At 37.9% G+C, this 144179-nt stretch overlaps 4 protein-coding genes across 6 annotated transcripts; all 4 read left to right on the forward strand.

The window, feature by feature from the left end:
* The first annotated feature begins 4003 nt into the window (after nucleotides 1-4003).
* Nucleotides 4004-25605, forward strand: top3b (DNA topoisomerase III beta). Of its 2 annotated transcripts, XM_053480404.1 has the most exons (18): nucleotides 4004-4088; nucleotides 4172-4258; nucleotides 9477-9608; nucleotides 10249-10355; nucleotides 11755-11829; nucleotides 11910-12106; nucleotides 12435-12591; nucleotides 12718-12831; nucleotides 12915-13005; nucleotides 14128-14282; nucleotides 15323-15428; nucleotides 15572-15718; nucleotides 15841-16014; nucleotides 17480-17608; nucleotides 19000-19149; nucleotides 21136-21236; nucleotides 23955-24156; nucleotides 25036-25605. In XM_053480404.1, the coding sequence occupies exons 2-18, from the start codon at nucleotides 4189-4191 to the stop codon at nucleotides 25512-25514; spliced, it is 2586 nt and encodes an 861-aa protein (XP_053336379.1). In that variant the 5' UTR covers nucleotides 4004-4088; nucleotides 4172-4188; the 3' UTR covers nucleotides 25515-25605. The 2 variants fall into 2 exon arrangements, with proteins under 2 accessions (XP_053336379.1, XP_053336378.1); XM_053480403.1 differs by having other exon boundaries at nucleotides 4033-4258.
* Nucleotides 25606-26712: 1107 nt separating this feature from the next.
* ppm1f (protein phosphatase, Mg2+/Mn2+ dependent, 1F) lies at nucleotides 26713-44085 on the forward strand. Its single transcript, XM_053481688.1, has 8 exons — nucleotides 26713-26803; nucleotides 29421-29692; nucleotides 31765-31895; nucleotides 32185-32387; nucleotides 35092-35280; nucleotides 37552-37695; nucleotides 40796-40889; nucleotides 43398-44085. The coding sequence occupies exons 2-8, from the start codon at nucleotides 29517-29519 to the stop codon at nucleotides 43700-43702; spliced, it is 1242 nt and encodes a 413-aa protein (XP_053337663.1). The 5' UTR covers nucleotides 26713-26803; nucleotides 29421-29516; the 3' UTR covers nucleotides 43703-44085.
* A 6457-nt stretch (nucleotides 44086-50542) lies between these two features.
* On the forward strand, nucleotides 50543-87146 carry mapk1 (mitogen-activated protein kinase 1). The gene is made up of 8 exons (XM_053480954.1): nucleotides 50543-50846; nucleotides 74976-75158; nucleotides 76502-76691; nucleotides 76781-76897; nucleotides 79628-79742; nucleotides 83899-84030; nucleotides 84151-84260; nucleotides 84349-87146. Exons 1-8 carry the CDS (start codon nucleotides 50683-50685, stop codon nucleotides 84463-84465), a joined length of 1128 nt encoding a protein of 375 aa, XP_053336929.1. The 5' UTR covers nucleotides 50543-50682; the 3' UTR covers nucleotides 84466-87146.
* A 3431-nt stretch (nucleotides 87147-90577) lies between these two features.
* On the forward strand, nucleotides 90578-114461 carry ypel1 (yippee-like 1). Of its 2 annotated transcripts, none has more exons than XM_053481079.1 (5): nucleotides 90578-90994; nucleotides 96731-97027; nucleotides 108386-108429; nucleotides 109119-109227; nucleotides 112334-114461. In XM_053481079.1, the coding sequence occupies exons 2-5, from the start codon at nucleotides 96911-96913 to the stop codon at nucleotides 112421-112423; spliced, it is 360 nt and encodes a 119-aa protein (XP_053337054.1). In that variant the 5' UTR covers nucleotides 90578-90994; nucleotides 96731-96910; the 3' UTR covers nucleotides 112424-114461. The 2 variants fall into 2 exon arrangements, with proteins under 2 accessions (XP_053337054.1, XP_053337053.1); XM_053481078.1 differs by lacking the exon at nucleotides 90578-90994 and adding an exon at nucleotides 93158-93363.
* Nucleotides 114462-144179: the final 29718 nt, after the last annotated feature.

The following is a 144179-nucleotide window of genomic DNA, read 5'->3' on the forward strand; positions in this document are numbered from 1 at the left end:
ACCAGACCCCTTGCACCCAGAATTTTTCCCTCTCTAAAACAGACATGCCCACAAACACACCACTTATCCAAATTTAAATCACTGTTAATAAAAGTCCTTAATGTTCTGTTTTTTTTCTACTTTTAGACAAGATAAGAATAATTATGGGCTGATAAGAATATAATGAGGCTGATGTTTAGAAAAGTTACAGTAAAAATGAAAATATGCTGAATTTGTGGATTAAATATGAAGTCATCAACGATAGAGGGCGCTGTTTAGGCGAAAACGATTCAAGCTATATACAGTATTTTGTGGTATTTTTCATTATTAATTCCCAAGCCAGACCTGATTGCTATTGAATGTGTTTGCGTGAGAAATTAAACTCATTGGTTATAACTAGTGCAGAGATGAGGACAATGCTGATGGTGGCTGGAAAATCCCTTCCTGATCCAGTCCATGAGAATGTCTCAAATAAAAGCTGATGAATTAATATGAATATTATTACTTGTTTACATTTCCAGCCATGATGTGCATGCATAAAGGTGAGTATTAATTGTTGTATGCAGGTGTAAATAAAAGGGGAGTGGTGTAAATGGTGCTATCAGGATTAAACATTTTCTTTTATTTAAAAGAAAAAAAATTAAGTTAAAATATTGTTCATTTATTTCAGATCTTTTGCTGTTAAGATTTATTTATTTAATCATAGAACTTTTGTGGAACAGACACCAAAAGCAAGACCACTGCTCTCTATTAGAAAGAAACAGAAGAGACTGAAATAGGCTGATTTCCTTCCAGCTCACACTGTAGATCAGAATCGGGTTTTATTCGCCAAATATGTTGACACACACAAGGAATTAGATTCCATCACATCACATCACATCACATCGCTGATGCTGACTTGTTGCTGACCTTACAAAACTGAAAAAATAGCAAAATAAAATAAACCAGATGTTTAGTTTTTGACATCTTCACAAGCGTTAACAAGATTAAAGTTATTATATGCAGAAACCTAACACCCCTCTATCTCATCCAATAAATGAATAAATAAATGAAATGAAAGAACAAGTAAACAAACAAACAAACACAAGAGAATGTCTATTATGTCATTATGACAAAAAAATGTCTGCTGTCATAGTTAGTCCTGCCGGAGTCTCTGCTTGCACTCTACAGTTAATATACATTCACATTATACATTGTGTGACTGTGACCATACCTAACTGCCATCTCTCCTCTTCTTCTCTTTCCCCCCTCTTTCTTTTTCCTCTCTCCTCCTGTCCCCCCCTTTCACTCTTTCTCTCTCTCTCTGTCGAGCTACACATGTCGTTCCTGAGCTGCCAGTGATCCAGACTCCCTCTGCCCTCCGGACCTGTCTGACCCATCCTGGTGACCCGCTTCTGGCTGAAGATCTCGTCACATGGATGCCCCGCGTGTCTCTCTGGGATGCGTCTGGTGTCTGGGAATGATTCTCTCTACCTAGAAAATGGTTCTGGCCTTGACTGGTGTTGGCAACTGTTTCTCTGGGGACTTGACAGTTCGATAGTTCATGACTGGAACTTCTTACAAGTCTACCTGGGTCTTCAATAACTACCTGGACTCCATATTAACATCAATTAACATCAGCTATTATAGCTGAACTGCCTCCCACCCTACACACTGTATAAATGCAGATCATTTACTGCTTTCTGTTTCACCCAAATGAGGATGGGTTCCCTGTTGAGTCTGGTTCCTCTCAAGGTTTCTTCCTATTACCATCTCAGGGAGTTTTTCCTTGCCACTGTCGCCCTCGGCTTGCTCACCAGGGACAAACTGACCATTTTGATTCATACAAATTCACATTTCATACAAACCTAAATAATTCTTTTGACTATGTACAGCTGCTTTGCGGCAATGAAAATCGCTAAAAGCGCTATACAAATAAAATTGAATTGAATTGAATTGAATTGAATATTATTTCCTTCACTACTGCGAGTGACACTATAAATACATGTGAAATCTCTCTGTCTGTTTTTTTTTGTCTCTGACTGCCCTTCTCTTCTTCTGTATCTATCCATTTCTCTCTCTCTCTCTCTCTCTCTCTCTCTCATTTGTACAGAAATCGAGAAAATGCAAAGCTAATCAAGTTGACAGAGTTCAGTAACTCATGTGTGAATGAAGTTGTTACTTCTCTGGTCTGTCTGCGTGGGTTTCGTAGGGATCTCAGGTCTCCTCTTATTATACAAAAATGTGAATTTAATGTGTGTGTGTGTGTGTGTGCAGCCACCTTGCACTCAGAATTCCTATGATATCCTCCAGATCCTTTGAGACCCCTGAGAATGAAACGTTTACTTAAGATGAATGAATGAAAAAATAAATATGACCGCTCTGTTCCTGTCAGCTTCATTAAATAACAAAAAGCCAAGGCCAGGCTTTGATATAGGAAACAGCAAGCAACAATTCATCCAATCTATTCGTCTGTTTGATGGACATCAGTCGCACAGATAGACGTTCATTCTCAAGTAAATTCAGAAGGTCTTCAGTTTCAACTGTTTCCACCAAACCCTCTTTAGTATCCATAAGTAAGACTTCTTGTAAATGTGTCCAAAGTGCACATGCAAAATAAAAAAATTATATACATGCACATTAAAAAATTATAATGATAATATATATGAGTCAAAACTGATCTACACGCCGGTTATATTAAAACTTCTGTCACGCTTTCCGTTCGAGGCTACCGTCGTAACGTGTTACATCCGTTTATTTGTAATTGTGGTGCCAGCAAAAATGGTTGCTGCACTTGTAATTTGCACAAAAGAAGAGTATTGTGCAGTGATTCAGGTTTTTTTGTGATCTGATGGTGTACCTGGTGCTAAAACAACAACTTGTTGACAGAGAGACAACATAAATTAAAAAGCTTGAGATTATGTTGAAAAATGATGTATTTGTCTTTTACAAAGTTACTCACTCACTTATCATCTACAGTATACTGCTTTGTCTTGTACACAAGGTCATGAGGGGCCTGGAGCCTATGCCTTAGGGGACAAGGTGGGATACACCCTGGGCGAGGTGCCTATACACACACACACACATACACAAACACATGCTCATTCACACACTACAGGCAAGTTGGACGCGCCAATTATCCTAATCTGCATGTCTTTGGACTGTGGGAGGAAACCGGAGAACCCGGAGGAAACAAAAGCAGCAAACACGGGAAGAACATGCAAACTCAATGCACACAGACTCGACACGGGAATCGAACCCGGACCCTGGAGGTACGAGGCCACTGTGCGTATCACTACAAAACCATGCCACCTTTTCTAAAAGGTTAAAAAAAATTCTCACTGTTGTATATTGCTAATATATAATTAACTATTAATATAATCATATAAAAAAAGTTATTTTTAACCGGTAACTCTCGAATCATTTTTCCACCTGTTCAAAAAAATAGGTTTGAAAATACTGAAAGCCTAAATTTGAAATGCTATTTTATTTTTCTATTCAATTTATACTGTTAGTATTCTATTTTTTTTTCTATTTTATTTTATTTTAGTTTATTCTTTATTTTGTTGTTTTTTAATTTTTAACTTTGTACTGTCCACTTGCTGCGATGGCAAAACAAATTTCCCACTTGTGGGACTAATAAAGGTTTATCTTATCTTATAATTTTTGTATATTAAAAGTATAAAACTTGTGTTAACAAAGCAGAATAGCTCTGTATGCCTAAACTAAACTACACATGAATATACATGAAAATTATTAATTTGTAATGATAAAAAACAAAATGTGAGTGTTTTGAGTGTTTAGATTTGACCAGTTTTAAAGAAAGGGTGTGTGTGAGAAACTTCCTAGTTAGCTACCAGTATAGCTGAAGACATGAAGAGACATTCAAATAAACATACATAAATACACAATTTATATATATATTTTAAATATAATTTTATATACATTTTAAAAACATTTTTTTATATAACTTTTTTAAAATAAACAATAAAATCTGTATTGTGCTTTGGAATGACTTTGCGTCGAGTACTTTTATTTTGTCGAACTCTGACCCGGAAGAAGAATTGTCGGCTCGCCCACGGTTAAAAAAAATACACTGCTCAGTTTGTAATAGAAGTTGGACTATAAAGGTTTAAGCTATATATTTTATAATATTTTTATTATGAATTTTTAAGCCAGACCTAATTGCTGTTGGATGTGTTTGTGTGAGAAGGTATAACTAGTGCAGAGATGAGGACAGTGCTGATGGTGGCTGAAAAGCCCTCTCTGGCTCAGTCCATCGCCAAAATCCTCTCTAAAGGTGAGTGAGAAAAGGTATTAAATTAATAGTTACTGCTTATTAACTTGTTCACACTTGCAGCCATGATATACGGGCATAAAAGTGAGTATTAATAGTTGTATGCAGGTGTAAATAAAAGGGTGACTGGTGTAAATGCTGCTTAAACCTTTTCTTCTGTTTGAAAGTAAATTTTAAATGAAAACATTGTCCATTTATATTAGAATATTTGCTGGTAAGAGTGAATTTATATGAAATTTATTTATTGGTTGATTAAGTAATTTAATATTTGTGGAACAGATACCAAAATCAACATCATTCCTCTTTATCTACAGTATATAAATAAAACAAAGGTTGTATCTGACCATTGGTCAGGACTCGCTCTTTTAATGATATCTTTACGTTTTATATGTTGAAGGACCCGGAAAAAATTCTGTCTGAATGTCTGTCAGAGTTTATTGCAACTTTGCCAGCTCCTCTGTATTTGCATGACGTTAAACCTGTGCCATGAATGAAATCAAAATGTTACATAGAGGTAAAGTTATAAGCAGTTACTCTATGTGCCAGATTATGTCAAAGCATCAGGCTTTTCCCCTTGAGGTGGGTGTGACTACGTACATCACTCAACACCGTCAATGCGATAGTTTACTGAAATAAAACCCAGAAACGACAGTAATGTGCCTAGAAACCGCCAAATCATCAAGAAAGAGAAACCAAAGCATGACACAGCATGGCTCATTCCAAAAAGAAAAATAGACTATGAAAACTGATTGGACAGATTGATGTATGTTTATTCTTCCAACATGAAGTTTAAAATCGGTTTTTCATATGTTTTGAAACTGCGGTGTTAATAACAAGCAGCCATGTGAAGCGCCACTAGGAGATAAAACATGAATTTTTAAAACAAACATATCCATAGCAGTCGGAGGTGAGGGTGTGTAAAATACCTGAACTGAGAGCCCCGTGTAATGTGCTAAATTGCAGAATTGAATGAAACTTGTGCAGTACTTTGATATCTGCCTGAAGTGAAACCTGCACGATAAGTGAAATCAAAATGTCGAGTAAAAGTGGTGTTACAGACAGTTATGTGCTGGATTTAAGAATTAAAAAAAAAAAAAAAACTACTAATAAGCTACTTGCTCAATGTAAACAAACACCTTCACCAATAGATATTAATTAAAAAAGCTAAACTGAATACTGTATTCAATTCTGGGATTAGTTCATATTTACATTGCTGAAAATTATGAATACTTATTTTTTAACGCCATAAAAATGTGTTTCTGTTGCTCCACTTTGTACATAATCGTTAAATCGTTTATGTCAATCAAACTGAAAACCAGCTATTTCTGGTCTCTTTTTTAAATGTACAAATAGTTCCAAGATCCAGGTTCGATTCCTGCCTCAGGGCTCAAACGGTTAAGGCTCTGGGTTTAATGATATACGAAAAAAATAAATAAACATTCAAATCGTGTGCGCTTCTCTCAGAGTGTGTCATGCAGCTTTTGGAAAAGGTGACTGTCTAGCTTCATGTTTCTCTGAGAAGGTATTGTACCCTTCTGTGTAGCTAATACAGAGAATGTCTGGTAGATAGGAATTAGTCCTGAGCAAATTGGGGAGAAAGTAGGAAATATAAGAAATGTTGGTGTTATTATATTATACTTTTAAGCTTTATTTAAAAAAAAAAGTGTCGAATGAGTAGTTGAGTCAAGTCTTCCTCTTCTTTTTTTTTTTTGCTGCATTTGTGACTAATGCATTATTAATTCAAGTTAAAAAAATAGGATTTAATGTAGCTTAATATAAAGTTTTTTTTCAGTACCTCTGGCCCAAATGATCACCTTCAACTGCATTTCAAATATGATTACATATACTCCAGAAGCAGTAAAAAAATAGACGAGCGATTTCATTTTATTTTGAATGCTTTATTAATCATAAACATTGACAAGCTTTCAGGATCTAACCGACACGACATGAAGATTACAGTGAACGGGGCGTTTCTAACAAACAGGACGACTGCTGCTCAGCTAAAACAGTAACAAAACATCAACCTAAACGAGGTTTAGTTCCGTCTCGCCGTCGCGCATATGCATGCGATGTTGACGGACTCGAATTCCATGGAATGATGCAGACATCCCGGGTTTCTCCTGAGCACTGGGATTTTAATAGAGATCGGGATGCTCTCCACGCTGAGGCCTTCTACACCGTTGCAGGAGTGTTTGGTTAAGCACACGGCTTCGTGGATGACCTGCGGGACGCGGTCCAGATCGATTCGCTCGCTGCGGAGGAGAGAAAGGCAGACTTTCAGGCTGATCCTGGAAAAGTCAGTGTGATCAAAGTGATGATGTATTAAGAGACGGAGAGGTGTGGGGTGCAACACAGGGGGAACAATACAAGGCTTTTAAAAACTTTGGATTGGGCATTTCCAGATTGCCTGTGGGTGTGTGAGGGTATGTGATTGTTCCTTGCAATGAGTTGGCACCCCGTCCAGTGGATGTCCTGCCTAACTTCCCTAAGATGATCCTATACAGGGTACATTTTATAGACGATGGATGGATAAAGTGTGCCGTTCATTTTGTTAGTTCAAAGCTACTTTCTCTAACCAGTTCAGTTTCAGATTTGCAATATTCTCTTACCACAGTAACTGCACTTAAAATTGTCCCCTTGTGACATCACAGAGGGATACAAGCAAAAGTACACAAATACTGCTTTAACAACAGCACCAGAATAACTAAACACTTCTGAAAAAAAAAATCATTAATTCTAACATGTACAATATAATTTCAAAAAATTTCTAATCAGGATCAACAAAGCATTATTTTGTAAATATATCACGCTTTATAGGGGAGTCTTCCTCTCAATCAGACGTGAGACCAGACAAACGTTACGGTACTCACATGTATGTCCATGCTGCCAGGCTGCGCTCGTTGAGGCGACTGGGAATGCTGGTAACTTGTGTGTAGTAATCCGTCAGACTGGGTATACAGGCGGGGGACACGGCCTCGTCCACCGCGCAACCCACAGTGGGACTGCACAGACTCGGCACCCACATCAGCACAGTGAGAGTGAGGAGAGACAGAAGCTGAGAGATGGAGAGAGAGATGGGAAAATAATTATTGGAACATTACTAATAATAAATTGTGCATCATGTTTTAACCCGTGCATTAATTATCTATAAGAGTGTCCATCTTCTTTATATTTATTAAAATCACTTGAAATTGGATGATGCTTCAATTTAGATTTTTTCCCCCTAAATATCTCTTATGTTTAGGAATGAGTAAATTAAAGAATAAAAAAATTATAGCTAAGATATAGCTCAGAAATTGATTGATTATTTTTTTTTATTAAAAACTTTACAGCATAACTCATAAAGGACATAAAGTGTCTACAGTAGTTTTAATTAATATTTTTTACATTTTATATTGTTTTAAATTAAATAAATAAATTATATTTTTTCTAGAAGGTTAATAAAGATATTTGAAAAAAAAATTTTTTTTTAAAGTCTGATTTGTTAAACATGGAGAGCTAATTCGGTTTACGATACACACGGCATCCGAGACATCTTTACAAATAACCAATAAGTGAAATAGGATTCAATATGAGAGAATCCAATTCATATAACACAGTCAAGATAAATGAATAAAATTATTTCAAAACATCACATTCATCGAAATCTTTCTTTTGATTTCTGTTGCTATCTAATATGTGCTTTTTGTCAGTACTGCTAAATATTATATATATATATATATATATATATATATATATATATATATATACTGAATCCTATTTCACTTATTGTTTATTTGTAAAGATGTCTCGGAATTAGCTCTCCATGTTTAACAGATCAGACTTTTTTTTAAAATAATAATTGAATTAATTTAAATCATTTAAAATGTCCCTTTCTAAGGAAAGCGGAGTTCTCCGAGACACTCACCTGTTGCATGTTGATCTGTAGTGGAGGACGTGGACAAGATGCTGTTGAGTTGCCTGACGTTAACCCCGAAGCTCAGTCAGTCTGCAAGACGAAGCTGATGCCGTTTGCTTTCCTATTTATGTGACTTGACTAGGGCCCACCTGAGGTAACCCGTGATTTTAAAAAAGGGCAGGGGACGGTCAGGTCACTTCCTATCCCACATTATGGTCCCTAATTTGCAAATTAAAAGCTCAACCTTGAGACTTTGAGTAGGACATGACAACAGAACATTTAACCCATTGTTACTGGTCAACGTCATCCAGCTCTTTGAGTTGATGTTGATGGAGTGAGTAATGGGGAAGGGGATGGAGGAGGCTACCTCCCCTCCCTCCGCTCTTTCACTCGTTCATCCACTGGTTGCAAAAACGGAAGCGTGTCCAGCTGTACGTGTGCTCATTAGGAAGTATTCAAATGATTCAGAATTTAAATAAAATGCTTGAAATGCACTCACAGCCGAATTGAAGTAGTCGTTTAAGAGGTTAAATGACTGGCCTGCGTCAATTAAGAAAACGTTGAACTGACTGGAATCGGGCACAACTGCCCAGCACATTATTAAACCCTGGTAGGATAGTGCTGACTTGTCAACTTCATCGATTGGTGTGGTTGAAAAAACAATCATGAACGGACGTAATCTGTGATCACAGAAATGCTTCATGAAGTTATTCAAAAATCATAAAAAATAGACAGGGGAAATTTGCGCCATGTTAAACAGTCAACATAAGAGAAATTTTCATACACACGCTGTGTGACGAGAACTCACGGGATTTGGATTGAACAGCTGTGTGTCCATTAAAAAAACAAAACCTTTTTAGTGAAACTAATCAGAAAAAAGCTTTCAATTTGTTAGAAAGTATAAAGATTGAACTTTAGAGTAATGGAAAAAGGTCTTGTGGTCTGATGTGTCAAGACTGAGCCTATTCCAGAGTGATGGGCGTGTCAGGGTAAGAAGTGAAGCGCATGAAGCGATCATGCATAGTGTCCACTGTACAAGCCTCTGGGGGCAGTGTTATGATCTGGGGTTGCTTCAGTTGCCCAGGTATAGATGTGGTAATAAAATGTACTGAATGAACAGGTTATCATATCTGTACGTTTTTCTTTTTGTTTTTTTCTTTTCTTTCCCTGATGAAACGGCCATAGCCCAGGACTCAAATTGTTAAAGAGTTGTTCTGTGAGCATGAGGAATAATTTTTACCACCAGATTGTGGGCAGTAATCGTAGTCTAAGGCTGTTGAATTAAATATCTTGTGCAATCATAGCTTTGTGTGTTTTTCACAGGCAGCTGTTCTAGCCGTAAAGGTCTGAACGGAGCATGTTCAGTGCACGAGTACACAGGATTCTTCATGGGGCAAAACGTGCGCTTTAAGATGACGTCAGTCTGCGGTCACGTCATGAGTCTGGATTTCACGGGCAAGAGTTTTACATCTTTAAAATCCCTTTTTTTTTCCCAATCCAATTTTTTAAATAGTTTAATGTGTAAATATTTGGAGTTCATAAAGTGATTTAAATTGTTGATTTTTATAATTTTTTTAATAAATTCGGCATCATTTGTTTGATCATTTCGCTCTTTATTATTATTTATGAAAAAAAAGTATATAAATGTTCACTGATCAGACATAACATTTCGACCGATCATGTACTGTATATTGAATAGATCACTGCAAAATTTGCTCTGATCCAGTCATGCAACCATCACAATTTGTCCCTTATAACAGTAGCTATATTTTCGATACTTCGTTACAATGGTGGCTAGATGTGGTTGGGATATAGTGGGCAGCAAGTGAAGATGAATGGGAAGCAGAAAGAATGAGCAGTTGTAAGGAGTTTAGTGAGTCACTTTGACAAAAGACAAATCGTGATGGGTCAGAGCAAATCCAAAAACCAGTTCTGATAAAAAGGTGTCAATACACACAGTGTATTACTGTGTTTGTGGGGAAAAAGGGGGACCTAGTCAATACATTAGGCATTGGTCATAATGTTGTGGCTTATTGTTGACTTACTATTTTGTCATCTCTTTTGACACATTCTGTGTATTTTTTCTCACTAATAGGGAAATACAATAACTGGGATAAAGTGGATCCTGCTGAACTCTTCAGTAAAGCACCGACTGAGAAAAAAGAAGCCAATCCTAAACTCAACATGGTCAAATTTCTGCAGGTACGCTTTCCTAGAGGTCGCATGTCAAAGCTTAGTATGATAAAGATTGAATTTTTGGTAGAAAGCAGTGTCACGATGGCCTTGCAACTCTGGGGTCAGGGTTAAATTCAATTAAATGAAAATGAACAAAAACAAAAAATTGTGTCACAGTGGCCCTGCAATTCTAGGGTCAGGGATCAATTCCCATCATAGGTCTGTTTGCGTGGTGGGATTTCTCCGGGTAGTTCACTCTCTTGCAGTCCAAAGGCATACAGAATAGGCTAATTGGCGTTTCCAAATCGCCCGTTTTGTGTGCGCGCGTACGTGCATGCATGCATGCGTGTGTGTGTGTGTGTGCTTGTGCACTGCAGTGGACTGGCACCCTGTCCAGGATGTATCCTGCCTTGTGCCACAAGTGTCTTGGGACAGGCTTCAGGCTTCTCACGACCTTAAACAAGATAAGCGGCATAGGGAGTAAGTGTAGAAAATGGCAGAACACTTGACAAAGATAATTGTTATTTTTTTTATTATTATAAAAATTATATTAGTTGGTCATTTGATTTGACAATTTTTTACATCTGTAAAATATTAAAGCTTTTACAGATTTTTACCAATATATTGTGATACTTATTATATATAAGAGTAATACCTTCGGGAATGGCGATATTATAAAAATTATCCAGGATTAGGTTCCATTTATTTTGTCTTCGGTACATGATGAGTACTGATACTCACAGAAATCAGCGTTACTTTAGGGGGTGTGGCTAAAGGCATTATGTTGCTGAAAATTGTACTTCAATGGTTTGTGTGATGAACAATAACACTACACAGTTTTATCTTTCCACCTAAGCAAATCTTACTGTAACAGTGTGACATTATAGCAAATAAAAATGTACAGTTTAAAAAGTTTTTTATTTATTTTTTTCACAGTGTGCAACCTTACATGTCTTTTATAATGTTATTTTACTATTGCGATATTTTATACATGTGTGTAAGGCATTTTTCCAGAATCTTTGGTCGTTAATATATATATATATATATATATATATATATATATATATATATATATATATATTAATGACCAAAGGTTCTGGAAATCTTTATATATATAGAATGACAAATTTTACAAATTAAAGAAAGAAGCAGTTCAGTTGTTCTGTTCTCTGCAGGAGCATCTCTTTAGTGTTCCTGATGGCATGCCTTATCACTACATGTCTCCTCAAAGTGAAACATCACTACAAATCAATCTAATCTTACTCTACCTGTTAATCTTTTATTATTGTATCTTTTATTGCTCTTCCAGGATGACCCCACCCTGAATAGGTTTAGCGATTAGGAACCAAAAATTCATGCTACACCTAGTACTTTTTGGTTCATGTTTGAACCAGTTCTCATTTTTTGGTCTGTTAATCTTTCATAGGTTGAAGCTAAAGCTTGTGACTATGTTGTCTTGTGGCTGGATTGTGATAAAGAAGGAGAGAACATCTGTTTTGAGGTGAGTCTCACTCCAGTATATTCGATAACACTCACATTGTTTATTTAGCAAATTAATCATGAGTGAACATTTTGATTTAGGTCTTGGATGCCATCCGGCCGGTGATGAACAAGCCTTACGGTAACGAGTGCACCGTGTATCGGGCCAAGTTCAGCTCCATCACAGACACGGACATCTGTAATGCCATGAACCGGCTGGGAGAACCCAATAAGAACGAGGCTCTGTCTGTGGACGCTCGGCAGGAACTGGACCTTCGAATCGGCTGCGCTTTCACACGGTATACATACTCTCTGGAAAGTGGAACTTTAGAAGGAGTAAAAGAAGTGCACTTTTCTGGAATCTGTTTCTTTATATGTAATAAATATGTGATGCTTATCTTTTATATTTGAGATAGTTTTAGTTCTAGAATTTGCTTAGAGGTGCTAGAGTGGCATAATTTACTATTTTTAACCTTTAACGTTTAACGAGCCAGTACAATCCAAGTAGCTTTGTTCTCTGATTGGCTGATTATTTTTATTACTGATGCTTTTTTGTTTTAAAATAAGAAATGCCATGTGTTTTTAATTCAATCCTCATCCTTAATCCACTCTCATTTCTTCATTAAGCTTCCAAACCAAGTATTTCCAGGGAAAATACGGGAATCTGGACTCCTCCCTAATCTCGTTTGGCCCATGCCAGACCCCGACGCTGGGGTTCTGTGTGGAACGCCATGACAAGATCCAGTCCTTTAAACCTGAGACGTACTGGGTCATCCAGGCCAAGGTCAGCGTCCAGATTATAATTACCAGCAACAAAAGCACATAGTAACAGTGATGTATACACATACATTGAAAAGATTTCTTATTTTGAGTAGATTTTTTTTTGGTTGTTGTTTGTCTTGGAACGCAGGTGTTTAAAGGGAAGGAGAGCGCGATCACTTTGGATTGGGATCGTGTGCGGGTGTTCGACCGAGAAATCGGACAGATGTTTGTCAACATGGCAAAGTCAGCAAGAGAAGCCCTGGTGCGTCGTCAGTCTCGGCCTTGCTTTTGAATGTCACTGTTGTAGAGAATTCTGTATGTAATGACATCCGTCTTGTTTCACAGGTGGAGTCGGTCAGTAAGAAAGAGAAAGCCAAGCAGAGACCTCTGGCCTTGAACACAGTGGAGATGCTAAGAGTCGCTAGTTCTGCTTTGGGTAAGAATCCACTTACAGTAAGAACACATCCTGTTATCATTTTAAAAAAGAGTGGAAACTATCAGTCCCAAAAAGCAAAAGTGTAATAATTTACCCTGGTTTATTTACCCTGTTTTTTTACCCTGTTTTTTTTTACCCCCAATCTTTTACAAATACCACAATGGCTCAGACGGATAAGGCTCTAGGTTGTTGATTTGGGGATGAGAGGATCTAGGTTCGAAGCCCACTGGTTGGGTATTATGGGGTGTGGCGTTACCCTGGATGCAGTGCTGGTCCCAAGTCCCGATAAAAATGGGAGGGTTGCATCAGGAAGGGCATCCGGCATAAAAACCTGTGCGCAGATGGGATGGTCTTCTGTGACGACCATTCGACAGAAGCAGCCGAAAGAAAGTTTTAGTATTCCACCACAAAATTCAAATAAAAAAAAAAAATGTTTGTCTGCCAGAAAAGGAAGCAGCACATAATAGAAGCGACCACTTTGCACTTTTTTTTCACTAACTACTGTTTACTGAGCTTCGTGGCTATTTTTCCTTTTATCATGGATACACCTTTGATCTACAGTGCATAAGACTTATGCACAGTGCTGTATATTTTATATCATAGTTCTGAGTTCGAGTTCTCTCGTTACTCACATTATGTAGCTATCCTTGTCCTAAAAAGAATCGTATTCTATCAGTCTTACATGACCTAAATACGAGGACACACACAGTTAAGCACACGGAAGACACCCAATTGATCAACTAGTGAGCCAAGATTAGCTAGTCACCTGGATAACACAACTGGAAGACTGGAGTGGGTGACATCATAGCAAATTAGATAACTACATAAATATTGGTTTAGGCTTTTCAAGCACTCTAGTACTTTTTCCCTTTTGTGTCTAAACATTATGATGTCTATTAGACTGCATACCTTCAGAAACTTCTAACTAATTCATTTCAAGAAGCTCTTTGATTTAAGAAAATAAATTATATTAATTCTAGTGTGACATATAGTAGGAGCGTTATGTTTCTAATAATTTTATCCACTGACTCATTAAACATATATATGCAGTATTTGTAACTTTTGTTCAATTTCAAGCATGTTTCTGTGTTTTTATGTGCGTGTGTGTGTGTGTGTGTGTAGGGATGGGTCCTCAGCATGCCATGCAGGTAGCTGAGCGCTTGTACACACAGGGCTACATCAGTTACCCTCGTACCGAGACCACCCACTACCCTGAGAACTTTGACCTCAAGGGGACGCTCAGGCAGCAGGCCAACTGTTCTTACTGGGCTGAGACGGTGAGATTTATCAGAGACATTAGCAGGTCGTAATATTAAGCTATGTTCCCACCATGTCGTGAACACAGTAAGAACTTGTACAACTTGGCAGAAACGTAGCACCGAGTGGAGCTGCTAAGCTTTTTTTTTTAATAAGTTAAAAATCTGATTAGACATAGGAATAACTCTGTTGGATGTGATCATGAAAGTGTGTGATTGGAAATTAGTGACAACATGATAAAGGTATTGAGAACATGACAGACGTGGCTAGGAAGCAGTGTGTATCTGATAAATGCAAGTTTTTTTCTATTTTGTCCCTGTTCCTAATGCGTTGCTTGATATTGAAATACATTTTTTTTGTTATAACACAGAAAACATGTGTGCAAAGTTTATGCAACATAGAAGTGACCAACCTTGCTTCTCTAAAAATGTCAAGTTAATAAGCCATTTTGGAAAGATGATTTTATATGTGCCCCAAAAATGGCTATTTTTCAACAATAAACTGTCTCGCTTCAAATAATAATAATACTGTAAAATGCAAATTATTTATATTTCTTCGAGTATTAATATAAAAAATTTGTGTAAGCTTCTAGAAGCATGTGACCTGTAAAAAAAATCCTGCTTAAATTAAAGCATTCTGGTTTTGGTAAAAGCTTTAAAAAGTAAAAAAAAAAAATCTGTAGCGTCCGTAACCATGTCAAATTCATGTTGCAATATCTTAACAATTGTGCATTTAAGAATAATACACTTTTCAGGTTTATGTCTTTTCATGTCCAATCTAAATTGGAGTTTCATCTGAATGACAGTTAAGATTATTGAAAGATTTGAATTCAAAAAAGTTCTGGACATTACAGACATAAAAGGGCATGAAACTGTATTTAGCAAGTTTGTTTCTTTTTAACTGATGAAATATTAATGTACATGCAAATTAACAAAAAAATTACGGATGGATCTGGAGATAAGAAGCAGTAAATACGGTGTTATATGATCCTGTCTGAAAATTCACTTTTTTACTTTGGTCTATATACTGTAGGTGATTTTACCATGTTTTATGAAAACAGGTGAAAGCCCTAATCGCTGAGGGCATTAACCGACCCAGGAAAGGTGCAGACGCAGGAGATCATCCTCCCATCACCCCGATGAGGGCTGCCACCGAGAGCGAGCTGGGTACGAATACACACACATATACACACACACACACACACACACACACACATATATTGTACATACGTGTGTCATTTATTACTGTTGTTAGACTGAATTAACTCATGTACGAGTGTTGAATTTTCCACGCTGCTTCCTCTGCACAGGCAGTGACGGGTGGCGTTTGTATGAGTACATCACACGTCACTTCATAGCCACGGTCAGTCCCGACTGCAAGTACTTACAGACCACTATCGCTTTCCAAATTGGCACAGAGGGATTCTCCTGTATTGGCAAAACTCTTATTTCTGCGGGTATGTGTACTCGCGCATTAACTGTTTGTTTGAGAAATATTTCTTATCATTAGTGACGCCACCGTGATGCTAATTATCTCATTTGATGTATGAATTATATTAACAACAATAAAATCCTCCAGGTTTTACAGAGGTGATGCCGTGGCAGGGTATTGCTCTTGAGGAGGCTTTGCCGTCGTGTGAGAAAGGAGACGTGTTTACAGTCGATGAGGTTAAACTGCTGGAGAAGCAGACGTGCCCACCCGACTACCTCACCGAGGCTGAGCTCATCACGCTCATGGAGAAACATGGCATCGGTGAGGGAGGTTCAACTGAGACTCAGTTTTACTATAGGTACCGTATGTACCTAAGACCTAAGGCTGGAATTCTAAACACCGTCATCTGATCATCCTGGAGTTCTTATGGTGTTAATTTTATAAAGTTTTACTGTAAAAAAATAATAATAATAATGTTCACACATCAGTTTGATGTAAATGATAGCAAAATATATTTACTAGCTGATTGAATAGAAACATCTGTATCATCATCATCATCATCAAATTTAATTGAATTTCTTTATTTTCATTGTACAACAAGATTTAATGCAGTTAAGATATAAAAGGAAAAAGAAGCAGAATATAAATATATTACAAATGGTTGATGTGGAGGTGGCTTACTGTAGGGTGAGCAATATTACAGTATTCTAGTGTAAACTTACAGTGATTTGGTTAGAATTGTGTAGAATTTAGTGGCCTCGCACCTCCAGTGTCGACGGTTCGATTCCTGCCTCGGCGTCTGTGTTCATGGAGTTTGCATGATCTTCTCGTGTTTAGTAGGTTTCCTCTAAGTACTCAAAATTCCTCCCACAGTCCAAAGACATTCAGATTAGACTAACTGACTTATCTAAATTGCCCAGAGTGTGTGAGTGAATGTGTGTGCTTGTGCCCTGCGATGGATTGTGCCCCACCTCGTGCCCCGAGTTCCCTGTGATGTATGACCCTGTACAGGATAAGCGGTATAAAGAATCAGTGGGAGTGAAAAGGAATAGTGCAAAAAATTATAACTTAGCAAATTAAAATATTTTAAATATAGTTTTATAAATTATATTTCCTAATTTTGTTACTATTTAGAGATTTATTTCTTGAAAGAAGAAAACAAATATTTTCCAATAGAACATGAAAAGTAAAATAGTGCTAGTAAAATTTGATTAGAAATAAGGTTAATAAGCTTAATTTTGGTTTGTGGTAAACTTATTTAAGAAAGTGTAACGTTTTATCTATATTCAAGATATTTTCACTTGCTAAGATATCATTTTTAAAGCGGTGTTCTAATGAAAAGATAAACAATAGGGAAACGTAGTAAAGTTTACATAATGTACCCTGTACAAGAAAAAAAAAAGTGTTCATTTTGCAGGTGGATTTTTTTCAGGCCACTGTATAAACTTTACAGCTTGTACCTGAAAATCATAGGAGGTCAGCTGTCTCTGAAATAATCAACCCAACCCATCTTTCATGATGTGTTTTGTGAACATGTACTAAAGCTCTTCGTAAAATTGACGTGATTTTCTGCTCCCGATAAATGATTGTTTATTTATTCATTATTGAATAACTGTGTGAATGTTTATACAGTATGTACAGAGCGGTACATATATAAAATAGCCTGGGAGTGTTTATCATGCTTTGTGACTGTAGCTGGTATTTTGTAATATGCTACACCATTTGTATCCCAATTCAGATTTTTGTCCTTGTTGTTTTTCCTTAAATCTTTTCGTACTATCTTCAGGCACTGACGCTAGTATCCCTGTTCACATCAACAACATTTGTCAGAGGAATTACGTAACCGTGGAGAACGGACGCAAACTCAAACCCACCAATCTGGGAATCGTTCTGGTTCACGGCTACTACAAGATCGGTGAGTGAGGAATGAGGTAATGCGTTGAAGATGTGTTGTATGTTTTGCGTATACATGTGTTTATATGTTTGTTTATGTTATGTATATTGTATCTGCTTCAGGTGACAGGTAACACTTTGTTAGTTTGTTATTAAATGCTTGATAAAATGATGAGGTTTTGTAAAGACAGAAAATACACACTACGTGAACTTTAACACTATCATTAGGTGTGTTAGATCTTTTATATTTTTCTATATGTATGTATATTATTCTATGGATATATTGTACAGGATATCTAAATATCTAAGCTAACTTGTGCAGAGATATTATTACAAGAAATCTTACATGTGAAATAAATTAAAAGCCCTTATTGCAAGTAAATATCTTAAATTATCGGGAAAGTTATGTTCTATTTCCTATTAGGGATGTCAATATTAATGCGTAAAACTCAATGTCAAACTCATGTGATTTAATGTACTGTAGAAATTTTACACACAAATTAATCATATGACTTTATAAGTATTAATAATACTTATATACTTCTGATATTTTATACATGCACAAACTACAAGTATAAATCTTACAAGTATTTTACAATTGTGATTAATCGTGATGAATAACAGCGTAAGACTGTGATTATTTAGATAATATATTTTTTATCCAATTGACGGCACTAGGCAAGGCAAGTTTATTTGTATAGCACATTTCATACACAAAGGTAATTCAAAGTGCTTTACAGAAGAAAGAAAATAAAAAATAAAAAGAAAATAATAGCAATAAAAAATTTTTAATTATTTAAAATTTGATTTAAAATAAAAATAAACAGTTAAAAATATAAGAAACATGAAATACAGTGCAGTCAGTTCGGATGTAGCACAGTGCTTATTTAATAAATGCACAGCTAAACAGATATGTTTTAAGTCTAGATTTTAATGTGATTAATGTTTTAGCATATCTGATCTCTTTTGGAAGCTGGTTCCAACTGCGGGCAGCATAATGGCTAAAAACAGACTCACCTTGTCTTGTTTGAACCCTTGGTATTTCTAACTGACTCGATCCTAATAATCTGAGTGGTCTGTTAGGTTAATATCCAGTAAGCATATGTGCAATGTATTTATCTTAGGCCATTGATGGATTTATAAACGAGTAAATACAAAAAAAAACGAGTACCTATTATAAGTATATTGTAAATCAAACCTATTATCCAGCCTCTTTTTACATGTCATGTTTTGTTTTTATTGTGATTCTATAAATAAATAAATACATGATTTAGTATTTAATAAAATGTGGCTTGAAATCTGACATCTTAATATTACAAAAGAAAATACTAAATAATCTAGTCTGTGATACTTCAAGACTTTTGAGTCTGATCAGTGTGTGTATGCATATGTATATGTGTGGGTTTGTGTTAGATGCGGAGTTGGTGTTGCCCACTATCCGCAGTGCAGTGGAGAAGCAACTGAATCTTATTGCACTGGGCAAAGCAAACTTCCAACAGGTACTGCAGCACACGCTGGACATCTTTAAAAGGAAGTTCCACTACTTTGTCGATTCTATCGCTGGTAAGTGATTCTTGTCTTAGGATGGGTTTGGTATTATAAAACAGATTGCTAAATAATACACTGCAGCTTTAACTGTCGAACACGATGGCAAGGTTTTCATTCTTATTAGTGTCATGTTAGTTAAGTTTTTATAAAAAAAAAAAAAAGGTTCACTGTTTACAAAAGCCTGTATGTAGCAGGGGAGACGATTACCCACAATTCCACAGCGCAAGAAAGAGCAAAAAAAACATTGGCTCAGTTGTGATCATGAGACGCTCGGCATCAAAACAAGAAGCACATGATGCTCGGTCATCTTTGCAAGTCTTTGCTTGTCTTGCGGAACACTCGCAAACCTCGTTACTCGCAATCCGAGGTTTCACTATACAACAGACTTTTAGGTCTATCATTACCTATGACTTGTGGAACTGAGGATTTCGATCCAAAAAGCTCGATTCATATCAGGCTGCTTTTTACCCAGCTATTCATCTGTTAGTAATTAAATGTTAATTATAACGCACATTTAAAACACTGTTGTACAAAATGCTATATACGTACTTGTCTCAAACGTTTTAGATAATAAATTGCAAATTTTACCCATACATAAAAATATACAGGAAAATATCTTTCTGATAAATACCTTTGATTTAAAAAATGGACACAGGTGGCATGTTCCAGAGTCTCAGTTATTTGTTCAAGGGACAAGATGGGAACCAGTTTGCATTTCTGTACTCTCTGTCTGCTAGCTATAGACCTACATAGCTAGAATCTGCTTCAGGAACGTATTATTTCTAGCTTTTATTTATACAGAACAGGAAATTAAAAAACTCTATCAAACCACACTAAGAGTCAGAAACCGAACAAAGTTTCCAGTTTAGTGCATTAAAAGGTAGTCTGTAATGTAGCAATGGGAATAAGTAAATTCTATGTCATATTTCAAACAAACACGTGTGAATTGTGAGTTCAAATCTTTGGCCCAGCATGGCACAGAAGCTGGTCAAACCTTTATGATTGATATAGGATGTGATAAACTTAATGCCACCTGGAAGGTTTTTATGCCATGCTTAAAATTCAGACACTTTTTTTTATCCACTTGTGAAATTTGCACACAACGTAGACTGTTTAGTTTATATATATATATATATATCTTTATATTCTAATTTTCATGTTCATATTCTGCTGTTAATGATATCTTCGATATATATTCTTTGATACCTATATTTATTTCATTTTATTCTATTTTATTTTTACTTTTAGTGGCATTCATTGGGGGACAGCAAAGAAAGAATTTCAGTGTATGGGGAACACATGTTTCTTTACTGTGCATATGACAATAAAACTTGAAACTAGACAGAGTGATGTCCCAAAACTAGTCTGAATCAACCAGTTTGAGTGACCATGAACCACACTGGTCTGACTTTAATTCACCTCACGTTAGACTGAATAGCAGTAATGTGCAAGCCGGTTATAACTTAATTCAAAGATAGTATTTGCATTGAATTTATTTACATTTAATAAACTAAACAGTGGCAACTTGGTGGTTGTGGAGTTTGAACCTGGGATCTTCCGAACGGTAGTCCAATGCCTTAGCCACCACCAAAAAATTTTGCACAGCAAAATGCCTTTTTTTTCCATTTGCTCTTTGTTTAGTCCGAGGCTGCCCAAGGTTTGTTTTTTACCATCTGATTTTTTAATAATTAATTTTGATCTAATCTGTGTTTTTTATTTTTTTGCATTTAAAATGTTTTTAATTAATTAATTAATTAATTAATTTATTTATTTATTATTTTATTCGTTCATTTCTTTCATTCGTCTGTTTATGCTTTATTTATTGTTCTTATTTTTTACAGTTATTTTTTTCAACTTATAATTTCTATTTATAATGTTTTTATTTACATTTAATATCATTTTATTTTTATATTATGTGTCATGTATGAACAAGGGAGCATTTCAGATGTAAAGCAGGTAGTCTGATCATGCATAATTCTTCAACCTCTCTGCATTCTGTAGGTATGGATGAGTTGATGGAGGTGTCATTCTCGCCCATCGCCGCTACAGGGAAGCCGTTCTCACGCTGCGGGAAGTGCCATCGCTTCATGAAGTATATTCAGGTCTGTATAGAGGCGCTACTGACTTCTTGTAATGGTATCTGAATTTAGGATTGATATACCAGGCAGCTGACTGTCATACAGTTTGCTTGCCATGTATGAGGCTGTGTAGCCACAGACTGGTCAGAGTTGACCCCCGTCCATTCTTACAAATGGGTATATTAACTTTATTAGAACTAAAGCTTGAAAATTCAATACATGGAGGCCCCATCTCATATTTTGCAGGACTTTTTAAGGATCTGCTGCTTATGTCTTGGTGCCAGATAACACAGCATACTTTCAGAAGAATTGAAGTTCATGCCCCAATTCTTTAGAGCTTTTTATTTGGATATATACAATACTACTGTACACAATATTAAGCAGGTGGTTTTATTGTTATGGCTGAACGGTGTACACGCAAGCAAACATTTTCATTCAGTTTTCCTTCTTGTCTCTCTTTTTTTTAAACATGAATCACATCAAGTAATCAGCATGACATAAAGGCAGTACATAGCTTTTTGGTTTCATTGATGCTTTGAATGACCTTCAGCAGTAGAAATGTGGAGCTTTTAAAGCCTCCAAGGACGATCCCACTATTTTTGTTTTTTTAAACTCATGTTTTAATCATAAATGCGGCTCGTTAGTTCATTCTTGTTTCATGGATTAAACAGATGCTCAGTGATTTAATTTTCCTTAGTGACGTAAGACCAGACGTTGACCTTATTTGGCATGTTTTTCAAACTATTTAAAATTGCTGACCTTATTAATTCAGCTATTAACTTGTACTTCCTGTGGAATCAGGAGGTGATGTTGAGCATGGTGTCCTAATGTTTAAAGTCCTGGAGTATAAAGTTTTATAAATGAGAGGAATATGTTTAAGTAAAAAAATACGAGCTGAACTTATAGTAGGTAATGACGTTTATGGTAGTGCAGTATATAAATGCAGTATAATAATACAGCAGTTACTGTTGTGTCAGTTCTAACAGTCTATGACTTCTGTATGGAATGTATATAGTCTTATGCAAAAGCTTGGGTACCCCTTGATAAATAACAGATTTTGGTGAATTTTTAATTGAAAAGATGTACAGAGTCTCTCTTGGAAATAAAATGCACAATATTTTCGGCAAACATTGATGCATAGCTACTCCTTATGGCATAAATTTAACAAAAATAAAAAATAAAACAATATTATAAAAGTTTGGGCACCCTAAGAGTTGCAAAGTCTCAGATTTTTTTTACAAGGTTTCAGACCTTAATCAGCTCGTTAGATTATTTCAAAGCTTTACAGACACTTTGACTCTTCAAACCTTGCGCATACACCTGCGGACACTCGACCACCATGGGTTTCTCTAAGCAGCTGTGTAAGACTCTGAAAATAAAAGTTATTAATGCCCACAATGCATGAGAAGGCTATGAGAAGATAGCAAAGCGTTGTCAGCGTGCAGTTTCCACAGTGAGAAATGTAATTAAGAGATGGCAGTTCAGGGGAACTGTGGAGGTGAAGGTGAGATCTAGAAGACCAAGAAAACTCTCAGAAAGAACTGCTCATGTGTTGGTCAGAAAGACAAATCAAAACCTCCATTTGAATGCAAAAAACCTGCAGGAAGATTAAGCAGACTCAGGAGTAGTGGTGCACCAGTCCACAAGACCTTTTTGGAAAAGTCAGCAGAAGAAAACCTTACCTGTGGCCCTATCATAAAATGTCATACAACGTCAAAAGTATGCTACAGAACATCAAGCCTGATGCCTTTTGAAAAGAAGTGCTGTGGACTGATGAAGTTAAAATAGAACTCTTTGGCCACAATCAGCAAAGGCATGTTTGGAGAAAAAAAGGCATTTCATGAAAAGAATACCTTGCCAACTATTAGGCATGGGGGTGGATCTATCATGCTTTGAGGTTGTGTTGCAGCCAGTGGCACAAGTAGAGGGAAGAATAGATTCCACTAAATACCTGCAAATTCTTGAAGCAAACATTACACCATTTGTAAAAAAAAAAAAAAAAAAAAAAAGATAAAGCTGAAAAGAGGATGGCTTCTACAACAGGACAATAATCCTCTATGGAATACCTCAAGAGACACAAGCTGGAGTTTTTGGAATGGCCATCACAGTCCGTTGATTTAAACAACATTGAAAATTGCATGTAGATCTCAAAAGAACTTGTAATGCAAGATGACCAAAAAATATTACAGAACTAGAAGCCTGGGAGAAAATCCGAAGTACAAGAATAGAAAGACTTTTAGCTGCTTATAAAAAGTGTTAGCAAGCTGTGATATCTGCCAGAGGAGGTGTTACTAAGTACTGATTATGTAGGGTGCCCAAACGTTTGCACAGTGCCACAATAATGTTTTTATTTTTTAATTTTTGTTTATCTTATGGCCTTAAAAGGAACTATGCATCAATGTTTGCTGAAAATATTGTGCATTTTTTCCATTTCCATGAAAGACTGTGTTAACGTCTTTTCAATAAAAAAAAAATCACCAAAATCTGTTATTTATTAAGCGGTGCCCAAACTTTTGCATAAGACTGTATAGATTAGGAAAATTAAGCCTTTATTGTAAGACTTATACTTTATTATAAGAGTTCCAACAAGCCTGAGCTGATTCAACTTACCTGAATCTTTTTATTGACGTGAGCAATTTTGCTAATTAAGTAAAAAAAATGTTGCTTAGTTTTTCATTTTCACGTTTATCCTGAATTCTTTCACTCCCAGCGTGTTAAGCATATCCTGTGTGTTTTTGCCAGGCCAAGCCGAGCCGTCTGCACTGTTCACACTGTGATGAGACATACAGTCTGCCCCAGAACGGAGCAATTAAACTCTACAAGGAGCTCAGGTGTCCTCTGGATGAATTCGAGCTGGTGCTGTGGACATCGGGCTCCCGCGGAAAGAGCTACCCTCTGTGTCCCTACTGCTTCTGCAACCCTCCCTTCAGAGACATGAAAAAAGGTAATGGTGGAGAATGTGAACTCGAGTAGTTTGCTGTTGTGCAAGTTACCTTTAAAGATTGGACTAATAGGCAGAGACCACTCCTCCTTCACTTGGATGTGTTAATAGGTAGTAGTTATTGTATTAATCTGTTTTGTCTCAACTAGTCTTCTAATTAGGTCTCATAGTTAGCTAGTTAGTTTTTGTTAATTTATATAGTCAATTTATGTTGTATGCATGTAGCACACTGGTCCTGGAGGAACACCGTTTCGTTTCACGGTGTATTGAACTGTATATGGTTGAAATGACAATTAAACTGACTTGGACAGGCAGTCACAAAGACTATGCCTAATTCACTGGCACTGACAGGCATAAAAGTTGTGTAGCCTAGAACTGACTAACCCTAGGTACTATGGCCACAGCTTTTTCACTAGGACTGACAGGCAAAATGTCCACGCCTCCATCAAGAGACTCATGCACAAGGACCATTTTACTTGGATTGAAAGGCACAACATCCATGTCCCTCTTTTATAGCAACTGACATGCACAAAGGCCACAACTCTTTAATAGCAACTGGGGCACAAAGGTCACACGCCCTTTATAGTCACTGACAGGCACAAAGGTTAAACCCCTTAACAGCAACTGACAGGTAAAAGGGCCACACCTCTTTTATAGCAACTGACAGGCACAAAGGCCACACCTCTTTTATAGTAACTAACAGGCACAAAGGTCACATCTCCTATATACTAACTGACAGGCACAAAAAAGAACAGTTTTTTAGTTAAGCTGACAAAATAATTTTACAATTTTTAAACATTATTTTGTCAAAAGATTCTTTAAAAGGAATGCAACTCATTGTGTCTCTGTCTCTTTTATCCCCACCTGTCTCTATCCCTGCAGGTATGGGGTGTAACGAGTGCACTCACCCTTCCTGTCCACACTCGCTCAACTCGCTCGGCATTGGTCAGTGTGTGGAGTGCGAGACAGGCGTGCTCGTCTTTGACCCCAACTCCGGCCCTAAGTGGCGCATGGCCTGCAACAAGTGCACCGTGGTGGTGCATTTCTTCGAGCAGGCTCACAAGGTGCAGGTGTCTCAGGAGAGCTGCGATATATGCGAGGCTTCCCTGGTTATGGTAGACTTCCACAAAGCACGCTCGCCCCTAGCCGACGGAGAGACGCAACACACCGGCTGTGTTTTCTGCGACCCCATTTTCCAGGATCTGGTGGAGCTTAAGCATGCAGCCATGCGCCATCCCATGCACAGAGGAGGCGGGGCTCGCAGGGGGAGGGGGAGGGGGAGGGGGAGAAGACCCGGAGGACGGGGCAACCCTAAAAAACCGAAAGACAAAATGGCTGCCCTGGCTGCGTACTTTGTATAAAAAATACATGTATAGAGCTCACAGGAAAAGGTGGAAGTTGTTCTGAGGATGTGGGCTAGAAAATAAGTCAATAAACTTTTAGTTACACTTTCACGTTGTGCTGTGTTCCTTATCTCATGTGGTTTCAGCTACATGGTTTTGACTGAGTTTGACTGAATGGTTTAAATCCTCTATTTTTGTTTTTAACCTAATGTCTAACCGGCAGGAGTATTTATTTGTTTTCATTCTTTTCTCAGTGAAGAGAAAAAATTAACTACCAATGTAGTCATGAATGCTCTTAAAGCTCTTAAACACTCTTGAAGATCCTGTGCATATTTCTCTCATGCTCTGCATTGCATCCCAGAATACCTTTAAGAGTGTGTGAGTGCAAAACTGCACTGTTATGAAGCTTTGACTTTGGAGACTCCTGGCGTAAATGCTAAATAAACATTTATTTCACCATATAAATAATTACATGTTTGTTAAATAACATTTTCGGGGGGTCGGGAGCCTATTCTAGGGAGCTCATGGCACAAGGCAGGTGACAACCTGCATCTACCCACATCACATTCCCAATTACAGACAATTTAAAAAACACCCGTTAACTGTACAGTAGGTTGCATATCTTTGGACTTTAGGAAACCTTAAAAGCACAGGGAGAACATGCAAACTTCATGTGCTCTGACCGTTGGTGGTTTGAGGGTAAACAACCGAGAGGTTGGTGGTTTGAGGTATTAATCACTTCAATGTGAAGTACATACCTACATTTGTACCTACCTATATATATATATATATATATATATATATATATATATATTCATTCTACACTTTGACCAATTGGAATCAAGGATTTCTCTTTTTTCTGCTTCCAACACATCAACTTTAGGAAGAAAAAAGTCAAAATGAGAGGCTAATGCTGGTTGTGATAGAAAGGTGTCAGAACACACAGAAGTCATTAGTGTTTTCGTGGCAAAGTGGGGACCTACTCATTACTGGGCAGGTAAGTCATTTTTTTTTTTTTTGCTGATCAGTGTATAATGTTTATTTATCATGAGGAGGAATTAATGACGTAAAGCAACCACTAGGGGCAGCATTCCTCCTCTGAAAACACAACAAAAACAGATCTCACAACCAAAGTCAGACTTTTGCTTCCCCTGGCTGCTTTGCTGGTCTGTCAATCCGGATTATATGCATTGTGTTTTCGGCTCATTTCCGGTCTCAGACTTCCGGCAGAGACGCGCTGAGTTGGGCTGAAATCTTTTATATCTGAGAGAAGGGAGTGTCGGAGCGGGACTAAAGGGTTTTCTGAGGTATGTATCAGGATTGTGCAGAATGTACAAAACGCCGTGCTTTTACGTTGCAGTCATTCCGGAAATAATAAAGAAATATAAAATAAAAATAATAATAACGCCTGCGCGTGCACAGTTCCTGTTTCACGCGGACAGAGAAACGTTACATTGTAACTGCTCTTCGTGCAGCATTGGAACCAAACAGCTGAGCTCGCGACTCGCTTCAAATGCGTTTATTTAAAATAGGATCAAAAGGATCAGATTGTTACTCTGGTGTTTTTTTGGTGTGTGTGTTAAGACTGAGAATAATTTTGCAACAAAAAAAAAAGGTGCAAAGGTTTAAAACGCACAGTGCAGAAAGTCACACAGCAGGCTGGTGCGGTATATCGGTTTGAAAACAGCACCTCGATAATATTGATCTCTGACACACCGATATTGCAGATTCCTGCATGCCATAGACAGAATGCATTAGCAGAGGCATTCATTTTTTTTTTACCATTACTCCTACTACGTAGTAATGCAATACCTTGACGATGAAGGTTTCAACCTCTGCAATGTGGCAGGAAAGATGCTGAATTAACAATGTTAATGTATAAAACAGCCAATAATCCACATTTATTATTTAAAATATATAGGCAAAAAATTGCATCTCCACCTATGCTGAGCACAATAACATGAATATTGATGCAAGTTGTTTCTTTCCTAAATCTACATTCATACGTGTCCTACACTCTCAATTTTTCTTGCCTTTGGATTTACCAAGCCCAGATAAAAAATAAAATAAAAGATTTTATGTGCCGGATCCAAATGTAGAGATTGGATGGTCTGTTGTGACAACCCCTTAATGGGAATAGCGGAAGGAACAGGCAGGATCATTAGACCAGAAGCTAGCTACAGTACATACCAGCTAGAGACATTAAAGATTGATTCAGACCATATTCAGATGTTTCTCAAAATTTATATTACATGTGTAAGAATGTATCCCAAAATAAAGGAAAAAAATAAAATAAAGTCATTATAGCCAATACAATGCTTTGTGTAATTATTGAAATAATCTTTGGCACTGATGAATATTAATGAATATGCAAATACAGCGGTGTCAAAACAAGCAAGATGTCAGAAACAAGTGAAGATTTTTCTCTGGAGATTCCGTAAAAAGCTTGTGTTTTCATTTTTTTTTTTTATATAAAAGAATATATGCAATATAATGAAATTTCATGTCATGGAGATGGAGAATAGGCTTAATTAACATACTAAAAGTACAGGCTGCACAAAACTATTTTCAACTATAGATATATTTTATATATCTATTTAATATACCATATTTGTACAATTTTTTATAGATAGATGTGCCAGGCCAAGGCAATAACGGTATCACTTTAAGAATATTCTTCTTATTCATTTATTATTTATTGTGTCTTTAAGCTTGAAAATGTTGTTTCCACAAACGTTTATAGATTTTGTATTAAACTTATTTTCCAAGTTGACAACGAAAACAGAAAGTTTAAAGATAGCTGGACTGGAGAGAGAGAGAGAGATAGGGACTTATTCTTACAGGATGCGGCATTCATGCATTCGCAAGTCTCATCTGTTCTGACCTCATGGCACAAGTCTAACATGGTAACCTGAAGATTAACTATGAACGAAATCACTTATAATTGTCTTCATTTTATGTAGAAACTAATCAAGTTAAGCTCTGGGTTGTTGAGGGAGGTTCGAGGGTTCGAGCCCTGCTACCGTAAGATGACCAGCATTGGGTCCTTAAACAAGACTTTTCACTCTGACCGAAAGAGTATCCGGCATAAAATCAAAAGCAACCCGTGAAATGAAAAAAGGGGAAAAAAAGACCCTCAAAATCAGTGTTAAAACATAAAAGTTTGCATCATTCATTCATTAATCAGACAATATTAGTTCGGACCTTCATAAGCCAAATAAATAAATAAATAAATAAAATCCGTGTAACCTGATCTTTACAAGTTTTACCTGAATACCAATGGTGTAGTAAGTTGTGCAACCAGGAAAGATTATATATAGAAATTATATATTTTACTGTATATTATAAAAAAAAAGGTTTCCATGTTGCTCTGCTGATTCGACAGTTTCGCTACTTAAAGAGCATCGGCAATCCCACACTTACACCCCTAACTTAATAGCTTTAATCCTAAAAGAAGTGTAGTTATTGACTGACTCATCTAGACCAGGAGTTGATCGTAGGTTAATTAGTGCTTAATTGCCTTAATTCGATTTATTTGCAGATAACATAAATATACTTTGTCTCATTTCTACTACAATCTCGTGTTTTCTTTTCTATGCAGAATTTAGGGCGTGGCTTTGGCTATCGAATCACTAACTGCTTGGATTTTCAGCTTTAAATGATGGCTGTATAAAGTTGCAGGGTGTTGCAGAGCGTTGCTGCGATTGCTGAGGCAAGATATTTATGACATGGCGTTGTGTCTGCATCACACAGCGCTGACTCACGGCTGTGTCTGCATTCCAGCTGTCATCAAAACAGACTCGCAGGATTAAACGTGTTTCGACAGAACGCAAACGATTGCGGTGATGTTGTTCATCGGGCAGTGTGAGAATGCCAAAAATGGAACATGAAATGCTTGTGTGTTTGTTTGCGGCTGATTTTTAGGTGTAAACTGGAACAGGAACAAGGCAGATTGCAGAAGTGACGGCGGTGACACAGACGAATAGAACCTGCGCAGTTTGGTCACATCAGGACACCAGGATGGGGACGAACGAGCGGGACGGCGCGCTGAGTTTCTTGAAGAGTTTTGTGGAGGAGTTTGCGAACCCGCTGGGTCAAGACGAGCCGCTTCCTCTCGCTCCGCTCAGCCGCACTGTGACCCTGGACGAGGTGAAAGGTGAAAGCCTGGATCTGGGGCTTCGGCTGCTGTCTGCCAGGTGCGTCTGTCATTCTGTGTGTTTTTGTGCATACAGTATAGTGTGTACGTGATACCATGTGATCTTTAAACTCCGTTGTGCAGGAGGTATGTGTCTGAAACTTTCAGTTGATTTATAATGATCATATAGTTTTTTTAAAAGTTTTTTGTCAGTTTAAGTCCTTATACAGTAAGTGTCCGCATGTGTTTGTGTTCATCATAGTATGTCAAATTGTTCCGGGTCGTATTCTGAGGCATGTGGTGTAGTGACAGTGTGTGTAGAGTCACACCTGTCCCTTCTCGACGTCCCAAACCAGAAGACACATTCCTGTCATTCTTTATTCTGATTTGCTGTTATGTTTTTGTTTTTTTAACTGAGAGCAGTTGTTCAGACTTGCATACAAGCTCAGCTCTCTCTCTCTCTCTCTCTCTCTCTCTCTCTCTCTCTCAGTTTAGTTCAGAAGAGCTTTATTGGAATGTTAACAAAAATACTACATTGTTGCTAAAGAAATTATAAAACATTAATTACATTATAAATAACATCAATCTGAATTTATAAACATATATAAACATTATAAACATGAGATATGAAAGAATATAATATTAGGTACACAGAAACAAAAATAATATGAATATTATGGAATATTTAGGGTGAAAGCTCTCTCTCTCTCTCTTTATTCACTTCAATTCAACTTTATTGGCATGCCCAAATGTGTACAGTACTGTATTACCAAAGCATTAAAAAAAAAGCTTTTATTCTCTCTCTCTCTCTCTCTCTCTCTCTCTCTCTCTCTCTCGCTTTGCTGTTCTTGCACATATCACTTGCTCATCTGTCCAAACCAAACCTCATTTTAAAATGCTGTACTAAGATAGTTTCCTGTCTCCCCCCCGTCTCTCTTTTTCCTCTCTCACTCTTTTATCACTTATTTAAATTATTTTTTTCATTCTCTGTCTGTCTTTAGCTCTTTTGCTCTCTTTCTTCTGGTCTCAATCGCTTTCCTACTCTGTACGTTTGTGTATGTGGTTTCTTTGCCGTTCTCTTTGTTTCCTGTCTGTCTGTACGTGTGTTTATTTCCCACTCTTTCTGTTTCGGGTGCATTCCTCATGGCAGACTTCCTGTTCACCAAATAACCATTGTTCTGCTCACTTCCTTTCGATCAGAGTTCAGTTCCTGTTAGGGTAACTCTGTGTCGTGTTCAGACCGTTGCACCGGCCACTCTTATCTGATACAAGTTCAGATGGAAAAGATCATTATTTAGTGGCAAGATAAGACGAAATGGAATGCCGTGCTTTGAGGAAGAAATGCTCTTGATGCTCCAGTGTGCTGATCAGATGATCACTCTGTGATGCATAAGTAAAGACCTCATGTGAATCAAAAAGAGATCTAGATCAACGGCAGCATTCTCTTTTAGTTGGATAATGCGGCTGATAAAGTTGTTTAAAGTGTTTCTGCACTTAAAGAAGCAGCATTAGGTTCTAAATATGAAGGGCGTTCAGGTCAATCAGGGATTTGTGGTGAAATTTCAGGTGAATGAAGGAGCAAAACCGATTGACAGTTACATAACTGACTTTACACACAGTACGGTGATTAGACTCTTAACCGCAGTGAAAAATTCAAACACATCCCCCTGTACAGTCCTGACCTCGCTCCAAGCCATGTCTACATGTTTGAGGCATTAAAGGAGTTCCTGGGAGGCCAGTGTTTTAGACAGGAAGAGGGGAGTCTGATCATGACTCCGGGGTACTGAGAAAAACTTTGTACCTTGAGGGTATCCAAGCATTAGTGAAACTCTGGGATAAGTGCAGCAGTATCTTTCCATAACTGTTCTGTTATTCTATGCAATCAAAAGTCCCGGTTAGACCTGAACGCCTTTCATAGTTTTAAAGTGGGGTGAGGAAAAAAAGGAGGTAGAAAAAAAAAAGATCTCGGTAGCCAATTTCACATTTGAACTTTTATCTTGAAGCTGTGTTTGATTTGTTGTTTGAACTAAACTTTTTTTTTTCTTACAGGTTATTGACATTTTTAAAAACATTGCAGTTCATCATATGATTACACAGTGCATTTTTAAAAAATAGTTTGCTTTTTGCATGCAGGAACGCACCTGGCTGGTTAAGTGCGTCAATGTGCCATGCTGCGGTTACCGAGCTTTTGAAAGATGACCTTTCACCTTTCCACTGTCCTAAAGACCCTGATCAGACGCAGGAGGGTGAAGAAGAAGTAGTTTGTGAGTGCCGTAATACATTACATATTTTTATGGTAAAACAAATTTTATATATTTTCAATCCTTTTTTGTAGATTTTATAGATGTTGATATACAGTAGCAGATTTTACATCGGTGTGGAAATGTACCAGACTGAATAATGCAGCATGGCTGCCCTCTAGTGTTCATATAGTATACTGCACCATATCATGTACAGTAATGTGGTTTCAGAAATCTAATTCTTACAAAAAAATAATTCGATCCCTCTGTGTGGAAGACTAAGACTAAAGTCAGACTAATTCTCTCTCCACAGTGCTCCAGTCTGAGCCTGTTCAGCATCTGTTTATCAACAAACTGAGAGAAGTAGGTGTGGCCTGGGAGAAAGAGATGCCCAATCTGACGCCTCGGTCCTCGCGGTCCCGCCTCTGCTCTGTCCACGCCATTCGGAACACGCGCAGGAAGATGGAGGATCGTCACGTGTTACTGCCTGAGTTTAACCAGCTTTTTGGGTTACAGGTCAGGGGTGAGATTCAGACTTCTTATCACACTGTGCTAGAGCTTATCACCACGACCTGGTTTAGGAGACTCGGGTCTGTTCCTTTGTGCAACGTCTGAGGGATTGCAGATTTTTTTTAAGGCAGGATTGAGACATCTGGTGAATGAAAACTCAAAACTAAAACTCTGCCTTTACATTAGCACATCGTGTTTTGTATATTATAATAATTAATATTTGCATTTAGGCATTTGGCAGACATCTGGCTCAGCATTAACGAATATGACAGAGCAAACACCCTCTCTCTGAGGAAGTACAAATACAGGTGGAATGTTTACAGAATTGAAAAATACTCGACTTCATACTTGACTGTATTTTAATGCTGTTTTTTTTTTTTACTTGACCCAAGTATTATTCAAGTTGACCATGCACCCTATATTTATATTTTAGAGAAAAAAAATATTGATATTCTTTAATTTTTTTATTTTGAACTTGACAGTAGTGATGCAAATCTCAAATCAGGATTTTTTTTTACTTAAAAAGTCCAGAGATAAAATCAAAAGATGTGACTTTAAGTCAGATTGCCATCAAGCCAAAATTAGCGTGAACATTTTGCAAATTAGCCAGTCACATTTGGTAATTGAGACATTTAAATCAGCTAGCAAGGCAAGTTTTGTACAGTTACAGGACATTAGATAGTTATATTTTTCTTCATTGGCTACATAACTTAGCTAGCTAGTTAAGTTTTATAAATTACCTTGTTAAATTATGCAGCTAATTAGTTGAGTTTTATGAATTACCTTTGCAAATTAACAAAGTTTTGTTAATTAAATTTGTACATTTTTTGTTAAATTTAATTTGTTAAAGTTTTTTTTATTATCTAGCTGATAGTTTTGATAATTAACTTATTAAATTATCTACAGTATCTGTTTAAACTAGCTAGCTAATTAAGATAAATTGTGTAATTAGCTCTGTAAATTTGCTGGCTACTTGGCTATTTGCTAGCATGTTTTTATGAATTAGCTTTTTAATTTTGCAATTTAGTTATGTTTTATAAAATAACTTTTTAACTCTGTTACTTACCTTTGCAAATAAGCTAGCCAGCTATGTTTTTAATTATTTGCATGACACAGAATGGATGCATAGATGTATGGACAGATCAATATATATTTACTCTTCCTGCGTTAAGACACAAACAGGACAGAGGCATGAGAAAATCCACACAATATCAGAAAACCTTGCAAATTAACTAATTTTATTATTCATATGGTTAAGTTTTGTAAACCAGCTTTTAATGTTAGCTAGCTAGTTACAATTTCCTTTCAAATTTTAAAAGTTTTTAGGTTTGTCTAAAATAGCAAAATGTTTTTTCGACATACAACTTATTGCTTAGCAAACAAGCTAGTTATGCTGAACATGCGGTCAGACTTTATTAGGGAAAAAATGAATAATTTTTTACTCTTGTATAGTTGGCTATTTTTAAATGTGGACAATTTTCTTTTTTCATTTATGTAGATTTTCAGCTCTACGTGATTAACAGAGTACAGAAGTACAGTTTCTCTTGTCCTTTTTCCACCCCTGGTTGTTTGTCTCGAAAGTTCTAAAGGCAGAGAATGTGATACCTGTCAAGGTTTCTGTCTGAAAGAGCTGGTAGGTTGAATGATGTCATTTAAAGCCACAGGGATGGAACACAGTTTGTTTCCACAAGGGTGCAACAGTTTCGAGAAGAAAATAATAATACAATACAATACAAATTTATTTATATAGCACATTTAAAAACAACCAATGTTGACCAAAGTGCAAAAATAAAAAGCCAATACACATGCGAAGGCGTTTAAATAATAATTTTGTAAATAATAAAGAAGTGGAATTTAAGTTAAGGAATATTGAACGCCTTAGAGAAAAGGTAAGTTTTCAAAGCAGATTTAAAAACTGACAGTGTTTGAGCAGATTTAATATAAATCGGAAGGCTATTTCATAACCTAGGACCGATTACCGCAAAAGCGCGATCACCTCTATTTTTAAGTCTAGTTCTAGAAACATAGTGTAAATCAGAGTTACTTGATCTGAGTAATCTCGACTGTGTGGATGGATGTAGTAAGTCTAAATATAAATACCTTGGAGCCTGATTCCGTAAGGACTTAAAAACAAATAACAAAACTTTAAAATCAACTCTATATTTGATCGGTAACCAATGCAGTGAAATCAAAACCGGTGTAATATGTTCACACTTACGGTTCTCTTTAAGGAGTCGGGCTGCAGCGTTTTGAACCAACTGCAATCGTGCGACACATATCTGGGGGGCATCAATATACAAAGAGTTACAATAATCTAGTCGTGACGTTACGAAAGCATGCATGACAATTTCAAAATTCTTAGCAGACAAGAAAAGCTTAACCTTTCCTAAAAGACGAAGATGGTAAAAGCAAGACTTTACCATATCTGCACATATCTGCTTGTCAAATTTAAGGCTGTTATAAAGTTAAAACCCCTAGATTCCGAACAGAATTAGTACTGTATGGTAACAAAGTATTAAAATCGAGGTCATAAATGGTATGATCTTTTGAGCCAAACAAAATAATTTCAGTCTTGTTTTCATTAAGACTAAATGAATAAAAAAGTGATAAAGTAGAAAACAAGAAGCAGTTAAATTGGATATGAAATAATATTTTGCATTATCCTTAATCCTGAGAATGCAGCTGATTGGAGTTATTCTCTGTACTCCAGGACGGCGTGGAGCGCGAGTACTATGCTGTGTTTGATGGTCACGGAGGAGTTGACGCTGCCACCTACGCTTCAGCTCACCTGCACGTCGTCCTCAGCCAACAAGAGGCGCTGAAAAGTGACACCGGCACGGCCTTCAAAAACTCCTTCATACAGACGGACGACATGTTCAGGATCAAGGCCAGGAGAGAGGTACGAACGAATGGAGGATCATATAGAAGAATATAAATGCATGCTATGAATAAACCAGTTAGGGGCGTGCTGTTATTGGGCAATAATCAGTGATGCAGTATTGAGGTGTGGGTCAGCGTAAAACTGTTACATTCCTGAAGTGAATTATTTATCAATAACAACCCTAGGATGTTCTTCATGAGAGCCAGTTTCATCATGGTGCTTAATTTTTTTTGCAAATGCACTCGCCCTTACTGTTCTTGCGTGAACTGTATCAGAACAACGAAACAGCTGTATTGTTACTTAATTCCACAATTCCATAATCCCATAATTTGTTATTTTATAGTTTTAAAATCTCCAATATTGTTCTAGAACATAGAAAACTTTTAACTGGTAATGTTCTTTATAATGATGCTCCGATTGATCGTCCCCCGATCATGATCGGCCGATATTGGCTAAAAATAGCTTGATCGGCGAACCCCAAAAGCGGGCATTTTTAGTACTTTAATGTTACAGGACACTATTTACACCATTTTAGCGGTTATTTAGTTATAATTTAATTATAATAAATTATGTTTACATAGCACTTTTAAGAATGGGCAAAATCCCTGGTAATGAGAAAGCGGACAAAACTGCCAAAGAAGCATTATCAAAAAAAACAACAATCAAATGCTTTATACCCTTCTCAGATTTAAAATCAATTTTAAAAGAACATATCAAAAATAAATGGCAATTAGAGTGGAACCAATGCTTAAATAGTGAAATATATCAAATAAACTCAGATGTTGGATCAAGACGCACATTTTCTTTAAAAAATAGCTGGGATCAAGTGACCTATACCAGATGCAGGATAGGACACTCAAAAGCAACACACACATTTTTACTGTCAAGAGAAAATCCACCACAATGTTCATCATGCAGAACCCAGGGTTGTCCTGGGTTTTATTTGACTGTAACTCTTTTAACCCTTTAAGGAACTTATTTTACTCTGCTGACACATTTAAAAAGGTTTTTAAACAAGTAAATCCAAATCTGGGTTTAAAGTTCTTAGAATAAATAAACTTTAAAACATCTTATTTAGTTATTTAGTTTTTAAATAACAAAATGCTTCTCGCCATGAATATAGACATAGAAGCTGGCAATGTCGTTAAAAAAGAAAGGAAGAATGGGCATTGTCACAAAAAAGTACTTAGCAAAAGTCTTGAGCCCCTACTTGAGCCCCCTTCTCTATTCTTTAGTACATATTATACATATAATAAAACTGTGTAAAAATGGCAAGTCTGTGCATTGGAGATATTTGCAGAAATTTTTTTTTGTTGGGACGTAAGATGAGTGATTGAGACACATCAAGATGGTTTTGGGAATTTTTGTTTGTTTGTCCATTTGTTTGTGCACGCATCATGTAAACCCTCCTGAATGAATTTTAATGGGGTTTTCAGAGATGTTTTTGTGTTTTAAGCCCACAGTGACCTATGAATCATTCAAGCATAAAATAAGCATCTAACTTAAGGCATGAACCAGTGAGAAACAGGTGCAGATGCTGACAGATGACTAGGGCGGTGATTAGTTACTGCTGATGCTGAATTTAATGCTGAGTGGTTGAAACAGACGAGAGGGGAAATGGGGTCGCTGCTGAGATTGTTACGTAAATTTTTTAAAATATTTGTTTAAATTTCTTTCATTGAATTTGAAATGAGAAAATGGGGGAGCGGGGGGCTTAAGACTTGTCTTATGTCTTTCCCAGAACTGAACCACAGTTTATACTCTGCCAGTGAAATGATACAAATTTTCCATAAGAAGTCGTTCAGAGCATGAAGCTTTATAGAAACTCGCAATGAAAACACGACCAAGCGACCAAGAAATGGTTTCGTCCTCGGGTTCTATTCCAGTGGAAAGTTCCGATAAGATTCGTTCAATTTCTGAGAAAATTCCCCTGCACGTATTCACACATCGTGGATAGACGTTTAGTAAGAACCTTTCAGGATGTTCATGCTGTTGGTGTGTGTGTGTGTGCGCCTGTTCAGGTAGAGATATTAGTCAGTGTGGTTACGCTGCTCTCATGTGGGCGCAGTGAGAACGCTCTTGAGAGGCAGAGAAAGTTACATGAAAGGCTGGGTTTAGTCACTCGATGGAGAAAGCTGTGCTGCTTCTTCTTCTTTTTTTGACATTTTTTAGGTTGTTTATTCTGCACGGTGTTGTTTCTGAGAACGGATGAGATGCACAATGTCGGTTGTGATCGATCACAGTGCATGATGTTTTAATGATTGTTGCATGTGTGCGTTGCATCCGCAGCGCATGCGCAGTGGCAGTACGGGCGTGGCCGTGTTCCTGGCCGCTGACTGGCTGACGGTATCCTGGCTGGGCGACTCGCAGGCCATGCTGGTGAAGAAGGGCGAGCCCGTTGTCCTCATGGACCCTCATAAACCCGAAAGAGAGGTACGACATGCATATCATATTCCAGATATACAGTGACATATAACAGTGACTGGTACATTTTGTTTTATTTATGTAAATTATGTAATTATGTAAATTGGTGGGAGGGTCATGAACACCCAAGGCTCATCTTGACTTCACACAAAAGCCAGTGTAGCACAAACCACTGAAACAAAAGGTGGTACTGGCCACAATAGAAAGGTATCAGAACACTCAGTGCACCACAGCATCCCGTGTTCATGGTCCAGCATGCAAAGTGCCCAAGACTGTCGAAACCAGCCTCCAAATGCCCAAGATCCCAATACGACCCAGTACCCCATATTATGCGCCGGACTAACACATCTGATCGATGACAGCTTCATCCTGCAACCCTCAGAACCCGAAGGATCCACTATCAAGTCCTGGTGCCAAACATACATCTCTGCACATCCCAGATGTCTCATTGTGTCTCATTGTTTTTCATTGTAATGTAATAGCTGATTGGTGTCCAGACTAAAACTCAAATGCTTACATTGGCGGGAATATTTTTTATAACCCGCTATGTGAAAAAAAAAAAAACACTTACATCTATGTTAGGTTTTAATTGAAGAAGAAGTGTGTCCGAGCTAAGTTTTAAGTTAAGAGAAGAAGAGTTATTTCCTGTTGAGTCCGCTGCACCTTGATACACTTACCGGTTCGGGCCCGATCGACCAGGAGAGACAAACACACACACGCCGGCATGATGTCTGAGAGCACATTTCAACGGTGCTACGTCCCGAACATCAAAAGAACCAGTCATTAACATGTCAGTCATGGAGGGACCCGGAGACAGACAGGTGAGAGGAGATTTGCATTTGCATTTTCCTGATTAAACAAAAGGGTTCTAGCAGACAGGAGCCATTTGGCTGTATCCTCGTCTGGTTACAGGATATAGAAGGTGTTACCACAGAAGGCATGAGGAAGCACAGTGAGGGGTCTGTTCTCAGAGCACAGGAATCTTCTTATTAGATTACATTGTCTTACAATATTATAAAACCTTACAATCTGCATACTTGGTGGCTGAGAAGGAGAAAGGAGAAGAAACCCCAAAATGTTATGTTTTTAAAAAATATCCATCTGCTTGTGGACAGGTTCTTACTGTTTTTTTTTCTTTGCCATCATGTTGCATGAACTCTCTTCTTATAAAAGAGAAATTCTTTAAGGGAGCACAAAATAAATCACAACATTTCCATATAGTTTGCATTGAAGTACTGTATATCTGTGTGTTCGTAAGGTTATAGAAAACCCCATTTTTTTGCGGGGGTGTTTTTTGTGAGAACACAGCGCCACTCTGATGACTGATTAGTTTCCACTGATTAGTTTTGAACATGTGAACAAACTCTCTGTCTCTAACACACCGTACAGTTAAGAGTAGATACTTATCTCTATATTATTGTTATGGGATAAATCTAGTATGATGCTATGCAGTTATACAGTGAAAGCAGATGAACATGGCATATCTAGAAGGTAACCTAAATCACTTATGATGAAACTTTGGTAAATGATGACTGTTCTTTCTTAATCTAAAATATGCAACATGAATTAAATCTAAGAGGCTGATATTGTGTGACTTAATTGTGACAATACACACTCGCAAATATATTAATCGGTTGAGTGAACAGTTTATGAAATGCATTTTAACACTACAGTACAGTAGTAACCATGCTTATACATGTGTTGTGGTGTGTCTGATGTCATAAGCAAGTCTTCGATTCTCAAAAAAAAAAATCAAAAACCTGACTTGTGTGACACATTTCTGAAAATGAAACTTGCGTCAAAAAATGCTGAGAAAAACCACTAAAAATGCAACAATGAGAAAAATAGAAGCCCTTAAAACCCAGAGCATTTTATCCTTTTTTTTTTTTTTGCATTACTATGTTTTACTAAACCTGTTTTTGAGGTCAGGATTGTGCAATATAGAGTTTCATAGCACAACCTAAGCAATATGATGAAATGTCTGCACAGACATGAATATGAGAGAAACTTTGAAAACAGGTCACAAAGGCAAAGAAATACCACCGATACACATGATCACGGTTGTCGTTGTTGCTTTGAGTTGTGTATTTGGTGAGTTTGACATTTTTATGACATCATAAAATTTACGCCTTGTAAAAGTAAAGACAACTTCGGTTCTACCTGACACATCGGAAAACTCAAATGCATAGTTAGATGTCTACATCCTCTACAAATGCTGCGTTGGCGTTGTTCGAATCCGTGTGGCTTGAGCTTTGAGGGTTAACAAAGTAAAGAGAATTTTAAAAGTATACTTTGCTACATCATGCTGAAGGGAATGTTCCAGAAATACAGATTTTCTCCTGGTTTAATTTTGAGGCGAATCCTTAAGAGACTGTTAAGTGCAGGACGTGGATGAAGATTTATTTTCTTTGGATTTGCTAAGACGAGTGCTGAAAGGATCAGTTTACTTCACTTTAATTGATTTCATGTGTTTAGCCTTTTTAAGCAAAAATGTGTGAGAGAATGATTTTCCCAAGGCATCCACTCCATGTACTTTTAAACAATGCCTTTTATATAACGTTTGAACGATGCAAGCGTTTTAAAAGAAAGCCGTATGTCCGTGAATGACCATCCCGGCCGAGGTGGCTCGGAGCCCACTGCCCACTCAGCTAGATCCTTAAAAATCGCGGACAACTTGTCACCAACTTGCGGATGGGACACATCTGTGTGTTGGAACTGTGCGCACATTCATTTAGCAACAACAACTGCACATTACAGGAACTCGCCTGGAAGTTATTGCAACATCCTCTGTACTGTACTGTCCTGACCTCGCTCCAAGCCATTTTTACATATTTGGGCTATTAAAGGAGTTCCTGGGAGGTCAGAGTTTCAGACGTGAAGCAGGCAGCCCAATCGAAGCCTGAAGCAGGCAGCTTGGCGAACCAAGAAAGCTTTCTTCTATCTTGATGATATACTAGCACTAGTGAAACGCTAGGATTATATTATTTTTTTTCCTCCCTGTTATTCTTCACAATGAAAAGTCCCGAGTTGACTTGTACATTTTCTTCTATTAGCTAGAGATTGTTTCTGCATGCTCCTTGTGTTGTCTGATTCTCTTATGTCTGTCCAGGATGAGAAGAAGAGAATAGAGGATCTGGGTGGCTGCATTGCATTCATGGGCTGCTGGCGTGTTAACGGGACATATGCAGTTTCCCGGGCGATAGGTGAGTAACCGGGGTAATGAACAGTGATCTCATTGGAACGGGTAGACTGACCTCATTGTGTGATTGTGATTGTAATTTACCAGAACCGTATTATTGGACTTCTTACGTCATTTGTTTACGGTAATCGTTTCATTTGTGACAAGCTGTTTTTCTGTTATAATCTATTTATATAGAATAAACAGAATAGTTATATATAAACAGAAATTTCTAGTTCAATCACCTAACGTATTATGCCAGAATGCTGGAATAAGAAAACCCTGAGAGTTTTGTTGAATTCCTGATTCTCCGTGGTCAGGAGGTGTTGATTAATTTTCAGTTTTTTGAATGGTGGAAAAAAATGGTTAGTGTTGACAAGGTGATGCAATGTTAAATGCATACATCATAACATGATGTCATTCTAAAATAATCATTTAATGCCATTGGAACAGAAATATGATTACTGGTCTAAAATAATTTTTTTAGGTTTTGAAAACCTGCACTTGTTGAGTTCAGAGATATATCACTTATTTTTATGTCAAAAACTAAAAAAGATTATAATTAATATTGTATATTAATCTGTTTTATACAAAACTCTCATAAATCCTAAAACCTCATATATACATACTGTAGATATTCTACGTGCTGATAAAGCCAAATATGCAAAATGTGCTTCAATATAAACCATATGGATTCAATAGAAATCCTTTTTAGCAATCCAATTACATACAAAGAAGTAACCAGGGACAATAAGTGTGTTGTTTGCTCCTTTTTAAGCGGTGTAGCTTGTTACCGTTCTGACATAAATTTGCCTTCCTAATATAAATTTTAATATACAAATCAGCCGTCCTCCCCTGTTGGTACGTCCTGACCACGGCAGACCGGGAACATCCCACGCGAGCTGCGGTTTTAGAGTTGCTCTGACCCATCACAATGTTGGCCTTTGTGGAATATCTCGTTACAATTGCACCTTGAAAGGGGTTAGATGTCTTGGATGCAGGAAAAAAAGGGCAAGCATTGGGATTTGATCTAACTTGACAAGTTATACTGTAGTATAGATTCAGAACAACTCACAGTATATGTGACAAATAAAGGCTTTACTAACTTAGTTTAAAACTGTAGCTCCTGTGGGATGTTCTCAGTTTGCCGTGGTCCTATTTAAAACCTGCCGAAAGGAAACCAGGTGACAGGGTCATGGATGGCCAAGGCTTACTGATGCACAGGGGGAACGAAGGCTGGCCCACTAGAAGAGCTACTGTAGATTAGGTGGTTGTAAAGGTTAATGCACTTATTGGCACAACCCTAAGCGGGCTTGGGGCCGACGCTGCATGCAGTGGCTGGACTGTGTGGGGGTCATGCTCAAGCATCCAACAGTGATAACTTGGTGGTGACGTGGCTCGAACCCTGACCTTCCAATGAGCATCCCAGAACCTTGCCTCTTGAGGCACCCCTTCCCCAGTATGCTTGTTTCTATATCAACAGCTAATAGCAGAAGCTTGTATTGATGATGCATGATTGGACAAGAAATTTTTTTTATATGATAGCTTGTTTATTTTTTTCTAAGGGGATGTTTATGTAGCATTTTCGGGGGAGCTTTGCACTGGTCAGATTTAAAGCTGTAAACTACTGTATAACCCAACATAACCATAACAGTGGGTGCTAGAGCATTCTTTAGGGTGGCGCCAGGGCTCTGAAACGAACTCCAACGAGCTCTTTTTAAATAAGTTAATCAACTTTAGTGATACTTAAACTTATATTAGCGATTTGACTCCTTCATATGGATCGTTACCTTTCATTTTATGTTTTATGTTATTTTCGGAGTTTTAATCAACATTTATTCATTTAAATAGCACCTTACAGCAACCTAAGTTGAACCGAAGTGCTTCACAGCATTAAAAAATTTATATATAAATAAATAAAATAAAATGGCAATAAGAAAGCAAATAAAAATAACACACAAAACTAAATAAAACACTCAAACTTATACATTATTTAAAAATATCAAAAGCCATTTTAAGTAAGTACATCCTACGTTCTGCTTTAAACAGAAAAATGACAACAACAAAAAAATATCTGATACTATCTTTATTATTGTTGATCTTAATTTTTTTACTATTTTGCTTTGTATTAATTTTGTTCTTAATTCTTTATTAACTGCTGTTTTTACTTTCTTACCTTTTATGTTATTAAAGTGTCTTTGAGTGCTTATAAGGTGCTTTAAAAGTAAATGTATTATTAGTAGTACAGTATTCTTTATTATTATTATTATTATTATTATTATTAGGATTATTATTATTATTATTATTATTGTTATCATTATTATTATTATAAGCACTAAGGAAAGAGGGCTTTGACGAGCTGCAGAAAGAAAAGATTTGGCTGAAGAAGTAATCAATGATATATAACGGGGGGGAAAATCATGGAAAGTCTTCTGTGCTATGCGTTAATAAGCTGCAGCGGTTGGGGATTTTCCTGTAACGGTGCGCTCTGTCTTTTAAATCCTGATTTATTATTTCCGGCTCCGACCCGCAGGTGATTTCGATCAGAAGCCGTACGTGTCCAATGCTGCAGACTGTTCCTCGGTTCAGCTGAGTGGAGACGAGGACTACGTCCTGCTGGCCTGCGATGGCTTCTTCGACGTTTTGCGGCCAGTCGACGTCCCCGGTCTGGTCCTGGAGGCCCTGCGTGAGTCTGGTGGCTCGGGGAAGGATGTCGCCCATAGCTTGGTGGCTCAGGCCAAAGCCGCGGGCTCCAGCGATAACATCACAGTTCTGCTAGTGTTCCTGCGCGAGCCGCGGGACATTCTACTCTCAGAAACAGTGTCAAGCCAAGTGTGAGAGAGCACACACACACAAACACACACGGAGGAAGGAGCGACAGAGCAGACCACTAGAGGGCTGATGATCTCTATGCCATCTCACTGTATCTGATGTGGAAGAATTACCTTTGTCATACTTTTATGAGTGAAGTGATACCAGTGTGGTTCCTAATAGCAGAGAAACAGTGTTTTGTAATGTTAAAGAGTGATGCCTTTTATTTTTACATCGTTACCAGCCGCCTTTTCTATTATTTTACACGCATAAACCTGTCAGATTATCACTATTTTTGAATCTCGGGCAAGACCGAATGCAGTCTTATTTCCTGGTAAAGTTATCTTTGCCTTGACGATTTTCCAGGTGCTTCTTTTTCACAAAAGGCTATTAAAGTGTTTTTTTATTTTTTTTTTTATTTTTTTTTTTTAGGTCTCTTAGGGATTACGGTTCCCTGTTTGAAAAGACCGAAAGTTATTTTGTAACATCAGCAAGACGTTGGGTCCATTTTTATGTATTTTTTCTTTTGGTTAACATGTTATGGTTATGGTCACAAGCCTGTGTTTTGTTTCATGCTATTTTTACATTTATTTATAGCCGTTACCAAGCAGTATAACATTATACGGCACACCAGCCTGTATTGGTCAAAGCGTTATACTTTGAAGACAAAATGCACAGAAAACAGTTTTGTCTTCTTAAGATCGTCACTCAGTATTTTTGCATTTCATTTTATATGTGTGTGTGTGTGTGTAAGTTTCTTAATGACATGAACTGTTAGTAATCTTTAAGTGCCAAAAAAAAAAAAAAGAAATTAACATTTTTGCAAGTACTACTCTAACTTTTTCATGTACCTATTCGCGGTTAGTGTGTATTTATATAATTAATATATTAAACTTTAAAGGAGTTGTTTGTAATTTGTAGGAGTTTTTCTCTGCCTGTGAATGGAATACACAAACTTCACCTTCTCTGTTAAAACCTCCTATGATTAATTGTAAGTTTCACTTTGAAGCAAAGTTGAAGAACTAATTTCAGGGTCAGAAAGACAGAAATAACAAATGACCCAAATTGTGTAATAAAAAAACATAAATCTTTCAAACGTATTCCATAATAATATTGCAAATCTAACTTTTCTAAAGTTATTTTGGAAACAGTGTTTTGGAAATTATTACAGGCCTGGAAGCACTTCTAAACATTACAGACTACTCCTTTAATTCATTTTCTCATTAAAAACAGTGTTTAGAGTGATTCACATGCTGGAATGCAGGTCACTTTTCCAGGTATAAATTCATCCAAATTCCAGACAAAGACAGACTTTTGAGTGCAAGCCTTGGGGGAGAAAAAAAAACAAAACGTTCCTTCAAGCATTTTTGTTTCTCCAAATATTAGTTTAATGTGTGTGTGTGTGTGTGTTTCAGTTTAAGGAATATTAACTCGCAGCCAAGGCCGGCTTGCTGCCAGGCCACAGGTCCTGCATGCGCTGTGCCGTCTCACTTTACCGCTGTTCAGATGTCATGAATATTTGAACGCCTTGTGACACCGAGCTGATATGACTGGACCGTGGCTTTAACGCAGGCAGGCTAAGAATAGAGCTAAGTATATAGAGAGGGGAGAAAGCAGAAAGTAGTGATTTGGTGTATAGAAAATGTCAAGGACAGTACTCTGTGGTGATTCTTTATAATTTTACATTGACGGTTTTAATCTGTTTTAACAATCTTGTGTATAAGAGGACTTACATTATCTTCTAACTGCTTTAGAAATGTTTCATAGAGCTAACAAAGCTTACATGAAAAAAAGTGATATATATCGCGCGCACACACACATTATATAAATATATAATGTGTGTGTGCGCGAGTATGTATACAAAGCCGAAAAAAATGTGATTTTCACTTCAGGAAAAGAAAAGCTTATATAAATATTTTAATACTAAATGTAATGCTATGTATTATATATTGATTATTATAATAATATGATAATATTATATTAACATAATATACATCGTACTATTATTCTTTTCCTAAAGTTTTTTTTTTTTTTGGCTAACTATATACACTATATTGCTAAAAGTATTCGCTCGTCTGCCTTCACATGCATATGAACTTGAGTAACATCCAGTTTTTAATCCATAGGGTTTAATATGATGTTGTCCCCGCGCCCCATTGCAGCTATAACAGCTTCAACTCTTCTGGGAAGGCTTTCCACAAGGTTAAGGAGTGTGTTAATGGGGAATTTGTGACTATTCTTCCAGTAGCACGTTTGTGAGATCAGACACTGATGTTGGACGAGAAGACCTGTCCGCTTTAATAGATCCCAAAGGTGTTGAGGTCAGGACTCTGACTGCACCAAACTGACTCATCCATGTCTTTATGGACCTGGCTTTGTGCACTGGTGCGCAGTCATGATGGAACAGGAAGGGGCCGTCCTCAAACTGGTTGCACAAAGTTGGCAGCATGAAATTCCCAAAATGTCTTGGTATGCTGAAGCATTAAGATTTCCTTTCACTGGAAGTAAGGGGCCGAGCCCAACTCCTTAAAAACGACCCCAAGGCAGTTCATATGTATATGAAGGCAGACGAGCAAATACTTTTGGCAGTATATTGCAATATATATATATATACAGACATATGTGTGTGTGTGTCTGAATAAATGTCTTAAATAATCTTGTTTCTGTTGCAGTAATGACATAACCGTTGCCATGGTTACTGGTATAAATGGACAAGTACAGCTAACCTCTCTTTGTCTTTTAAAGATAGAAAGAAAAGACGTATTTAGAGGTTGTTGTTTTTTTGGCATCCATTTCAGATTATTTCCTGTTGTTAACTCATGTCTTACTTTGTATTTCATTGCTCGTGGTTGCACACAGTTTGGTATTAAGAAATGAATCTGCATACGCGTTTGTGCCTATCTGAACTCTTGAGTTCACAGATCCGTTAAGAGTTACCTTTCTCAATGCGCAATTCCTGCACCATTTGTGGTTAACGTGTTAGTTTCTGTTTGACCTGCAAACACTTTGAAGTAACTCCTTATCGCTAATAATGTTTTCAGAAGTTGCTTTCTAGAACGTATCGAACACATGAAACTGTAAACGTTCTGTCGACGACGATGTTTGCCGTGTCACCGTGACGGAAACCCCAAGGATTGATCAAGAGTGTATGGATTTGACTGTGACCTGCTTTCATTTGGTTATCAGTTACCGATTTGCTGCTAGTCTTTACGGTCACTGTATGCCACTTGTGGAAATGTGGAAACATAACCTGCCTAATCTCATATTTCATATCAGATTACAAATGCTTCATGACGTCACCGGCGATGTAATCAAACCGGTTTTGATAAAAATAATATTCTGCTTTGCTGACGAATAGTGTTATGAGTATCCTCAAAAATCCTTAATTACATTTTATTGTCTTAATTATTATAAAAATCTTTAATGTGTTTAACGTTGATCGTCGTGCATTCGTAGTTTTTATTACCGTTAAACAACAACCTGGGGCGATCTCTGATGTTTTGATATATGAAAATGTTGACTGAGTTCAACGTTCCGAAGTACATTAGTAACTGTTGATGTTTTGTATTGTTAGTGGACGTGAATCCACAACACTTAATCCATGTGTAACACATACTGTGTATCTCACTTTCGTGCCTTATTTTGTTGTACCACGAACACTGCCGATACCACTGTTTCTTTACACATGTAATAGAACTGACCGACTTCCTTATTTCACTTGAACTTTTCTACATGCTCTTGTGCCTGTTTAAACAGTTTATAAACTTTTCTACTTTGCATATGAACACTGATGAATAACTCTGAATCCATGCTGTTGTTTTTCTATGTCATTAGATTGTAATACCTAATTTAATGATTTGTTTTGGTCGTTTAGAACTGATACAGAGTTCTGTATGGAAAAAGACAGCGGATATATTTTTGGAAACCTTTTCCTGGAAAGTGTTGCATCTGCATTTCATTTGCATTGTGTAACATGAGAGTTGAAATCTAATCAGTCGGAATATTAAATAAACAATAACCACATGCTGCCTTTGCATGTCTCATTTGTTGCAATTTATCGTAATTTCTCACAACAGCTGTTGAAGAGGCAAGTCATCATTTTTCAGAGTTGTTTAATGTAATTAGTGTTAGTTCAAATAATTGGTTTAACTTGAATGCAGGCAATTATTTTACACCATCTCTACATTCTCACTTTTGACTTCAGATACTGTATACTTAGGCATGTTTATTTATTTTCCTTCTCTTTTGTCACAGTTCCAGGTGAATAAAGATATATAGCCTGCCTTCTAGATAATTATTAGAAAAACAATCCTAGATTGGATGCTGATTGAAATCTAGCGTTACAATGTTAATGGAAAGAAAGCAATACTAAAATGCCTCACAGCTCCAAGGTCTTTGGTTTGTTTTTGACCACAGGCTTGGTGTTTTGCATGTTCTTCTGTCTCATTGGGGTTCCTCTGGGTTCTCTGGTTTCCTCGAATGTCCTAAAAACCTGCCAGTATGTGAAAACCAGCGCTAAATTACCCCCAGATGTGAGTGAGTGTCTGGAGAAGGAATGGTGTGACGTGCTGGGTGTGTTCCTGGGGAAAAGCTGTAATCCCATTCGACTTTAATAAAGATAAATCTGTTCAGTAATGTCCAAAGTATGTCCAATAGTATTAGAAGCACTTAGTAGCGTAAACGTGAAAAAGAATCAAATAATCACAAGGAAGTACTTTTAATCTGTGTTACTGTTTCTTTTAGTTACTAGTTGATTTGGTGTTAGTTGGCTAAACCCAAGCAATTATTAACAGCTGGGAATGTACAAATGCAGAATTCTGGCCCTGTGTTAATGATGTGATTGTTAGGCTCAGTGGGGATCAGTTAAAAATTAAATACACACTTTAAGAATAGCCCTTAAATAGTCTCAGGGGAAAAAAGAAATTCAATTATAAAATGAAATGTAAATGTTCTTTTGCCGAATAAGGGTTTGAGCAAAAGTGCTCTTGAGTTCTTTTTAAAATCTTGGTGGAAAGCTTGACCTTGACCTCGCTCTCCTGGAGGAACAAACTGTACCAAGTTTACGACATGATGTGGTATGATAGACTATTAATCTACACACACTGGTCTCTCATACAGCTCCTGAAATAGTTTAATGTACCAGATTATGTCATACAAGGCAAGTATCCTATATTAAGTGTTTGAAGTTTATTTCCACTGAGTGTTTAGGGAACATTGTGTATCCTAGTCCATCAGAATGTTTCCACCCTCTATATATATATATATATATATATATATATATATATATATATATACTGTGCTATGGTTAACTAAAAATAATGCTAACACTTAAGTATACTCATAATGTTGACTGGTGGTGAAGGAGAACATGATACTACCAAGCCTTTTAGTTTCCATTCCCCAGATGTTTTTGTTTTTTTACAGCATTCTGTATAAACACCAGATCAACACTTTCTTAAATTAAGAAGGCCTTGTTCACGGGTGCACCAGGGGTAGTTTGGTGGTGCACGGGTTTGATCTCCAAACCTTTTAACCAGTAACCCACAGCCATAACTGTTGAGTCACGGCCCTCTGTATTTCAATGCAACATGACTAAGTGATGGTTGACCACAATGACCAAGGACTTCACACCCCTGGCCTGGATTATAGCCTCTGCAGACACACACATGCACACACAACCCAAATCATACAAGTATTTATATGTCATTAACATACAGTAAATATATGTAGTGTTAATATACAGTATCTAAATGTGGTATTTATACACAGTATTTATACGGGTGTATACATGCAATATTGTGTACATGCAGTATTTATATACAATATTTTATTCACGGATTTGGATACAGTATTTATATGCAAGACATTAATTCTTTAATATTTACTGTATATACAGTATTTATGTACCACCTTTATGCAGTATTATACACATTATACAGTATTCATACACAGTATTTTTTTTATACAGATATATGCCAGACTCATATGCAGTTTTTTATGCAATATTTATACACAGGATTTAAATACAGTATTTATATACAGTATATGTTATTTATAATTATATGTAGTAATTATAAATGGTATTTAAATGTAGGTTTTATATACAGTGTGTACATGCAGTATTTCTATGCAGTAATTATACAAAGGATATCCAGTGTTTATATGCTTAATTTATATTTAACATATATCCAATATTTATATGCAGTATTTATATATGGTATTTATATACAGGATTTATATGCAGTATTTGAATGTAGTACTTATGTACAGTATTAAAATCTGGTCTTCATATACAGTACTTATATACAGTATATGTACAGTATTTATAAGCGGTATTTAAATACAGTATTTAATCGCAGTATTTATATGCAGAATTTATATGAAGTATAGGCCTATGTAGTATTTAAATGCAGTATTTATATACAATATTTACTGTATACGCGGTATTTACATACAGAATATGTAGTATTTGTATACATTATATATGTGCAGGATTTATATAGTATTTATGTACAGTAAATACTCCTTATGCAACGCGTCCATCATTTACAGTGTGTGTGTTTATTTGTCATCTTGTGATGTAAACTCCACATACACACACACACACACACACGCACGCTGGATCCTGTACGAGTCGGAGTCCTCCCCTCTCTCCACTCCCGAGCAGCGCCGATGATGATAAAAAGGCTGCTCGGGTCGATCACGTGATCCCTCCCCCCTCCACCCGTTATTTCCTGCCGCAGCGGTTTCGCTCGCGCTCCGGCTCACACGCTCCTCCGTCTGCAGTCTCCGTCGCTCTCACTCTCTGCGTGTCAGCGCACACACTCACTCGCACTTTTTCCACCTTTACAGCCATTTTTCTTTCTTTTTTTTTTTTTTAAACAAAAAAAAACAAAAAGAGCAGCTCGCTGAGAGTCGGAATTACACTCTGGGATAGACTTCGGGGACTCGCCGTTAACACTCTGCCTGTTTAGTATTCGTAGTATTAGTATTCCTCTTCCGCAGTGATGTCGACAGCAGCTGCAGCGGCGGTGTGTGGCCCTGCTGCTGCCGGCGGCGGCGGCCCCAATGCCGGATCCGGAGCTGAGCTGGTCCGCGGGCAGGCCTTCGACGTCGGGCCACGGTACACCAACCTGTCGTATATCGGCGAAGGCGCTTACGGGATGGTCTGGTAAGAGTTTCACCTATTTATTATTATTCCCGAAATATTATCCCCCAAAGAACGTTTGTTTTTTATTTTCTTCTAGTTAGTAAGCACTCATTCAATCAGTGCAGTGTCAGTTAGACGGGCTCGGGTCTGCACACTAGCCTACTAAAGAGTAGACCAGAACACTGCGCTGCGCTACACTCAAGTGGCGTACTAGTTATTCTCGTGCGCACTACTTATTACGCTAGTACGGATTTTAGCCGTTAGATTAGCTCAAGCAGCTAACAACACCTTCGTCGTAGTGTCTCAATACACTTCTGGGTAATTGTTTGCCTTAATTCTATAAAAAAAGTATAACACTTTTCATTTTGTATCAAATGAAAAGTGTTAATCATAAAATGAAGAATAATCATATTTTAAGGATTTTAACGTGCAGCTTTTTTTCTTTTTTTTCCTTTTTTTTTTATAAACGCTAGCTAGCAAACTGAGCTCACTTGTTGATATCCCTGATAATCTGCTGTTTAATCAAATAATCAGACTTACAACCATTTAACAAACTAAATGATCACTTATGGCTTTTAAACATAAACATGCACTTTGTTAAAATAAATTATTGTAAGATTTCTGTTTTATTGAAACTTGCATAAACTAAAATCTTTTTTTCTTTTTTATTGTTCTTTCCCCCCTTTAAAGGCAGATTATGCTGAAAAACTGTAGGTTGTTTGCAAGCAAGTGATTGCAATAATGATCTTTTGCAATCTTGGGTAGTTTTGCTTCATAATAAGGGGATTGGTGCAGTGCAGTGTTGCAAAAGTCACTAATGCATAGTAGGAATGGCAATCATCAGCCACCTCCCTCTTCATACCTTGATATCACAATACCTATGTGCTGATTCGGTTAAAATTGCAATCACGATTTTGTAAATATCCACATTCAACGTTACACCCCCCCATCTCACTATAAAAACCAAGTGCAGCCTTTAAACAATACAAGCTAGCTTAAAATACAAGACTTTAACACTTAACATAGCATCACATAACTGTCATCCACTATAATTAATTGTAAATAGTTCAGTTTGCTCCACCTGTAGCAATGTTTTATCTCCTCAAATGTCTTTAAAGTCTTAAAACTCAACTTGACAATGAGCGTGTGGGTTGAGTGGCTGCGAGCATACGAGGGCATTCTAACACAGAGAATTTTCGACTGATTAGTGCTGGGTTTTTTTAAGACTGGTGAAAAAATAATGATTTTGTTCAGATCAAAACATTGCTGTGGTTAATTCCCCAAAAAACTTTTACTACACGTCAGGACGTCGCAGACCGCAATGAGTTTGATTTGGTCTGCTCAGTAGCAATGTATTTCCTGCTTTTTCTTTGATTTCTTAAACTCGGAGCACAGATTATAAAATTGAGGCCATAATCACTTAAGTCATGCTGTTGATTTTAATAAATTGTGTGTACAGATTATTAACAAGGTGCATAATGTACATTTATCATCTTCCTGCCCATCTCAACCTCTATCTTGATCATGTGTATTGCTTATATTTCATAGATTAAGATAAAAAAAAAAAAATTTGGACCTTACAGCACAGAGAAATAATAATAAGTATTATTATTATTATTATTATATTTATGTCCTAGTTAGGAAGCTGGGGTCAGAATTCAGGGTCAGACAGGAGGATATGGGGCTCAGGAGCAGATGGGGTTAAGGGTAAGACTCAAGAGTTCGACTGTGGCAGCTTGGCAGTTCTCAGGCTTGAACCCTCGACCTTTCCGATCAATAACCCACAGCCATAAACATTTGAGGTATATTTTGAACTTGGACTGAGATGCGTGCATATACTTCAGGTTTTGTCTGTTAAACACATCAAAGTTCAAAGTTTCTTAGTTTGGTAAATATAAAAAAAATCGTATTTAAAAAAGATGCAATGCTTTTTTTACCTTTTCTAAATGTAATGTAAAAGCATATTACTCTGTTTCTTAAAGGAAGACCAAGAAAAGTACAGAAATACTAGTTAATTACAACTTTTTAAAGGATATAGTGCGTACACGTAATCAGCCTAAAGTGACTAGGAGGAAGTCCAGTTGACGTGACTCAACTTCCAGACAACCTCACCTGGATGCCTGAGAATCTTCAGATGCACAAATCTGAAGTTCTACAGATCATCAGAGTCACTTCTGCATGTTATTCTAGATCGAATAAACATCCGATATGCGGACATGTGACTTGAGTGAGATCAGAATTCTGACGTTTTTGCCTCTGTGGGATGCTTGCCTACGTCAGTGCGGGGATTTCGTAGTAGTTAAAACGATTAAGGTAAATCGTTTGCGCATTCTTTCTTCTTCAACTTCAACATCAACTTGCCGTTCTCCAGAGCAAAATCCCAAGCTAAAATTGGCCTTCTCTCTGACAGGTCAGTCTGGACCACAAGACGACTTTTTTTTTTTTTTTTTTTTTTTCCAAAGTCAATAAATTTTTTTCTTGAGTCTCACACAGCTGTTTAGTCCCAGTCCTATAAGTTCTTATCACATACTCTTACTTTCATACTCTTACTTTACTTACAGTTGATTTTTGTGCACGTCTATCCTTCCAGGTTTTAATAATGAGTTGAACAGTTTTTATATATAATTTTCATAATTTCAGCAATTTCCTAGTTTTCTTTGCTTGAGAAGGACCTTTCTGAAATTGCCTTTTTTTAATGGCAGTATATTATGAAATCATACAACTGTTTTCATAACCAAGGTTTGTTTTGATGATTATTTTTTTTCCCACAAAATCTAATTCAAAAGTCTATTTAATTATCTGATATTAAATCTAATTCTTGTATGCGTCTGATGTCAATCAATGATTTAAAAAAAACATGTAGAGTTCAATAGTTTGCACTAAAACACATTATACACACACCTTTACTAAAAATAATGAGAATGATCGTGAATTTAACTTTTTTTTTTTTTGTAACGTGATCTATTTTCAAGTGTGACAGGCTAACTTGGACTCTGTACAATACCTGGAGCTAGGGAGAAATGAAATGGGGGACCTCTTTCTGGATAATATTGTTTATTCCGAGCCCATGCATGATGGTGATGATGAGAATGAGAAACTGAGAGGTTTCTGCAGAGTAAAAGCCAGTTTTGATTCCAGCTCGTCCCTTAACCGAGAGTCAGAGAGCACATCCTGTCCGATCCCAGTCCGATGCCGTCCATCTGTTCCCAGTGAGAGGAGTGGTCAGGCGTTGAGAGTGATCTCATTATTGGCCCAAGCGTGTTTTGGGTTCTCTCACACAGAGTGGAATGAATAAGTCGGGTCTCCGGTTTACACCCTGCACACACTACAGCACGATGGAGACGATGGCGGCGGCGGCGACGACGACAACGCCACAGCGCTCAGTGTAGTATAGTACAGACGTCTGAATCGACTTGACACGTGGGTCAGGGACAGGGACAGGCAAGAAATGAGTCCCACTGCATATTTGATTAGCACAGGCCTGGAACAATACTGTTGCATCGGGTTACAAGGATGGGTGAAGGCCCGGGGCTTTAGTGACAGGAATTCGGATGAGGCTGTGGAAGCCAGAGAAGACGTCAGAGAAGCAGACGTTCCTCTGTTCAGATTATAGATTAAGAGGATGGACAACCTTAAGTTCTGTCACCACAGACAGGAAGTGTGACAGATATTTTTTCTGAATAAAGAATTTGTATTGATGGATTCTGGGGGAACTTTTTAAGATGAAGATAAATTGCATAAATTTGATTAATATAAATCACTTTTTGTTATCCTTCTTTTCAGATTAGAGTCACCTTCAGTTTCATGTATGATGTGAATGTCATCGTTTCTATAGTAACAACTCATTCGCAGAGCCGTGTATACAATAGCAGAGTCTTAATAATAAAACAGAAATGGAACAATTGCATGCAGTTGTCTGTAATGTTGATCTTTTTGTAAGGATTTAGTTATTTAGCATTGTTTTAGTAATGCAGAAGTAGTTTCCGGTATTAGTAAATTTTTAATCATAGAAAGTCTTCAGAAATTAGCTGCACGAGTCGATTAAAATCGCAGTGTGATTATTTTGACGCTGGCGCTTAACTGTTAAATCTTTCGCACTCTGGCTGTAGAATGTATTTTGATTAACTGTAAGAAAAGACAGACATTATTTTTTGACCTAATCTCTTTTGCTTTTCAATAAATCTGACGACAAGCTTTCGTATTTTCTAAAGCGCCGCCATATTCGCTTCTTTATTAGAAGCGAATCTTTGTCCTGCTTTCAGGGGACCGAACAGGTGAAAAGTGTGATGGAGCAAGATTTGAACTATAGATGCTTGCGGAGTGTCGACAATATGGGCAGAGGCGTTCGGATGTGCATCGTCATGCGAGATCATGGTGCCCTCCAAAATCACTCCTCTGCATTTGATCCGAAGTTTGGCCTTCAACTCTTTAATAAGCGTCTCACTGTAACGAGCACTGTTGATCGTTGAACCGTTTTCCTGGTAATGTTCCAATACTTCTGGCCCTTGAGAATCCCAGAAAACTGTAAGCATTGATAAATTTTTCCAGCTGATGGTTGACTTTTGAACTTTTTCTTAGTCTCAATGATGGAGGTTGTTTCCGTTCCGTACTCTGCCATTTAACTCTCAGGCTCGTAATAATAAATTCATTTCGTCACCAGTAATAGCCGGAATAGTACCAAGTATCGGTTTAAATCTTATTTGCAGATGATATCCAAACACTTCTGCGAGTTGTTTCAGCAGCAGGTACACCCTCGGATCCCAAACAAATCACGCAGCAGTTACAAATGAACTGGTGTAACACGATCACACCTGCACAGCAGTGACCAGGGGGACGGGAGCTTTGAACGGAAAATGTTGATAAGACAGTGCTGTTAACAGATGTTTTTCATTTAACCGGAGTGCAGAAAATTTTTGCCTCACCCTCGTATTTATCTAGGTTAATTTATCCAGCAAATAACAGCACAAATGATCTCATCATTGCCAGATGTTTGCCGATATTTATGTATCACACAAACTGTACATTTCCACAATATCACACAAACTGGAACTGCAATTCCAGCTATGCAGATGTTACTTACATTTGAAATAATTTCACGGGTCCATATTGTGATTTTCAATTTTTGTGCAGCGCTACTTCGAGATCAAGATTGAGTCATTGACTGATTTTCCTGAATTAAGTCTCTCTCCCCCTTTTTTTATGTTTTCAATGGCAAAAACAAAGCACCTGCACTTCCATTATTGTTGACTTTCTATTCTTGGAGAAATAAGATGGGGGAAAAAAACGCTGAAGTCTTCTCTGAAGATCTCTTTCCAGATTCCTGCGCTCTGTGGGAGCCATCAAGTTGTAATTATGGAGCGCGGCAGCTCGGGGAGTAGTCCTTCCCCTCGAGTCCACTTGTAAGTCCCCAGTTTGGCAGACGTTGGCATTCTTTTGAACTTTTCATCCCGCCTCCAGCCCTCGTTTCCTGCAGCCTCACACTGGATCTCCTCCTGCATCATCTGAAAGCAAAAAAATCACAGCGACTAGCAGCAAGGGGGCGTAACTCACGATATTAAATTGTAAAAAAAAAAAAAAAGGGCTGTAATTTATTACAGATAATATACTAGGCTATAGGGATCACCAGTGATGTCCCAATACGATATTATCTCAAGATTCAAAGGTGTTTTTTTTACGTGGCATATATTTGCATTTGTATTGCCAAAACGCAGAAATGAGTGACAAGGAAATAGCAGAAATAGTTAAAAAAAATAATAATAATAATGAATAAACAACAAAAAAAAACAGAAAAACATAATAGTATTAAAGAGTAATATTATTATTATATATTATATTATTATTAAAGAGTAATAATAAGTGTATATAAAATAAGAGTACAGACATTTAGATAAAGTAGTCAAAGATAAAGACATTCGAGGACATTGAAAAAAGGAAAGTAAGGTTAATAATAATAATAATAATTGTAATAGTAATGATGGTAGTAATAATAGTAACAATAATAACGATAATAGTAATATCAAACGGCGATCAGTAAATCTCAAGTTGTCTTTTGTATTAAACTGTTTTCCAATTAAATCATTTTTTTTGTTCAATAAATTAAATCAGTTGACTGAATTGATTAAGAAATTTTTTTTAAAAATTATAATTAGGTAAACTTCCAAATGTTAAACAGTCTAAAATTGGCAAGTTCCTTATTTTGGAAAAATACCACAGCTTTTCCAGGAAATACAAATCGATTCTATCTTTGAAGACCCATTTTTGAAGTCGTATCAATTCTTCATCTTTGAGTATATGGGCAGTTGATGCATTACTGCCACCTACTGGGATGGAGTGTAGTATATGAAACATGACACTTGAACAATGAACACAAGTAAACCACGAAATTGCATTATGGACCTGAGCAGTTATTAACCGCGGAATGCTGCAATTTGTTCCAGTTAACATATGGACACTTCTGTAAAGCTTGTGAATAATAAAGTTTTTATTTAATTTAGTTGATAAATGAATATTGGCAAATCTCTTCTAAATGAGGACATATGTCCACTTATTTGGTGTTAATTTAATGGTGTTAGATTAATACATTTTTTTTTTAGATTAATAATTAATAGTTAAATATAGCAGTTTAAATCGCAAGGATAATAAGGCAACATTTTTTTCCTTCCTCAGTTTGTGCAGCTCTACCTACTTTTAGTAGATAAGATAAGATATACCTTGATTCGTTCCATAGTGGGGAAATTTCTTTGTCACAGCAGCATAGGGAAAATAGAAACAGGGACAGTACAGTGTGTGTTAAAAAGAAAAGCAATACAATAGTATTATATATACTAAAGTATATATATACAATATACTTTTCAGATTTTAATACTTTTAAAACCTGTAGAAAATGGATCTAACTTAGACGAATCAGACTGTAAATATTAGTGCTATTGGTCTGAGATCAATTTAAAATAGGAATGCCCAAAAATCGGATTTGATTGATAGTCTAGCCATGTCACAAAGCTTTACGTCTCATCAAATGATTATCCACGCTCTTCTGCATACATGATCTCATAGACTCCTATGTTTGGCCAGTGTGACTTTGATATGAGGGAGAGAGAGAGAGAGTGTCTTGTGGTCTGGTGTAGGGAACAAGTGAACAGGTCTTTACTTCACCCAAAAAGCCAACAAATATATTCCCATAATTCATTGTGTCGCGTGTGTGAAAAACATGGAGCTAAAAACCAATTTATATATTTATCATCATTATACAGAATGACATTCACAGAGCGAGAGGGGTGTGTGTGTCTTGTGACATCAGAGCGAGAGGGGTCTGTGTCTCGTGACATTAAAACGAGAGGGGGTGTCTGGAAATTTTGCTGTCTTGGATATGTGACAACGTCAGGATTCAAAGTTGCCACCATGAGACAGTAGGGCTAAAGAATTTCTGTTTTGCAGCTTAGAACGTAACGAGTAAAAATAGTAAAAATTTGCAAATTACAGCAGCATGGAAAATAAAATAATGTGGAACATATTGTTAAAAAGCATCAATCAACTCCAGGGTGGTAACAGTAACTACCCCACATCACCACAACACCTAAGAAGAGCCTGCACTGTTTGCCTTAAGGCTTGAGGCCTACTGATTAAAAGGGTGTTAGATTAAATCCCAGCTACACTGAAGTTCTTGGGCTAAAACATGAACCTTCCAATGCTGTCTGTGTTGTAACCTGCTTTGGATAAAAAGTCAACCATATATTTTTTTTTTTAAAAAAAGGATTTGTTTAGATTTAAATCAGTTACAGAAGCTGAAACGAAAGCAGGGAGTGTGTGATGAGGAAATGTGTGTGTGTGTGTGTGTAAGAGAGAGACAGGAAGAATGGAAACAGGAAAAAGAGAGAGAGAGGGAGAGAGAGAGAGAGAAAAGGGGATCGAGAGAGAGAGAGAGAGAGAGAGAGAGAAGGGGATCGAGAGAGAGGGAAGGGTTAAAAGTGACGAGGTGGATTTGGCCGAGTCAGGGAAAGTGAGTGATCGGAGGGAGGGCATTCCAGTTTGTTGTTCACGCTCGCTGAAGCGCTTTTTCCCGTAAATGCGTGTGTCTGAGTGTGTGTGTGTTTGCCTACCCCCAGCCATCCGCATGCCAGCACTCGCGTCCATTGTGTTGGATTTTGAACTCTGGGCCTGCTGTAGGTGATGTCACGTCTTGTTCCCTGTGCGGATTTGACTGCTGGGCGGAAACCTTATCTCCTGTAATGATCTCAGCACTTGTGCCAGAGCTCCCGTTTGCTCTAGAGAGGTGTTACACTTTAGCCTTGAAGTTAAATCAGTCCTTAATCATCTCAAATGCCTCCCGGTGACTCGATGCGTTGTGTAAGATAAGCGCCTATTCTGCCTCACACCCTCGCAGGCCGGTTTGCAGAGCATGCTGGGTAAAAAAAAAAACCCTGCTCCTTCTGACCAGTTATGGAAAAAAAATAAACAGTGAGCTGGTCAAGTAGTCTAGTTTAACGAGCTGGTAGGAAAAGACTACTACTAATAATAATAATAATAATAATAATAATATAGTTCATTTGCTAATTGATTAATTAAAATTTAGAGAATGAGAAAATGATTTTTCTGAACAGTTAGAAAAGTTGAAACATGGACTGGTCAGTTTCGTTATATAATAAGGATGCTGGAAAGCACCTCAATTAAAACCTCCTCTACCAGTTTAACATCCTGTGCTTGAGGTTTTGGCAGCTGGGATGAAGTTTTAATTTTATCAAAGTTGTTTCGCTTTCCGTTTTTTTTCTTTCTTTTTTTTTTATTTCAGCATATGTGGTTAGAAGATTTTAAGTAAACTTATAAAAAAATATATCTTCTAACCACATATACTGAAAGAAAACCCCCCAAAAAAGGGAAAGCGAAACAACTTTGATAAAAATTAAACTTTATAGTGTGTGTGTATATACAGTATGCATACACTACCGCTCAAAAGTTTGGGATCACTTGCGACTTTTCTTTGTTTTTGTTTAGTGATTTATTTTTAAAATTCCACAATCTTGGAGATTTCAAAACTATAAATTAACTTGTGGAATTGGGTAATTATGTAACAACAAGAAGTTGTTATTTTAAGACATGGAGGTCAGTCTTTCTGGGACAGTTTATACAAGAACATTACAGTATTGTGTCAAGTGCATTTGAAAAACCCATCAAGCACTAGGATGAACCTGTCTCTCATGAAGACCTTCTCATGGAAAGCAAGCCCAAAACCTATCTCTGCTGGAGAGGAGACGTTCATTTAGAGTTACCAGTTTCAGAAATCATCAATTAACAAACAGCACCTCAGATCAGAGCCGTTATAAAGGCTTTACAAAGCGCAAGTAGTAGATACATCTTAATATCAACTCTTCAGAGGAGATTATTGTGTATTTTATTGAATGACATCAGTTTTGTTTTACAATGAGGAAAGAAATAAAAATCCAGGACGACTGTTGACTTAGAAAGTGATCCTAAAGAGAGAAGATGGTGAGCGGTAGTGTATATAGTACAAATGAGGGCCTTTTTAAAGACCTGCTTATTTTCACGAGGGGTGTTCAAGCCAGGGAATAAAGGAAAAAAGGCGTAAAACCGGTCGACATTTACAGTATGGTGATGAAAATCTTAAATCTTAGCCGAGCTGTGCAAACATTCAGTAAGTAGAACACCTGACCCATAAAAATCTACTTTACCAACTTGCAGAAGAGACTCGTCTGTAGGGTTGGGTATTGTTTGAGTTGTTTTTTTTTTATACCGGTGCCAAATTGGTGCTTTTAAAACGGTGCCTGAATCGATACTTTACAAAAGCCACAAAATGATTTGGATGACTCAAGAATAAATTTTGTTTTAATTGAACAAAAAATTAAATGTTTAAAATTGAACAATATATTAAAAGTTTAAAGTATATATGAATATATAAGTAAATACAAAAAACAACTACTAGCTGAAAAGCCATAATTATAAACAGAATCCATGTTACATTAATATTTTACAAATCGTTTGACCATTTGTTAGCATAAATGCGAGATTTGCATTTTGTCATTAACATTACATTAGCCCACTACCTTCATAACCTGCGGAAAGGCTGCTGTCGTCGGCATAAATATAGATAAACTCATCTGTAAATAATTTAAGCATGTAGATAAAAAAAAATCCATTCAGCGTCTGGATGTTTTGTTTTTCCTTTAAAAGTCCTAATAAAAACTCAGTAAAAGGTGACGGTACACTAGGATACTTTTGAAGATTGTCACTTTTTAACTCTCAAACATTATCAAGTTTTTTTAAGATACTTTAGCAAAGAAATCTGATGACGTTGATGTTTTATAACCGATTCCTAGTTTAGCCATAACGCTATCGTGTGTAGGTGTCAGTCTTATCGATGTGTTCGATTTTATGAGACAGGTCTGCTTGAACAAATATCATGCAAAGGGGAAAAATGCAAATGTGCGACTGAGGGTTATAATCCATTTAATGATGTCTATATACAGCATCCTTTCAGCTTTTTTTTGTGTCTACTCAACACACCGCCCTGGGCTGACCTGCGTGCTTTTCACTTTTTGTTCTTTCTCCATTTCTCCATGCGATCGAGGTGCTTATCAGTGGCCTGTAGTAAAATGAGCAGTGTGTAGCTCTATTGTGTACGTAGAGAAGCACAGGGACACCAGTGAGTTTAATTTGGAGCTTGTTTTGTATCACTCGTGTTTGCATATAATTTTTTTTTTTTTTGCAGCGTATTACACACACACACACACACACACACACACACACAAAATGCGCGCACACGCACCACCTTCTTCTTCTTTCTGAAAGGTTTTCTCGACCTTTGCTTTCTCATCTCCGCAGCTTATCTTTCTTTGTATACATATACACACACACACCTTTGCGCGCGCACACACACACGCACATGCAGAGACATGCAGAGAGCGCACAGTCTGACACACCCTTTATGTTTATGCACTAGACACATGGCTGCGCTCATAAATGTACAAGCTCACACCTCTACAAACTCTCGCTTACACACACACACACACACACACACACACACACGTTACAGTGCTTATGGAGGGAGCTTGCTCAACAGCGTTTGCCAGCACTGCAGTTCCATGCCAGGCACTGCTGTAGTGCCAGTTGCCATGGTAACATTTCTGCCAATGACGTCAACGTGCCGCCATTCAATCTGGCTGGACGTGGCGTGTCGGGATGAGGCGAACGAGTGAGCGCGGGAGAAAGAGAGAGAGAGCTTTATTATTCCATGTGTTTGTGTATGTCTGTTTTCTTGAAACCGTTGCTCTGTGATTTTTTTTTTTAAATTTATTTATTTATTTTATTTTTTTGTTCACGCTCACCCGTTATCCCATAATTAAAGACAGCAGATTGATTTTCTTTTCCGTTCTCCCTCTCCAGCAAAAATATTTAGACTTATTTTAACTTTCTCTTCTCAATCTCCGATATAATAACTTCTGTGGTGAACTTGTGTGCGATATTGACTTCTCCTTACTCATGACTCCTGAAACACAGGAAAAGGAGCATTTCCACCATTTCAGGTTGAAAGCGGGTTGGGAAGGAGGGTGTAGTCATAACATTAATAATAATAATATCAGCTGTGTGGAGTCACGAATAGCTGGACTGTTTTGGGGCAGTCACGATAACTGAACATTATGTTTTTGGAATCGGTCCATAATGCGCCAAAAGTTGTTTTATTTCTACCATGACTGATTAATTGTTCCCTGTCGATCTGTTGCTTGAGCATGTCTGTCTAAGCACCTGAGACATACTCACTTCAATCGAAAGTTTATCATTGTTATTTGTAAAGTGTTTTCGATTTGACACGTTTGACGTTGCGGACTTTCGTAATCCTCGTAGGTCCAGATATCCGTCCTTGTTTCCCTGTCAGACAAAAATGTATTGTTGGGGTTCTGTTGGTTTGTTTTGGTGCAATTTTAACCTGTTCTCCACTAAAAAAAACTGTAAGTAGCATTGTATGGTAATGTATAGGGCTGAAACGATTCCCAGAGTAACTTGAGTAATGCGATTACAAAAAATTATCGAGTCATAATCTTTTGTCTCAAAGCTTCTTTTAATTAGTTTTAAAGTCTTGCGTTATGTTTTTGCGCAATTATTTGTTTGGCGTGACACAGCGCGCTTCCGGATGCAAGCCGCCAGTAAACACAAAGAAGCGCTTATGTCACCCACAAAGCGGAAGAAGACGCAAACAGTTAGCTGTGTATTGATTTGATGGACCATTCTGTTGCGGGCTGCAAAATGGATAGGAGCGATAAAAATATATTAAAATTTATTTTAATGTGTGCCTTAGTTTTTTTTTGTTAGTCATTTGAAATACCTTTTTTTCAGTTTTTTACATCTGAGAAAAGGCTTTAAAATAAAAATGAATGGCACTGTAATACACTTAATTTATCTCAGTCAACTTTAAGCTATGTCTTGTATTATAAATAATGACAATGTTTATTTTTGATAAAATGCTGTATGCATTTAAAAAATAAATTTAGATTTTTCTAAAAAGGAAACTAATAAATCTTTGTTTCTCTTATATATTTTACATTGCTGTTTAATTAAGCATAAGTACATTTTATCCGATTACTTGATTAATCGATTACATTTTTTGGTCGAATACACGATTACTAAAATATTCAATAGCTACAGCCCTAGTAACAAATTTTTTTTCTGAATCTCCGCAAATACAATCGGACCGTGGATCTACAAACATTTGTAGATGTGGAAAAAAAAAATCACAGCATATTTACAATTATATACAATATTTAGGAAAATCCTCAACAAAACAAAGTTCACAGTCCAATACAGTGGAAAACGGCTCCATAAAATGGTGCCCAGGGTTTAAAAGCGCAGAGAAAACAGTGTGAGATTAATTTTCTGTTTTTGGTTTAGTCAAGCGGATTGGTATGCTGTATATTGTATATTCCTGTAAAATTGTATATTTGTGTCAAAGGTGTCTAACTACTCACTTTGTTGGACTTGAAAACAAATCCGACTTACGCATGTGCTCTTGGAACGGAACTCGTTCGCAAGTAGGGGACAACCTGTACTTTTTATTTAAATAGCATAGCTCAGTCGATTTTAATTTTATGTTAACAAACCCGAAACAGAAAGCAAGAGCGCCTCAAAGTTTAAAGGGCGGGTGAGATGGGGTGTGGGAGTGGGCGGGGCTTCCAGGTGAAATAGAACAATTCATCTCTTGTTTTGAAAAATGAGTCTAATGCGGGAAAAGCCAAAATATTCGAATGGCCACTTAGGGTTTGGCTTTAAAGTCGAGTCAATCCCAATCGAGGTATGTGCATCTTTACAGCAGAAATAAATGTTTGCAACCTGGTACAAAAAAAACTAACAGATTTTGGTTTCCATAGCAAGATTCAGAGACATTCAAGACAACTCTACAGGGGTGAATTTTTATCCAATTTGTCCTGTGAAGATGACATTAAGTTATAAAATAAGGAATAATCAGTGGTGTGGATGACTCGAGTGAGCTTTAGCTAACCAGCTAACTGGAATCGGTGTCGTTTAACTTTACCACAGGAAACATAGGAGATGAAAAGTGACGTGTTGGCATATAAATTAAAGTTACGCAGGGTTCGGCCAGTTCTTTGTATACAGTCAATATTTCAGAACATGCGTTCAACTTTCAGTAATTTTACATTGTCTTTTTTTTTTTTTTTATTGGCTCATTTTCTTTTATTATAAAACTGTAAAAACTTCTTTTTTCGCTCTCCTTATAGTGCAAAATGGCAGGTCTGGTAATACAGTTTAATAGAAGAAACCCTCACTGGATATAATGTCGATGTAATATAATTTAATATATAATATATGCCTATTGTTTGTGTCATTTGATTTAAGAATTTTATTTTTCACAGGTCTTTGTCTTGAGTGTCCCACATAAATCATCCTCCTGATTTAAAATGTGTATAGCACTTTAGTATAGTTTGCGGGTGGTCGTGGGGAGTAAAGATGACCTGTTTTTCCTTCTTCATTTCACAAGTTAACAAACTTCTTAGCGCTCCTAAAAGTGGGTGTTTGTCTGTGTTAATACTCTAGCTGAAATACACCTGCATTTTTATTTATTTATTTAACACTCTACACTCCCTCTTTTATTTCTTTTTTCAAGTCTGTCTTTTCAGTGTCTGTGTAAATGAGCTACTCCTGTTACTCAGCTCTGCAGAACAGAGGGCATCGTCTTATATGAGGTCACAATAGGGAGAAGCCTTGTTTGAACCCCAAGAAAAAGGAACATAGATCAGGTTTTTTTTTGCTTTTCTTTCTTCGTTTTTTATTCTTTTTTGTTGGGTAATGACTGAAATGTGAATATCGCATCTTTTTAAAGCATTTTTTTTAAAAATCAGAATCGGGACACAACCATATCTCTGATAATTGCGATCTTCGGTAGAGGTCTAAGTCTAGTGCTGCGAAAGGTCAGCGCCTGGTTAATAAGCCCGTTGTTGCCAAGGTGCTGTGGATGTGAGGGTGGGCAGGTAACCGTAAGGACAGGAGCGCTCATTTTAATCCTAACCATGATTCTTCTGTACCGCTGGAACTGACCACTCCAAAATCCATGGCAAAATCTCGTTAGAAGCTTGTCAGGCTGCTGTCACACTTGCACAGAAAAAAATATACATTTGATTTTGCACGTTCGACGAGATGTGCCAGGAGAGGCCACGCCTTCTCTTTCATTTCCCATGTGGGATAATGGAAAAGCAACATGAGCTGTTGTTTTGCATGTGTGAATTGATTATTGCTAGTGTGAATAAATGGGTAAATGAGGTTGAGTTGAAGATTTGACTCATTCCCCCCCCCTACACACACTTGTGTGGACTGGGCAGCCGAGCTGCAGGTTGCTTATCTAATTGTTTATAGACAGTAAAATATGACATATTTCATGCAAACCCTTGTCACTGCCCTGACACATACACACACGCACAGCATTCGTCTTTGAGCTTCTTTATTTATAGACGAAGAAAATCTTATTGTCAGCGTTTTTTTTTTCCTCCCTCGTTTCACATTTCATAGTCTTCCTTTTGTTTCTTAGACCAAAGCAAGTGAAGACCAAAGTAAGCTTGCTGTTTATAAAAAAAAAAAACTCTCAATGCTCTGTTACCGCCCTCCTTTTGCATTGCCATGGCAACATCCCGTTGCATAACTCCTCTTTGCAAAAGTCTTGCCTGTCCGTCTCCGTGGAAACCATATCTCTTGTTCTCTCCCTCTTTATCACGCTCTCTTTCATCCTGCTGACTTTCTCGGTTTTCAGTGTTGCTTTCTTCCTCTGTTTATGCTTCCGTGGTGTGTCTCACTCTCTAACATGCTAGCCATTTTTTCAGTCTTCATTCCTGTGTGTTTTTGTGTCTGTGTGTGCGCACACGTGCATGGGTGTTAACTGCGATGGTTTATGCTCACTAGGCTAATTGCTAGCCCATCCCCAAGCTGTCCACTCCCTGCAGTAACTCACTACATCAGCCTTCTGGCAGCTCATAATTACAGCCAGCTTTAAAGATGCAATAAGCAAGTCTCTTTTTAGCGCTCGAGGCGGACAGGGTTAGTTCGTCAAATTAAGGATATTGTCGAATATAATGATAACAGCATTATTTTTCTTCTGGTCTCTGGTAGTCTCTAAATGATGGATCCTGAATGGAGTCTTGAAAGTTATTTCCGTTATGACTAATGCTGCAACAAACAAGGATATTATTATTATTATTATTATTATTATTATTATTCATTACATTTTTTTATGAATCCCTTAATAGATTTTTCACCTCTATTTGTCCAATAAATCTGATGATTATTTTCTGGTTGATTAATCCTTTGGTTAACATTGATAAATAATAACCACAAATACAGTAGCAAGCAATTATAAGCGGGCCCAATCACCCTGTCTCATCGTCACAAGGGCAGTTTTGTCGATATGTCAAATTTCTCCCCTTTTCTAAAATTATGTTTAGACCTCCAGAAAGCCCCAAATGCTGGGAAAAAATATCATCACGTTATGTCGTCACTTAGTTTGATGTCGCACAGAATTATCAACCTTGTCGCACGGAGTTATCAACTTTACGGCATAAGTTAAATGGTGTCGTTATAGCTGACCCGTTCGAAATATCTCTTTGCAATTTTGCATCCTCAATGTTTTGAGATCATATTGGCCCAGTTTGGTGGTGATCGTATAAATCCCCTAGGAGGAGTACACCACATCTATTGGGTGCAGTCTAGAATGACATAAGGCCTTAGTGCTTGGGCCCTAATAATACCCATAACTTTATTACCTTTATTTAGGGTTGATGTAACAAAATCCAGTGCCAATATGGCACCAGTACTTATATAACCAGTATGCGCTAGAACCGGGTAAGAATTCTGATTTCCGCCGCCGCACGTAAAAATAAATAGATAAATAGATTCCCAAATGAGATAATGGATGTAAACGCCGGTCGGAAAGCTCTAATAATATAAATACAACTAGTCATGTTTGTTTTACATTACAACTTGAGAAATGAGAACATCCGCATGAATGCAGCGCATGTACGCAGTAATTACTCTTGCTATGACAGCAGCAGGTAGCGTTAGCTCACTAAGCTAAACACGTTCAGATTAAAATGCCTAAAGCTTAAAAATGTCCAAAGTATCAACAAACAAGTGTGGCTGTATTTCACAGCAAAGGTTTCCGACACCGCAGCATGCAACAAATGTCTTTTAACAATTGCGTGTAAAGCTGTAAACCTGTCAAACCTAATGAAAGATTTGAGGACACATCGGATGAAGTTAAAGGAGAGGGATTCTATTAATGTACAGTATGTGTGTCCGTCAGTCAGACCAGCCCTAGCAAAGTCCGGACTGGTGTCGTATTTTGCCAGATAAAGCAAATATGGTCATATTTCTCCAAAAGAACTACTGAAATTTGAAGCGGATTTGTAGCATACCAATAATGCCAACTACTGCCGTCATTGGTGTTGTATCAGTTCAGGCACTGTTAAGACACAGATGACGTTTTAAAAGTCTCGATTTGACACCGATATTGTTAAAACCCAAACGATACTCAACCCTATCTTTAATCTTGTAATGTTTTAATCAAGAACTCCACATAAACAGACGGGAATCGAACACTTAACTCACGAGGCCACAGTGCTAACCGCAACCCCACTGTGCCACCTCAATTTATTAATTAAGTTGTGTTTTATTTATTTATTTGTTGTATTAAAAACCTTTTATTATTTTCATTATTATTATTATTATAAATTATAAATTAAATTTAAAATATAATTAAAAATTCCCCAGCATAAACAAAATAAAGTAGCAGGGTGAGCATTTAGTAACAGAATTTATATATAAAACAGTCTTGCGCACAGTTTTGCCATGACACAAAAATAAAATTAGTGACATTTTAACATGAAATCTATTAATTATATCAACAAAGTTTTTCTCAGAGTGGGTCATGCATTTGATTATCTCTCGTGCATTTAATAATCCAGTTAATGCAAAGTTCTATTTTAAGGCATATTGAGTCTCTGGTTTAAATTTAAACAAAAAAAAGCATAAAAAGGAGGGAGAGAGGAAAAGTTTTTAAAAATTATTTTTATATACAGTGTAACCTCGGATTGCGAGTAACCGGGTTTGCGAGTGTTGCGAAGACGAGGAAAGATTTATAATAAATTTTGACTTGGAAAACGAGCAAGTCTTGGTTTACACCGAGTATCATGCATGCGCTTCTTGTTTTAACGCTGAGTGTCCTGTGATCGAAACTGAGCCAACGGTTTTTCTTTGTCTTGCGCTGCGGAATTGTGGGTACTCATCTCTCCTGCTGGGTCTTAGTGCGCGTCTCTTACTGGTATAATCAACATTCGTGCACACATGTACTGTGAACTAGAACACTGTGACCACGTGTGTGCATGTAAAACATATTGTGTTTTGTGTCAGAGCGCATGTACTCTTAAATACATGTTATACTTATAACATACATGTCTGCGCGCGTGTAAAGCAAAATAAAGTTTCCCTCTTTGTATCAGCCTGCACTTTGTCATTGGACACCATGCCCCTTCTCTCACTCTCACACACTCACACACTCACACACTCACACACTCACACACTCACACACACACACACACACACACACACACACACACACACACACACACATATACACACCTCCTCTCGCCAGGACGGTTTTTCAACAGAACATTGTCTGGAGTATTGCACACTTTCCATCAAACCAGGCCTGTTGTAGGAGCTTTCGGCGGTGGACAGTGGCAAGACACTATGACCTGACTTAAAAGTCTATATGTGCATAAATAAACTGCCTCCAGGGAGTCTCGCTTCGATTTCTTGTCTGAAACACAGCTGGTAAGAACACAACAACTGCTCTTAAACACCGATACGGACTGAAAATCAGCCATCTCAGTTTTGCACAGCTTGCTGTTTTATTTGGACCGCTGAATAAAAATCTCCAGAAATGAAGAAAACTTTAATAAATAAATATACATAAAATAAATATCATAATTTTTTAATTAATAAATGTATTTAATTAAGTTATTTAGATCTCTGAATAAACCACAAGTAAATAAATATTAAAATTTAATAAATATATAAATAATAAAAATAAGAATAAAATAAGCAAATAAATATTATAAATAAATACTGAAAAACATTTAAACTACAGTAGGGCAAAAACATATTTAGTCAGCCACCAATTGTGCAAGTTCTCCTACTTAAAAAGATGAGAGGCCTGTAATTTTCATCATGGGTATACCTCAACTATGAAAAATGACATGAACAAAAAATCCAGAAAATCACATTGTAGGATTTTTAAAGAATTCATATGCAAATTATGGTGGAAAATAAGTATTTGGTGGGCGAATTTTCAAGCCCCACTTGTCATCAAAATGATAACTAAATCAGCCAAGTTTACTATTTATTGAAATATCAATTTCTAAACCAATAAGATTAAATAATACCAAGTTCAAAACAGATAAAATACACGTGCAATTGTTATAACAGGCTTACTTCAGAACTTATCTAGAGCTTTCTTCCAAAGAAGTCGAGTGGCTTCGTGACTAGGGTGTGTTGTCTCTAAGTGTCTTCCTACTTTGTTGGGTCTCGTGCTGTATGCTGCCAGCGGTTTAAGACACAAAACACACATAGGCTTCACCATGTTTTCCTTTTGGCTGGCTTTTTTGGTTGATTAGGCTGATAGTGCTGAAACACCTGCTTTTTTGTGGTCCATGTAACAAATGTATCCATTGACTACATACAGTACAGTATCTCCGAATTCAATAGCTGCGTAAATAAACCCGCAAATAAGATAGCCACATATTTCCTCTCTACAATGATGTTTTCCTTCTGTTCAGCGCCTAAACTTTTTTGCCACACTGAAAACTAGAAATGCCAGACTAGTACTGCCTGATAAAATTTTTTGCAAAAATACAGAAACTTTAGCACACACATTGGAATAAATGAAATTACATATATAATACCGAATGTTTCCTTATATATTGTTCCTTTGCAATTAACATGCCGACGTTAAACTGTTATTGTTGCACTATGGTTCCACTTTTTCTCTGATGTTATTTTAATTTACTTGTATTAATGATCCATTTTATTGCGTGTGATTGTTTAGTTTCGAGTGTTCGATCTTAATTGTCAATAAAAAAAAACATGAATTATAATAGGTACTTTCCTATTATTTTCCACTAAGTCCCCCCCCATTCATTGCGCCCCACCTGTCATGTCTGTATTCCCCACTAGTGGGGCGCGCCCCACACTTTGAGAACCACGGGTGTAGACAGGTCAAATGTTTCCTGTAAGTCTTCACAAGGTTTTCACACACTGTTACTGGTATTTTGGCGCAGATCTTCTCTACAGCAGTGATGTTTTGGGGCTGTCGCTGGGCAACACGGACTTTCAACTCCTTCTAAAGATTTTCTATGGGGTTGAGATCTGGAGACTGGCTAGGCCACCTTGAAATGCTTCTTACGAAGCCACTTCTTCGTTGCTCAGACGGACAGTGTGTTTGGGATCATTGTCATGCTGAAAGACCCATCTTTAATGCCCTTGCTGATGGAAGGAGTTTTTCACTCAAAATCTCACTACACATGGACCCATTCATTCTTTACTTTACACAGGTCAGTCGTCCTGGTCCTTTTGCAAAAAAAATGGCCCCAAAGCATGATGTTTCTACCCCCATGCTTCACAGTAAGTATGGTGTTCTTTGGATGCAACTCAGCATTTTTTCTTCTCCAAACACGACAAGTTGAGTTTTTACTAAAAAGTTCTATTTGACCATATGACATTCTCCCAATCCTCTTCTGGATCATCCAAATGCTCTCTAGCAAACTTTAGACGGGCCTGTACATGTACTGGCTTAAGCAGGGGGACACGTCTGGCACTGCAGGATTTGAGTCCCTGGCAGCGCAGTGTGTTACTGATAGTAGCCTTTGTTACTTTGGTCCCAGCTCTCTGCAGGTCATTCACTAGGTCCCCCCGTGTGGTTCTGGGATTTTTGCTTACAGTCCTTGGGATCTTTTTGACCCTACATGGTGATATCTTGCATGGAGCCCCAGATTGAGGGAGATTATCAGTGGTCTTGTATGTTAGTTAAAAAGGTTTTATTTGGTAGGTTTAAGTAAATAAGTATTTAAAAAATAATAATGAATAAAAATAAAATAAACCAATAAATATCACAAGTAAATAAATACATAAGTTAGTTAAGAAATCTTTTACTTAGATCTTTGAACAAGACTTGCCACATTAGGTTCAAAATTAGGTTCAGGATTTTAGGAACAAAGTCTGATTTCCATCATGCACTCCAATAATTAGGGATGAACATAAACATTGCAGTGCACTTTACACACACCGACATATTTATGTAATAGGTTACATCAGTGTGTGTGTCTGTGTCCTCCCAGTCCTGATTACAGCACAAGATGACCCTTAATCCTAATTTCAAAGGCACATACAGTAAGCTGTGTGGCGTCATGACCTGTTTTATGGTTTAAATCAAGACTAATATACAAAAAAAAAAAATGTTTCTTGATGGTTTTTGATCAAAAGTGATTGTAGGTTGGAACAACAGGGACGCAGAAAAGGGCATCATCAAAGAACATGTGGGTTTATAGGAAGAGAAACCATGAGATTAGAGACAGGCGATGGCATACAAAACCCTGTGTCACCATAGAAGGTGATCAATTGCTTATGTCGTGTGTAGTTTGGTGCTTGTGGGTTTGCAGTGTCTGTAGATCTCTCTTCCATACCAGTCAGAAGTTCTAACTCCATGGTCTTTCCTGGTTTTTATTTCTTTCCTACATTGTGAACCATTACTGAAGGCGCCCAAAATACTTGATATTGAGATGTGTCTGCTACTTATAGTTTGTAAAGTCTTCATAACGTCATGAGAGCCAGTTTCATCATGGTGCTCAGCGGGTTTTAATAACACGCATAACAATCCTGTGAACCGACCTTCGTGTCTTAAAATAACAACTGACTTTTGTTGTTACTTTATTAAGTGAAGCCATATGTGTTATTTTATACTGTTGAAATCTCCACTATTATTCTAGAGCATGGAAAATAAATCTAAACATTAAATTAGTATGTGCGTCCAAACTTTTGACTGGCGCGTCTCTTCTAACCCTAGGAGCAAATGAGGTTGCATGCAAGTCATCTATACATATAATGAAACTGTAAAGGTAGCGTGTGTGTGTACATTGGAGATATTTGCGATTTTTAATTTTTTTTTTTAATTGTACCATGAGTAATAGAACACACCAAGATGGTTTTTGGCATTTTTGTCTGTTTGTTTGTGCACGCATCACGTAAAAACCCCTGAACGGTTTTTAATGTTGTTTTCACAGGCGTATTTGGCCGAGCTTGAGGTAACATATAGGCTTTGTTTTATTACAATCGGCCCACGAGAAGAGTAGAACTGCCCATTTTGAAATTTAAATGGAAAAAAAATTTACAGCGTCATCTGTTGGATTTTGAGAACTCATGATAATTTTTTTTTCATGATTGTGCATTTGAAATCTTTGTAATAAATGCGATTTCACACCTTCATTCCGCACACTTCATGGTAACGTAAAAATTTTAGTTAATTCCAAAACAGATGGCGGTGTACATTGCAGACGATGTGAGGTCAGGCTCAGTATATCTGACAAAAAGGACCCATCCATTCATATACTATACATTTTAAAGATGTTTAGTAGGGTTGAGGTCAGCTCTCTGTGGAGGACACTTGAGTTCTTCCTCTCCAACTTTGGACAAATGATGTCATCGCAAACGGGCTTCTTCTTTCCAGGGAAGACATTTTTAATGCTATAGTATATAAATACATTGTGTAATTGTTTATTAAAGGGCATGGGAAGTGACAAGTTCCTCATATATTGGGAATTTTTGTGTCACAAGCTTTTAAACATTTACATTTAATGGAAGCAAATGTCTGGTTGTTTATGGAAATGGGTGATAATCGATAATGTTTTATTCTGCATTTCAGTCTTGTCTCATCATGATTGAAAGACGTTTCATAGTAAGATGCATAGTGTCATTATTATTTGCCTGAATCTATTTCTCGTACAATCCGGTTGTGCAACGACAGATTACACAAACAGCCTGCCACTGGGGTTTAAACTTCTGTAGGGTAAGTGAATGCATTTCTGTGCGAGTGAGACATACAGGACTGAAGGCAGGACTGTTACAGCTGAGTTAGTGAAATGCAGCAAGTGTTGAAAGAGGAGATGGATCTGAAGGTCAGCTATAACGTGTGTGTGTGCGTGGTGCGAGCCTCTGTTCTACCGTACCGTCATTTTCAAAGAGTCACTATGGCAACACACTTGGAAGCCCTTGCACTGCGCTGAAGTCTGTTGTACGGAACAGACCATGATCAGACCGTACCTGATCCTTTGTGCGACTCGTATACAAAGTAGGGCGTATTTTTATCCACTAATTCAGTTCGCAGTCCTTGTCGTTTTCTCCAGTGGATCACTTTCACTCTCGAGTTTTGCTGCTGTTGTGAGGTTGTGAAAGGAGATGCCTACAAGACTGCGATTATACAAAACTTGGTCCGCCTTCCAAGAAGCGGAGATGTCGATTTTAAAAGTCGCAATCAGATTTTTATAAATATCTCGATTCAATACTAATTTTTCCACCAAAAAAATTTAATTTGGTTAGAATTTTAAATAAAATTTTTTTTAAAAAGTTTTATTATTAATTAAATGTAGCCTGTTACTTATAACATTAGTTTTCTCACCTAAAAACAAAGTGCAGCATTTAGTCAATACAAACTTACTTCAAATACAACTTTAACATTAAGTTTAACATTTAACTAGGCAGCACTGAGTATCTCGGTCCTCCGTCATAATTATTATTTCTAAACAAACTTGGCAAATAATTCACTCCTATCACACGGGATAAAAAAATGTGAAAATGGTTCAGGGTGCGCCACCTGAAGGATTATAAAGAAACTGCAACGTTTTTAACCTCCTCAAATACCTCAAGTCTCAAAATTCAAGAATGAGTCCGCGGGTCGAGGAGCTGCTGGCACATGCGGCTTCTAATGCGGACACAGGGTTTCTAACGCGTGCCATTTGCAACTAATTAGCGCTCGTGGTATTATTTTGACACTGGTATAAGCACATGTAGTGTGTCGATGTGAGTTTGAAAAAAAAAGGCAGATCAGAGGCTTTTAACATGGGATTTTTATAATGTTGCTCCACTGAAGCTTCTGCGCTTAATACAGAATCGTTTATATCTAAGGCTGATCCGCCAATCAAACTTAAAAAAAAAAAAAAAAAAAAAAGCCAATTCTAGTCAGCGTCTGATCGTCCGGTTCACCTCTATTATACATTTAAAAATTTTTTGAAAAGAATCATCACACAAAAGAATCGCAATTTATAACTGAATCTATAATAAACAATGTCGTTGTGAATATGCAAATGTGAATGACTTTACGTCTTCTTTATTATTATTATTATTAACATGTAAATATCAATACAGTGAAACGTCTGTTTGCCGTGTTATTTACGCAACTCTTTACACATTAATAAATAAGTGTTAAATAACATGTTGGTGTTCAATCCTCTGGTGTAATTTGTCATGTTTTTGATCATTTCTATGCGGTAAAGGTTTTTAAAAGTTTTGTTTTGTTTTTTTGTTTTTTTTCTCCTGTAGTTCAGCGTACGATCGGGACAACAAAGTGCGCGTGGCCATAAAGAAGATCAGCCCCTTTGAGCACCAGACGTACTGCCAGCGCACTCTCCGCGAGATAAAGATCCTGCTGCGCTTCAAACACGAGAACATCATCGGCATCAACGACATCATCCGCGCGCCCTCCATCGACCAGATGAAAGACGTGTATCCTTTTCTTAGGTCATTCAGACTTGCCTCGGTGAAGTGAACTTCATAATCGAATCTTTTTAGTTGAACACACGCACGCACAGCCTCTGCATCACGTTACTGTTGCTATCAAGGACGTCCACACCTGTAATTAATCCACAACCTTTGATTTTTTTATTTTTGTTTTGTTTTTTTCTCCCAGGCAGCAGGCCTCGTAGTAAAGAGTTAATTTTGGCGCAGAAATCAATAGTCAGTAGGCGTTCGGTGGCTCGCTGGCAGCACAAACGTTCCTGTAGAAAAGGATGAGCCTCTTCTGTTCTGTACACTCAGTCCCTCTCGTGCATCGTGCTCAGGAAAAAGAGCGGCTTCAAACAGCACCGAGAGATCCTCCCCCTCTTCAGCGGAGGGGTTTTTTGGCTGGATTCTCATATTCGCACTGTGTGTGGGATGGCAGCTGAAATGGCACGGGTTGTTGGAAGCGCTGCCTTAATGCGCTCTGTGTGAGAGGATTTTAATTTATTTATTTTTTTGTGTGTGTGACAGGTTGTCATTTTCAGTCCTAAAAAGTAGATTATAGAAGCCCGCGTTTGTGGGTTGCGAGCTGTTCAGAATCTAGGTTATGCCTGATCGATGCTGTGATGAACGAGAAGGGGAAAAAAAAGAAGAAACGTTTCAGTTTGAGTGGGTGACGAGTTGATAATCACCACGTTTGCAAAAGTCAGTAGGAAGTAGGGTTTGTTGTCTATTTATGATTCGTGTTTACTCAGCTACTACGGATTAAAAAGATGATTAGCGCGTTTTTTCTTTTTAACCCACCCCTAAATTTTAAAGCTATTTCCAGAGGAGTCAATATACAGTCTAAACATAGACCCGAGCAGTTCAGGGTTAATCTTCTTGTTTAAGGAAACAAAATACCAGGATTTTTAAAACTCAAAACATTTCACTTTCCAGCATTTCTCTTATTCTTGAATAATCTTAAATCTTGAATGCTTCAATTTAAAAATTTAGGAATTTCAAGATATGTACAGGATATTTATGCAACACTCTGTGCAAGCACTCGTACCACAAGGCGGGATTATTAATAGCCACGCTTCTGTCTGTTTGAGTGTTTTTTTTTTTATACAGCTAAAGGTTAAGACCTAGAGACATAACCCTGATTACATCGCACAAAACCACTTACATAGTGTAAGATGTCTGAATCTCTCAACATGCTGTTCAACTCAATATCCAGGAGTAAAAAGTGCATTGGTTTTATTTATTTATTTATTTATTTGCTTACTTATTTATTTATTTAACCCGAATAGCTTTCACGTTTCTCTAAGGTGTGTATATAAGTCGTCCTTGACTCGATCAATCTCCAGCTACATCGTGCAGGACCTGATGGAGACCGATCTGTACAAGCTGCTGAAGACGCAGCACCTCAGCAACGATCACATCTGCTACTTCCTGTACCAGATCCTGCGTGGCCTGAAGTACATCCACTCGGCCAATGTGCTCCACAGAGACCTGAAACCCTCCAACTTGCTGCTCAACACCACCTGCGACCTCAAGGTGTGCGCCTTTTGAATAAACATGTCTTGATTATTTTTGTGTACTTTTATTCATCATGTTCGTCAAGTAATTGTTTCCCGTGTTTCCAGATTTGCGATTTTGGGCTCGCACGTGTAGCCGACCCGGACCACGACCACACCGGGTTCCTCACAGAGTATGTAGCCACGCGCTGGTACCGAGCCCCAGAGATCATGCTCAACTCCAAGGCAAGAGGATCTAATAAGGACTATTCCTGTTTTAAAAATTTACCAATAGAAATGATTAGTTGGAATTGATCAGAATGTCATTTCCTGCAGATTGAGACAAGAGATGTGAAAAATAACCCGCAAATGTCTTTTCCTTCCTCTGAATACATGACGTAAATTATAGTTGTGAAAGTCATGTTATTCGTAGTGTCAGACATGTGCCAACATTCAGTTTGTAAAGTGTTATTAATAGTTAATAGTCGAGTTTAAGTTAAGAGAGACTTTTCTCTTTACTGCTGTTGGTCCTTTTTCAAATTTTTTTTGTATTAGTTAGTGCTTAAACAAACCAATCAAACTTTCCCCCTAATAGTGACCTTATATACAGCATACAAATTTAATCCGTTCTTAAGGCGAAAATTCCTATTGTGAAATGCATTTTCCCATAGGAAATAATGTAAATGCAGATGATCTGTTAGTCACCCCAAAATATTATCAATATTAGCAAGCTCCAGCACTATAATCATATTTTCGCATATAAGAAACAATCAAGAATTTTAGAAATGACAAAAAGAAGTTAAATATGAAATCAGTAGACGTTAAACTTCACTTAACCTAAATTTATCATTTCTCTGGGCACTGGCTTTTTTTTTTTTTTAAGTAATAATTTTTACAATTTTAACTAAATCTCTAATTTTTATCTGTTTCCAATCTTTCTAATCTTTTTATTTTTATTTTTAATTTATTTTTTGTTTTTCCAATTTTCTCCCCAATATTAGTCGTAGCCAATTCCTCCCCGTCACTAGGGGGCTCCCACATTAAGGCTGCTACTACCACTCAGTCGGGAGGACGGGGACTATCCCGTGTTTCCTCCGAACCACGTGGCGTCAGCCGACCGCATCTTTTCAAACTGCTTGCTCCACACTGTTAGGGGCGGAGTAACACACTCGGAGGAAAGCGCTATCTGCTCCTTCCGCGTGTGCGAGCTCACAGACGCCCCTGATTGGCTGTAGAGCCGTGATTAACGTGGGAGCGCAAGTACCTCTCATCCCTCCCCCCTGAGAGAGCTCGGCCAATCAGCTCTCTCTGTGCCTCCGGCTGTGAGAGGAAAACAGCTTCACCCGGGGTTCGAACCAGCGCTTCCCGGATGATAGGGCGAGCGCTTTACCACTGCGCCACTCAGAGGCCTCTCTAATCTTTTTAAATACTTTTAAAAAAAAATTGTAAATATGTAAACTCGTTTTGCTTGGCTTTCCACTTACACCGTCAAAATTTGAACGACTTCAGAATGTACGCACAACTTATGTAGCGTTCAGTTGTATGCTGGAAATGCTATGTATGCCGATGCAAGTTTTTTTTTTTTTTGCTAAATTTCATTTCTTTAAAGGCAGGTCATTTGTATACTTTACCATGAGACCCTCCAAAACATAAAGTCACATTCTCAACCTTTACAGATCTCTGGGCACAGAGTTTAAGAGCTACAGTATGTTAAGCTTTGGCTAGCGAGTAGCAGATAACTGCGAACAGCCGACCTAGCCACCTTTAGCCCTTATATTTGCACTTTTATATCAGTAAATGTTGAGAATGACATCATGAATGAATGATCTTGCGGATATTTTTCCTCCTTATTTTGTTCATCAGAAATGCAGGTGGGGTAAAAGTCTGAAAACTGGTTTGAAGGTGCAAGATAAGGTCCTAAAAAAAAAAACAAGATTTGAATCAGAAAGAAGAGTTATACTTCAGCTGGAATATTAACATATTGTGGAGACCTCAAAGGCTTACACAGACTTGTACAATTAAACAGTATCACGTTAGGAATGCTGTTGTGCTGAATATCAGCATGGCTGTGATAAAGTCGTAGCCACGAGGGAGCAGCAATCAGTTGTCCGTTGTTAGTTTGTCGATCTAATTTTTCTCCACAAACAGTTGGGCTAATTAACAGATATTAGTTTGTAATTCTTACTGGTGCTACTGTATGTGAGGAGAATAAACCCCTGGAGGTGGGAGGTGGAGAGTCCACCAAAGTTTATTCTTATATCTTTAACCATTTGTTTTATCTTATGAGTTGAAGCTCAAATAGAGTTAAATGGAGAGTTAATGGAAAGTTGGTGCCCCTTGTTTAGGGGTTAACGGTTATTAGAACGCCTGTGACGCAGAGTAATGCATAAAGTTAAATGTCCCAGTGCTGTTATGCTCTATATCAGCACTCATGGAATGCCTCTCATCCAATCAAATGGTTTGGTCATAATTAACTGTTGTTAATTATAAGAAGGGCTATAATATGTGACTTTAAGTAAGGAAAGGAATAAAACATGAAAGCGGTTTAGGTATAGGAAAATAATCAACATCTGGATTTTCTCATTGTGTTGGGGGCATCCCGAAATGTTTTATTTCTTTTAAACCTTAGCAATTTGCCAGAGGTAATTTTTTTTGGCTGTACATTAAATAATTTACAGGCAATACCTTTTAAATTATCTGATCATAGTTCCATGAAGCTAGCTTTCTAAAACACAACACTCGCATTACAGCAGCTATAAATAATCACTCTCTCACTTCAGAGAACATTGCAGATATGTATGGAGAAAAGGCTAAATTACTAACAGGAGTTTCTGCCATACAAGTCCCTTTGAATTAGCTGTTACTATGGAAATGCTGAATAATAAAACTCTGTGCTGTATATTACAGACCAGTGTGATATATAAGATACTGATTACTGAGTATTTTTTTTTTGTTTTATTTCTGTTTTCCTTACAGGGTTACACCAAGTCTATTGATATCTGGTCAGTGGGCTGCATTCTGGCTGAAATGCTCTCTAACAGACCCATCTTTCCTGGAAAGCACTACCTGGACCAGCTCAATCATATTTTGGGTATTTACACATATCTATTAAAATCGAAAATACAAAATGCATTTGTATGCCTGTCTGTCTGCCTGCATTTGTATGCCTGTCTGTCTGCCTGCGTTTGTATGCCTGTCTGTCTGCCTGCGTTTGTATGCCTGTCTGTCTGTCTGTCTGCGTTTGTATGCCTGTCTGTCTGTCTGTCTGCGTTTGTATGCCTGTCTGTCTGTCTGCGTTTGTATGCCTGTCTGTCTGTCTGTCTGTCTGCGTTTGTATGCTGCCTGTCTGTCTGTCTGTCTGTCTGCGTTTGTATGCTTGCCTGTCTGTCTGTCTGCGTTTGTATGCTTGCCTGTCTGTCTGTCTGCGTTTGTATGCTTGCCTGTCTGTCTCTGTCTGTCTGCGTTTGTATGCCTGCCTGTCTGTCTCTGTCTGTCTGCGTTTGTATGCCTGCCTGTCTGTCTCTGTCTGTCTGCGTTTGTATGCCTGCCTGTCTGTCTCTGTCTGTCTGCGTTTGTATGCCTGCCTGTCTCTCTGTCTGCGTTTGCATGCCTGTCTGTCTCTCCGTCTGCCTGTGTGGGTGTATCTGTCTGTCTTGCGGCTTTGCGTCTCTGTCAGTCTGTCTGTGTCTGTCTCTGTTTGGGTCCGTCTCCGTGCATCTCTGCCTGCCTGTCTGCGCCGGTCTGTCTGTGTGTTGTTCCGGTTCATACCAAAGTCAGTCTGAAGTCAAAGTGTTTTACAGTGAGCAGGATGTGCACTCTGAAACTCTGAAAGTTTTATAATAAATAATCTGAGGAGGAAAACAGAAACATCATAGGGATGCGTATCTGAAATGTTTTGAGGTCAGAACCGCACAGTGAGAGCCAGATCAGCACTCGATGCTTATCAGCTGTAAAGGGCTGACGGTTCCTGTAACGATAGCAGAGCCATATCAGGTAGCTCTCGTTCGCCTTTTTCGCTGATGTTCAGTCTCACATTTTGACGGATTCATTGACCTCCTGTGCAGTTTACTGTCTGAGATTTCCATCTCTCTCCGCTCCGAGTTAAGAAACGTTTCAAGCCTGAGTAATAATGGTGCAAGAACGTGACTGTAGAAGTTTAGTTTGGATTAAATCCTCTGTGGTGTTTGTGAGTACACTTGGAGTACGTCATTCGTAGCGGCCAATGGTTTCCGTGCACGTAACTCGCATCTCCTTATACGTGCGCCAAAGCCTTCCAGTGAGTTAATTATTAACAGCTAAATGTATTGCTATTATCTAATAACCTGGAAGCTCCGCCCCTTCTTCCCATCACTTGAGTAAAAATTTGGCCAGCGGCCAAGTCTGTGCTAGTCGTCAATGTTCTCTCTGAAATATACCAGGGTGAGGGAAAAAAAAATATCCGCACTCAGGCTGTAGAATTTATTTTAGTAAATTAACAAGTAAACTAATTTTTCCACATAATCTTCTTGCTTTTCAATACACTTTGTCCATCTGTCAACAAGCTTTCCAATTTTCTCGTTAAAAAATGGTTTGGGCAGAGGTTTGAGCCACGAATGTGCAGCTGTCTTAATCAGAAGTGAATCCTTTATAAATAGCTTTCCTTTGCATTTAATCCTAATTTTAGGCTTCAGCTCTTCAATAAGTGTCTCACTGTAATGAACACTGTTGATTGTTGAACCTTTTTCCTGGTGGTGTTCCAATACTTATGGCCCTTGAGAATCACAGAAAACTAAGCATCGATGAGTTTTCCAGATTATGGTTGATTTAAAAAAAAAAAATCTTTTTCTCGGCCTGCGATTGAGGATGTTTCCGTTCCATACTTTGAATCTGTGTCTTTTCACCAGTAATCATTCTCTTTAAGAAAACCTTCCTTAGGATATCTGATGGAGTGCAGCCAACAAAGGTTTTAATGTAACCAATGTTTAGATCATTTTTGACTTGAAAAGTAAGGGTATCTTTTTTTCACTACCAGTTACTCCTCACTTCCTTTCTTCCTTCCTATATATTTTTAATCTTTCTTCAGCTAACTAAATTATTAAGTTTTAACCCAAATGTTTGCGTATTATATTTTTCAAAACCTGGTTGAAGTTCTGTTTTCAATGCTAGAATTCTGGATTCGATATTTCTGAATGTATAGTATGGCGGCAGGAAGCTTTTAAGAGATACTGAGTTCTTGAACGTTGCCGTGCATGAAACAGGTAAACAGTAAGAGTTTGTCATTAAACCCAGGTGGACAGAGGTGCTCTGGCTCTGACACGCCATCTAGCGGACACTACTTTTAATTTACCAGTCGTACATAAGATTCCTGAGTATGCATGCACACATGTATGCGTAACGAAAGTGAAGTGTTTTTTTTTTTTTCTTTTTTTTTTTTTTGCATCGCATGTGAAGGAAGAAATATGATGACTATAGAAATGATTAATCATTCACTGGTGGCTTTAAATCAAGAGTCCAGCACAGATGATTGATTTATTTTTCTTATTAATATTTATTTTATTTTTACTGCCTCTGTAAGAGTTTATGGACACGGACACATGCTCACTTAGAGGCGATCGCGTCAGATTAGTGGGAGCACGCGTACGCATTGTTGTGTAAGCATTATTTTTGGCCTGAGCAGTCATGGAAGGCAGAGCATTGTTAGATGGAGATGGTACGTTTTCAGAGATATTGTTCATCCTGCGTTTAGAGAAAGTGCTTCAGCAGTTATGCAACAAGATTTTTTTATTTATTTATTTTTTTTACAGTTTTTTATTTTTTAGGAAGCAGAATGCAGAAACACTTGCTGAAGTTGTGTGTCCCGAGCTGTCAGTCAGTTAATGCAATAACGATGAGCTCAAACACAAGCGCCACATTTAACCCCTAATTCTCACCTTCCTTGTTTTTTTTTCCACCTTTTTTCTGTCTTCTGTCTTGCACCCTTTGTCCTATATGGTCTGGAGTCACCGGTCACCACCCAATACGATATTGCGTTACCTTAGTGTCAATTGAATAAAAATAACGATTCTATAAGTATCACGATTTTATAAATATACTAATTTGATAATTAATTTTTTTTTAACCAATGTAGCATGTTTCTTATGACATTAGTTATTTCACTTCAAGACCAAGCACAGCATTTAAACAATACAAACTAACTTTAAATACAAGAGTGGAACTTTGTTCGTGTTCTTTCCTTTTTTTCTTTTTTTTTTCCTCTCGCTTGAGGCTTCAGCATCACCCGGGAATAGAACTAGCACACTTTTGGATGAAGCGGCAAGCACTTGACCACTGCGCCTCTCGGAGGCCCAAGAGTTTAACTTTTAACTAAAGATTTTTTTTTTTATCAGTCAATCAATCAAGTAAACTTTAACTTTTAAATAAAACAAAACCTGCATTGTTACTTTTAGCACGTATCTGTCATCCACCATAATTATTCTTCCTAAACAAACTTGGCAAATAATTTACTCATACCACGCGGGTTGAAAAATGTGTAAATAGTTTAGAGTGCTCTGCAGTGGTTAGTAATGTTGGCACCTACAGGGCCTGGGTTAAATTCCCAGCCAGGTTCGATTCCCGTCTCTGTGTGTATGGAGTTTGCATGTTCTCCCCGTGCTTGGTAGGTTTCCTCGGAGTACTTCAGGTTTCTCCCACAGTCCAAAGACATGCAGATTAGGCTAATTGATGTTCCCAAATTGCCTGTAGTGTGTATCCAGGGGATAGATGAGGATGAAGACTGAAAGGAAAGCAGAGGAGAAGTGTGTGTGTGTGTGTGTGTGTGTGTGTACACTTTCTTAAATGCGCCTCCAAAGTCTCAAAACTCAGCTTGACGTATAAGCTTGTTTAATGAGTGGGTAAGAGACTAATTCACTCAGAGTTTGTAAATAAAGGCAGATCGGAATTTTATTAAAAAAATAAAAATGCGTTTCTGTTTCAGAAACGTCCGTCTCTCATTACAGAATTGCTTATATCTGAGGCTGATCAGCTGATCACCGGTCCCGGCCAATCAAACTCAAAACCAGACAATCATGGTCTCATCTCTATTATAAATGTAAAAATGGTTAAAAAATAATAATAATAATTTTGAAGTCGCAAAAGAATTGCAATTTTAACAAAAAAAAATTCTCTATTGTCGTATTCTCTCTTTCTGTGAAATCATGGTTCAGTCACTTATTTATTCTTATTAAATCTCTCTCTCTCTCTCTCTCTCTCTCTCTCTCTCTCTCTCTCAGGTATTCTCGGCTCTCCCTCACAAGAAGACCTGAATTGCATCATCAACATAAAGGCCAGAAACTACCTGCTCTCGCTGCCGCTGCGCTGCAAAGTGCCCTGGAACCGCCTTTTCCCCAACGCCGACCCCAAAGGTCAGAGTTCACCTTTTTCTACATATTTTTCAGTTTTGTGAAATGCTGCTTTTTACACGTTTTCCTGATACTAAACACCTCAACTGTGAAATCTTACTGTTTCGCTGTTTTGTCGTCTAGCCTTGGATCTGTTGGATAAGATGCTGACCTTTAACCCTCACAAGAGGATCGAGGTGGAGCAGGCCCTGGCGCACCCATACCTGGAACAGTACTACGACCCAACTGATGAGGTGGGAAAGATTTTAATGCCACCGGTTTTCTGAGATCAATGACCCCAAGTCTTGGCCTAACCTTAATTATATATATTTTTTTTCTCAGCCTGTCGCTGAGGCTCCGTTTAAATTCGACATGGAGCTCGACGACTTGCCCAAAGAGACCCTCAAGGCGCTCATCTTTGAAGAAACGGCACGCTTCCAACCAGGCTACAGACCATAACCCACTTCACACCTACTACATCTCCAAACAAAATGTCACTCTTTGCATATTATTCTTCAGTTTTGAGTCCACTTATATATTTTTTTCTCTTCCTCGATCAGAATTGTTCTGTCTCTTCTCCTTTGCTTTCTTTCCGTCTTCATCCTCATCTATCCTCTTTCCTCTGTCTGCTCTAAGATTTCAGTTCAAACAAGGGTGTGTGTGTGTGTGTATACAGTATGAGTGTGTATGAGTATAAACTACGGAGTGCAGACTGACTGGAATATCGTCGAGGGTCGGCTCCTTTCGACAAAACTCTTTTTATGCTTCAGTAAAAAAAAAGCCTGTGATCATGTAACTGCTGTGTTTAATGATTTATTATTATTATTATTTTTTTTAAAGAGCTTCTCGTCAGTCTCACTCCCGCTTTCCTGCAAAGCATCCGTAAAGCCATTTTCAAGTCGAGGCCAAATTTGGAGGTGGAAAGAGGAAGAAAAAAAAAAAAAAAACACCACAGTTGAGTTTGCCAAGGTGCCGTATGTGTGTAAGGCTTTTAATTAAAACTTCTTGCCACGTGCCCCTTAAATAATACGATAATATACTAATAGGTTTGTTTTTATATCGCGCTACAGATTTAATATAGCGTAATATACATTGCGTAAACAAAGTTCAAATCGATTGCTTTTTTGAAAAATAAATACATAAGGAGCTCAAGCACCAAAGACAATAGGGTTATTTGGGCACCTTGAGGGGGAAAAAATACAAACTTTTATTTCTTGTATTTTTTTTTTTTCTTTTTCAGGGGGTGTAGATGTAGAGGTAGATTCTGAGGTGAAGATGAGGAGCTCTAAATTTTGTCAGCACACCGAGGGTTATGATGGAGGGAGGAGGGAGGTGTCAAATAATCACATGGGGTATTTTGTGGCCATTGAGTTGCCACAAAATAAAAGAAAGGAAAAAAAAAGGTTGAGCTAAAAAGTAGTGCCTCGTTGTTGTTTTTTTTCCCGTGTATCTCTGTGGATCTTTTTGCTTTTCGTTTCCAGTGTGTCTCTGCTCTTTCTCTCTCTCTCTCTCTCTCTCTCTCTCTCTCTCTCTTGCCTTCTCTTCTCAATAAGACTGTGTCCTTGCATGACTGTTAAAAAAAAAAAAAAAAAAAAGGAAAAAAATATATAAAAAAGCTTTCTATACAAAGAACATGGAGGTGCCGCACTGCTGGGGATTCCACGTCGGGACTCTCAGGTCTTTTTCTTTCTTCCTTTCTTTGTTCTTATATTCCTGCAATCTTTTCTATTTTCGTTATTATTCTTAATTTTAATATTTCCGATCTTTTGGGGGGGGTTTTCCCTTCCTACAACTCTTTCAACCTTGTAGAATATTTGAGAGAGTAGATTTTCTAAGAAACGTTCTCGGTCGGGTTAACACGGAGAAAGACAACAGTGTGAAGTCGACCGGCGACTCGTCTAGCCGTCGGGACGTTCACTACACAGGAAACCTCACGTTCTACTCAGCGCCAATCTAAGCCACGCTTTTTTTCTTCTTCTTTTTTTTTTTTTTTTACCCCCCACCCAACCCCTATGCTTTCGATCAGATCAGATCAGATCTGACAGCGTCATACCTTAAAGAGCAATCTAGCACTTACGGAGCGAAAAAACGAAACCAGGCTAGAGAAGGAGAATCAGTCCGCTCTTTGTTTTCACACTGCTCTTGCCTAACTTTATATCCAGCATGGTGCCACAGTGGCTTGACCCCAGCGTCAGGTGCTAAAGAAGACATTGATCGGGTTATTATTAGAGCAGAGAAAAAAAAACTTTCTTTTTTTTCTTTATCTTTTTTCTTTGTTGTTCCTGAAAAGCACTGCAAAACCCTGTAAGATAGCTTCAGCCAAGTCTGTGTGCAGCCTGTCTGTTCTGTGTGCCTTTACTCATTATGAATAACGGTTTATTATCGTGCAGCTTCGTTTCGTCGGGGATCAGTTGTGATTTTTGCGATATATTCTTAAATACATATATTTAAAACGAAAAATGAAAAATCAACCACAAAAAAATCTCTTAACTCTGATTTATGTCATTTTAAGTCCAGAGCTTTGCTTTTTTTGTAATTTTTTTTGTGATTGAGTTCAAAAAGGTATTAATTAATTAAGTGATTAATTCAAAATGAGACTTTTATTTCTGCCTCGAGTTGATCCAGTGCTCTTTTTTGGGGAGACTTCTTGAGGTTTTTCTTTTCTTCTTTTTTTTTTTATGTTTTGTGCAAAAAATGTTCTTTTCTTTATTTTCCTTTTTTTATTGTAAACTGAATGTCTTGTTTCTAGTGGTTATTAATCTTGTTACAGAATTGTATTCATGTATTAAACTCTTCTGTAAGTAATATTCTAAACAATGGAAGACTTCAGTGGTTCTGGATTTCACTCACAGGTTTAACGTTTCCCCGCCTCTCCCTCGGGTCTCACCTACACTGAAGGTGTTGATATTAATCATTCGGGGAATCATTCGTTATAATTGAATATTAATCTATTAAAGTATGTTGCACCTTTTGAAAATAAAAACGAATTACCGATTACAGGTTTGTCTTTGCTGCTTGACAGACAAGCCTTTTTTTTTCGTTTGTTTGTTTTTGTTTTTTAATTACTACTATTATCGGGTAATTTAGCATCTGCCAAGTCATGTAACCTAAAGACACCAGAATAAACACTGTATCCTATATTTCTTCTTGTTTTGGTTGATGATTTTTCAACATGACTAAGTCTTTTACTTAAAGCTGTTGATGTAGGCAGCGCTTCCAGCTGGCTGTCTTGATCGTGAAGGTTGGATGATGTCATAAAACAGCCTAAAGCTAATTTTCTCGTTAAGGCCGTGGTTCCAAGAGGCCTTGTTGCCATGGGAGCCTGTTGTCCTTGACGACTAATAGCAACAACGTTGACAGATTCGACGCTAAGAACAAGTTCCTGTCGAGTAGAGTAGATCAACCACACAGCTGATGCAGAGACTTAAAACAAAAAAGCAAGAAACGCATCAGTCATAATAATAAAACAAAAAACACCTGCCTAATACACTATATTGCCAAAAGAATTTGCTTGCCTGCCTTTACATGCATATGAACTTGGTAACATCCGATTCTTAATCCATAGGATTTAATATAATGTTGGCCCCGCCCCCTTTGCGGGTGTAACAGCTTCAGCTCTTCTGTGAAGGCTTTCCACAAGGTTTAGGAGTGTGTTTATGGGACTCTGACCTCCAGGGAATACGGTTTCTCTGAAAAGTAACCAATGTTTAGGTAGGTGGTACGTGTCGGTGACATCCATGTGAACGTCAGCACCCGAGGTTTTCCCAGTGGAACGTTTGCCAAAGCATTATCCCGAGTCAACCATATCGGTATCAGTTCCATCTGCTTCCTCCCTTGCTGCATGTGTCTTCCCTAGGTAAGAGAGACACGAGCCCGCCTTCTTCCACGGCTCTGTTATTCAGTTATACTCATCTGCCCACTGTAGGACCTTTTAGCTTGACCCTGTCCACAAGTCCTGCCGGTTTGTAGTTGTTCCAACCCAATGATCCTTGAACTAATTGCTCAGATCCTTTTCCTCTCCCCCATTTTGCTTTCTAATATAATCCATTTAATCGGTTCCACTGTTATAAGATAATCAGTGTTATCTATTTCATCTATTCAAATGAAACCTCCACATGCTTACCTTAATTACTGATGTGTTGGATTTAGAACTTGAACTTGTACCAAACCTGATTTATTGATCAGAGGAATTTAGAAGTTTTTTTTTAGTTCTTGTATCTTTAATACTATAATCCATTATTCTAATATTTTTATATATAATTTTTTATGGTTATTGAACTATAATACACCGTGTATAGGAGCAATTTTCCACATCATTATCATTAGAAAGGTCACAATACCAATACTGAATCCTCGAGTCCCGGCCGTACTGATTCACAGACGATAATCTTTTAAAACCTCTAAGATTTAAAATTTATGTTTTTTTTTTTTTTTTTTTTAATAATAGAAAAAACACCATACAGTGCATAAGCCTTAAGCCACTGATATTTTTTTCATTTTGGATTAAATAAATCCAAAACAAATGTTTGACTGTGACGGGCTGCAAACTGCCTAAAAAATCAGTTGTTTACGTAACAACCTCAGCAGCAACCTCATTTCCCCTCTCGTCAGGATCAATAGTATACTAATCACTGGGCTGATCATCTGTCATCACCTGCACCTGTTTCTTACTGGTTTAATGTCTTAATTTAGATGTTTTTTTTTTTATGCCTGATTAAATCATAGGTCACTGTGTGAAACTGCTCAATTATAGGAATGGACTAAAAGTGAGAGACAAAAAAGTGCTCATGGAGACATATTCCTCAAGACTACATTAGAAATCCAAGAAATCCTGACTCTTTGGAATATATATATATATATATATATATATATATATATATATATATATATATATGAAATAAGGGAGGGCCTAGATTTTTGTAAACACAATGCAGATTTTTAAAAACCTCTTGAAAATATTATGAATATAAGGAACTTATTTAAAATTTATTTTATTAGGCAGGTGGAATAGCAGAAAGTAATCTATAATTTGATCCAATCTTCTAAAAAAATGTTTTTACAGCTTTAGATCAATTTCTATTCTGCTATACACTGTAATCTATCATTTTTAGAAAATATTCATAATAATAAAATAATAAACACTCCCTTAGATGGTATGAGGAGGAAACCTGGAGAGACTCATTTGGATGACATTGGAGAGTGTGATTATAAATTATCCTAAACTCTGGAGTTGTGATATGAACACATGTCAGTTATATACAGTGTACAGTGTGATGCAGATACAGCATCCGTAGAATGTTAGTGTGAGCACAAAGAACTTCTTCAGAAAGTAATGGATCCCCAAGTCGAGTCTTCTTGTTCTCCAAGTGGATTAACTCTCATTCATGCTCTGTGACTGGATAATTACACTCCATGAATATATTTCTATATTAACTTCTTAAAATAATGTTTGCCCTTTAAGACAAAAATGTTTGTTAGGTGCTGCATTACTGAATTGCGTCGGCAGAGGGCGGCAGAGGGCCGCAGATAATCTGGTCAAATAGGATCGTGTGGTTTTATTTGATACTCCAGGAAACCGAGTCAGCGGTTCTCTGTTAACCAGCCAGGAAATAAACTGTACGTGCTGTATAGACAAGTGCATATTTTTTTTATCTGAAAAAGAAGTTTAGGCTATTTTTTAAAATAATTTCCAATTATAGGTGATTGTTTCATTAGTCGCAGTAGTAATTCTTATAATAATCATATAATCATCTAAGGTTTAAGGATAAAAAAAATAATTACATATACTGTACATGTTTGATATTATTATTATTATTATTATTATTATTATACGTTTAGTAGTAGTTATAACAACAACAATAATAACTATAATACTTAAAATACGCAGGTAATTTAATAAAAATAACAACAACAATAATAATAATGATAATATTTAAAAGACAGGGCTATTATTATTATAAATAGTGTTGCTATCTAATAATTTATAAATAATAATTAAATAAATAATAAATAATAAATAATAAAATAAATAAATAAATATAAGAAATTTGAAATAATAAATAATATATAACAATGAACAATGCTTTATTAATATTACAAAATACTGTATTTTAATAATAATAATAATAATATTAATAATAATAACAAAATCCCATCTGTTCTGCGTCCTGTGTGTGCGTGTGTGTGTGCGCGCGCATTTTCTCCTCCATGCCTAAATAAACCCTCTCTTTGCCTGCGATAACGCGCACAAGAGGCGCAAACTGTTTACCTCTTCCACGTGCTTCGATGACGCGAACCCGCAGCGCGCTCCCGCCGCGTCCGGGTGCGCGCTCGGCAACGCACACAAAACATGGCCGGTGCAGTGCGAGCGCGCGCGCGCGTTGTGCGTTTGTCCCGGAGTCCACAGCGCGGCGCTGGTTGGAGGATTGGAGCGGCTCGTGCTCGGAGAGCGGAAGCTGATTGGTCGGACGGTGGACGAGCTGCTCGTGATTGGTTGCCATGGCAGTGGCAGGGCATGGCGTCAATGGCGTGTATTTCTTTCACGTTCGCTGCGGTTGGTATCAAAACAAACGCTCAGAAATAAACCGGAGGCAGAGTGTGTGTGCGTGCGTGTGTGTGTGTGTATGAAAGGCGAGCGGGCACAGAGAAAGGCGTCGGGAATTACAGAATTAATAGCAATTACAAATTGCATTAAAAAAAACCGATTAAGGCATGTGCGGTTATAATTTCTATCATTATAATTATCTATAATTTCTATATTTCGGATCCTTATGTTTTGGAGAGAAAGAGAGAGAGTTGTAATAAAATAAACAGGCTGTGAACAAGTTATGCCTCGGTTTGACTGCAGTGTTTCATGGAAAGCCTGGGAAAAACACAAGAAATATGAATAAACATTGAAAAAACAACAAACAACAACAACAACAGCTCGATCAGTGGGACATCCGTGCTGCTGAATGAGTAAAAACTCTCCACTTCCTGCAACGAAAAGGTATCAAATATTTGCGTTAAATACGACTTAATAATTTGTTCATTTTTATTGAATATCCCATAATGTACTAATAAACACCTCAGCCTAACGCTTTATCTCTTATAATGTCTGCAAGTACATGAGTGAAGGTCACACACCTACATTTCTTATTATATAATAACTGCATGTTACAGTTTACATCAGTGAGATTTAAAATGAAGTTCTATTTGCATCTATATATCCATCTATATATTTATCCATTTATCTATCTTTTTATAAACGTTGGTATGCATTGGAATCAAAGAAAAAGTGTGTTATTGAACCTGAGACGCAGAGTGAAAACAAATGACATCATACCTCAGAGCTTCCTTATATAGCTGATGATCATTTAACACTGAACAGCCTGGGTTAAAAAAAAAATGAGCTTGTTTTTCTAATCTAATCAAAAATGACACAATGATGATGATGATGATGATATAATTTAAAGCACCTGACGCCTTTTCATTTCAACAGGGATGCTTTTAGTGTCCGGATGATTTTATTTTTAGCCCATCATCCCTTTACTTAATATTTATTAGATGTAGCAGATGCTCCTTGACGCATAAGGATAATAGATAGATGGATGGATGGGTTTCTAAAACAGCCTTGCTGTTTGTTCAGCATCGTGACTACACATCCATCAGTAGCCTGTAGCAATGACAAGAAGTGACAAACAGAGTTGTGTTTGGTGCTAAAGATCGATATGTGGATATTTATGCGATGGAGCAAGGTTGTCTTTGATACTGTACAGAAAGAAAAAAGTGCCAAAAAGCCTGCAGGTACATTTTGTTCTTTAAGCAACAAAACCTGGGAAGTGGAACAGTGGAGGTGCTGTTATGTTTAAAATGAAGTTCATAATCATACTATAATGATAGAAGATGTACAGATTATGGACAGGGTTTTGTTTCTTGAAAGCATACATTTGTTTCCTTTTAAAGTGTATGCCATGTTTGTCCTGGTGACTTATTATTATATTAATATTATTGTATAGAATTTAATGTGTGAGCAATTTTTTTTTGTTAAAGAGCAATCACACATCTATCTATCTATCTATCTATCTATCTATCTATCTATCTATCTATCTAAAGATAAGGTATTGTGCAGGAATTATGAGTTAGTCAAATATGAAAAAAAGGTAACTGGACCTTCAGTGCTATAACTAAACTCCCTAAAAATTTAATCCCTCCATCTATCCATCTATCTATCTTACCAACACCTTAACACCTTCCCAGTTTTGCTTTTCAACCATTTAACATCTTTGCTCTTTCTTTTATTCCATTTTATATTTAAAGATCATGAAAATTGAAAACAAGTGATGTCATACACATCAGGGTGCTTGATGTGGTATAGAAAAATGGGGGGATGTCACCACCACCCCACCCCCTCCAAAAAAACAACACACTTTTTCAGTCTACATTACTTCTACAACGGAATACCCATATTTTTTCCAAAATAATATTTAGTTACATTTTTTTCTCAAGATCCTGAAATCATCCTGAACCCCGAGGCTGTTTATTGATTTATAAACAATATCAAGTGTCTGTTGCATCACGGTCACGGCCGTGATGGCACAGAAAATGCGCTAAAATGCCCCAACCCCCCATAATCGGTATCAAATATTATATAAGAACATAATAGAACATTGATAGGTTTATTATTATCAAAATATCATATTACTATTATAATGAACCCTAGGCACGTGACAGCCTAGGGTTCATAATTTTTTTTTTATAAAAATGAATATTGTTTATTTTTTAAACTAATTTTATTATAAAATAAACAATATAAAAGTATACATGTTGTATTAACTATTAATATTTCTATTTTTTCATATACAACATATATATTTTCATATTGCTTATTTTATTATCTTATGTAATTTGTTAAACATTAACCTATGAATTTATTTTCTAATATAATATTTTATAGTGATTGTGTTGGGGGGGGGCAATCCATTACAGGGGGGCATTTCAGCGCATAATAGCGGCACACTTAATTTTATATAAACGCCACCTTGCAGCTTGTTTTTATTTACACATCCGGGATCTCGTTGGCTCCATCGCCCCGCCTCCTTGTTCCTCATTGCACGCTTTACGTGTCAATCGGTAGTACAGCTCCGCCCCCTGGTGGCGACACAAAGCAGCTAGTCTATCACAAACACAAAGAGACCAACAAAGCAGGGACATACACTTGAGACAAGACAATCACACAACAGCAACAAGAGGCAGTCTGCTTTAGGGAGGAAAATAAATAAATAAATGAAAAATAATAACAAATCAACAATTTATTGGTTTATGTTAGAGATTTTCGTAGATTAAGGAAGGAAGAAGATCAGTTCAGCTGCTCTGGTGGTGAGTTAATAATAAGAGTTTCTATATGTTTGTTTGTTTTAAATGTTTTTTATTGAATAAAGTGATGTATGTGTGTTAATAATATTGTTGGAGAGTGCATGGTAATGCAGTGACAAAAGCTGGGTTTGTTGATTTGCTTGGAGAGAAGAGGAAGTGTGGGTATTGGAAGCACAAAACAAAAACAACAAAAACGTGGTCGAAGCGTTTAGTGGATTTGGGCAAATGATGGATAGATAAATAGACAGAATGGATAGAAGCACAAATAATGACAAGCATGCATGCAACATCCAGAACTGAATTGTCGCTTTTGATCGTCATTAAAGTAGCTCTTTGTTTTGCATCCTCGTGTCGCTCAGTGCTGCTTTTCCTTTGTTTCCCCTCAACATCAGTTCACTATCATCGTCATGCATGTACAGTATAACTGGTCTGTCTTATTTCTGTGCTTTAAACTGGTTGTCATGAAGGCTAATGTGATATAAGCACAGGTAAAACAAACTAGACAAAGCTTAAGGATCCGTACAGTACGAGGAAGTTTGCACTGATTAAAGAAACAAACGTGACAAACAAAATGGACATGGATTTATATAATTTCTTCCGTGCTCGGCTCTGCTATTCAAAGTCTTCAGCTGGAATGTTATTGCTTTTAAATAACGCTTTTAATAATCCGAATGATTAGCTTTTTTTAATCCCTTATCGCTTCCTTCCTGAATCGTGAGAGTCGATTCTCCGATTCCTTGTATTAATAGTTTAAAGACGACTCTGAATCTTGAGAATCGATTCCGCAGCATGATTCGATTCAGGCACACGTTTATTAAATAAAAAAAAAAGATAAAGAAACACAGGATAGTTTTGTCATTTTAAAATAAGACACAATACATGCATTTGGGCCCAAACAATTTTTACACGTCGATCATAGTGTTTAAAGGGCCCTCTTGTTTTATTATTATGTCTTCAATAACATCGTATCGTGTCGTATGCACTCATTTACAAAGAACTCTCCAATCCTGCGGATTGGTATTCGGAAGCAATCGACTCTTTGGGTCGACACTATTGAATCACCGAAATCTGAACGGTTGAGTTTTCGGAACGAATCACTTTATGGAGTCGACTCGTTTGAAACACTGAAACATGTATCAGAATCGAATCCCAAAGAAATGGAAAAAACGTCTGGATTCGAATCCTTCAGATGTGGAGGTTAAGCGCGCGCAATTCTTTGTTCTACCAACCGACGGTAGTGACGTGTTTACCTCAAAGACTTAACGGGATTATTTTGTATATAAAAAAAAAAGACACCAAACGCCGTTTGTCATATAACTATCTGTCTTATTTGTATATATAAGTGTATTTTTATATCAGTGTGTGATGTTGACGTGACTCCTGGACGCTCTTGTCTTCGTCTCCATGATCTGTATATAAAGAAGCTTTCTCGTAGCACGCTGGCGCGTGCGCTCGCGCCAGGTTCTCCGCGCGCTCGCGGGCGCACGCGCGCTCCGTTTCTCTCGTCTTGCATGGCAGTAGCCAGACTTCCTGTTCTCTCACGGAAGCGTCAGTGTTTTTCTTTTGCATGGTATTACTGGAGCCGTGCATTAACTAAAAAAAAATCTGTAACATTTTCCTGCTGTTATTATTATTGTTGTTATATATGTTATTGTTTCATTGTCTGCGCCAGGATGAGAGCCATGAATGCATCGATTCAACCCACATTCTGTAATATTTTAGGAATTCGGATCACCAGGTCAGCCAGTTTATACCAACAATCAGAGCACGAGCGTCTTGCCAGGGCAAACAAGTTAGGAGGAAGCTGACGCATTGCTATAAAAGGAAATAGGCAACAGGCTGGAACAGCTGTATGCCAGGGCTTTCCAAGGGGAAAGTAACTAATGCATGTTAAAAAAAAAAAAAAAAGTCACCTAATGTCGTCACTGAAGCAGTTGCATATTCATTCACGGGTCATGATCAAAAGTTTGCACTTCATAAGGTGGAGAAGGAAGCCTGTGTGAAAGTTTATAGAAACAAATGTTTCCTTCGGTCATGGCACCACAAACTGTTAACATGTTTAAAGAATAAAACAAAGAACATACATCTTATATATAAACCTGTGGAGTAAAAAAAATAAATCCATTATTAATAGGATTTCTTGTTTTTATTACTAATAAATATCTGCAAAATGATTACATATGAAGAACTTATAAGTGGAGCAAACCTTGCTGGTCCAGTGATTGGTTGTTAGGATCAACATGTCCAGTGATTGGGATCAATAGTGATCAATAATTGTTTTTTGGGATCAGTGATGATCTGGTGATCGGTTGTTGATCAGTGGTGATCAGGGATTGATGATTGATCAGTGATTATTTGTTGGGATCAGTGGTGATGAGTGATTGGTTTGTTGGGATCAATGGCACTCATTGATTGGTTTTTGGGAACAGTGGTGCTCAGTGATTGGTTGTTGGAATCAATGTCGATCAGTGATTGGTTGTTGGAATCAATGTCGATCAGTAATTGGTGGTTAATGAAAGGTAATCGATGATTAATTGTTGGGGTCGATGCTGATCAGTAATAGTTTTTTTTGGGACAGTGGCGCTTAGTGATTGGTTGTTGGGAACAGTGGCAATCAGCGGTTGAAGGAGCTGTTGGGAACACCAGATTGTCTGGCTGTACACCCTGATTGATTGAGTAGATCAGTGCAATACGGTTGTTAACCTTTAACTGTCAATAAATTTGTCTCTAGGCTTTTTCTATTTTATTTTTTTAACTAAGGACACTTACAAGGAATTTAAACACTTGGCAACTCCTTTGTGCCACGTGTACACCTTTGTGCCACCCTTATTATGTGATCTACAACAGACAAGAAAAACAGTAGTGTTTACAAGTGTAACCACGTCTGTTAACACAAAGGCGGCTCATGCTAACTCCGTTAACACCTCACGTTCAATTCAAATCCGATCTGCCTTCTAATGTATCCCCCTTCAAACCTTTGGACACAGGAGCTCAGTCGTGACATGAGGTTGTGTGTGGTTATTAAAAATCAAGTTGATTGTCCCTCAGCATTAATGAAAGCCCTGTCTTGGTCTCCTCAGTGCACTAAACAAGTCAGTGCCTCTGTATCATGCTTGAACAAGGGTTTGAGGTTTAAACATGTGGTATTTGCCAGAGGGCAAAAACTTATTCAGATTTAGATTTACATTGAACAATCCATAAATGTTTTAGCATTTTATCCTAAACACTTAATACGCTGTATATGCGCCTTGGGTAAAGATTAGCCTTTAACCCTGTAGTCCTTTTGAGTGATCAATAATTACATTTTTTTCCCCTTCTCTGTCTTTCTCTCTCTCTCTCTCCATTTCCTCCACCCTGTTTGTCTTGTTAGTTTTCCAAGGTTGTTTTTTCTCCCGTGGTGTCTGTGTGGAGCGTGCCACACACCCACTCCAGAACAACGACGGCTTTTGCTTGCATCTTCCAGTGTTTCTTCTGTCAGCAAGTTCAGCAGAGCTGCAACTCATCCAGCGCCAGCGCAGACGAGCCCAGCGAGGAGAACCACGACTGTGAGATGGTGAAAATGACCAAGTCGAAAACCTTCCAGGCCTACCTGCCCAACTGCCACCGCACCTACAGCTGCATCCACTGCCGAGCGCACCTGGCCAACCATGATGAGCTCATCTCAAAGGTGAGCAAACGGGTTCGATGATGACACACTTACACAAACGCATGGTAGTAAACTTGTACACATACTCGAATACCTAATGGGACTATTTATTGACTCGGTAGAATGTCTTCGTCGTGTTAGCATGGTTATTCATTAGAAACAGGAGGCATCAGGGACTGCCCGATACGATATTATCATGATGTCTAGGTGCCGATTCTGTATCATGTTTACAAATATCTATATTTGATATATTATTCAAAAAATCTTTTACAACTCTAAACAAACTTTGCAAATAATTATTTTCTATCTCACAGGATGCTGTGCATAACCTGTAGGATAATAGAGGAACTGCAACATTTTACATCAAATGTAAACCTATATAAATAAAAATATATATATAATTTTTGGATTTAGTGTGGTACTGACTTATTTTATTTTTTTGTTTTTGTCCCTCTTATCTCTTTTATGTGTGCACATATTTTAATAAATGGGAAGCGTTTTGAAGTTATTAAAAACTAGAAAGCTACACCGCAATCAATTTCCGACATCCTTTGGCGTTAACTGCATGCTTGATAAAACCTTTTGCTTTCAACATTTTTTTTTTCATCAGTCTGAAGATCAAAGTATTGGCACCCAACACGGGTCCTCATTAATAGTTGGCAAATTTGCTGCATTTAGTTTTTTCCTCGCCAAGACGAAACAGAATAGTTTTCCGTTCCCTGCTCCAACGGGGAAAGTTGATTCGCGTATTTTCAGCAGTCTTTGCGCGAATCGATTTGTGGCCGCGTAACAGTACCAGATTAATCGAGTAGTAGTGGGCAACACTAGGTGTAATACAGTATAATGCCGTCGTACTGTCTCGGCAACATGAGGTGATAATCCATCATACCGGCTCCGTACACTCTCTATAATAGGTTCTGAGGTTAATCCATCTCGCGGGGTTGCGTCGTTTGTAATAAACACACATCAAAGCACCCGTTCTACATCCTGTGTTTTTGCTGATTAGGACCTCGGGTTCGTCAGTGCTGGAAACGGCTAAGCCGATAAAGCTGCAGGCGGATATGATTGCACCAGTGCCAGACAATCTCCAAGTGTAGCTCGAACAGGGTCTCTTTTAAAGGAGTTTGTTTTCTTGCTCGTTGCTTCCTCGTCTCTCCCCATTCATCACCTCAGGTCTATGATCTGAATTCGCCTTGTTTACGACTGTAAAGAACAGAACGCTTGTTCCTTGTACTGTACTGCGGAGCTAAACAAACCAGGCAGAAACGAAAGTACTACCGAGTCTGCAAAGCGGTTTCCTGTTTCTGTGATCAGGCTAACGCGCACATGTTGACCTTGAGAAGTGAGAGGTTTCCCAGCCATTCTTAAGTTATGATTCTGAAACTGCTGAACGTGCAGTAAACATTTCATTTCTACAGCTGTTTGTGAGAGAATGTTACTGAACTTGTATTTCTAGTCTGTTATTAAAGAATGGAATGAAGTTAAGTCACCGTGTTTTTGGTAGTTCGGGTCGAGCTACCTTTGGGGTTTGTGGCTATTTTTACACCAACTCGCATGACAGAGGTTCCCAAAGCACGTCACGGTCTGGTTGACCTAAACAATCTCAACTCCACCCAAACACAAAACCCCTGCAAGCAAATCCACTTTGCATCTCTTATCACCTTATCGTAAGTCTGCGTAAAGCTAAACAAACCATAAAGTATGTGCGAGGGGGAAAGAATCCACCCAGGCCGATTTTTTTTAGCACCGATCATGAGCCAATCAGCTGGCATTTAGCGTTAATAGTTGGGTGTCGCAATTCTGGTTATGCAAAGCACACCCAGTTCCAGTTCACTTAAGGAAAAAGCATCCTTTTCACTACATATTCGCCAGCAACCTGCACTTTTATTCAGCGAACAGGGTGACTGCATTTGGTATGAAAGATGGAGCTTTGGCTAAGAATTGGCTTTGGTCCATCTAACGTCTTGAAAGCTTCATTTATGAAATATTGTAGAGAAAAAATGGACAGTGTTAAAGGAGCAGCAGGAATGGCATTTGAAAATGTTCATACTCGCAGTACATGAAGTATGAAAGATGCTCTTTGATTTAAAAAAGACCAGTAAAAATACATTTAGTATGCAATGAATTATAAAATGCTTTTTATTATTATTGTTATCATATTTGTAGTTTATTTAATTTTGGGAAACCACTGTGCACTCGACACTTGAAAAACTTTCCTACCACAATATGTGAGACAGAAGAAACCTTTTTTTTTTTTTTGCTTTTCCAGCTACAACAAAGGTCAAACCAAAAGCAACAACATGCCCTTGCCAATAAAAAGAACACGCGCAAATTCGCTGGAAGAACAGGAAAGGCATTTTGTTTCTGGGAGTGTTTACTTTCGCTTTCGACTAACTGTCTATATAACAAATAGTTAGCTTAACCTTGATATGTGAATTTAATAGAAATCAACAAGGTGTAAATGTGGTCTTTTTTTGTCAGCAAGAAAAAATGAAGGAGCTTCTCATTATTAAGTAATAATTTTCTTGGCAACAACAAGGGGCAACCTCCTGTTGCAAAAGTGACAAAGCATGCAGTTCCTAGAATGTCCACTGGGGGCTTGCTCCAAAAGTGAGCCAATCTCCATAAACCCCAGTGTTAAAATGTTCAACAACTAACAGAAATAAACACTTTCACAACCCGGTACAAAAAAAAACAGCTAGTCCAGTTCCTGTTCTTGACAACTGTACAGGGGGTGAAATTTTTCTGTAAATCATCAGTAAAAAATGTATTAAGCTATAAAATTTAGCAGAATTGGAAGTATGTATGATTTGAGTTAGCTGTATGCTATGCACTAACCAGTTAACCATTGGCTAACCAGCTAATTGGAATAGTTGTAGATTAATTTACCACAAGAAATGTAAGAGTTGACACGAACAACATGTAGGTTATGGATGTTGGAATTCAATCAAATGCAACATTAAAGTAACATTAGCATATAAATTAATGTTAGCATTTTAGCTACACTACAGCTAAGCTAGCTAGATTGTGGTGACTGAGATAGGTAGGGTTGTTTCAACTAACACTCAGTGGAAACTCATTTCTCTGCCTATTTATGGATTTAACCAGGTTCAGGCCGAGTCAGCTTCTGCCAAAATGGCGACAACCAACAAAATCGTTCTTCAGAAACCCTGTGGGTAATGTCACAAAGGGTTTGTCCAGGTCTTATACAGTCTATGCTTAGCTCATACTTACAAAAAAAAAGATTCCTTGTGTCGTCCACCAACAACAAAATCCACTAAAAACAAATTAGGTTGTTTTCTTTAGCCTTTATTAGTCACACAAGTGTTAGAGAAGCACAAACGTACATTTTGAGCACTCGTTGCAAATTGCTTGATTTATGTGCTGTATGATGATCTGGTCAGGAAATAACACCCTGTCTGTCGTGTCCTGGACTCCGAGGTCAGTCTGTAACCCAGGACCGGCTCGCTCCACTCAGCAGGAGGTCCATGACCTGAGAGGAATCCTCAGTCAGCATTCTGGCCTTAACTAATGTAGTAACACTTTCAGCACTTGAGAAGCTTTACAAACTCTACAAGCTCTACATGGAAATGTAATTATAGCGCAGGGTTCTCCTGTCTTCGCTGTCCATTAGCTGATTGTCACTTTGGGAAGATGATATTCTGAAGACTGCACTTTACATCGGGTCTGTGCTGACAGCCTCCGCTGAAGCCTGTTCGGTATAAGAGCTTCCAGGTTCAGTTATATGCTATGTAGTTGTACCCAGTGTTGGGGGACGTTACTCATTAAACTTCTTTAACTAATTATGTTACAAAATTGCTATCATTAAAAAGTAATCAGTTACATCAAAGCGTTACTTTCTGATAAAAGTAACTAGTTGCAGAAAATGAAAACTCCTTTGTGATTCCTCATGCATGTTGTTTTAGTCAAGACCTTTTTTAATTATTCTACCATCATCACTCAGCGAAGTTTGGCCTATAATCTGTTAACTACTAATACCCCTATTTCACCTACGCGGTTTCGCGCGGTGGCGGTACTGTAAGTACGGTCGACATGATTCACCATGAGTTTTGGCGCTGTGATTAGGTTTCTATCTTTCCGCGTGTCGGTCCTCGCATAGTCAAACCGCATAGGTGAGATAGGGGTATAACAGCAGGAATAACGGGGGCAGGTTATCGGGGGCGGGGCTCCTAGGACGAGGCTCACGGATTGCATAAATTGTCGGAATAACGGATTACATTTTTGAAGACTCGTTACATCAAATAAGTAATCCAAGTACTCTAACGCATGACTATGTTACACCCAACACTGGTTGTAAGTTTAGTTAAGTTGAAACAACCAACTTAAACGATTATAGACATATAAAAAAAAAAACATCTCAAGAGCATCCGTTCAAATCTCAATGAGGTCATGGCCATGTGCATCCTGGAATCCTAGCGAGGAGACACACCCCAAAGGCACTAGATTTCCTCTAGAGATTTTCATGTTCCTTCTAAGTCTAATTACATCATTATTAGCAGAGAAGTTATTGATTTAATCGATTAAATGTTAATTGTTCACTTTTTTTTTAAAAGTCTAAAGCGATAAGGTTTGTTTTGCATGTACTGTATGAAATTGCAGCCCTAACGTAACGAGCATAGATGTTACCAATCACATAATTAACTTTTTAGCGTCTACTTGCTCTCTACTGTTTTGAAATTTGAATTACATATAGTTCCTGTTGAAATGCTGATTAGCTCATCCACTTTTTCTTTGAAACTTGCACCTCTTGAGCTACATTAAAAAAAAAAAAAAAGAAAAAAAAGAAAAAAAAAAAACCCTACAAAGTACAGTAGTCATATTTAGTCTATGGGGTGGAGCCTGAATTGAAGACAATTTAGAAACATTTGCACATTCCACGCCATCTCCTCATCGATCCCGACATGAGGCATCACTTCTTTTTGTACCGTCAGACAGACGACTGCCAAGAATCTGAGCAAAAGAGGATTAGCCATCCTCAGCGTAGCCAAAGAAAATCTTGGATCGCATGCCGGATTTCTGGAAAAACATCAGACGAGGTTGTCTGCTGGAATGTGTGCGCTCCATTGTCGAAAGCCTGCACTCCACTCATGCATCACGTCACTCCGGCAGGAGTCCTCGATCCTCGCCGTCTTACTCACGAGAGCGTCTAGAACGTCTCCCGGGGTCTCCCTGCTTTAGGAGCAGAAGCAGTGATGAACGAGGACAGAAATCTTTTGTAGTACAGCTGTCGGGAGGTTTGCTTCTGTGTGTGATTTAATCTTAACGCTGGATAAGGGATTATGGAAGCGTGTCATCCTTGTGTGGACAAAAAGTTGGCAGAAGTTTGATCAGTACTACAAGCGTAAAAAAAAAAAATTCCCACAATGTGCAAAGGTTTCGATGTCTTGGCAGTGAACTAATGTAATCATTGGTCTGATATTAGCAAACTGCTTGTTCATGTCTAGCCAGCTAAATAACTTTATGTAGTGCTAGTATTTCATGCATCGAGGAAATTCAAGGTTCCACGCTAACAATAAGTCCCGACCCTTTTTCGTCCTTCGATCCTAGTACACTCGGAGACAGGACGCAGATAAAATGACACCGTGTTCTTAAGTGGTTCATGAGGTTATTTAAATTTTTTGTTCATACACAAGCCAGCGCCTCTTTCTTTCAAGGTTGATGTTTGAGGTTTTGTATTTATTATGCAGGGTTTTTTTTTTTCTCCCGAGCTGTAAATCCTGCTACTGGAAAGCTGCTCTCTTCTTTCTGCCCCGTTGCCCATAACAGATTATCCACCTCTTTTTATGTGATGGCGGCTTGCACCTGCAATCAGACTGTGATTGAAAAGCCTCGGGACAAACCTATCATTGACTGTAAGTCCTCTCAGGACCAGGTGCCTGGGGTGGAAACAGTAAGTGACCCACTTGTGGCGATTTCGACAACGAAGAAGGATCTTGAGTTACTCAGGCACCAGGAGCCAGGGGACAGACTGACTCATTTGGGATGTTTTTTTTTTTGTTCAGGGTCTTGAGAAAGCGATGAGATGACCTCGAATGGGCATGGACACGATCGCCGTCTTTATCATCACCTCGTTTTTATGATTTTAAAACTTTTTAATCACTCTTAATACGCGTTACATCAAAGAAGCGTCAATCTTTATTCCCGCAGTGTCTCGGCTCACGTTGTGTGCCGCAATGATAACACACTTCAGTTTACATAAACACTGCTGAGCAAAAAGGTTATACTTTCACTAATCTCTAGAATAGAAGAAAGAATTTGTTTTCAGGTTAAACACCTTGAGCCCTGATCACCTCCTCATGTACCACATGCATGCACGCCTGGGACCAGGAAGTGACATCATCATTTTTGCAGTATGACATAACAGAAATCATGATAGATAGACAGTCAGTTAGTCATGTTCTCATGTTTTTTTTTTTTTTTTTTTTTTTAAAGAGAGAGAGCTTCTTGTGTTCTTGCAACAGTTGGCACTCTTGTTAGAGATCTGGCAGCCCGAGAATGCCCTCGGATCATGTCTTCCAGTGCCAGCATGGTAGGGAGATGGAAAAAATATCATCTTGCAGTACTTGAGGACATTTTTACCATATGCGGCAGGCAGCAAGATGTTTAGCTTCACCGAGAGCAAGTGAAAATGCAGATCTGTATTAATGTTAGCATGATGTTTAAGCACAAAAATCTGAAAATGCTTCACTTAGGAAAGATCAGAGATCGGCTGTCTTTTTTTCTGAAATGTTATCGTTACTATAGTAACGGCTTTTTCTCATATTTTTCTCATCATTGATATGGTGAGTCCTGCTTCTTGTAACATTTATTTTATAGATGAAAGGCCATAGTAGCATGTGACATGACATATTTACAGTATAAGGCATGATTCCTTCGAGTGTGTGTGTGTATATGTATGTGTGTATGTAAAAACCCTTAGATTCGTATGGAGCTGCACCACACTACCCTGAAGTCAATTATCTGCCAGTAACAGCACGTCCTGGAATGGTTTATTCCATTTATACTACAGCAAAAAAAAAAGTTAATTAAAGAGTATCATATTGTAGTTGTGTTTAATGTTGTGGAATTACTACTGCACAATTAATCACTTCAACAGTTAATTAAAACGTGAAATCGTTATACGGAACCGTTAGATCATTTAACCCTAAAAATGCTGAAATTTAAAGTTATGTTAAGTGAAGATATACCTGAAATGTAATGAACATGCGTGAGACGCGTGCTACACTGTCCAATCAGAAGCCTCCTCCATCATTGTGTTTTATTTTTAAGTAGGTGCGTGTTCAATTCCCACCCAGTGCCCAAACCCCAGCCACTGGCAATGCAGTGCCGGTCCCAAGCCCGGGTAAAACGGGAGGGTTGCGCTGACTTGTGTGCAGATCGGATAATAATGGCACATGTTTTAAAGACCAAAATCTCCAAAAATCCAAAAAAATTTCTCTTAATGTGAAAAAACACATTAGTTCCTGTTGCTTTGGAGTCGTTCTCTTACCTGTTTCTGTTCTTCTTTTACCAACAAAAAGTTGTTTGACCATGCACACTACAAATGACGTAAAAAAAAACATTTATAATTTCATAGATCCCTTTTAAGACTAAACTACAGATTGTTATTTTACTGTAGACTTTTCTGAGTGCTTTGTAGCAGAGGTGAAGCTGTAACACACACACACACACACACACACACACACTAGAGACTCCTTCCTAAACACTAAATAACACTACTGCCTACTACTACTGCTTATTATTAAAGTGCATGTAAAAGGATTGGCACTGTAAATAAATTGAGTTAAAAAGGTTCATATGCTTTCTAAAGACATCTAGATGAAAAAGATTTCAGCCTGGAGATCATCTGTCCTCAAGAATTCATACAAAGCAATCCTTTATTTAAGAAAAGAAAGTGAAATCAGACTGAAGATCAAGATGACGCTTAAGTTAGCAATATGCACCGACAGTGTGGCGGTGATGTTAATGCTAATGGACATACGCTATTTGGTCATGCCTTCCTAACCATACAGCATGCACGGATAGACACGTCACAGTGAGACCAGCCTGCATTTATACAGCTTGAGTCGAACGAACGCTGAAGCAGTCATACGGAACGGCGCAGAAATAAAAGTTCTGTAAAGTAGTGTAGTTAATTGGATTTGAATAAAATCAAATGTGAAAGCCACTCTGACGTGCTATTTAGTAATCACGGAGCGGTGCATAATGCTTTTGGCTTGCATGCTAACGCTTCTTGTTGATTTGCACAAAACAGTTTTTATTACATCATTCATAGAAGTTCTGCTACAGCTTGCTGAGAAAATGTCTGTTTTCTGAGAAAGCTAGTTGCCTCACTCATGCATTTCCACTTACATTTTAACATGACATGTCATCGTGTGTGTGTGAGAGAGAGGTGTGTGAGGTGCTCAGCGTGAAGGAGTGGCTGGTTTTATTAACCTGCGCTAAGCCTGCAGGACCTGCTCCGGGTCATCCTCAGTGGAAAAAGTAAAGCCGATTCTCAGGCCGCGTCTCGCCACAGACGTCAACGGTGTCTCAAAGACGTGCTGGCTCACCGCCACAGGCACAAACACCCAGCACAGCGGCAGTAAGGACAAGGCCCGCGCACACCCGTCTGCCGCTCATGTCTGTCTGTCTATACTGCAATGGTCGGGTTAAATCTTCACACTTGCACTGAATGTGCGTTTCTGTGGAGTTTGCATAGTAACAGGAAATGCATTAAGGGCAAGGACAGTTCAATCTTTTCTTTAGAAGTATTTACTGAATGCTTATTGTTTTTGGAGCTATGTTGGTAACGTCGAACAATTCTCTTTCTTTGTCTGTCTAAAGAGAAAGTAATACTTAAAGGACCGCAAGCTAAACAAACCCAGTGCACGTACCATCCGGTCCACGTTCAGTTTAATGCTATTAAGGTATTATGGTGTTTTTTGTTTCCTCCCCCTGCATCGCTTTGCTCTAGAAGAAACCAGGCTTTAGTGAGTGTGCTTGAAATGCTTATAGTGATGTTACAGCTCCTTACTTTAAAGGGGAGCTTTTATGCAAAATTCACTTTACATCTATTTTTAGATGTTCAGCTGCATCTCCAGTGTGCATCTACAAAAAAGAAAAAGAGAGAGAGAGAGAAAAGTTAATTCCCTGCTTTTCGTCCTTTATGCGTTTGTGTAACTGTATAATGTTGGTGTATTATAGTTTACCCCTAATGTGACCTCATATAAGAAGGTCCTCCTCCCCAGTTTGTTGCTCAGCTCTGCTGGAGATTAAAATATGGGACCTTTAAACAAGCAGTTGCAAATATTTTAAGTCTTTGTTTGTTGGAGTTTTAATTTTTTTTTATAACAGTACTTCAACTTTTTCATGTATGTTAAACTTGGGTGCTTACTACGAAAAAGGGGCCAAGTGATGAAGCTTTTCTTCTTAACAAAAATATTTTAAAATGTCCAAAATGTAGGGACAAACTATTAAGCAGAAGCAAATTAAATTTTGTCCCCCTAATGTGACCTCATATGGGAAAATCCCCCCACTGAAGGTGTCTTAGGGGCGTGGCTTATAAGAAGCTCATTTCCGCAGACACTGAAACAGCACATGCGGAGGTGGAGTGTAATAAAGGGAATAGAACGTAGGGGACCTTTAAATGAGCAGTTGGGTCATATTTAGAGCCCTCTCTTGGTTCTGAATTTTTTATTAAATGAAAGTACAAGCAGGTGGTGATTAATAGTAAACATAATGAAATGTGTGTGTGTTTGGGGGCGGGGGGATCAAGTTGTTGGTGTGATGATACGAAGTCGAGGGAGGGGTCGTTATCTACATAATTGTTTCTACATTAAGGGCATGAGAGCAGGTTAGTTGAAATCTTCATTATTATTATTATTATCCATGTTGAAGAAAAAAAAAGCAGGTACTGTAGGTGTGCAGGAAGTAACGATAACGGTTCACACACTCAGAAGAAAGTGCTATCCGCCCTCTTCCACATGCATCAGCTTAGAGATTAGTTTGTGTCGCTGTGATTGACAGGAAAGGGAGATATGGTGTATAGCTTCAATTGTGTCCTGTAGCCATTAAGCAGTGCGTGTGTGTGTATGTGTGTGTGTGAGAAGGTGGTTACCCTTGCAGCAAGGACAGCATTGATGGTGTCTCACTGTTGATGCACACAAACTCTCCCTGATCTGTGTTTTAATGCACAAAGAGAAACTAAAGCACTCTCTCTCTCTCTCTCTCTCTCTCTCTTTCTCTCTCTCTCTTAATCTTAAGTCAGAGATGTGGAGAATGATGCAGCTTAAAACACACAGTTTTGGAGAGAGAGAGAGAGAGAGAGAGAGAGCAGGTCACAGGACGTGAGATTTCTGATTGTTTTAACGATGATCTTCGAAAAAAGATGCGTCTTTAGACTCCCTCTCTCCACCCAGTGCAGTGTGGGAAGCATAATGTACTGAGCAGCTTAGCAAGTCACCCACAAGCACAACACACACACACACACACACACACACACACACACACACACACACACACACACAGGCCTTAATTCTACATTATTATAATGTGAAGTGAATGTAATTATAATGTAAAGTTCCAGACAAACAGCCTGTTTCATAGTTACACACACACACACACACACACACACACACGCAGACAGACATTATGAATTGATGAAATGCACATGTTGGCTCAGGTCCACAGCTTGGCAGTCACAGTTCAGTTAGACTTACCACTAAAAAAAACACTCTCTCACACACTTACACACACACTCTCACACACTCACTTTAACATATACACAACACATATACAGTGAGCATGCACTTTACAGCATGTAAAGTGTTTTTGTTTAACTCTGCGCGCACACACACACACACACACACACACACACACACACACACCATCTCTCTCTCTAAGATAAATCCATATATACAATGAACACAAACGTTAAAGCACAGGTAGTGTTTTTGTTTCACTTTCACACTCTTGGTCACACACACACACTTTAACATAAACACAACCATATATACAATGAACACACTTTACAGCACATATAGTGCGTGCGTGTTAGTTACGTGTGCGTGCGTGCGTGCATATAACTTGCCTCTTTGTTAACTAATAGTTATAAACTAAAAGTTAAACTAATAGACTTATATCAGAACATGCAGGTGATGTTTTCCAAATCTTCAGCTGTCCAGTTTGGGGCGTGTCTGTTCCCGCCCGCTGTAGGATCAGGTTCCAGGTCGGGGCGACAGAAGTGGTTAGGATTGAATGCATTGGGCTGGACTTTATTAATGAAGCAGAGCATTTAATGAAATAACTCGTATAAATGAATTGTATAATTATAACTCCTTATTCACTCTCTCTCTCTCTCTCTTTCTCTGTTCACAGTCATTCCAAGGCAGCCAAGGACGAGCCTACCTCTTCAACTCAGTGTGAGTTTTCAACCCACTTCCTCCACATCAGCGTTTACACACCTGCCCCTGAAATATGCCCTTGACCTACTCGGCGTGTCGAGACCACGTTCCCGAGCCGCGCAAACGTATAAATTCAGGTGCAGACGGAGGAAAGGCGTTGGGTTAAATCATCCGAGGCTGATCGGTTGTGCGTCAACACATTCCTCACAGAGGCGATAGCTTTGGGCCAACAAAGCATCAGAGTCTCAGCGTGATGTACGAGCGAATACACGATGAAATTTACTTAGCCTTTCACAGAAAGTAGATTCCTCCTTGTGTGTTTGTGATTGTGTGGTTGCTAAGCCCAAACCTCTGCAAAATTCTATTTTAGAAACAGTATTTATGGCAATGCAGCTGCTGCTAACTGGTGCCTTGCCCTTTTTTTTTTTTTTTTTTTTTTTGACACCGACCCTGACGGGAGAGTTCTTACTTTTTCAGGTTCGCTAGTCCAGTTACTGGTTTTCCTAACATAAACCAGAACATAAACTATTTTAAGAATCACTTCTGGCTAGCTACTAACACTAGTAAAAAACATGGCCATAATCTTCCAAACCACATCTGTTCCTGCTTTAACACTGCTTTTGGTAAAGGCTCAGTGAAACACTCTGAACATCGCATTATTGACAGATGAATTAATCTTTCTCTCTCTGTCTCCTGTTGTCTCTCAGGGTGAACGTGGGCTGCGGTCCAGCAGAGGAGAGGGTTCTCCTGACAGGTTTACACGCCGTGGCAGATATCTACTGTGAAAACTGCAAAACCACTCTGGGCTGGAAATACGTACGTTTTTTTTTCTTCTTTTTTCTCATTTTATTTTGTTCCTAGAATCCTTGTTCTTGGTATTAAAGAAGAAAGACACATGTTAAATCTGGTTATGATAAAAAAGCTTTTGAGCAAAACACTGACCATGTTCAGAGGAACAGACTTGGCTTTATGACCTTCTTCATCTATTCTAAATATTTTTTTTATAAACATCTACCTCACGCTGCATCCACTTCTTTAATAAGATATAGTTTTGTTAAAAAAAAAAAAAAAAGTTAAATTAAAACCAAAGAAACCTTAACCATGGTGACGCTGTGACATGATCCTGTGGCTCAATGATTTATTTATTTATAGAAGGAATTACATAAGGATTTGGGTCTATATTCCTAACAAAACTATTTAGCTACTTAAGGGACATAAAAGGAAAATTACAAAAGACATATAGGGTGGACATTGGCGGATCAGTGGTAGGTTTCTCACCTGCTATGCTTGTAGGTTCGATTCCCACCCAATACCCAAACCACAGCCACCAGACTTCAGTACCGGTCCAAGGCCTGTATAAAAAAATTTGGAAGGTTGCGTCAGGAAGGGTACCCGGTGTAAAACCTGTGCCAAAGTTGTATGCGGAACCGCTGTGGCCAAAAGACTATGTATTAAAAAATACAAAAACAAATTATTATATCTTGGTCAATGTATGTAAAGAAAATGACAATTTTTTTTTTATTATTGCAAAGCTGTTAGCAAGCCTCTGTATGAGGTGAAGTCCCTCCTTCCATGTTATGATTGGTTAGAATAATTCATTCTAATCTACGATTGGTTAGAAACCTAGAACAGGAAGGCGGGACTTAAATCATTGTGTTGTTAGCGCAGTTTGGCACAATGTTTTTTAGTTATTTATTTATTTAACTTAATTAAATGTGTCACAATTTAAATACAATGTATAATAGATATATTTTGTATATGTATGAATATATAATAGATAATGATGATGATTATTGAAATAATAATAAAGAAAGATATAAAAAAAAAAAAAAAGGTAGCTTGCTTCCTGTGGCAAGCTTGTGTGAGGTTAAGAAATCCCGCCTACGCTGCGCTATGATTGGTTACAAGTATTTAGTCTCGTTTCTGATTGGTTTAAAACCTAGAGCATGTAGGGAGGATAAAAATCGAGCTTTAAGCAGAGTTTTTTTTTTTTTTTAAAGTATAAAAGTATATGATTGAGTTACTCTGTGAATTTTTCAATAAAATGTTTAATTGTTCATTATTTTTCATTAAGGAAATTTCTTTTCCTTCATTTTTTTTTTTCATTTAAGGCATGACAGATTGTTTTAGTCTGGCGTAGACGTGTCATTTTTCTTTTTCTTCTTCTTCTTATTATTATTGTCAAACAACCACATTAGCCCTGTGCTATTTAGCTCATGTGTTAAACTGAAAACCGCCTCTCTAACTGCACTGACATCGTCTTACTGTGTGGTTGTCCCAAAAGTGCTGAGGTGTGAGCGGATTCATCTGATCCCCGCATGTGTGTGTTCATTTATTTATATCCCTGATATCTTGTTTCTGAGCTGGACCGTGTACTAAAGGCTGATGGATTAGTAAGACAGGCAGTTTCCAAATCCTCCCACTGCATGATAATGGAGAACAGGCAATGACACCATCAAGTACACCATCTGTAACTGGATTGTGTACTTCTTCTTTTCTTTTTTTTCCCCCAAGCAGATAGATAGTTAGATCATAGCTCGCGAGATGGCTCAGAAGACAACATGATGCTACAAACACTTCCTGTCTGAAAGGACCTGATTTAAATACAGACCAGGGAGTGTGTGACGATTGGATCGTGTACAGAACTTAGCAGATCATGTGCTAATTCTTTGTGCCTTCTAGAGTGGTGCCGGAGTGTAAATCAGGATCCAGTAGCAACAGTTGAGCTTCAGTTAGATCAGGAATTATCATACAGTAAATCATACTCCTTAAGAGTTTCTCTAGGCGATAAGTAACACGATCGGGTATCAACATGAAGCGCTGAAGTGTTTGTGTATTTACTTTCCACCCATTCAGGCTGTCGTCTCAGTCTTATTTCTAAAAAGCTACATGTTTTTGTGTTTCTTATTTATTACAGAATTTTATTTCTACCTCATAGCCACTTCCGTTCTTGGATTTATCAGTGTTTGTTATTTGACTATAACAGCGTGTCCTGAAGTGTTTGTCTCTTAAGAGAAAAACTGCAATTGTACACTACAAGAGGATTCAGAGTGTATTTATTGTATGAATAAACAACCCGTACTTTTTTTTTTTTTATCAGTTTATCATTAACATTTAACGTCGAGGAACATCTGTGAAGCGAGTTTTTATCCTTTTATCGTGTAGTTGTTCCTGCCATCAGCTTAATTTTAATCGTGCTTGGATTTGACAAGAAACAAAAATGCAGTTCAATTCCATTTCCATTTCCAACACGGCTACGCTGGCATTGATGACTCCTACCAAACTGTGAAACATGGTTACTATAGAAATTAAAAGTTGTTAAGTCAAATCAAACCGGGCACTAATGCACTTGTCCCAGAGTTTCACCAGTGCTTGGATACCATTAAGGTAGAGAGTTTTCCCAGTATGCCAGAGCCATGATGTGGAAACGCTGGCCTCCCAGGAACTACATTAATCTCCCAATAATGTGGACATGGCATGGCTTGGTAGGTCAGGAATTTAGGGGGATGTGGCAATAACTCCCAGTCGAGTTCCTGTACCGTGCAAGTGGTGTTGGATCAGGTGTTCCACGCGCCGAATGTTCATAATTGGTTTATGATTAATCAACACCAATTAGATTATGAGGTAGAACTAACATACAGTCTGTGATTATCTTGTTCTGTCGGTTTTTTTCCATTTTGTTCTTGTTCAGTGCCACACGAACGTCACACCTATTAATGCAAAATTGAACTTAAATAAAGAACAGCTGCTCAACGCAGCAAGGAAAATTTCAATATTGGCAGATTTGTTTTGTGCTTGAGGATATGATCAAAATTAAACTTATGCATGTGTCAAATGTAAGAGCCAGTAAGTCATAATGAATTTGCGTATTGAATTTCTCTCTCTCTCTCTCTCTCTCTCTCTCTCTCACAAACACACACAGGAGCACGCTTTCGAGAGCAGTCAGAAATACAAAGAGGGAAAGTTCATCATCGAGCTGGCTCACATGATCAAGGACAACGGCTGGGAGTGACCTGCTTGTCCGGTTTACTTTCTGCTCAGTGACCTTTCGGGCCGCTGTGTAGCGGACTTTACAGAATGACACACCACACATGCACGTGCGCGCAAACACACACCTATACACACCCACCCACCCTAGCGATCTGCCATCACCCATGTGATTTACACCCCTGACACATTCAGACTCCAGCACCCAGTGTTCTAAAGCTCGATCGGAGTAACGTGATGGAGGGATGCGGAGCAGCTGATGGGTCCAACAACGACAAGATCTCGATCCATCTGCCCTTACGCTCCTCTGAGGATCTGCTCCGCCCCTCTAACTGGTCTTTGTGTCACCTTCGCCGCCACCTGTCGTGAGCAGTTAACAGTATCTGGAAGACGTTTCCTGGTTCCTCTTTTCATTTTCACACTGTGTGCAGAAGCGAATGACAAAACGTGTGTACGCTCGTGTGTGTGTGTGTGCGCGCGCGTGTGTTTCATGTAGGAATCCTTTCTGACGGACTGATGTTACTGGTTAGCATTACTCCCAGAGACAGATTTTCACTGAGCATGCTCTTTTCTGTGTTAGGATGGGGTAGGGTGGGCTGAACGGGGCGGGATCAGGTCTGATCAACGTGAAACGTTTTACTGGGGGGTTTGTAGAACAAAAGGGGCGTGGCTTATGTAGCAGTATCGCAGACCCTGTCGGACCAGGGAGGGATCGAGGGTGGGCGGGGTTTGAGCTTTGCAGTGACATTTTTTTGTATTTATGATAATATCCCTATACTTTATCTATCGTATTTGAGATTTTTGGATTAATCTCCCACCTTCCTTCTCAGATGACTTCACTGTGCAATTATTTGTGCGCCCCCTCCGGTACAGTTCGTCCCCTGTCTTTAGCTGTAATCGGTGCTGTAGGCAAGATCATAAAAATAACGTGTTGCTTTTAGTGTTGAGGTGGCATTTGTGGCAGGCTCCATGTTTGCATCAGTACTATAAGTGAACTTGTGTTTAGTTTTGTTTTTAATTATTGTTATTTTTTTAAATGCTGTCTGAAAGGCACTGGACAGCAGAGGAAAACTGTCTGTGATCCACAGCATCCCTTTCTTTCCTCACCTCATTTCTTCTCCATCATACATCAGACTCATCGTGTAGTTTTATTGAACTTTATTTTTTTTATTTATTTTTTTTTTCTGATCATCCATCACGCATTTTTCGAGCACGCGTTGGCGATCGTGTGTGCGTTTTTACTTGAATGCGGTTATTTTGTTTTTGCACTTTGTAGAGGCTCTGTTCATGGGTTTAGAGGCAAAGAAAAAAAAAAACTTTCAGTCCAGGTTCTGGTGGATGATTGTAGCGTTGGATGAACTTCAGGGTCAGGTGATTGCTGGCATGATCATCTCCCTCTTTAGTTATTTTTTTTTTCCTTTCTTTATTTCTTTCTTTCTTTTCTTCTACAAAACTAGACATTCTGCTGCTTATCTCTTGCTTCTATTTGACAAGTTGGCGAATTAAACCATAACTGCAGGAACACTAGGGATTTGGCCAATTTTACGTAAATTAAGAGAACAGATAAGAAGCAGAAATAATAGTTTAAAATTAAAAAATAAAAGAAAGAAAATCGAAGTGGTGCGAAAACAACGTATTGCAAAAGAAAATTTAAAACAGTGCTGCTATTAAAAGAATGCAATCCGGAGCTTTCACTTTATACCTCCTGCACTTTAGCTGTATGAGTGTGTGTGTGTGAGTGAGTGTGTGTGTGTGTATACGTGTACCTCGTCCTCCTCCGCATCTTTGCCTCTAAGCAGCATGAACCTCACGCCTCTCCAAAAGGCCAAAAAAAGAGTAATCTCTCCCTTCCCTGTTGTGCAGTGCATGACTCCACGACTCCGCGATGATCAGATTTCCTTCAGCGACTCTACACGAGACAGAAAGAACCTCATAAACCAGAAGTTTTTATCCAAAAGACTATATTCAGAAGCGTTAAAAACGATCAGATATTTTAGTCGTAGCAGGCGATATCTCAGAGCATGTATTACGAGGTGGGGATGGCGAGCGGGCGGGCGGGCGGGCGGTTCCAGCAGGAAGGGGCGGGCTTTCTTCCAGTGGCGACTGATGGAGATTTCTATGGAGTATAACTCGACAGATTATCTTATTATTGCAGAAGTTTTTTTCCTTCTTCTATTCTCTCAAATCAGTGGCAAACCCGCACGAGTTTCTCACGTTTATCGCCAATAAGGTCAGTCGGGTCACGTGACCTTTTCGTTTTAATCAGCCGAAGTCAATGCAAACGGGAATAGTCGTTAGAGATCCTACTTGAAAACAGAGTTACAGACAAGATATTGTCCCTGTCTCAGATTTTGTACATAAAGTTACATATTTAAGGTTTTATACAGTATATATGATATATATACATACATACATAAATATTTCTACTGGGTTAGTTCCTCTACTTCCCTGACTTGAAGCACTTTTGTTCACTGTACCTCTAGCTTTCTGTATGTGTGTGTGTGTGTAAGGGATAGAATGACTGAATGTAAGGAGTTTTTTTTTGTGTGTGTGTGTGTGTGTGGTTGATTTGAGTTTTTTTTTCTTCTTTTATTCAAAAGTAAGTTTTATTCTTTTTTTATTATTATTATTTTTTATTCATCTAGCTCCTTGCTTCTTGACTTTTCTTCCTTTCGTTTGCCGTCTCGTAGCTTGTTAATTATTAAACGAGGCTATTTATTCGCAACCTAAAGGCTTGCTCTGCTGGTTCTCTCAGTAACAGTGTGTCTTGTTGGTCCCGGTTCAGCGTCGAGCTCAGCGGTGAGCTGGCTTCACCCGCAGAAACATTTACAGCAAACGTCGACCGAGACCTGATTCTCAAAATACAAACAAACAAACAAACAAACAAACAAAAAGTTTCCGAGCCCAAGCTGAAGACGAGCGAGACCAGTGTCACTGCTGTCAGTACGCAACCATGAATGTCATCTGCTGAAAACTCGAACCAAAAAGAAAAATTCTGCTATTCTTTTTTTTTTTCTGAATCAGCAGCTTAGTATTGTTTGATCTTTTTTCATTGTGTTATTGGTTGTTGAAAAAATCAATTTCCTTATTTCTTCCCCGGCTTTGCCTTCTGCGTCAGTGACACTGGTTTCAGCTCGGTAGTTTTTAAAGCATCACCGTTATGCAGAGAAAGTTTGGAAGAGTTACTTTTCTTAGGACTGTTATACTATAAGATCTGAAGCATGTTGTATTTATAAAGGCTATATTAATTCGTGCTTGTTTTATTTTTTTCCTCTCTCAAGGCAAAAAAAAAAAAACAAGCATTTGTTTTTCTTTTTTTTTTTTTTTTGACTCGATTCTGTTGCTTTGCATTCTGTCCAAGTGAAATGTCACGTCTGTTTTTCACTGTATTGTTAACTATCAGATATCACAATAAAGCTTAAATGGCATTTGAGTTGTCTGGTTTAATTATTATTAATTTTTTTGTTCCTTTTTTGATGATCAGTAAAAAAAATTGCTGTTAAAGAAAATTAATCAATGGTGACGGTATGACTAATGATTGTTATTAACCGGTTTTAAATAACTGCACATACTTAAGTGCTTATTCCTCTTATATGGGATGTACATACACTGCCTAGCTGCACGCTAAAAGAGCTACCATTGACCAACATTAGCTTTGATTACAGTGGCCGGTTCATGTGTGAAAATAATTCCACATGTTTCCAGAAACACTTTCACACTGGAATATAGTCATGCTATCAGGAAAGAAAAATCCATAGAAATTAAAATTTTGTCACGTCCACAGTCATACACAGTACGATAAGCTAAGAACCTCAAATAAAAGTGAACCTCAAATAAAAGACTATGAATAGGAAATAAATATGAAAAAGAAAATAGATGGTAAATTTAATTATTTAAAGAAAGAATAAAATAAAATAACTGTACGGTACAAAATATACAATATAAGAAAAATATATGAAAAAATATAGAAAAATAAGAAAACAGCTGTACAGATGTGATAACCTGGTTATCCGGTACATTCAGGTCGTCAGCTGACTTCATTGTATTGCCACATAACATTGCTGAGTTTAGACCTGAGCAACTGAATTAACCCCAGACCAGAACACTGCATGCATAGTCTTGTACAGTGGACACTATGCATGATGGGGGATTGATGTGCTTCCATTCTTACCCTGACGCGTCAGACGACATGATCTTTTTCCATTCCTCCAAAGTCCAATCTTTATGCTCACAATCCAATCTAAGTGTTCTGATTAGTCTGACTAATAAGTGTTTTTTTTTTTTGGACACACAGCTGTTTAGTCTCAATCCTGAGAATTTTCGACACATTGTGTGTGCGTGTGTGTGTGTGTGTGTGTGTGGAAATGTTCTTACTTTCACTATTGCACATAGCTCTGGTGTTAGTTTTATACCATGCATCCTTACTCAGCCTTTAAGTGATCTCCATTCACTTTTTTTTTTTTTTTTTTCATTTTCTCATCCCACTTCTTCCACAACATTAAAGGTTAAGGACAGTCCTTACAGGTTTTTACAAATCTCTTAACTTTAATACACTCAACCCAATTCCAGTACAGTCATTTAAAATCTCCTTAATTGTTTTTGGTGCTTCGTGCAGGCCAATAATTGCATCCCTCTAAATTAGTGTCTTTTTTTTTTTTTTTTTTTTTTTGAACAGTCAGACTAAATGCCAGTGACTGGTTTACTATTTTTACTTATTATTAAAGGATGCAAACATTTTAAACTGTATAATTACATAATAATGTGGAATGTCAACAGGGGGAGATTTAAAATGTTATAGCAGCTTTAAACAGCTATTCCCCTTACTTTACCTTCTTTAAGTTTTATTTAAAGGAAACCTATTACGAAAAATTTACTATTTAGTCATTCCTAGATATTATTTAAGATCACATATTTAAATATAAATTTCCGTACATACAGCAGGTCATTCAAACAAGTGCAAGAGTCAGAAATAGTGCTCTAGCTCTGTAGTTAATTAATGAGAAATAAACTGAAATAAACCCAACAAATTCACATCATTGTACAAATTTATTAAATTAAATAATTACAAAATGAAGTAAAAAAACTAACATAAAAATCGAACAATGCGTCTGCCAACTCTGATCAAAGGACATTGAAGTAAATATTGGTTAAGTAAATATCGTCTCATAATAAAACATCAGCATATATTTATGATTATATATTTTATTCCATCATTCATCTTCTAGACGCTTATCTTGCACAGGGTCTGGAGCTCATCCCCCGAGTGTTTGGGCACGAGGCGGGGTTAGACCCTGCACAGGTTGCCAATCCATCACACTGCACACAACCACTACGGGCAATTTATTAACAGCAGTTAGACAATCCAGCATATCTTTGAAAGGAAACTGGAATACTCAGAGGAAACCCACCAGACACGGGGAGAACTTGCAAACACGGAAATCGAACCTCGACCCTGCAGGTCAGTGCTAACCTCTATGCCACATGCCGCTGATTATAATTTTACCAGGAGAAATATATAATGATTTTAAATCTGTTATGCAGGTCTTCTTAAATGAGATGTTACTATAAAATCAATATTCTATAATATTGTAATCTAATTCTAGAACGACAATATTAATAATATATAGATGTTATTGAATTATGGTCTTATTTACAATTGGAGCTCCTCTAATAGAAAATGAATCAACATCTTCTAACCAATAAAATGCATGAATTCAGCACGGTTAGGTATAACATGAATTAAACATTGTTTAAAAGCCACAAAGGGATTTTTTTTTTTTTTAATTTAAATATCGGCTAAAAGGAAAAAACTTGAAATTGAGTATTCATGGAATTTTCCAGTGGCTTTGAAACTAATCTCTGTAATGCATGCGTGATTACCATGGAGTGCAATTTTTTTTGCACTGGACATTGTTGGCGCGCGCGCACACAACTCATTACTCAAATATTTTTTGGGGTTTTTTTAAACTCTGTTCTCAATACAGGAAAATTCTTGTCTATGTTAATCACGCATACACCACAGATGTAGAAGAATCGTTTTGAAAAAAAAAAAAAAAAAGCTGGCATAATTCTTTACAAGCTTTCCAAATGTTGAAAACTTTTGATGTTCTTCTTTAGTGGCTTCCTGGAAGAAACCCATCTCATGACTAAATACTGTCCGACCTCCTTCACCCTCGAAGCCAGACAGGAGCTGAACAGATGACGTCACTGCGTATCCGACTGTTTAATGCGATCAACTCATGGGTCAATGGGCCAAGAATGCTACCTCTGTGACATGATCACATTGAAAATACACAGAGCAAAGGTGAGGTTCAGCATTGTTAATGACATGTACCTTAATTAACACAATTGTATTAAGTTCCTTCTTTGCAGGAAGTCGCATTACAATTTCCTTCACTGGATCTAAGAAGTCCAAACGTCTGATCTGATCGCACTAATGCTCGGTGTCACTGAATGATCACAAATCCAAAGTCCAATTTTTATGCTCTCTAGCAAATGTAAGTGTTTTTTTCCTAATGAGTCTTACTAACAAGTGGTTTTCTTATGGCCACGCAGCTGTTTAGTCCCAGTCCCTTAAGTTCTCATCATGTTATGTGTGTGAAAATGCACGATTGATCAAATGCAATTTCCACTGGCAATGCAAACTCATTAAGTGTTTAAGCAATCTTTATTCATGATTCGTTTTCTGACATTTTCTTAACAGTTTAGCACTATGCTTCCAGATTTTAATAATATTCTCAGCAGTTCTTAACCCAATTCCAGTAATCTTAAATCTCGTTTGTTGTTTTTTTGCTTGATGCAGGCCAATGATTTGACCCCTATAAAAAAATTCAATTAAATGACTGCTTGAAAAGCATTGCAAGATCCATCCATCCATCAAGGAACCTCTGTGGTCCAACCAGGGATTGTGGAGGCCAATGGTGACCATTGTATTTATTACCATTTTGTATGACCGTGGTAGGACCTCCAGTCAACATTCGCACACACACACGCACACGCTGCAGGCAATTTGTAAATCTGTATGTCTTTAGACTGTGGAGGGAAACCGGAGAACCTGGAGAAAACCCAGCACGCATGGGAAAAACATACAAACTCCATGCACACAGACTCCGAGAATCCAGGACAAAGCCCAGGACCTGGGGGTACGAGGCCACATTGCTAAGCCACTATGCCGCCAGAATTGCGAGATACCACATATTTTGATTTTAGGCATTGTGGGTAACATAGGTGCCCTGCGATGGATTGGCACCCTGTCCAAGGAGTGAGTGAGTGAGTGAGTGGGTAACGTAGGTAATTGGTAACCAGGAAGAAAGAATTCAAACATATAACTAGCATTAGTATGCTTCGTTGACGAAAAAAGAGTTTGTAGAAGTAGTTAAAAGGTTAAAGTTAAAAATAAGATGATCAGCTTTAATGTAATCAGTGATATTATTATTTTACGTTGAAGCGAATGTCTGCCTGCGACAAAGATGAGCCCTAAATTTTAATTTTTTAAATAATTTCACAAAAATAACATTATATTGTATTGGTTTTCACTGGATTGGTGGATAAATATTTGCAAATTGTACAAAATTTACCAAGTTCACGGCAAGATTTTAACTCTAATTACTCACATTGAGCAGGAATGTAGCTTATTTTAAAGTAGATTATTCAATCCGACACCTAGCTGGCAATAACTTCACTTTTACTCAATATTTTGATTTCATTTATGGCACAGGTTTAACTTCCAGTATAAAGTACTGCAAAAGTTTTATTAAATTCTCTCCTGCCAGTTTTGCCTGACGCTGTGGCAAAATCTGGCTGGACAGACAGACTTACAGGCCCCCGACTGGCGCAGTGCTAAAGTGCTCGCCCTATCATCTGGAGATCGATTCCCGGGTGATGCTGTAACCTCTTGCAGCTGGAGGTGTAGAGAGAGCTGATTGGCTGAGCTCTCTCAGAGGGGAGGATACTTAGTACTCCAACATTACATTGCATCACAGTGTGTTACTCCGCCCCCAACAGTGCGTGAGCGAGCAGTTCGGGAAGATGCGGTCTGCTGGCGTTCGGAGGAAACACATGATAGTCATCGGCCCTGCTGACTAAGTGGTAGTAGTTGCCTTAATGAGGGAGCGCCCCTAGTGACGGGGAGGAACTGGACACGACTAAATTAGGGAAAAAATCGGGGGGAAAAATCCCTCAGATAGACATACAGATAGAATTTTTTTTGGAGACTGGTTTCAGGTCCTCTGATGTATGAAACGTGAAAGATATCGAGCGAGTTCTGACCTTTCTTTAAGAGTGAAATCGACAGGATTGCTGCGGAACTTCAGCTTTGCCACTTAAACTCTAAGTGATGTTAAACCTGAAGAGTTCTTACACACTACCATGACTACAGACCAGCTCTACAATACTGAAAAGAAGTCAGTGTTGCTTCGAGAGTGTGACGGAGACTCTACATCTCGGTGTGTGTGTGTGTACGTGTGTATGTGTGTGTGCAGCTGGTGTGAGACGTGTATTTTGGCAACCCAGGTTTATGTACAAAGGAAACTCTGGAACTGGACCACCATTCATACCATTTGGCCTTCAAGGTTCTATTTGAACTTTATGCAAACACACACACACACACACACACGCACACAAACCCATGCCTATTTGTGCACTTTGACCCTATTAAAGGGCTTCAAATGGCTGGTGTCATAAACCACACTTAGCAACTTTTCCTCCTATTAAAACACAACCTCCCGCCTTCTGCGTTGGAGAAACAACAGATGCTTTGTTTCAGATTCTCGGGGTTACAATAAGTTACCCTGTGCTCGTGTAGCAGAAGCAGAAGTGGCACGGCACAGAGTGAGAACACGTGGAAGACTTAGTGTAAAAATCATCAGTTCTCAGGGTGTGCTTTCACAACATGGGATTTATTTTTACTTTACTCACTGTGTAGAAGCTAAAATATAAAGGCAGAACTCATTTACAACATGCAAAGATGCAGCTTTTTGTAGGAGTAGGATCTGCCTAGAGTTAGGGTTTGATAGGGTTAGGATTGCATGAGTGTTCGGGTTTGATAGGACTAATGTTTTTGTTCCAGTCACTGCTGCACTAATGTCTCCATTAGGTACTGTATGACCTCACTGTAATGGCTTCATTCCAGATCAGTCACACAGAGCACAGATGATGGCTAGATAAGATGTCTCACTCAACCAGATCACACCTGATCTCTCTCTCTCTGTCTCTCATTGTTCCACGAATATTCCATGGTCTCATGGCAACTGTACTAATGGTGGCGTCTGGCACGGCAGTCGTTTAAATGTTGAGCCTAATGGACTGACTGGGCCTTCAGACACACACATGTAAAGGAAGGGTGTGTGTTTTTCCGGTGTCACAGAAGTTCCCTGTTTCCACTTTCAGCATTGAATGATTTATAATTGGGGCTTTCGGGAACAAAAATCTTTTTTTTTCTTTCTTCTTTTTAAATCTGCAACTAAACACAAAGAGAGACACACACTCCTGATGGTAAATGCAGCTGCACGATCAGAGGGCATGATTTGATCAGTTCCAGTCTGGTGGCTGCGTCTGTGTCGGTCCATCATCAACTGCTGGTTTTTGGGTGTTGCTGATGCTTAGTCATGCTGGCTGTGATGGTGTTTCCATGGAGACTCGCCAAAAACCCAATTGTTCCCTAAAAAAAAAAAAAGAAAAGGGACACCAGAACACCAGCATGCTCCAGGGAGATGCTCATATTGTCAAAGAAAGAAGCTCAATTTTTGTCCATTACAGGAGAATTCCTGTGTCCTTTATACCTCCTTTACAACATCTGTAGTGTATAAATGATCAGAAATGAGAGCTGATGCATCACCTTAACATGTTACTGGAAAAAGAACAGAAAACCTATTTACTTACAGTAAAACTGTGGGGGATTAATTAAAGTTAATATAAAACATTCGTTCTAGTGTGTTTGTTCATTACTTGAGTTAAAGTTGTTTAAAAATGAGGCCATAGATTTGAACCTGATGGGACATCTTTTCCAGAGAGAAGAATAGGTGCGCTTGTGTTGGTCTGACCACACATGCGTCAATAAATTATGTTGGAATTATTGGTTTAACTGTACTGCTCCACGAAGTCGGATAAAATGACAGAATAACAGCTTTAATAACAACAAGAACAGCAGAAAGACATAACCTCGAGAGACATGTGGCTCCGGGATTAGCACTATCACCTGGAATTTTTTCAGATTTAGTGCTTTAATTATGCTTCACAAATGTGTTAATGAAAACATCCTGCAGAAAGGACTGTTCATTTATTCATTTCGAGAGCTGCACTGTGATCATGTGAAAAACATGTGACTTCGCACTTCAACATATTAAATATTGGGAACAATATGTGATCCCACATATAAAGAATTAAGTAAAAACATTAGCAGATTTTTTTAAATACACCCAGTACATGTGAAAAAGTAAAAAATGATGAGAGAAAATGCGGTGAAAAAACATATATTACATAAAATAGAAACAACATAAATTATGTGTAAAAATAACAACAAACTACACACGAAAACAAACTGAATACATGAACTAGAACTGAACAACACAACATGGGTTAAAAGTTCAAATAAAACACACAAACTATGTGGAAATAAAAACACAACATAAACTACATGTGAAAATGAAACATGATCCTTGACAACATGAATTATGTTTAAAAATGCAACATGAAAACAAGCATAAATCACAACATAAACTACAAGTGAACATAAAAACAGTACAGACTACATGTGAAAATAAAAATGCAACATAAAGTTCATGTTAAAAGAAAAATAAAGTACATATAAAAATAAAAACACAACATGAACTATAAGAGGAAATAAAAACAAGACAAATAAAACACAAAAAAATACAAGTAAAAATAAAACACTACATGAACTACAAGCGAAAATGATCGACACAACATGAACTACAAGGGAAAATAAAACTACAACTAAAAATAAAAAGACAACCTGAACTACAAAAATAAAAACACAGTATGAACTATGTTTAAAAAAACATAAACTACAAGTGAAAATAAAAACATTACAGACTACATGTGAAAAAAAAATGCAACATGACATAAATGTGAAAAGAAATATACATTAACTACAAAGGGGAAAAAAAACCAACATGAACTATGTTTTAAAATAAACAAAATTTAAACTACAAATAAAAATGAAAAAACATAATCTACAATTGAAAATAAAAACAACATAAACAACCAGTTAAAATAAAACACATGGGTTATGTGTGAAAATAAAAACACAACATGAAGAACTATAAAAAAAAAACGATCGACACAACATAAACTAGAAGTGAAAATAAATGCACAACATAAACAAGTCAAAACAAAAACACAACATGACCTACAAGTGAAAATAAAAACCAAACGTAAACTACAACAGAAAATTAACACCCAACATAAACTACAAGTTAAAATAAAAACACAAGATACACTACAAGTGAAAAAAAAAAACATCAACTACAAGTGAAAATTTAAATGCACAATAAACCATAAGTTAAATTAGAATAACTTTCAAGTGAAAAGGAAAACAACATGTAAAAAACAAATGTAAACTACAAAAGAAAATTCACACCCAATATGAACTACAAGTGAAAATCAAAACAACATTATTGCTGAAGTTTACATGCCTTGGCTCTGATGAAATGTTTTTGAGAAAGTATGAAAATGGAGAGGAAAAAAAAATGAGGATAATTTCATCCATTTTACCGAAGCTTATCATTAGTGAAATAATTATCCATAATTAGTGAAAATTGTTTGCGTGGCTCATGAATGAATGAAAATATGGTTCCAGCTCTTTGTGTGTGTGTGTGTGTGTGTGTGTGTGTTAACGACACAGAGTCTGTCAGACTTCCTGCAATTACTCACCTGCATCACGGCGTTTATTGTCTTGACGCACTGCACTGTTCCCTCTCTCTCGCTCTCTCTGAAATGTCTCCTGACCTATAATTTCAAAGTGTTGCTTTTAAATATAGACTCAGAATTTCTTTCCTACGTGTTCACTTCTCACTTACTGCACCGATACACGTCCGTGGCCAAAAAGATACTATATAAACATAACCATTGTTACACAAATTCCAAATGGGTTTGATTAGCATAGCTAGTTTTCTTAGCTTTAGGTTCTAGCAATCAGGAAAATTTAGTTAGCATAGAGCTACATGCTTTCTTGTTACTCAGTGGGGTTGAGGCCTTCACAAGTAGCAGCCAATTGACTCAAAATGCAGTAAACAAAAAACAAACGGGTTAAATCCTGGAACTAGCATTGTTTCATTCAACAGATTTCAAGAGCGCCTGAAACTATACTATCCTTATATTTCCATGATAAGTAAATAAACAGCTACAATTCACACAAAGACTTAGCTTCAGATGCTCCGCCCACAACCTGCAAAGTGTCTAGTACATTTTGTATCCTTAGCATGCTACAAGTTTCGATATCTTAAAGCAGTAACGTGACTGCCGTGTACCTTTTCCAACGTGAAAGCAAACTTTTGAGCGGTGGGTTTTCAGACCACTGTATAATCACTTGACTGAAGAAGTTGACATCATCCCATCTTTGAAAGTTAGTCCAAATAAATTAGTGCCCAGGAAAGACATTCCATCGCGAGTATGTAAACAAGCTACAGGAAAAGACTGGTGGTTGAGTGCCGGTCAAACAGTGTGTTCCAGTGTACCTTAGTGGTTCTGTTTAGTGATGAGAAGATCCAGACCCTGGAGTGAAAGCTAGAAATCTGGTTCATGGCACCAATAGCTGGTACGAATGGCATGGTTAAAGAAAAAAAAAAGGGCGAAATCATCTGGGTAGAAAACCACTGTTAGTCTGAGAGGCGATTTGCTTTTGCCAATACAATACATGTATCGTAGCTGTACTTAAAGCTGACATTTTTACAGAAGCATCAAACTGTCTTGATTGATGAAGGAGCTCAGACTTCTTTATGTGATTTCTGACACAAAAATGACATATTACCACCTTAACATGTGCAAATAATTCTAATTACCGTACTGGAGTTCCTGGGGGGCCAGAAATGAATGAATACTTATATTTTAAAAGAATTTCATGCAAACACAGTATGACGGTTGTTCAAGTCAAACCGGAACTTGATGGCTTTTATTGTAAATGAAGCCGTAAAACTGATTGACATTTACAGAAGACTTCAAGTACAGTACGGTGTTGAGACTCTTAGCTGTGATGAAATGATTGAATGGTGCAAACGTTATTTAAACGACTCGGAGCCCACTGCAGTCGTTCCCGTGAACATTCTGCATGTAGAACGCCTGATAGTTCAAAAAAAAACTAGCATAATAACTTGCATAAGTGACACAATTGTTTGTATAAGTGACGTTTTTCCTGCACTTTTAGTTGGATTGTACAGACAATCATTCACAAACACCACTTGCGCAATACAGGAACTTGGCTGGGAGTTATTGCATCATCCCCTCTACAGACCTGAACTCGCACTGAGCCATTTCCACATGTTTGGACCTTAAAAGGAGTTCCTGGGAGGACAGCGTTTTAGCCGTGAATCAGGCAGTCCGAACATACTGAGAAAACTTTCTACCTTGATGGTATCCAAGCACTAGTGAAACACTGGGATTAGTGCATTAGTGTATCAGGGGATTATATAGAGAAATAAAGGGAGTTTTTACTCTCATAACTGTGTTCTGTTATTCTGCACAATCAAAAGTCCTGGTTTGACTGGAACAACCCTTGTTTATATTCTAATTCTTTATACTTAAATCAAACCTGATTGGCCAAAAACTAAAACCAAAAGTCGTAAATGTTCAAACAAAAACAGTTTGGAGAACTGGAAGTAGATTAGATAGAATTAGTTAGATTGAACCAATTCTGTGATTGAAAACCGTTTTCAGCACTCTTTACTTTAGCGCCTTTGGCTTCCGGTTGTAGAATTTGATTCCGAAACAGATGCACCCTGTGTCACATCGAGGACGTACACACGCTTACACTAGTGACCCTTATGATATGGATAATTGTAGCTCTTGACATTATAAGTACTTGGGTACAAGAGCACACTTCATTAATGAAGATTGGTGTGCATTAAGATGTGTTTGCCTTAAATTATAAAAACAGATGAAACCACTAAGAGTGTTAATGTTAATACGGTTCACAATAACATAAATATTCCATCCATCCATACATACATACATACATAGGAACCTCTGTAGTCCAAATAAGACCGTGGAGGCCAATGGTGATTACCATTGTTTTTATTCCCATTTTCTCCGGTAAACATTCACACACTACAGGCAATTTGGGGACACCTATTAGGCCTAATCTGCATGTGGGAGGAAACCGGAGTACCTGGAGGAAACCCACCAAGCACGGGGAGAAAATGCAAACTCCATGCACGCCAACCCCGAGAGGGGATCAAACCCAGACCTTGGAGGTGCGAGGGCAACAGTGTTAACCACTTAGCCACCGATCAGTTTTCGTTTACGTACAACTGATCTCGCGTCTATAGTTTATTTATTCGGCTATAAGCTTCCATTACCGGTTAGCTCATTAGCCTCATAGTGTCAGACCTAAATTATACGCGCTAATGTGTTTTTTGTGTACATTTTACTTTAAGATAGATTTCTTAAAAGCAGTCATTTGGCACTGTAGCTCTCACTCAAAGTGAAAACACGTTTCACACACGTTCACACCATGGTGGCATTGTATAACACAAAAAATAACACAATAACATCTGCACTGTTAGTCGGACACAGAGCCAAGGAATACAAAGTTAAAGAGGACACGAAGTACCGAAGCCAATAGCCGTGTGGTTGTTTTTTTGTTTTTTGTTCGTATATCATGTTTTTATATTTTTCTGGAGACGAAAAGTCCTGACAATTATGGCAATGTCAGCAAAATACAGTTTATTTTTAAGCCTCTGACAGGTCCCCATAAGGAAAAACATTTTTCCTTAACTAAACGTAAAAAGAGCCAAAAAGTTTCTGTTTAGTTTAAAGTGAAATTAAAATCAGATTTAGATCTAGTCACATCTTTGCTGCATTAATATTAAAGTCAATAAAAGGTCCCCACAAGCATAGTAAGACAAAGTGTGTGTGTGTGTGTGTGTGTGAGTATAAAGAAAGCTGATTCAGCCTAAAGTGCTGACGGAAAGAGAGAAAAAAAACCCCGTAATGCAATCAATACTGCACACACACACACTAACACAGTGCGAACACACACCTCAGTGGATATCTTTTCTCCTCCACACATTAGTGAATAGTGCAGCATTGATTCCTGGTCATCCTCATGGTTATTTTTAGAAGCACAAATCAAAACCAGGTTTGAGAGTAAAAACAGGCTCTGTTCGGCCCTGAGCCTGTCTTCAGCTGGAGGACTTTCCAGGGAGGCTTCTGGTATTACTCGAAGACTTTCAACAGCTCGGGTCTTAACGAGTCCTGCGTCACTGGACGTCACACCCGATGAGACGGGCAGGGCCGTATAAACGCGTTACCTCTAAATTCTAACATCTGTTTACATCCCGCCGTTTGGCTTTCGAAGGAGGAAATGAAATAAAAGGCGATTTTACGACCAGAGCCGGCAGGAACACTGCCTTGCATCCAGGGAGACATTTAAAATAAGGCAGAAAGATAGACAAAAGGCGTTCAAGTCAAACTGGGACTTATAGTGATATTTCTTGTGTGAGACTGAAGACTTCAAGCGTGGTACGGTGATGAAACCTTCAGCCGTAGCAGAACATTTGAATGATTCAAACATTTTAAAGAAGACTGTACGTCCATGAATGACACTCCCGACCGAGATGACTCAAAGTCGTGATCATTCAGTGAGTGGAACGTCTGACCATCGGATTTATTGATGGATAAATTGTTGTCAACTTGCGAAAGAGATGCATCAGTCTGTGGGAACTGTACGCACAATTATTTCCCGACACCACTTGCTTATTACAGAAAGTTTTCGTTAAGTCCCCCCATACAGTCCTGACATCCAAACTATTTTCAATTAAAGGAGTTCCTGGGAGGCCAGCGTTTCAGACAGGCAGTCCGATCATGGCTCTGGCGTACTGAGAAAACGTTCTACTGAGATGGGAAGTGCATTAGAAATAAAGATCAAAAGTCCCGGTTTGACTTGAACGCCCCATGTACACACTTAATCATTTTAGTTGCGCTGGTTTGCTCTTTGGATTGAAATTTTTCTTGCAATATTTTTATATGATATTTTTATATGAATTGTTATACTGTAATCTTCAACAGTCGACTTTCGATGAGCCTGTAGGAGATGGAACCTGATGTGCTCTCGAACCTTAAGGACCTTGCCATGTTTTGCGTTCTGAGATGCTTTACTGCTCAACACGGTTGTAAAGAGTGATTATGTGAACGACTGTAGCCTTCCAGTCAGGCCAATCTCCAGACCTTCACTTACTATCGAAATGCTACCATTTGCAGGAAATATATCTGCATCATTTTGTTTAAAACTCCAGGAGATCAACACGGTGTCCAGGTGTTCGGGTATTCCTGTTACATAGGCTGCGTCAAAGTGTTTAGCATTTTTCCAAAAATATAAATGCCAAATTAGTTTTGCATGCTATTGTAAAGTGGCGTGTAGTACGCTTTTCACAGCATCTCGACTCTTAGCCCTCTTGTGCATTAGCGTGTCCGGCATCTCTACCACACCGGCTTCATGGTTATTGTGAGAAATTATGTTTATTTCCTCAGTTTAAAAGCTATTTTCTCTGTCCACTTATCTCTGAGTCTCTCCAGAGCCCTCATCAGTCACTGTTATATAACTCTCTCTCTCTCTCTCTCTGTGTGTGTGTGTGTGTGTGTGTGTGTGTGTTGAGTCTTTAGAGAGCCAGGAGCCACGTCTCCACGATTAAGATCTTAATTAATACCCTGTACGCACGAATAAAAGAGTGTGTGTGTGTGTGTGTGTGTGTGTAATTGAAGAGGAGAACACAGATTGAAAAATCAGAGATAATTACACCTCCGAGACAAATTTTTAAAAAATGTTACAACATGACTTTCAGACTAACGGGAACTGGACCGGTCACCGCATATCTGATTCTGCACAGGGAGCAGATTATATACAGATTTCATAACATATTATTTTCGGCTGCTTTCCATTAATATAAACACATCTAGGTTAAATCACAGCTCTGTTCAATTCTCGATTCAGTTTGGTCAGAGGGGTGTTGATGAATATGTTGTGTCTTCTAATATGTTAGCGCTTTGCGAGTCAGAATGAAGTAATGACTTTGTGACAGTTACTTCAGCACATAAGCAAAGTTTAAACGAAGAGTAATTGTAAATTGAGAGAATTTCTGGAAGGAGTCTCAAGTTTTAGGACTTTTCAATTCAATTTTATTTTATTTGTATGGCGCTTTTAACACTATACAATTGTTGCAAAGCAGCGTTACAGAATCAAAGGAAAATGTGACAAATTGTGTATAAATCAAAATAATCAGATTTCAGAACTTCAAAGGCAAACAGGAAAAGTTTCAGAACAGATGAGTTTTACACATTTAAATATATTAGCTGGATAGCTGGATTTTTGTCTTATTACCCTTATAAAAAATGAGGCTGACGGGCGAAGTTTATACTTTATAGCTGCTTTTATTTAAAAGGGATACATTATTTATAAAAATCAGTTTTTAGTCATTGTTAGACTTACAGATGATTTTCTCCAGTCTGCAAGTACATGATACACAAAAAGCATGAGAAAAAAAAATCCATCTTTCTTTTTGTTCAGACCATGACTTAAACGAGCTAATGAGATTTTCCCCCCTAATATGACATCATATAAGAAGATCTGGAGGGGGCGTGGCTAAGCAGTAGGTCATTTATCAGGGACAATCATATAATTTTGATTCATACACATTCACATTTCATACAAACTTAATTCTTTTGATTGTGTAAAGCTGCTTGGTGATGATGTAAATCGTTAAAAGCGCTATACAAATAAATAAATAAATAAATAAAATAAATAAATTTACATAGACACAGAAATGACATGTTCAGACGAGGAGCCAGAGGAAAAAATAAATAAATAAATAAATAAATAAATAAAAATGCATTATCTGAATAGTATTTTACACAAGCCCTTTTTCCTCTAAAGTGAACCAGGTGCTTGTTCATGTCTGGCCGTGGACTTGTTTTTCACGTCATTCCGTCACTATATACCGTACGTCCATGTTCGCTTCTACTTTCCCATGTTCGCTTCTACTATGGAACCTTTAAGCGTGTTTAAGTGACTTTTAGAAGTTATTAAAGTAATAACTTTGTTTGTTTTGCAGAATGTAACTCTAAATGGATAAAAATGTACGTGTTCTTTAATAGCAGAATAATAACATTTCCTATTAGAAAAAGATCGAATGTGAAGTGATGTCCGGTCGCATCCCAACACATCCCATCCCATTCCATCGCCTTGTTGTTTTTATTGAATTTTTCCCCATTTATGAGACAAGTGTAGTGGTGTGAACTTTTCCTGCTTGGATATTACAGCGTTATCTATTTGTACTAAGACGACTTAACTGATATATACCCAAGACATGTGGATTAAAGGAGACGTTCAGGACTGAATCTCAGAGCGTATCCCAGTGAAGTGTCTTCATTTACAGAGTCTGTGACGCTGTGGCCCAGTTTTGTCTCAGCTGAGAGTTAAAAGCAACATGACACACTGAAAGGAAGGGGAAAAAAAATCTCTCACACACACTCATAGAGAACATTAAGGGCATGAGACAGACAGACACACACACTCTGACTCTCTTTCTCTTTTTCTCTGTCTCTCATCTAGAGGAAATGTAGAGCATCTGAACATGAAGTGATTGAAGCCCATGTGCACGTAAACACTCGCAAAACAAACACATGGCATTTCTACCAACAACAAAACCATTAACGAATACATTTTATCTTTTCATTATTAGTTTTATGAAATAATAAAAGTAGATTCTTAGTTGCTTATTTTAAAGTAATCTATTAAACCCATCACACAACATTTTGATTTCACTTATGGTGCAGGTTAAACTTCAGGCGGATATCAAAGTACTGCAAAAGTTTCATTAAATTCTGTCCATAAACAAATCTGACTGGACAGACATACAGACATACAGACTTTTTCTTCTTAATATGTAATGGAGACCTTTTATGCAAAATTTAGGTTTCAGTCATGTTTAGACATTCAGATTTGTTTGTAGTATCCAAACAAACAGTTCTACAACAAAAAAACAAACAAACCAAACTTCCCCTATTGGCTGGGGAAATTGAACAAGCCAATTCGATTTTCCCCTATTGTGACCTCATTTAAGAAGATCCCCTCAACTGGCTTGTTGCTCAGCGCTGCTGTTCTCCAAAACAGACACTAAAACGGTGTATTCGGAAGAGGAGTGAAATAGAGAGAGTTTAAGCAATGAAAAAAATTGCATTATTTGACAGGTATTTCAGCTGGAACATTAACACACACACACACACACACACACACACACACACACACACACACACACACACACACACTTTAGGGGAGCTCTGAGACCTGTGTTAACTTTTTAAAGAAATAACACAATATGGGACCTTTAAATGAACCAATTAACTAAGAAACCAGTCCACAATAAGCAGTAAGTAACATAAGCTACAAGGAGGTATCAGTGCCTTTGATATTTATATATTTTTGCTTGAATTTAATGGATATCCTTTGCCAGTATTCATGTCTTAGACAGCAGCATGTAAGCGTTCTAGGGATTTGATTTTATAGGAAATAATGATTTTTCCGAGTTAAAAAACTACCATGCTGCTGTGTTTTTAAGAACCCGCTCACAACACGGACAAGTGTCAAAGACCTACGTAAGTCAAATACAAATACACCAAATCAAATGTCGTAAACTACAACTATATGAAACAGAAAGTGAACAGCTGTGCTTCGCTAATTTCTGGGCCAAAAAAAACTAAAATTAAGAAGCTGGTCAGATCTGATCTGCGTAATGACGTCCAGAAAATCATTTCCTAACAAGCTGCACATTGAACATTATTCATGCAAGTTGATGTTTTGTTACTGAGAATGATGGCTGTATTTAATGTTATTAAACTGAGCTTAACCAGTAAAGAGGCAGGGAAAAAGCTTAATTGAAAAATAAAAAAAATTCATGGATGCATCCCTCTAATTGCAATAATTACAGTTTTCACCTCTTACTGTTTCCGCACTTAAACATCGCTGTGCATTTTCTATTAAATCTGAAGAGGGCTAGACCCATGTGAGTGAGCAGGGAATGGAAATGAGGAAAGTGTGTATCTGTGTGTGTGTGTGTCCTCATCTCCCTGCAGTGCATCTGCCAGTTCCATTAGCCTTTAGCTCTGCAGCTATTTAAGTCTGCTGATAACATTGCTGCAACTAACCTATAACTGAGTCATACGCGCATGTGCACACAATCCATTACTGTCTCAAGAAAAACAAATTTGAGATCCGAGGTTTTTTTTTTTACCTCTTTTGGACAAAGAGTTTGTTTTGACAATTTGTGTCCCTGCAATGCACTTCCTGTCCAAAAGCAAAGGGCGCACACCCAAATATATCATTGGACTGAATTTAGGTATGTATTCGCCAATACAACAATCTCAGTCCAGAGTTGCATTAACTGTTGGCTCGAGATCCTGAACTAAACAGGTTCCAAAGATTTTTATGTTTGAAAATGATTCCTCATGTTCCCAAAACCACTTTTTCACAATTTGAGTGCTGGGTTATACCCGTTCCATCAAAGAAGAAAAACTCCATAGAGGTGAAAACCTGGTCATTCAGTACATTCAGGTCGTCCGTTGACTTCATTATTGCCACATAACGTCGCTGAGTCTAAAACTGAGCATCTGAAGCAACCCCAGATCATCACACTGTCTCCAGAGGCTTGTACAGTGGACACTATGCATGATCGCTTCATTCGCTTCCCTACTTACCCTGACACGCCCATCACTCTGGAACAGGGTAAACCTGTACCCATCAGATCACATGCCCTTATTTTATTGCTCTAAATCTTTATGCTCCCTGGTGAAATGAAGCCTTTTTTATGATTAGTCTGACTAACAAGTGATTTTCCCATGGACACACAGCTGTTTAGTCCCAATCCTGTGAGTTTTTATCAAGCTCTTATGTTTATTATAAAACATACATCTGATTTCTACTGTCTGCTTTTTATAATGCAGCTTTTTTGCAGTAATTTTTTATGATTACTGATCACATTTAGTTATGATTTTTAGTCCGTCCACCGTTTCTCAGCACTTACCTTCTAGGTTGTAATAATGTGTTGGACGGTTCTTAACCCAATTCCAGCAATTTCAGCATCTCGATTATTGTTTTCCTAGCTTGACGCTGGGAAATATTTAAACTTCAGAAACTACAGGTAGCAGAAAACTTCGGTTAAAACCATTAATATTAAACCCACCTAGGTCTTGTGTTCCCGTTGTGTCACCAGGGTTGCTGTGGCCCCTCAGGGCGTGGCTCTGTACGGTGTCTGGCACCAGGATGTTGGCAGTAGAACCTTTGGGGACCTGTGGGTTTCACGGTGGGGCCTTTCTATCATGGCCAGTTTGGGCTTTTTTCAGCAATTTGTGCTGCAATTTGTGCCTATGGATTGTGCTGGTGGGCTGTCCTTTGGTCCCACCGGGATGGGTGTGTCTAGGGCGCCCATGGTCCTGTAACCAGGTTACTGGTACAGTAAAACCTTGGATTGCGAGTAACTTAGTCTGTGAGTGTTTTGCAAGATGCGCAAAATTTAAAAATAAATTGTAACTTGATAAACAAGCGAGGTCTTGATATACGATCTTTGTCTGCCGAGCGTCTCTTTTTTTTGTTTTCTCTTTCTCATGCTGTGGGATTGTGGGTAATCGTCTCTCATGCTCGGTCTGGGTGTGTGCCTCACTCGTATACTCGTATACAACATCTGTGTGTGCATGTACTGTGTACTATAGCATTGTGACTACAGTATGTGTCATTGTGACTAAGGGCCACCCACTTCTTCTTTTGTCTGAGACCAGCCATGGTGTTTTTTCAAAGGTAAACTGCAGGTTAATTTGTTTTATTTTCCCTTTTTTATATTTTGTATTAATTATTTTTACTTGAATACATAACTGTAATTAATTGTCCATCAGCGATATTTAATTCACCTATTTAATGTTAATGTTATGGCTGATAACTCTAATTTGGGAATTCGTGCTCTCCATATCGTTCATGTATGAAGTGCTGTCTATGATTATTTTTTTGTTTCCACCTGTACACTTCCTGTGCATCTGTCTTAAATAACACAATCATTGAGAGTCTTAAGAGGATTTAAGAGAAAGCACACACAGACCTTATTTAAATCCTCATTTATCCATAATTTTTAATTTTTTTATATTAGTGCTCTTTGGAACAAACATCGTTTGAAATGTATTAACATTATACTGTACATCTGCTAATTTATCGATTTTGAAACGCTACAAGACAAATTCCAGGTTTATTTTCATGCTCTCATTTTAATATCGTACGTTATTTTTACTGAAATAATAATTTACCCAAGATCATGTAAAAGTGCACAGAATTGGATTGGAAGTTTTCTATGAGCAAATGTTTATTAAGTGAGTCTCTGTTGCATTGGTGGCTCAATAGTAAGTTCTGTGTCTACAAAGCAGAAGTCCCGAGTTTGATTCCAAGTCAATGCCCAAACCCTAGCCACGGGACGCAGTATCGGTCCCAATCCCGGGATAAAAACCATGAGGAAGCAGCAGAAAGACTGACGATGACATTAGAACTCTCCGGTGTCTCAGGTTTGACTGTTCAGAGGTAGAGTATAGCTGAAAACTTAGGTTTAGGTCTCTTGACTGCGAGGCGAACAAGAGAGAAAGCTTTATTTACAGAAATCTGTGACATCCGACAAACATGTTCAACGAAACATGTTCTTAACCTCCTTCTCACACACACAAGCACAAACACACTGTACATCATTTCTGAAAAGCCCACCATGTATAATTACTAGGTTTGTAATCCACTAACGAGGTGATGTCTTAAATGTTCATCAAAGATGGTAAAGATGTTCCTCCATAACTCTTAGCTGTTTCCTATCCTGTCCTTCATAATGATACTGTGGAGGGAAATAATTACATGGTCTCTCTGAGTGTGTGTGTGTGTGTGTGTGTGTGTGTGCTGAGCTGGACAGGAAGCTGTTTTTCTGGATGATGTCACAGCTGCACAGCATCCCACGCGCCTCTCACAGAGCAGCTCTCAACATCGAGCGTTACCACGGTGACAGTGCTGACGTGCGCTCTGGCTCGTCCACTCTCCAACACACTCTCACACGCACACCCCTACCTCTACCTACCTGCCTGCCTGCATGTGTGTGTGTGTGTGTGTGTGTGTGTGCTTCTTCCTGTCTTTAAGCACAATCTTGAGAGGCAGAGGTCTCATCCAATCAGAGAGCAGAGAGATGAGGTCACTTGCTAAATCACTCAGGTTTATAAAACACTCCAGCTGGTTATCACATATTGTTCTCTCCATCTCCCTCCTCTCTCTATTTCCTTGACACACACACACACACATATACACACACACATAAATACAGCTCCTTATTAAAGCAGCCTATAAAGGAACAGTCTGTACTAAACCTGTCATAGTCCTAAATTTTTTCAAGATGCGTTAGAAAAACAAAACAGACTTACAGGAAATCTCTCTTTCAATTTTTCAATCAGTTATATGTCCAACCTCAAACTGGAATCAATCTGTAACCTAATCTAAGTTTTGGTAAGTCGTCATGTAAAAGCTACATTCAAAACCCGTCATGGAGGCACTTTCAGCAAGAAAAAAACACATCTGATAACTATGTTATTTCATCCTAAACAACACAGTGTCTCCTTAATAACTGCTTCTAAGTCGTTCCGAATCGCCTACAAACCATCTAATTAACTAGGATTTAATTACATAATACATATTGCCAAATGTATTTGCCCACCTGCCTTCACATGCATATGAACGGCCAGGGGTAGCTCAGTGGTTAAGGCATCGGACTACGGTTCGGAAGATCCCAGGTTCAAACCCCACAACCACCAAGTTGCCACTGTTGGGCCCTTGAGCAAGGCCCTCAACCCTCAACTGCTCAGATGTGTAATGAGATAAAAATGTTAGTCGCTCTGGAAAATGTAAACCTTGGTAACATTCGTCCGCTCTAATCCATCCACAAGGTGTTCTATCGGGTTGAGGTCAAGTTCTTCTACACCAAACTCGCTCATTCAGGTCTTTATGGACGGTGCGCAGTCATGTTGGAACAGGAAGGGCCCGTCCCCCAAACTGTTCCTACGAATTTGGGAGCATGAAATTGTACAAAATGTCCAGGTATTGGTGCTGAAGAGTCCAGCTCCTGAAAAACAACCCCACACCAGTTCCAACATGACTGCCCACCAGTGCACAAAGCAAGATCCATAAAGACATGGATGAGTGAGTTTGCTGTGGTCCTGACCTCAACCCGATAGAACTCCATTGAGAAGAATTCGAGCGGAGACAGTGAGCCACGCCTTCTCATCCAACATCAGTATCTGACCTCATAAATGCGCTTCTGAAGGAATGGTCAGAAGTTCTCATAAACACACTCCTAAACCTTGTGGAAAGCCTTCACAGAAGAGTGGAAGCTGTTATAGCTGCAAAGGGGGCGGGGCCAACATCATATTAAACCCTGGATTAAGACCCTGGATTAAGAATTGGATGTTAGTCAAGTTCATATGCATGTGAAGGCAGGCGAGCGAACACTGCATAGTATGGCAATATAGTGTCGCTTCTAATAGAAGGCCAATCCTAAATCACGCCTGTCGTGGACTGATATGCAAAACTGTTTAAATAAACCAAAAAAATCATGAGTCTATTAATATTAAATGGTGTTAGTGGCACTGTTGTATAAAAGCAATATGACACTTGAGTTTGTGCCATCGTGCCTATGACATCACAGCCGTGCTGATATTCATCACAACAGCACTCCCTCTCCTGTGATATCGCTTAAACACTCTACCTGAGAGGCGACTCACTGATGTAAAAACAGTAAAAGAATTCATCCAGCACCTGAAGAAAACAGCATAACGTATTAAATCTGAGTTATAAATATAAATCTAAGATACATAGTGCTGTTTTCAGGATGATGAAGCAAATGCATCAGCTATGACGGGCGCCAGATTCTGCACCGAAACGTGTAAGGCTTGTTACATTTATAGCATTTGGCCGACGCCCTTATCTAAAGCGACTTACATTTTTATCTCATTATACATCTGAGCAGTTAAGGGTTAAGGGCCTTGCTCAAGGGCCTAACAGTGGCGATTTGGTGAGTATGGGGTTTGAACCTTGGACCTTCTGAACTGTAGTCCAGTGCCTTAAACACTAAATTACCCTCTGACCCCCACCTATAGTTCCATTCAATTCAATTCAATTTTATTTACATAGCGCTTTTAACAAGGGTCATTGTCTCAAAGCAGCTTCACAAAAATGAAAAGAAAGTTATCACCAGCCACGCAAGTCGATTGAGGCCTGGGTTTGATTCCCACCCAACGCCCAAACCCCAGAGGCACCGGATACAGTACCGGTCTCAGGCCCAATGAGAAATAGGAGGATTGGGTCAGGAAGGGCATCTGGTGTAAAACCCGTGACAAGTTGTTGTGCAGATCGGATGGTCCGCTGTGGCGACCCCCCTCGACGGGAGCAGCCGAAAGACCAACAACAACTCGTGTGATTCACAAAAGCCAAAATTCTACCCAATGCATTTTTAAAGCACACATACTCTTCATTCTCAGGGTGGACTGTCAGGCTGAGTAGTGTGCAAGAAAACGTCTATGAGCCAGATTGCTGCGTGAGGACCCTAACACACACACACACACACACACACACACCTCCAACCTTCTCAATTCTCAGTTCCTGGAGTGAGAGGTACAGTCAGCATTCTGGATATGTATCAGCTATGTACCTCACCACACACACACACACACACACACACACACACACACACACACACACACACACACAGTCAAACCCCATTAGAGACTCAGCAGCCTCCAAGTGGGCAAGAGGAAGAGGGGCTGGAAGAGAGAAGGCCGAGTAAATAACACACTAAACATTCTGGTGAACATGTGGGTGGACTCTAATGATGTCCATAGATAATGATCAACAACTTTGCTCTGACTTTGAGTCATGATATATATTGTACCATGTCCATGTTTCATAAAGATAAAAGAAAGGGTTTAAATAAAAAAAATAATAATAATAATTCACAGATGCAATCAATCAGCCCAGGTGTGTTTGTTTGATGTTTGCTCCTTCAACACATTATCAAAAACCTTAAAGGATGGATATGATGATGATGATGATGATGATGAGGATGCATGGTATTAAATCAACAGTAAAAACCAGAGCTATGTTTAATAGTGAAAGGAAGACCATTTCCACAGAACTGGAAACTGGGATTGGGACTAAACAGCTGTGTGTGTGTGTGTGTGTGTGTGTGTCCATAAGACAACCAGTTGTTAGTGAGACTCATCAGAAAAAAAGAGTTTGCAAGAGAACATAACGATTAGACTTTTAAGCGATAGAAAAAGGTCATGTGGTCTGATTGACCCTATGTAAGGAAAAGTGTGTGTATATTTATATTTATATTTATATATATATATATATACATATATATATATATATATATATATATACTGTATATACACACACACTTTTCCTCCACATAGCACAGTATGATGAATGACTTACTGCATTACAGCCCCATTACGAGTTACAGCCTCAGGTCAGAGCTAGTACTAAATTTAGCCTGGTGTTTATTTCAAGCTCAGCATGTGTGTGCCATACGCTCTCTCGCTCTCTCTCATACACACTCTCACACACCCACACACAAACAGACACTCTGTCTACAGCTTGAACTCTGTTTTACCAATAATGAAAACATGTCAGTTGGCTGACTCGTAATCCCCTTCCCTTCCTCCTTGTGTGTGTGTGTGTGTGTGTGTGTGTGTGTGTGAAATGTGCAACATCCTCCCTTATTCCGTATACAGATGAACTCCATCTGGAAGACCCAGTGGATACCCAGGACCATGTGGTTAGACCATCCCCACATCCTGAGTTCTCATATTGGTGTGTGTGTGTGTGTGTGTGTGTGTGTCGTATCAACAAAGAAGAGCTGTACTGATTTCTGATAGGTTGGACAGTGTTGATTGATTTTTCCATCAAATAAAAAAAGCTGTTCTGGAATTGTAGATATAGTGACGTTTCCTATAAGATGTTAATAATTTATTGTTAATAATTCTTTGGAGTTTTAGCTTTCTAAGAGTCAGAAGCCATGAGAATGTTTCATATGGTAACGTAACTGAGAACTTATTAGACAGTACAACTATAAACAGCTAAAGACAGGACTTTAACTAATTAAAGATGGTTAGTGTTAGTAGAGATGATGATGTCATGTAAAATAGATTTTAAACATTTTAAGTCAAACTACAAACATTTCATTTGGTATTTTGAATGTACGAAGAGCGTTGAAATAAAATCGGGACTTTTGACTGTACAGAATAACAGAATATAGTAATAAGAGTAAAAACTTCCATATATATATATATATATATATATATATATATATATAGAGAGAGAGAGAGAGAGAGAGAGAGAGAGAGATAAATGTATTAAAATATTATCATGAAGTTTTATATTACTATAATATAAAGTTTTTCTTTTCCTGAAGTTTTTTTAATGAATTTCTTTCATTTTTGTGAAGCTGCTTTGAGACAATGACCATTGTTAAAAGCGCTATATAAATAAAATTGAATTGAATTGAAGTATGTATAATTTTTTTGGGCTGACTGTGTGTGTGTGTGTGTATATATATATATAGTACAGTAAAACTTCAGATTACGAGTGACTCGGTTTACAAGTGTTCCGCAAAAATTTTTAATACAATTTTGACTTGGAAAACAAGCATTGTCTTGGTTTACGAGCACCGAGTATCATGTATCACGCATGCGCTTCGTAATTTGATGCCAAGCGTCACGTGATCACAACTGAGCCGACAGTTTTTCTCTCTCTTGTGCTGCGGGTAATCATCTCCCCTGCTGGGTCTTAGTGCTTGTCTCTTACTGGTATAATCAACATCTGTATGTGTAATTTGACACCGCGCTGGTTCGCACACACACTTTTTCTTTCGTCTTTAGTGTGTGTCAGTGTTTGAGGGTGTGTGTTATGTGTGGCACGGTGTCAAATTACACGCACGCGCAAGAAATTCACACTCAGCAGCGCAGGATGGAGAAAAAAACACAGCGCCTGTGCGCATAAATAGAAACACTTATCTGTCGAGATTTATTTTTTACTTTTTTTAAGGTAACGTGCAGGTTAATTTGTTTTATTTTTACTTTATATTTTGTGTTAATTATTTTTTTGTTTTTTTTGTTTTTTTGGCTGTGGCACAAATTATTTTAATTTCAATTATTTCTTATAGGGAAATGTGCTTTGATTTACGAGTGTTTTGGAATACGAGCCTGCTTCCGGAACAAATTATGCTCGTAATGTATACAGGTTTTACTTTATATATTTACAATGTATAAATATATATATATATATATATATATATATATATATATATATATATATATAAATATATATATATATACACTACCGTTCAAAAGTTTTAGAACACTTGCAAATTTCTTTTTTTTTTGTTTAGTGATTTATTTTCTACATTCTACAACAATACTGGGGATTTCAAAACTATAAAATAACACATATGGAATTAGGTAATTATGTAACAACAAGAAAAACAACAGTTAGTTGTTATTTTTAGACACAGAGGTCAGCCTTTCTTTAATAGTTCTTGCAAGAACAGTATTATCAAGTGCATTTGCAAAATCCGTCAAGCACCATAATGAAACTGGCTCTCATGACGGCCATCCCAGGAGGGCGAGACCAAAACCTACCTCTGCCGCAGACAAGAAGTTCATTTAGAGTTATCAGCCTGAAAAACGACCAATTAACAGCACCTCAGGTTAGAGGCGTTATGACGTCTTTACAGAGCATAAGTAGCAGAAACATCTCAATATCAACTGTTCAAAGGAGATTAATGCATTTTTGGATGCCTTCAGCATTCCTTTACAATGTGGAAAGAAATAAAAATCAGGAACCATCATGGAGTTAGAAAGTGTTCTAAAACTTTTAAACGGTAGTGTATATACAGTATATATATATATATATATATATATATATATATATATAAATTCCCCGCTACACTAATGCACTTATCCCAGTGTTACACTAGAGCTTTGATTTCCATCAAGGTAGAAATCTGAAACCCCTGGCCTCCCAGAAACTTCTTTAATGTGGAAATGGCGAGGTCAGGACTGTTGTGGGACGTGGCAGTAACTCCCAGCCTAGTTCCTGTAACCCGCAAGTGGTGTCCATGAATGATTGTGTGTGCAGTTCCCACGGACAGATGCGTCTCTTCCACAAGCTGACAATTTATTTGTTGATTTTTAAGGATCAGGTGTTGGATGTTCGCGGGAGCGACTGCAGCGGGCTCCGGACCGGATCCATTCATGGCCATACGGCCTTCTTGAAAACGTTTGCACCATTCAAATGTTTTACTGCGGCTAAGAGTCTTATCACCGTACTGTAACTGAATGTCAATCATTTCACGTATTCAAACACTTCGTTCAAAAAAAAGTTTATCACATGTCCAAACACATGTCGTGCTGCGACCATAAAAAATAAAAATAAAACTAAAATTTGTGTTTATGGAAAGGAGCAGGGATAAAAAAAAAAAAAAATTAACTTGTAAACTTCTACATACTGTAGATGAAAACCTCAAACCAACACCCTAGCAAGTGAGTGTAGAAACCACAGAAATAAGCTTCAAAGGTTCACATGTTTAACGGCGCGTCACAGTTCCTGGAGAAACCGAACAAAAAAACGATCGTCATATATTTACGTTAGAAAGTCTTCATATCGACACAAGACGATACTTAGAAGACAGGACGTCGGCTGCAGATCGTGTACGTTGTCTCTGTGGTGTTCAGGGGGAAGATTCATCTCAGCAGCCTTCACATTTCTAAGCAGAGTATGTGTTCGAACAGAGTGGTGTCTTTAAACATGAGATGTCCCGAGTGCTTAACGCACAGCTGAGAACAAAGGATGACAGCATCTGAGAGGAGGAATAAGGAATGAAGAACGTTCACAAGCTGTTCCTTTCTCTGACTCAAAGTCTAGTCATCAAACCCAGTGATGTAGTGATGCTTCAGCAGCATCTCCATCATCCATGGAAAGGAGAACAAAGTACAAGATCAACTCACATGGCTTGTGTTCTAGTCTTCTCCTTTTATCACTTTCTGTCTTCTTATTGAACAAAATGTCTTTTTATGATATAGGGATGGATGCATAAGGAATTATATGCTTTTTATAGGAGACTAATCAGAGACATGATGTGTTGTGAATCAAAGCAATTACATATTTATTCATTCCAGAATGACAAATTGTAATTTTAAGCTTATTATCATTAGGTTTAATGTTGCAGAACGTCCACAAAACACTTCCTTCCAGTTCTATCAGCTGTAAACCCACAACTTAACCTTTCTTTTTTTTTTTGCTTCTACCTTAAAGTAAATTAGATATACAGAGGAACTGTATGTCATAAATTTCTTTATCATCTCCTTCCATGAATGTTAAGTACGCCAATCAGCCATAACATAAAACGACTGAGAGGTGACGTGAATAGCATTATCCCTTTTCAACTCTTTGGGATATACGGTCATGTGTAAATGTTAGCATCCCTTCTTTTAACTCTATGTGTTTGTGTGTGTGTCTGTGTGTGTGTGTGTGTGTGTGTAAAAATAATCTGATTGTCGTAGCAGGTCTTAGTATTAGGCAAATACAATCTCAGACAAACAACAAAGAAACTTTTTCACCATGCAATTATTTATTTAACAAAAAATTAAGCCAAAAATCACACAGGCAATATTAAGTACCCCTGTACAGGTTTCACAGGATTTAAGAAGGTAAGTTGCAGTCAGGTGCTGCTCATCATTAGCAGTTTATTAATGAAATCATATAAAAGCAGAAGTGAAGTTTTGGCAGTTTGATGGTCTGGAGCATTGAGGCATTGAGGCATGTTAACACATGGGAAAGAGATGACGCGCTTATAGAGAAGCAATTGTTGTTGTTCAATAAAAAAAAAAAATGCTCTTATTGAGAAGCAACTATTTGGAGATCACCATTTTACAGTGGAGAAGATTATTCACAAGTGAAAAGCACTCAATACAGTTGCCAAACTTCCCAGGATTTGACGTCCCAGAACATTCACCTCAAGGTCGGACCGACAGTGTTCCAAAAATTACAAAAGGAAAAAAAACACAAAAAAAAACACAAGTGCTGCTTATGTCATAAGCCCAGACTGACAGACCTCACAGAGTGTTGAGTGTTGAAGTCCATGACAGCACAATTAGAAGAAGACTGAAGTATGGTTTGTTTGGAAGGATCATCAGGAAGCGACTGCCCAAAAGCCTCAATAAAATGAACCAATGTTGAGAAGAATGGACCAAAACTCCTCAACAATGATAAAAAAGACTAGTAAAGTCATACAGGAAACAACTTATTTAATTGGTTATGGCATTGGACTACTGATTGGATGGTCCCAAGTTCAAACCCCACCACCTCCCTCTTGCCATTGTTGGGCACAAAGTATAAGGATGTGACTGACTTTGACAAGGGCAACATTTTGACAGCTAGGCAATTGGGTCTGAGCATCTCTATACTGGTATGTAATGGTAGGTACAACAGAAAA

The sequence above is a fragment of the Clarias gariepinus genome, chromosome 21 (genome assembly GCF_024256425.1).
Source record: "Clarias gariepinus isolate MV-2021 ecotype Netherlands chromosome 21, CGAR_prim_01v2, whole genome shotgun sequence".
NCBI lineage: Eukaryota > Metazoa > Chordata > Actinopteri > Siluriformes > Clariidae > Clarias > Clarias gariepinus.

Bases quoted from the DNA above. Each gene is read 5' to 3' on its own strand.
- ppm1f (XM_053481688.1), top strand. From the start codon at position 29,517: ATGGGGACGAACGAGCGGGACGGCGCGCTGAGTTTCTTGAAGAGTTTT. The intron at 37,696-40,795 runs GTACGACATGCA...ATGTCTGTCCAG, and splicing joins CTCATAAACCCGAAAGAGAG to GATGAGAAGAAGAGAATAGA. The intron at 40,890-43,397 runs GTGAGTAACCGG...TCCGACCCGCAG, and splicing joins TGCAGTTTCCCGGGCGATAG to GTGATTTCGATCAGAAGCCG.
- mapk1 (XM_053480954.1), top strand. From the start codon at position 50,683: ATGTCGACAGCAGCTGCAGCGGCGGTGTGTGGCCCTGCTGCTGCCGGC. The intron at 76,898-79,627 runs GCAAGAGGATCT...TTTTCCTTACAG, and splicing joins AGATCATGCTCAACTCCAAG to GGTTACACCAAGTCTATTGA. The intron at 79,743-83,898 runs GTATTTACACAT...TCTCTCTCTCAG, and splicing joins CCAGCTCAATCATATTTTGG to GTATTCTCGGCTCTCCCTCA.
- top3b (XM_053480404.1), top strand. From the start codon at position 4,189: ATGAGGACAGTGCTGATGGTGGCTGAAAAGCCCTCTCTGGCTCAGTCC. The intron at 10,356-11,754 runs GTACGCTTTCCT...AATCTTTCATAG, and splicing joins ACATGGTCAAATTTCTGCAG to GTTGAAGCTAAAGCTTGTGA. The intron at 12,832-12,914 runs GTGCGTCGTCAG...CTTGTTTCACAG, and splicing joins AGTCAGCAAGAGAAGCCCTG to GTGGAGTCGGTCAGTAAGAA.
- ypel1 (XM_053481079.1), top strand. From the start codon at position 96,911: ATGGTGAAAATGACCAAGTCGAAAACCTTCCAGGCCTACCTGCCCAAC. The intron at 108,430-109,118 runs GTGAGTTTTCAA...GTTGTCTCTCAG, and splicing joins GCCTACCTCTTCAACTCAGT to GGTGAACGTGGGCTGCGGTC. The intron at 109,228-112,333 runs GTACGTTTTTTT...AAACACACACAG, and splicing joins CCACTCTGGGCTGGAAATAC to GAGCACGCTTTCGAGAGCAG.